Source organism: Entelurus aequoreus, linkage group LG01 (genome assembly GCF_033978785.1).
Source record: "Entelurus aequoreus isolate RoL-2023_Sb linkage group LG01, RoL_Eaeq_v1.1, whole genome shotgun sequence".
NCBI classification, from domain to species: domain Eukaryota; kingdom Metazoa; phylum Chordata; class Actinopteri; order Syngnathiformes; family Syngnathidae; genus Entelurus; species Entelurus aequoreus.
In genome coordinates, this window is record NC_084731.1 from 52,071,206 (window position 1) to 52,215,384 (window position 144,179).

Consider the following 144,179-nt stretch of genomic DNA (forward strand, 5'->3'; position numbering starts at 1 on the left):
GCATTATTAGCCATTTTTCATGTGTGGTTTGAGTTATGGTTAAATAACTGTCATATACTGTCAGTTATGACATAGTAAGTAAAACCTAATTTATGTATTTGCAAACCTTACAAAATCATTTAAATCTAGTAAAACTCACATGGATTCAATATTACAGACATTTTTAGACATTTTGCATATGTGGTTTAGGAATTATGTTGGAATCATTTTTTTTGATTTGTTCGTTTTTTCTCAGAATTTTAGAACATTACTGTCATATTGAGTAAAAAAATCTTTTTTGTGTTTGCAAGCCTTAAAAAAGCATATGTTTCGAGTAAAACTTACAAGAATGCATTATTTCAGGCATTGTTAGTCATTTTTCATGTGTAGTTTAAGAGTTATGTTTAAATAACTGTCATATTGAGTGTGGCAGTTATACTGTCATATTGAGTAAAAAAAACTAACTTGTGTCTTTGCAAACCTTACAAAAGAAAATGTTTCTAGTAACACTCACAAAGATAATTTTTTTCACGCATTATTAGACATGTTTCATGTGTGGTTAGGAGTTATAAATAAATAATTGTCATATTGAGTGTTACAGTTTTAATGTCATTATGTGTAAAACCTAATTTTTCTATTTGCAAACCTTACAAAAACAATTGATTCAAGTAAAACTTATATAGATTCAATATTACAGGCATTTTTAGACATTTTACATGTTTGGTTTAAAATTTGTGTTTGAATACATTTGTATTGCTTTTTTCGCATTATCTCAGGATTCTAAGAACATTACTTTCATATTGAGTAAAAAACTACTTTTTGTTTTTGCAAACCTTACAAACTCACATAAATACATTATTACAGGCATTTTTAGACATGACACATGTTTGGTTTTGGAGTTATGTTTATATAACTTTCATATTTAGTATGACTGTTATACTGTCATATTGAATAAAAAAAAACTAGCTTGTGTCTTTGATATCTTTACAAAAGATCATTTTTTTAAACTAACAACGTTACATGTCTCCCTAGGCATTATTAGCCATTTTGCATGTGTTGTTTAGGAGTTAGGTTTAAATACATTTGTATTGCTTTTTTCCCATTATCTCAGGTTTTTAAGAACATTACAGTCAAGTAAAAAACTACTTTTTGTGTTTGCAAAATGTAAAACTCAGTAAAACTCCCAATGATTCATTATTTCAGGCATTATTAGCCATTTTTTTGTGTGGTTTATGAGTTATGTTTAAATAACTGTCATATTGAGTGTGATTTTGTCATTGAGAGTAAAACCTAATTTTTGTATTTGCAAACCTTACAAAAACAACCGATTCTAGGAAAACTCACATTGATACAATATTACAGGCATGTTTAGACATATTGCATGTTTGGTTTTGGAGTTATATTTATATAACCTGCTTTCTGAGCCGCCACCTTTGTGGTTTGCGTGTCCCACTGATCCAGGAACTATGTTGTCCGGGGGCTTCTATGGTCTCCCAAGACAAACAGGTCCTAGGTGAGGGATCAGACAAAGAGCAGCTCAAAGACCTTTATTAAAAGTACAATTGAGGACCTAGATTTTTTCTCGCCCGGACGCAGGTCACCGTGGCTCCCCTGTGGAGCCAGGCCCAGAGGTGTGGCACGATGGCGATTGACGGGCCTGTCCCCATGGGGCCCAGCCGTGCTCAGCTCGAAGAGGCAACGTGGATCCCCCCTCCAGGGCTCACCACTCATGGGCTGGGTCATAGAGGGTGCAGTGTGAGCTGGGCGGCAGCCGAAGGCAGGGCACTTGGTGGTCCGATTATCGGCTACATAAGCTCGCTCTTGGGACATGGAACGTCACCTCGCTGGGAGGGAAGGAGCCTGAGCTGGTGCTTGAGGTGGAGACGTTCCCGGCTAGATATAGTTGGACTCACTCTGGAACCTGTTCTCTCAGAGGGGCTGGACTGAGCTGAACTTTCATTACTTGCAACGCCACAGTGGAAGAGATTCCCCACTGGCGTTGCAACTAATGAGAGGCTGGGGTGGCAATTCTTGTTGCCCCCCGGCTCAAAGCCTGCACGTTGGACTTTAAACCCAATAGACGAGATGGTAGCTTCCTTCAGCCTTCGGGTTGGGTGACGGGTCCTGACTGTTGTTTGTGTTTACACACCAAACAGCAGCTCAGAGTACCAACTCTTTTTGGATTCCCTTGAGGGAGTACTGGAGAGTGCTCCCTCGGGTGATTCCCTTGTTCTGCTGGTGGACTTCAACGCTATGTTGGCAACGACAGTGAAACCTGGAGAGTCGTGATTGGGAAAAATGGCCACCCGGATCTGAACCCAAGTGGTGCTTTGTTATTGGACTTTTGTGCTTGTCACGGATTGTCCATAACAAACACAATGTTCAAACATAAGGGTGTCCATATGTGCACTTGGCACAAGGACACCCTCGGCCGCATGATTGACTTTGTAGTTGTGTCATGGGATTTGCGGCCTCATGTTTTGGACACTCGGTGAAGAGAGGGGCAGAGCTTTCTACCAACCACCACCTGGTGGTGAGCTGGCTCCGATGGTAGGGGAGGATGCCGGTCAGACCTGGCAGGCCCAAACGCATTGTAAGGGTCTGCTGGGAACACCTAGCAGAGTCTCCTGAAGAACTTTGAACGTGTCCGGAAGAACTTTGAACATGTCACGAGGGAGGTGCTGGACATTGAGTCTGAGTGGACCATGTTCCGTTCCTCTCTTGTTGAGCCAGCTGATTGAAGCTGTGGCCGCAAGGTGTTTGGTGCCTGTCGTGGCGGTAATCCACCAGCAGTGAGGGATGCTGTCAAGCTGAAGAAAGAGCCACCGGGTCCTTTTGGCTCATGGGACTCCAGAGGCAGTGGGCATACCGACAGGCCAAGCGAGACCTCCTCAGTCCCACCAACACGTCTTCCTATGAGGAAACAGTGCCTGGGAAGTCTGTGGTGGGCTCTCCTATTTCTGGGGCTGAGGTTGCCAAGGTAGTTAAAAAGCTCCTCGGTGGCAAGGCCCCGGGGGTATGAGCTCCGTCCGGAGTTCCTTAAGGCTCTGGATGCTGTGGGGCAGTCTTGGTTGACAAGACTCTGCAACATTGCGTCTACATCGGGGGCGGTACCTCTGGATTGGCAGACCGGGGTGGTGGTTCCTCTCTTTAAGAAGGGGAACCGGAGGGTGTGTTCCAACTATCGTAGATCACACTCCTCAGCCTTCCCGGTAAGGTCTATTCATGTGTAATGGAGAGGAGGAACCTCGGATCCAGGACGAACAGTGTGGTTTTCGTCCTGGTCGTGGAACGGTAGACCAGCTCTATACTCTCGGCAGGGTCCTTGAGTGTGCATGGGAGTTTGCCCAACCAGTCTACATAAGTTTTGTGGACTTGGAGAAGACATTCGACCTTGGCCCCCGGTAAATCCTGTGGGGAGTGCTCAGAGAGTATGCAGTATCGGCATGTCTGATTGTGGCGGGTGTCTCCCTGTATGATCAGTGTCAGAGCTTGGTCCGCATTGCCGGCAGTAAGTCGGACCCCTTTCCAGTGAGGGTTGGACTCCGCCAAGGCTGCCCTTTGTCACCGATTCTGTTCATAACTTTAATGGACAGAATATCTAGGCACAGTCATGGCTTTAAGGATCCCCTCAACGCCATGACTGCGCCTGGTTTGGTGGCTGCAGGATTAGGTCTCTGCTTTTTGCAGATGATGTGGTCCTGATGGCTTCAACTGGCCAAGATCTTCAGCTTTCATTGGATCGGTTCGCAGTGAAGCGACTGGGATGAGAATCAGCACCTCCAAGTCCGAGTCCATGGTTCTCGCCCGGGAAAGGGTGGAGTGCCATCTCGAGGTTGGGAAAGAGATCTTGCCCCAAGTGAAGGAGTTCAAGTACCTAGGAGTCTTGTTCACGAGTGAGGATAGAGTGGATTGTGAGATCTACAGGCGGATCGGTGCGGCGTCTTCAGTAATGAGGACGCTATATCGATCCGTTGTGGTGAAGAAGGAGCTGAGCCAGAAGGAAAAGCTTTCAATTTACCGGTCGATCAACGTTCCCATCCTCACCTATGGTCATGAGCTTTGGGTTATGACCGAAAGGACAAGGTCACGGGTACAAGCCGCCGAAATGAGTTTCCTCCGCCGGGTGGTGGGTCTCTCCCTTAGAGATAGGGTGAGAAGCTCTGTCATCTGGGAGGACCTCAGTGTAAAGCCTCTGCTCCTCCACATTGAGAGGAGCCAGATGAGGTGGTTCGGGCATCTGCTCAGGATGCCACCCGAACGCCTCCCTAGGTCCGAACGGCAGGAGGCCATGGGGAAGACCTAGGATACATTGGAAAGACTATGGCCTGGGAACGCCTCGGGATCCCCCGAGAAGAGCTGGACGAAGTGGCTGGGGAGAGGGAAGTCTGGGCTCTCTGCTTAGGCTACTGCCCCCGCAACCCGACCTCGGATAAGCGGAAGAAAATGGATGGATTTAGTATGACAGTTATACTGTCATATTGAGTGTGACAGTATACTGTCATAAAACCCAATTTTTGTATTTGCAAACCTGATTCTAGTAAAACTCACATCTATACAATATTACAGGCAATTTTGGACATAATTCACGTTTGGTTTTGGAGTTATGTTCATATAACTTTAATATATAGTATGACATCTATACTGTTATAATGAGTAAAAAAAACTAACTTGTGTCCGTCATAAAACTCAATTTTTGTATTTGCAAACCTTACAAAAACAAATGATTCTAGTAAAACTCACATGGATTCAATATTACAGGCATTTTTAGACATTTTGCATGTTTGGTTTAGGAATCATGTTGGAATACATGTGTATTGTTTTTTTTCACATTATCTCAGCATTTTAAGAACTTACTGTCATATTGAGTAAAAAAAACGTTTTGTGTTTGCAAGCCTTAAAAAAACAACCGATTCTAGTAAAACTCACATTGATACAATATTACAGGCATGTTTAGACATCTTGCATGTTTGGTTTTGGAGTTATGTTTATATAACCTGCTTTCTGAGCCGCCACCTTTGTGGTTTGCGTGTCCCACTGATCCTAGGAGCTATGTTGTCCGGGGGCTTCTATGCCCCCTGGTAGGGTCCCCCAAGACAAACAGGTCCTAGGTGAGGAATCAGACAAAGAGCAGCTCAAAGACCTTTATGAAAAGTACAAATCGAGGACCTAGATATTTTCTCGCCCGGACGCGGGTCACCGTGGCTCCCCTGTGGAGCCAGGCCCAGAGGTGGGGCACGATGGCGAGCGACTGGTGCCCATGGGGCCCAGCTCGAAGAGGCAACGTGGGTCCCCCCTGCAATAGGCTCACCACTCATGGGCTGGGTCATAGAGGTCGGGTGCAGTGTTAGCTGGGCGGAAGCCGAAGGCAAGGCACTTGGCGGTCCGATTATCGGCTACATAAGCTCGCTCTTGGGACGTGGAACGTCACCTCGCGAGGTGGAGAAGTTCCCGGCTAGATAAAGCTGGACTCACTTCGACGCACAGCAAGGGCTCTGGAACCTGTTCTCTCAAGAGGGGTTGGACTCTCTTCCACTCTGGCGTTGCAAGTAATGAGAGGCTGGGTTGGCAATTCTTGTTGCCCCCCGGCTCAAAGCCTGCACGTTGGACTTAACCCAGAAGACGAGATGGTAGCTTCCCTCCGCTTTCGGGTTGGGTAACGGGTCCTGACTGTTGTTGGTGTTTACGCACCAAACAGCAGCTCAGAGTACCCACTCTTTTTGGATTTCCTTGAGAGTGCTCCCTCGGGTGATTCCCTTGTTCTGCTGGGGGTCTTCAACGCTCATGTTGGCAACGACTTTGAAACCTGGAGAGTCGTGATTGGGAAAAATGGCCAGCCGGATCTGAACCCAAGCGGTGCTTTGTTATTGGACTTTTGTGCTCGTCACGGATTGTCCATAACAAACACAATGTTCAAACATAAGGGTGTCCATATGTGCTCTTGGCACCAAGACACCCTCGGCCGCAGTTCCATTATTGACTTTGTAGTTGTGTCATGGGATTTGCGGCCTCATGTTTTGGACACTCGGGTGAAGAGAGGGGCGAGCTTTCTACCGATCACCACCTGGTGAGCTGGCTCCGATGGTGGGAGAGTCTTTTGGGAATGCCTAGCAGAGTCTCCTGTCAAAGAGAGTTTCTTTTTCCACCTCCGGAGGAACTTTGAACATGTCACAAAGGAGGTGCTGGACATTGAGTCTGAATGGATCATGTTCCGTGCCTCTCTTGTCAAGCCAGCTGATTGGAGCTGTGGCCGCAAGGTGTTTGGTGCCTGTCGTGGCGGTAATCCTAGAACCCGCTGGTGGCCACCAGCAGTGCGGGATGCCGTCAAGCTGAAGAAAGAGCTTATCTGGTCCTTTTGGCTCATGGGACTCCAGAGGCAGCGGGCATACCGACAGGCCAAGCAGTGCTTGGGGAGTCTGTGGTGGGCTCTCCTATTTCTGGGGCTGAGGTTGCCAAGGTAGTTAAAAAGCTCCTCGGTGGCAAGGCCCCGGGGGTGGATGAGCTCCGTCCGGAGTTCCTTAAGGCTCTGGATGCTGTGGGGCTGTTTTAGTTGACAAGACTCTGCAACATCGCGTGGACATCAGGGGCGGTACCTCTGGATTGGCAGACCGGGGTGGTGGTTCCTCTCTTTAAGAAGGGGAACCGGAGGGTGTGTTCCAACTATCGTAGATGACACTCCTCAGCCGTCCCGGTAAGGTCTATTCATGTGTACTGGAGAGGAGGAACCTCGGATCCAGGACGAACAGTGTGGTTTTCGTCCTGGTCGTGGAACGGTAGACCAGATCTATACTCTCGGCAGGGTCCTTCAGTGTGCATGGGAGTTTGTCCAACCAGTCTACATGTGCTTTGTGGACTTGGAGAAGACATTCGACCGTGGCCACCCCGGGAAGTCCTGTGGGGAGTGCTCAGAGAGTATGGGGTATCGGCATGTCTGATTGTGGCGGGTCGCTCCCTGTATGATCAGTGTCAGAGCTTGGTCCGCATTGCCAGCAGTAAGTCGGATCCCTTTCCAGTGAGGGTTGGAACGGAGTCCAACCCTCGTGTTGGCTGCCCTTTGTCACCAAATGTGTTCATACATTTTATGGACAGAATTTCTAGGCGCAGTCATGGCGTTGAGGGGATCCGGTTTGGTGGCTGCAGGATTAGGTCTCTCCTTTTTGCAGATGATGTGGTCCTTATGGCTTTAACTGGCCAGGATCTTCAGCTCTCATTGGATTGGTTCGCAGCCGAGTGTGAAGCGACTGGGATGAGAATCAGCACCTCCAAGTCCAAGGTTCTCGCCCGGGAAAGGGTGGAGTGCCATCTCGAGGTTGGGCAGGAGATCTTGCCCCAAGTGGATGAGTTCAAGTACCTGGAGTCTTGTTCATGAGTGAGGGAAGAGTGGATCGTGAGATGCACAGGCTGATCGGTGCGGCGTCTTCAGTAATGAGGACGCTATATCGATTCGTTGTGGTAAGAAGGAGCTGCGCCAGAAGGAAAAGCTCTCAATTTACCGGTCAATCTACTTTCCCATCCTCACCTACGGTCATGAGCTTTGGGTTATGACCGGAAGGACAAGATCACGGGTACAAGCGGCCGAAATGAGTTTTCTCCCCTGGGTGGCGGGTCTCTCCCTTACTGTAAGAATTTTCACCGTTTAATTACAGTAACCTACTGGCAGCTAATGGTTCCAGTATAAAACTGTTTTTCTACAGCACACATACTGTGATTTATCACTACAGTTTATTACTCTAAAAAGTATCACAGTACTGTGCTGTATCAAATATACGCTTCACAGCATAATACTGTCATCTGTTTAGCGGCATTACACTGTTATTTTAGTGTATCTACTGTAATATCCATTAACAGTTAATTACAGTAAAATAATTGTAAGCACTATAGACTGAGCTTTACAGTATAATGCCACTAGAAGTTAATGAGTTGAACTTTTAATTTTTCAAAATCAAAACCCCTGCAATCTGCTGGCATAAAAATGACTGGAGAAATGGCCTTGCAAGATTATGTTTTTATTAACCAATTATTTTAAAGTGCATCAAATACATTCAATGTACATTTAGTGCATTATTCTTATTTTCAGTAAAGCATTTTAACATTTATAACATGTCCACTTAATTTCTAACTGGAGACAAAACACTGAACACGAGTCCAGTGTTTAGTTGTCGGCTACATAAAGCCCCACTCAAAGTCTGTGAGATGTTTTATAAGGGTGGCTACGTGAGGATTTACAGTTGCTGCCTTTTTCTGGACCAGCTTCCCGGTCTTCTTGGACACCACCTTTCCCTGGCTAGCCTTTGTTCCCCTCTCAGGGTGAACGCCAATGAATCGCCTAAAAAAGAGAGAAAGCATAATAGATATTCTGTTGTGATTGAAGATTACTTGCAGTCGATACAGAACCCCCCTCACATTGTTATTTAGGAATATGCACTGCACAAATATTAATATCAATTTTAGGATATATGTGAGCCTATACCATAACCACAGCTGTAGATGAGTGAATGCTCTAAAACCCATTAAGACAAATTCAGAGAGGAAGACAATGCTAAAGCCTCCCCAATCCCTCTCTCTATTTATGTTTTCTCTCCATCTACGGGACCGTGTATTTACGCTGATGTTTCCTGCTTTCACCCATTTAACATATCGTTACCTGCTCATTACCTATCTTCTCTGCATCCTGGGGTCACACTGGTGCTTCTTGCCTTTACCCATTCAACATATCTTTACCTGCACATTACCTACCTTCCCTGCATCCTTGGGTCACACTGGTGCTTCTTTCTTTCACCATACAACATATCTTCACCTGCACATACCTACCTTGTCTGCATGGCCTCGACCACACCTGCGCTTCCTTCTTTCACCCATTCAACATACCTTCACCCGCACATTACCTACCTTCCCTGCATAGTGGGGTCACACTGGTGCTTCCTGCCTTTACCCATTCAACATATCTTTACCTGCAAATTACCTACTTTTTCTGCATCCTGGGGTCAAACAGGTGCTTCCTTCTTTGACGCAGTCAACATATCTTTACCTGCACATTACCTACCTTCTCTGTATCCTAGAGTCAAACTGGTGCTTCAGTCCCTAATAAGAAGGTCCACAAAGGAACAGAAGAGTCATTGATTTAAGGCACAAAATTGGGGAAATGACAAGTCAAATTCCTGAACAGAGGTGAGAAATATAAAATAAAATATCCTAACAGTATTTTAACAGTATCAAGAGGATTTACCTTTGAACAAATTCCAATGTCCGAGGACCTTCCTCTTGGTATTCCAAGTTGAACACAAAGTAGGTGGCAAGAAGGGCAGCAAGCCCTGAGATTAAGCTAGGTTGGACGCCTTTGCAGATGACATCACCTTCCATGCTGATCATCCAGCAACTGGTACAGTCAAGAAATGCAGTTTATGTTCCTAAACAGTATCCAATATGGGTAGCATTTTAAAAGTATTTGGAATGGCCACCTCACTCGCTCTCTCTTTACTCTGTTTACATCTAGTCTCCTAAGGCAGTGGTTCTCAAATGGGGGTACGCGTACTCCTGGGGGTACTTGAAGGTATGCCAAGGGGTACGTGAGATTTTTTTTAAATATTCTAAAAATAGCAACAATTCAAAAATCCTTCATAAATATATTTATTGAATAATACTTCGACAAAATATGAATGTAAGTTCATAAACTGAACAACTAATCAAGTAGGCTATTCCATTCATTACCATAAAGCCAGAGTTTCCCCCATGCCATGATGGTTTGACCCTACCTGGCGGTGCCACACGGCACCAACTGTCAATCAACTATCCATGTAGAAAACAATGGAGGCTTGGTTAAAGCGTAGTGGACATGTTCCATAAATATTGATGTTAAAGATTTCTTTTTTTGTGAAGAAATGTTGAGAATGAAGTTCATGAATCCAGATGGATCGCTATTGCAATCCCCAAAGAGGGCACTTTACGTTGATTACTTCTATGTGTAAAAATGTTTATTTATAATTGAATCACTTGGTTATTTTTCAACAAGTTTTTAGTTATTTTTATATCTTTTTTTCCAAATAGTTCAAGAAAGACCACAACAAATGAGCAATATTTTGCACTGTGAAACAATTCAATAAATCAGAAACTGATGACATAGTGCTGTATTTTACTTCTTTATCTCTTTTTTTCAACCAAAAAGGCTTTGCTCTGATTAGGGGGTACTTGAATTTAAAAAATGTTCACAGGGGTACATCACTGAAAAAAGGTTGAGAACCACTGTCCTAAGGCAGTGGTTCTCAACCTTTTTTCAGTGCTATGAACATTTTTTTAATGCAAGTAGACCTCCATGTCTTCATAACAGGAATATCCTGAATTCTCAAGTTGCATATCACAATAGTCATCATCAGTGTTAATAACACAAGAGCTGCTTGGATTTGCTGTTGATCAAGTCAAACTTTGTTCAGTATAGCCGTAGTGCTTCCTTGACACGTGCGATGTGAAAGTAGACTTAACTGTAAATCTTTTTTCACATTGACTGAAGGGGCACGTAACTGTCCTACCTTCGGTAATATGACTTTTCAAAGGCAGGAGAAAGGCCCGTATATCAGCGCACTTCGCGCTACATGAGACAATATTACAAGGTAAACCTTCTGCGCTATACATATCAGTCCTACTCTTGCCATATTTATGACGACGGCTGTGAGTTTTGAAGGCTAAGAAGTTGGAAAAAACTCTTGTGCATTTAGGGAAAGCACACTTAAACGATGCATTAGGCATACAACTATGACTTCGCATGTGTCTAACATACGCAAATACATTGCTGCAAGTCGTAGCACATATGTTGCAAGTTATCATCTTTTATGATGACTATGACAAAAAAGAAGAAAACTTAGCTAGCTAGCATGCGGCGGTACATGCGCGTGGTCAACGATAGTGTCTGTGATGCTGACTGTGACGCTATGTCATTTCGGACTTTATAAATATATATATAAAGTAATTCAAACAGAAAATGACACATCAAGGTACAAGTGACTCTTACCTTGTTATCAAAAACACACGATGCAGTAGGATGGATTTAGCAGGGTCGGCCAGGTGAAATGAAGCTCGGTTGGACGAATTGTGGGCGGACGCAAGAAACAAGTCTGAAAAATACTGAATTACACTGTAGGTTTTACAGTAACTTACTGCTGGTCGATATTTTTTGAAAAATGCAACAAAATTTACAGTACTTAACTGCATTTAAGAAGAACATGATAGGTTGATTGGCAACACTAAATTGGCCCTAGTGTGTGAATGTGAGTGTGAATGTTGTCTGTCTATCTGTGTTGGCCCTGCGATGAGGTGGCGACTAGTCCAGGGTGTACCCCGCCTTCCGCCCGATTGTAGCTGAGATAGGCTCCAGCGACCCCGAAGGGAATAAGCGGTAGAAAGTGGATGGATGGATGGAGTATATAACTGTAATTTAATTTTTTATTTTTACAGTAATTTTTTACAGTGAAGGTCATGGGTGTCAAACTCTGGCCCGTGGGCCAAATTTGGCCCAACGTGTAATTTGACTTGGCCCTTGAGGCAATATCAAATTAACACTAAAGCTGGACCGTCGATTATACATTGCGGCAGTGCCGCGGTAACACCACATTCACCGCTACTTTTAATACTTGCCAACCCTCCCGGGAGTGACTCCAGCACTCCTCCCGATTTTTTTTTTTTTTTTTTTTTTTCAGCTAGTCAAACGAGTGCCGGCCCAGTTTCATGTCAGTGCAGCTTCTGCACCCACACACAGTTGAATGCAACGCATACTTCATCAACAGCGATACAGGTTACACTGACGGTAGCCAAATAAAAAACTTTAACACTTTTAGAAATATACGCCACACTGTGAATCCACACCAAACAAGAATGACAAACACATTTCGGGAGAACATCCGCACCGTAACACAACATAAACACAACACAACAAATACCCAGAACCCTTTGTAGCACTAAATCTTCCGAGACGCTACAAGGTGTGTGTGTGTGTGTGTGGTAGCGGGGGTGTATTTTGTAGCGTCCCGAAAGAGTTAGTGCTGCAAAAGATTCTGGGTATTTGTTCTTTTGTGTTTATGTTGTGTTACGGTGCGGATGTTCTCCCGAAAAGTGTTTTTTATTTTTGTTTGGTGTGGGTTCACAGTGTGGCGTATATTTCTAACAGTGTTAAAGTTTTTTATACTGGCACCCTCAGTGTAACCTGTATCGCTGTTGATGAAGTATGCGCTGCATTCATTTGTGTATGCGTGCTGAAGCTGCACATATCTTGTGACTGGGTCTGAAAGATGTTAGAATCGGGTGTACGAGATATGACTGTTGAACACCTTGTCCGATAATGAAAGTTGCCTCAGCTCAAAGCCTGAGCCCCGACATTAAATAACTAGCATCGAAAAAAAGATGCCAGGTATCTGGCTTGGGCACATCAAATTAGATCAGTGTGTTGCAAACTGAGCAGTTTAAAGTCCTGAATGGTTGTTTTATTCATTGTTATTTTATTTTCAAATTTATTAGCCTGTGGAAAAAGTTAATGTTGATATTTACCTCAGAAGGCTGCAAATAGAAAAGAGGCATTCAATTTTTAATTAAATTATATTTGATATGCAATTGATATTTTTTAATTATTATTATTATTATTTGAAACTCCATTTTGCATGTCACTATAAAGTTATATAAGCCTTGCTTGTTCAATATTCAATGCAAAACTTGTTTGGGTCCCTATTAAAAGGTTAATTTGTTCAACCTTGGCCCGCGGCTTTGTTCAGTTTTAAACTTTGGCCCACTCTGTATTTGAGTTTGACACCCCTGGTGAAGGTGAAGCTCTGTCATCCTGGAGGCCACGGGGAAGACCCAGGACACATTGGGAACACTATGTCTCCCGGCAGGCCTGGGAACGCCTCGGGATCCCCTGAGAAAAGGTCCTAGGTGAGGGATCAGACAAAGAGCAGCTCAAAGACCTTTATGAAAAGTACAAATCGAGGACCTAGATTTTTTCTCGCCCAGGCGCAGGTCACCGTGGCTCCCCTGTGGAGCCAGGCGCAGAGGTGGGGCACGATGGCGAGCGACTGGTGGCCGGGCCTGTCTCCATGGGGCCCTGCCGGGCTCAGCTCGAAGAGGCAACGTGGGTCAACCCTCCAATGGGCTCACCACTCATGGGCCCATTGAGGTCATAGAGGTCGGATGCAGTGTGAACTGGGCGGCAGCCGAAGGCAGGGCACTTGGCGGTCCGATTATCGGCTACATAAGCTCGCTCTTGGGACGTGGAACGTCACCTCGCTGGGAGGGAAAGAGCCTGAGCTGGTGCGCCAGGTGAAGAAGTTCCGGCTAGATATAGTTGGACTCACTTCGACGCACAGCAAGGGCTCTGGAACCTGTTCTCTCAAGAGGGGCTGGACTCTCTTCCACTCTGGCGTTGCAAGCAATGAGAGGCTGGGGTGGCAATTGTTGTTGCTCAAAGCCTGCACGTTGGACTTTAACCCAGTAGACGAGATGGTAGCTTCCCTCCGCCTTCGGGTTGGGTGACGGGTCCTGACTGTTGTTTGTGTTTACGCACCAAACAGCAGCTCAGAGTACCCACTCTTTTTGGATTCCCTTGAGGGAGTACTGGAGAGTGCTCCCTCGGGTGATTCCCTTGTTCTGTTGGGGGACTTCAATGCTCATGTTGGCAAGGACAGTGAAACCTGGAGAGTCGTGATTGGGAAAAATGGCCACCCGGATCTGAACCCAAGTGGTGCTTTGTTATTGGACTTTTGTGCTCGTCACGGATTGTCCATAACAAACACAATGTTCAAACATAAGGAAGAACTTTGAACATGTCACGAGGGAGGTGCTGGACATTGAGTCTGAGTGGACCATGTTCCGTGCCTCTCTTGTCGAGGCTGCTGATTGGAGCTGTGGCCGCAAGGTGTTTGGTGCCTGTCGTGGCGGTAATCCTAGAACTCGCTGGTGGCCACCAGCAGTGAGGGATGCCGTCAAGCTGAAGAAAGAGCCTATCGGGTCCTTTTGGCTCATGGGACTCCAGAGGCAGCGGGCATAGCGACAGGCCAAGCAGTGCCTGGGGAATCTGTGGTGGACTCTCCTATTTCTGGGGCTTAGGTTGCCTAGGTAGTTAAAAAGCTCCTCTGTGGCAAGGCCCCGGTGGTGGATGAGTTCCTTAAGGCTCTGGATACTGTGGGGCTGTCTTGGTTGACAAGACTCTGCAACATCGCGTGAACATTGGGGGCGGTACCTCTGGATTGGCAGACCGGGGTGGTGGTTCCTCTCTTTAAGAAGGGGAACCGGAGGGTGTGTTCCAACTATCGTGAAACACACTCCTCAGCCTTCCCGGTAAGGTCTATTCATGTGTACTGGAGAGGAGGAAACTCGGATCCAGGACGAACAGTGTGGTTTTCGTCCTGGTCGTGGAACGGTAGACCAGGTCTATACTCTCGGCAGGGTCCTTGAGTGTGAAGCGACTGGGATGAGAATCAGCACCTCCAAGTCCAAGTCCATGGTTCTCGCGCAGGAAAGGGTCGAGTGCCATTTCCAGGTTGGGGAGGAGATCTTGCCCCAAGTGGAGGAGTTCAAGTACCTAGGAGTCTTGTTCACGAGTGAGGATAGAGTGGATCGAGAGATCCACAGGCGGATTGGTGCGGCGTCTTCAGTATTGAGGACGCTATATCGATCCGTTGTGGTGAAGAAGGAGCTGAGCCAGAAGGAAAAGCTCTCAATTTACCGTCGATCTACGTTCCCAGCTTTGGGTTATGACCGAAAGGACAAGCGGCCGAAATGCGTTTCCTCTGCCGGGTGGTGGGTCTCTCCCTTAGAGACAGGGTGAGAAGCTCTGTCATCCGGGAGGAACTCAAAGTAAAGCCGCTGCTCCTCCACATTGAGAGGAGGCATGAGGTGGTTCGGGCATCTGCTCAGGATGCCCCCCGAACGCCTCTAGGGAGGTGTGGCAGGAGGCCACGGGGAAGACCTAGGACACATTGGAAAGGCTATGTCCCCGGCTGGCCTGGGAACGCCTCGGAATACCCCGAGAAGAGCTGGACGAAGTGGCTGGGGAGAGGGAAATCTGGGATTTTCTGCTCAGGCTGCTGCCCCCGCAACCCGACCTCGGATAAGCGGAAGAAAATGGATCGATTTAGAATGACAGTTATACTGTCAGATTGAGTACAAAAACTAACTAAACCTTACACAATATAATGTTTCTAGTAAAACTCACAAAGATACATATCTCCAGGCATTATTAGCCATTTTGCATGTGTGGTTTAGGAGTTATGTTTAAATAAATAACTGTCAGATTGAGTGTGACAGTAAACTGTCATAGTGAGTAAAACCCTTATTTTGTATTTGCAAACCTTACAAAAACAACTAAATCTAGTTAAACTCACACAGATACAATATTACAGGCATTTTTAGACACAATGCATGTTTGGTTTTAGAGTAATGTTTATCTAACTTTCATATTTAGTATGACAGTTATACCGTCATATTGAATAAAAAAAACAACTAACTTGTGTCTTTGCAAACCTTACAAAATACCATTTTTCTAGTAAAACTAACTTAGATACATGCTCCAGTTATTATTAACTATTTTGCATGAGTTGTTTGAGTTATGTTTAAATAACTGTCATATTGAGTGTGACAGTATACTGTCATAAAACCCAATTTTTGTATTTGCAACCCTGATTCTGGTAAAACTCACATATATACAATATTACAGGCAGTTTTGGACATAATGCATGTTTGGTTTTGGTTTTGGAGTTATGTTTATATAACTTTCATATATAGTATGACAGCTAAACTGTTATATTGAGTAAAAAAACTAACTTGTGTTTGTCATAAAACCCAATTTTTGTATTAGCAAACCATACAACTGATTCAAATAAAACTCACATGGATTCAATATTACAGGCATTTTCAGACATTTTGCATGTTTGGTTTAGGAATTATGTTGTAATACATTTGTATTGCTTTTTTCACATTATCTCAGGATTTTTAGAACATTACTGTCATATTGAGTAAAAAAATAATTTTTGTGTTTGCAAGCCTTAAAAAAAGCATATGTTTCCAGTAAAACTCCCAAAGATGCATTATTTCAGGCATTATTAGCCATTTTTCAGGTGTAGTTTAGGAGTTATGTAACTGTCATATTGAGTGTGGCGTCATACTGTCATAGTGAGTTAAAAAAACTAACTTGTGTCTTTGCAAACCTTACAAAAGAAAATGTTTCTAGCAACACTCACAAAAATAATTTTTTTCACGCTATTAGACATGTTTCATGTGTATTTAGGAGTTATAATTAAATAACTTTCATATTGAGTGTTAAAGTTATAATGTCATTATGTGTAAAACCTAATTTTTGTATTTGCAAACCTTACAAAAACAATTGATTCTAGTAAAACGTACATAGATTCAATATTACAGGCATTTTTAGAGAATTTACATGTTTGGTTTAAAAGTTGTGTTTGAATACATTTGTATTGCTTTTTTCGCATTATCTCAGGATTCTAAGATCATTACTTTCATATTGAGGAAAAAACTACTTTTTGTTTTTGCAAACCTTACAAACTCACATAAATACATTATTACAGACATTTTTAGACATGACACATGTTTGGTTTTGGAGTTATGTTTATATAACTTTTATATTTAGTATGACTGTTATACTGTCATATTGAATAAAAAAAACTAGCTTGTGTCTTTGCAAACTTTACAAAAGATCATTTTTCTAGTAAAACTAACAAAGATACATGTCTCCAGGCAATATTACCCATTTTGCAAGGGTTGTTTAGGAAATATGTTTAAATACATTTTTATTGCTTTTTTAGCATTATCTCAGGATTCTAAGATCATTACTTTCATATTGAGTAAAAAACTACTTTTTGTTTTTGCAAACCTTACAAACTCACATAAATACATTATTACAGACATTTTTAGACATGACACATGTTTGGTTTTGGAGTTATGTTTATATAACTTTTATATTTAGTATGACTGTTATACTGTCATATTGAATAAAAAAAAACTAGCTTGTGTCTTTGCAAACTTTACAAAAGATCATTTTTCTAGTAAAACTAACAAAGATACATGTCTCCAGGCATTATTACCCATTTTGCATGGGTTGTTTAGGAATTATGTTTAAATACATTTTTATTGCTTTTTTCGCATTATCTCAGGTTTTAAGATCATTACTTTCATATTGAGGAAAAAACTACTTTTTGTTTTTGCAAACCTTACAAACTCACATAGATACATTATTACAGACATTTTTAGACATGACACATGTTTGGTTTTGGAGTTATGTTTATATAACTTTTATATTTAGTATGACTGTTATACTGTCATATTGAATAAAAAAAATAGCTTGTGTCTTTGCAAACTTTACAAAAGATCATTTTTCTAGTAAAACTAACAAAGATACATGTCTCCAGGCATTATTACCCATTTTGCATGGGGTGTTTAGGAAATATGTTTAAATACATTTTTATTGCTTTTTTCGCATTATCTCAGGATTCTAAGATCATTACTTTCAGATTAAGGAAAAAACTAATTTTTGTTTTTGCAAACCTTACAAACTCACATAGATACATTATTACAGACATTTTTAGACATGACACATGTTTGGTTTTGGAGTTATGTTTATATAACTTTTATATTTAGTATGACTGTTATACTGTCATATTGAATAAAAAAAAATAGCTTGTGTCTTTGCAAACTTTACAAAATATCATTTTTCTAGTAAAACTAACAAAGATACATGTCTCCAGGCATTATTACCCATTTTGCATGGGGTGTTTAGGAAATATGTTTAAATACATTTTTATTGCTTTTTTCGCATTATCTCAGGATTCTAAGATCATTACTTTCATATTAAGGAAAAAACTAATTTTTGTTTTTGCAAACCTTACAAACTCACATAAATACATTATTACAGACATTTTTAGACATGACACATGTTTGGTTTTGGAGTTATGTTTATATAACTTTTATATTTAGTATGACTGTTATACTGTCATATTGAATAAAAAAAACTAGCTTATGTCTTTGCAAACTTTACAAAAGATCATTTTTCTAGTAAAACTAACAAAGATACATGTCTCCAGCCATTATTACCCATTTTGCATGGGTTGTTTAGGAATTATGTTTAAATACATTTTTATTGCTTTTTTCGCATTATCTCAGGATTCTAAGATCATTACTTTCATATTGAGGAAAAAACTACTTTTTTTTTTTTAAACCTTACAAACTCACATAAATACATTATTACAGACATTTTTAGACATGACACATGTTTGGTTTTGGAGTTATGTTTATATAACTTTTATATTTAGTATGACTGTTATACTGTCATATTGAATAAAAAAAAACTAATTTGTGTCTTTGCAAACTTTACAAAAGATCATTTTTCTAGTAAAACTAACAAAGATACATGTCTCCAGGCATTATTACCCATTTTGCATGGGGTGTTTAGGAAATATGTTTAAATACATTTTTATTGCTTTTTTCGCATTATCTCAGGATTCTAAGATCATTACTTTCATATTGAGGAAAAAACTACTTTTTGTTTTTGCAAACCTTACAAACTCACATAAATACATTATTACAGACATTTTTAGACATGACACATGTTTGGTTTTGGAGTTATGTTTATGTAACTTTTATATTTAGTATGACTGTTATACTGTCATATTGAATAAAAAAAACTACCTTATGTCTTTGCAAACTTTACAAAAGATCATTTTTCTAGTAAAACTAACAAAGATACATGTCTCCAGGCATTATTACCCATTTTGCATGGGTTGTTTAGGAATTATGTTTAAATACATTTTTATTGCTTTTTTCGCATTATCTCAGGATTCTAAGATCATTACTTTCATATTGAGGAAAAAACTACTTTTTGTTTTTGCAAACCTTACAAACTCACATAAATACATTATTACAGACATTTTTAGACATGACACATGTTTGGTTTTGGAGTTATGTTTATATAACTTTTATATTTAGTATGACTGTTATACTGTCATATTGAATAAAAAAAACTAGCTTGTGTCTTTGCAAACTTTACAAAAGATCATTTTTCTAGTAAAACTAACAAAGATACATGTCTCCAGGCATTATTACCCATTTTGCATAGGGTGTTTAGGAAATATGGTTAAATACATTTTTATTGCTTTTTTCGCATTATCTCAGGATTCTAAGATCATTACTTTCATATTGAGTAAAAAACTACTTTTTGTTTTTGCAAACCTTACAAACTCACATAAATACATTATTATAGGCAATTTTAGACATGACACACGTTTGGTTCTGGAGTTATGTTTATATAACTTTCATATGTAGTATGACTGTTATACTGTCTTATTGAATAAAAACAACTAGCTTGTGTCTTTGCAAACTTTACAAAATATACATTTCCTAGTAAAACTAACAAAGATACATGTCTCCAGGCATTATTACCCATTTTGCCTGGGTTTTTTAGGAGTTATGTTTAAATACATTTTTATTGCTTTTTTCGCATTATCTCAGGATTCTAAGATCATTACTTTCATATTGAGTAAAAAACTACTTTTTGTTTTTGCAAACCTTACAAACTCACATAAATACATTATTACAGACATTTTTAGACATGACACATGTTTGGTTTTGGAGTTATGTTTATATAACTTTTATATTTAGTATGACTGTTATACTGTCATATTGAATAAAAAAAACTAGCTTGTGTCTTTGCAAACTTTACAAAAGATCATTTTTCTAGTAAAACTAACAAAGATACATGTCTCCAGGCATTATTACCCATTTTGCATGGGTTGTTTAGGAATTATGTTTAAATACATTTTTATTGCTTTTTTCGCATTATCTCAGGATTCTAAAATCCTTACTTTCATATTGAGGAAAAAACTACTTTTTGTTTTTGCAAACCTTACAAACTCACATTAATACATTATTACAGGCATTTTTAGACATGACACATGTTTGGTTTCGGAGTTATGATTATATAACTTTCATATTTAGTATGACTGTTATACTGTCATATTGAATAAAAAAAACTAGCTTGTGTCTTTGATATCTTTACAAAAGATCATTTTTTTAAACTAACAACGTTACATGCATTATTAGCCATTTTGCATTTGTTGTTTAGGAGTTAGGTTTAAATACATTTTTATTGCTTTTTCCCCATTATCTCAGGGTTCTAAGAACATTACAGTCAAGTAAAAAACTACTTTTTGTGTTTGCAAAATGTAAAACTCAGTAAAACTCCCAATGATTCATTATTTCAGGCATTATTAGCCATTTTTTTGTGTGGTTTATGAGTTATGTTTAAATAACTGTCATATTGAGTGTGATTTTGTCATTGTGAGTAAAACCTATTTTTTGTATTTGCAAACCTTACAAAAACAACCGATTCTAGGAAAACTCACATTGATACAATATTACAGGCATGTTTAGACATATTGCATGTTTGGTTTTGGAGTTATATTTATATAACCTGCTTTCTGAGCCGCCACCTTTGTGGTTTGCGTGTCCCACTGATCCAGGAACTATGTTGTCCGGGGGCTTCTATGGTCTCCCAAGACAAACAGGTCCTAGGTGAGGGATCAGACAAAGAGCAGCTCAAAGACCTTTATTAAAAGTACAATTGAGGACCTAGATTTTTTTCTCGCCCGGACGCAGGTCACCGTGGCTCCCCTGTGGAGCCAGGCCCAGAGGTGTGGCACGATGGCGATTGACGGGCCTGTCCCCATGGGGCCCAGCCGTGCTCAGCTCGAAGAGGCAACATGGATCCCCCCTCCAGGGCTCACCACTCATGGGCTGGGTCATAGAGGGTGCAGTGTGAGCTGGGCGGCAGCCGAAGGCAGGGCACTTGGTGGTCCGATTATCGGCTACATAAGCTCGCTCTTGGGACATGGAACGTCACCTCGCTGGGAGGGAAGGAGCCTGAGCTGGTGCTTGAGGTGGAGACGTTCCCGGCTAGATATAGTTGGACTCACAGCAAGGGCTCTGGAACCTGTTCTCTCAGAGGGGCTGGACTGAGCTGAACTTTCATTAGTTGCAACGCCAGAGTGGAAGAGATTCCACACTGGCGTTGCAACTAATGAGAGGCTGGGGTGGCAATTCTTGTTGCCCCCTGGCTCAAAGCCTGCACGTTGGACTTTAAACCCAATAGACGAGATGGTAGCTTCCTTCAGCCTTCGGGTTGGGTGACGGGTCCTGACTGTTGTTTGTGTTTACACACCAAACAGCAGCTCAGAGTACCAGCTATTTTTGGATTCCCTTGAGGGAGTACTGGAGAGTGCTCCCTCGGGTGATTCCCTTGTTCTGCTGGTGGACTTCAACGCTATGTTGGCAACGACAGTGAAACCTGGAGAGTCGTGATTGGGAAAAATGGCCACCCGGATCTGAACCCAAGTGCTGCTTTGTTATTGGACTTTTGTGCTTGTCACGGATTGTCCATAACAAACACAATGTTCAAACATAAGGGTGTCCATATGTGCACTTGGCACAAGGACACCCTCGGCCGCATGATTGACTTTGTAGTTGTGTCATGGGATTTGCGGCCTCATGTTTTGGACACTCGGTGAAGAGAGGGGCAGAGCTTTCTACCAACCACCACCTGGTGGTGAGCTGGCTCCGATGGTAGGGGAGGATGCCGGTCAGACCTGGCAGGCCCAAACGCATTGTAAGGGTCTGCTGGGAACACCTAGCAGAGTCTCCTGAAGAACTTTGAACATGTCCGGAAGAACTTTGAACATGTCACGAGGGAGGTGCTGGACATTGAGTCTGAGTGGACCATGTTCCGTTCCTCTCTTGTTGAGCCAGCTGATTGAAGCTGTGGCCGCAAGGTGTTTGGTGCCTGTCATGGCGGTAATCCACCAGCAGTGAGGGATGCTGTCAAGCTGAAGAAAGAGCCACCGGGTCCTTTTGGCTCATGGGACTCCAGAGGCAGTGGGCATACCGACAGGCCAAGCGAGACCTCCTCAGTCCCACCAACACGTCTTCCTATGAGGAAACAGTGCCTGGGAAGTCTGTGGTGGGCTCTCCTATTTCTGGGGCTGAGGTTGCCAAGGTAGTTAAAAAGCTCCTCGGTGGCAAGGCCCCGGGGGTATGAGCTCCGTCCGGAGTTCCTTAAGGCTCTGGATGCTGTGGGGCAGTCTTGGTTGACAAGACTCTGCAACATTGCGTCTACATCGGGGGCGGTACCTCTGGATTGGCAGACCGGGGTGGTGGTTCCTCTCTTTAAGAAGGGGAACCGGAGGGTGTGTTCCAACTATCGTAGATCACACTCCTCAGCCTTCCCGGTAAGGTCTATTCATGTGTAATGGAGAGGAGGAACCTCGGATCCAGGACGAACAGTGTGGTTTTCGTCCTGGTCGTGGAACGGTAGACCAGCTCTATACTCTCGGCAGGGTCCTTGAGTGTGCATGGGAGTTTGCCCAACCAGTCTACATAAGTTTTGTGGACTTGGAGAAGACATTCGACCTTGGCCCCCGGTAAATCCTGTGGGGAGTGCTCAGAGAGTATGCAGTATCGGCATGTCTGATTGTGGCGGGTGTCTCCCTGTATGATCAGTGTCAGAGCTTGGTCCGCATTGCCGGCAGTAAGTCGGACCCCTTTCCAGTGAGGGTTGGACTCCGCCAAGGCTGCCCTTTGTCACCGATTCTGTTCATAACTTTAATGGACAGAATATCTATGCACAGTCATGGCTTTGAGGATCCCCTCAACGCCATGACTGCGCCTGGTTTGGTGGCTGCAGGATTAGGTCTCTGCTTTTTGCAGATGATGTGGTCCTGATGGCTTCAACTGGCCAAGATCTTCAGCTTTCATTGGATCGGTTCGCAGTGAAGCGACTGGGATGAGAATCAGCACCTCCAAGTCCGAGTCCATGGTTCTCGCCCGGGAAAGGGTGGAGTGCCATCTCGAGGTTGGGAAAGAGATCTTTCCCCAAGTGAAGGAGTTCAAGTACCTAGGAGTCTTGTTCACGAGTGAGGATAGAGTGGATTGTGAGATCTACAGGCGGATCGGTGCGGCGTCTTCAGTAATGAGGACGCTATATCGATCCGTTGTGGTGAAGAAGGAGCTGAGCCAGAAGGAAAAGCTTTCAATTTACCGGTCGATCAACGTTCCCATCCTCACCTATGGTCATGAGCTTTGGGTTATGACCGAAAGGACAAGGTCACGGGTACAAGCGGCCGAAATGAGTTTCCTCCGCCGGGTGGTGGGTCTCTCCCTTAGAGATAGGGTGAGAAGCTCTGTCATCTGGGAGGACCTCAGTGTAAAGCCGCTGCTCCTCCACATTGAGAGGAGCCAGATGAGGTGGTTCGGGCATCTGCTCAGGATGCCACCCGAACGCCTCCCTAGGTCCGAACGGCAGGAGGCCATGGGGAAGACCTAGGATACATTGGAAAGACTATGGCCTGGGAACGCCTCGGGATCCCCCGAGAAGAGCTGGACGAAGTGGCTGGGGAGAGGGAAGTCTGGGCTCTCTGCTTAGGCTGCTTCCTCCGCAACCCGACCTCGGATAAGCGGAAGAAAATGGATGGATTTAGTATGACAGTTATACTGTCATATTGAGTGTGACAGTATACTGTCATAAAACCCAATTTTTGTATTTGCAAACCTGATTCTAGTAAAACTCACATCTATACAATATTACAGGCAATTTTGGACATAATTCACGTTTGGTTTTGGAGTTATGTTCATATAACTTTAATATATAGTATGACATCTATACTGTTATAATGAGTAAAAAAAACTAACTTGTGTCTGTCATAAAACTCAATTTTTGTATTTGCAAACCTTACAAAAACAAATGATTCTAGTAAAACTCACATGGATTCAATATTACAGGCATTTTTAGACATTTTGCATGTTTGGTTTAGGAATCATGTTGGAATACATTTGTATTTTTTTTTTCACATTATCTCAGCATTTTAAGAACTTACTGTCATATTGAGTAAAAAAAACTTTTTGTGTTTGCAAGCCTTAAAAAAACAACCGATTCTAGTAAAACTCACATTGATACAATATTACAGGCATGTTTAGACATCTTGCATGTTTGGTTTTGGAGTTATGTTTATATAACCTGCTTTCTGAGCCGCCACCTTTGTGGTTTGCGTGTCCCACTGATCCTAGGAGCTATGTTGTCCGGGGGCTTCTATGCCCCCTGGTAGGGTCCCCCAAGACAAACAGGTCCTAGGTGAGGAATCAGACAAAGAGCAGCTCAAAGACCTTTATGAAAAGTACAAATCGAGGACCTAGATATTTTCTCGCCCGGACGCGGGTCACCGTGGCTCCCCTGTGGAGCCAGGCCCAGAGGTGGGGCACGATGGCGAGCGACTGGTGCCCATGGGGCCCAGCTCGAAGAGGCAACGTGGGTCCCCCCTGCAATAGGCTCACCACTCATGGGCTGGGTCATAGAGGTCGGGTGCAGTGTTAGCTGGGCGGAAGCCGAAGGCAGGGCACTTGGCGGTCCGATTATCGGCTACATAAGCTCGCTCTTGGGACGTGGAACGTCACCTCGCGAGGTGGAGAAGTTCCCGGCTAGATAAAGCTGGACTCACTTCGACGCACAGCAAGGGCTCTGGAACCTGTTCTCTCAAGAGGGGTTGGACTCTCTTCCACTCTGGCGTTGCAAGTAATGAGAGGCTGGGTTAGCAATTCTTGTTGCCCCCCGGCTCAAAGCCTGCACGTTGGACTTAACCCAGAAGACGAGATGGTAGCTTCCCTCCGCTTTCGGGTTGGGTAACGGGTCCTGACTGTTGTTGGTGTTTACGCACCAAACAGCAGCTCAGAGTACCCACTCTTTTTGGATTCCCTTGAGAGTGCTCCCTCGGGTGATTCCCTTGTTCTGCTGGGGGTCTTCAACGCTCATGTTGGCAACGACTTTGAAACCTGGAGAGTCGTGATTGGGAAAAATGGCCAGCCGGATCTGAACCCAAGCCGTGCTTTGTTATTGGACTTTTGTGCTCGTCACGGATTGTCCATAACAAACACAATGTTCAAACATAAGGGTGTCCATATGTGCTCTTGGCACCAAGACACCCTCGGCCGCAGTTCCATTATTGACTTTGTAGTTGTGTCATGGGATTTGCGGCCTCATGTTTTGGACACTCGGGTGAAGAGAGGGGCGAGCTTTCTACCGATCACCACCTGGTGAGCTGGCTCCGATGGTGGGAGAGTCTTTTGGGAATGCCTAGCAGAGTCTCCTGTCAAAGAGAGTTTCTTTTTCCACCTCCGGAGGAACTTTGAACATGTCACAAAGGAGGTGCTGGACATTGAGTCTGAATGGATCATGTTCCGTGCCTCTCTTGTCAAGCCAGCTGATTGGAGCTGTGGCCGCAAGGTGTTTGGTGCCTGTCGTGGCGGTAATCCTAGAACCCGCTGGTGGCCACCAGCAGTGCGGGATGCCGTCAAGCTGAAGAAAGAGCTTATCTGGTCCTTTTGGCTCATGGGACTCCAGAGGCAGCGGGCATACCGACAGGCCAAGCAGTGCTTGGGGAATATGTGGTGGGCTCTCCTATTTCTGGGGCTGAGGTTGCCAAGGTAGTTAAAAAGCTCCTCGGTGGCAAGGCCCCGGGGGTGGATGAGCTCCGTCCGGAGTTCCTTAAGGCTCTGGATGCTGTGGGGCTGTTTTAGTTGACAAGACTCTGCAACATCGCGTGGACATCAGGGGCGGTACCTCTGGATTGGCAGACCGGGGTGGTGGTTCCTCTCTTTAAGAAGGGGAACCGGAGGGTGTGTTCCAACTATCGTAGATGACACTCCTCAGCCGTCCCGGTAAGGTCTATTCATGTGTACTGGAGAGGAGGAACCTCGGATCCAGGACGAACAGTGTGGTTTTCGTCCTGGTCGTGGAACGGTAGACCAGATCTATACTCTCGGCAGGGTCCTTCAGTGTGCATGGGAGTTTGTCCAACCAGTCTACATGTGCTTTGTGGACTTGGAGAAGACATTCGACCGTGGCCACCCCGGGAAGTCCTGTGGGGAGTGCTCAGAGAGTATGGGGTATCGGCATGTCTGATTGTGGCGGGTCGCTCCCTGTATGATCAGTGTCAGAGCTTGGTCCGCATTGCCAGCAGTAAGTCGGATCCCTTTCCAGTGAGGGTTGGAACGGAGTCCAACCCTCGTGTTGGCTGCCCTTTGTCACCAAATGTGTTCATACATTTTATGGACAGAATTTCTAGGCGCAGTCATGGCGTTGAGGGGATCCGGTTTGGTGGCTGCAGGATTAGGTCTCTCCTTTTTGCAGATGATGTGGTCCTTATGGCTTTAACTGGCCAGGATCTTCAGCTCTCATTGGATTGGTTCGCAGCCGAGTGTGAAGCGACTGGGATGAGAATCAGCACCTCCAAGTCCAAGGTTCTCGCCCGGGAAAGGGTGGAGTGCCATCTCGAGGTTGGGCAGGAGATCTTGCCCCAAGTGGATGAGTTCAAGTACCTGGAGTCTTGTTCATGAGTGAGGGAAGAGTGGATCGTGAGATGCACAGGCTGATCGGTGCGGCGTCTTCAGTAATGAGGACGCTATATCGATTCGTTGTGGTAAGAAGGAGCTGCGCCAGAAGGAAAAGCTCTCAATTTACCGGTCAATCTACTTTCCCATCCTCACCTATGGTCATGAGCTTTGGGTTATGACCGGAAGGACAAGATCACGGGTACAAGCGGCCGAAATGAGTTTTCTCCCCTGGGTGGCGGGTCTCTCCCTTACTGTAAGAATTTTCACCGTTTAATTACAGTAACCTACTGGCAGCTAATGGTTCCAGTATAAAACTGTTTTTCTACAGCACACATACTGTGATTTATCACTACAGTTTATTACTCTAAAAAGTATCACAGTACTGTGCTGTATCAAATATACGCTTCACAGCATAATACTGTCATCTGTTTAGCGGCATTACACTGTTATTTTAGTGTATCTACTGTAATATCCATTAACAGTTAATTACAGTAAAATAATTGTAAGCACTATAGACTGAGCTTTACAGTATAATGCCACTAGAAGTTAATGAGTTGAACTTTTAATTTTTCAAAATCAAAACCCCTGCAATCTGCTGGCATAAAAATGACTGGAGAAATGGCCTTGCAAGATTATGTTTTTATTAACCAATTATTTTAAAGTGCATCAAATACATTCAATGTACATTTAGTGCATTATTCTTATTTTCAGTAAAGCATTTTAACATTTATAACATGTCCACTTAATTTCTAACTGGAGACAAAACACTGAACACGAGTCCAGTGTTTAGTTGTCGGCTACATAAAGCCCCACTCAAAGTCTGTGAGATGTTTTATAAGGGTGGCTACGTGAGGATTTACAGTTGCTGCCTTTTTCTGGACCAGCTTCCCGGTCTTCTTGGACACCACCTTTCCCTGGCTAGCCTTTGTTCCCCTCTCAGGGTGAACGCCAATGAATCGCCTAAAAAAGAGAGAAAGCATAATAGATATTCTGTTGTGATTGAAGATTACTTGCAGTCGATACAGAACCCCCCTCACATTGTTATTTAGGAATATGCACTGCACAAATATTAATATCAATTTTAGGATATATGTGAGCCTATACCATAACCACAGCTGTAGATGAGTGAATGCTCTAAAACCCATTAAGACAAATTCAGAGAGGAAGACAATGCTAAAGCCTCCCCAATCCCTCTCTCTATTTATGTTTTCTCTCCATCTACGGGACCGTGTATTTACGCTGATGTTTCCTGCTTTCACCCATTTAACATATCGTTACCTGCTCATTACCTATCTTCTCTGCATCCTGGGGTCACACTGGTGCTTCTTGCCTTTACCCATTCAACATATCTTTACCTGCACATTACCTACCTTCTCTGCATAGTGTGGTCACGCTGGTGCTTTCTACCTTTACCCATTCAACATATCTTTACCTGCACATTACCTACCTTCTCTGTATCCTGGAGTCAAGCTGGTGTTTCCTGCCTTTACTCATTCAACATATCTTTACCTGCACATTACCTACCTTCTCTGTATCCTGGCGTCTAGCTGGTGTTTCCTGCCTTCACCCATTCAACATATCTTTACCTGCACATTACCTACCTTCCCTGCATCCTTGGGTCACACTGGTGCTTCTTTCTTTCACCATACAACATATCTTCACCTGCACATACCTACCTTGTCTGCATGGCCTCGACCACACCTGCGCTTCCTTCTTTCACCCATTCAACATAGCCTACCTTCCCTGCATGGTGGGGTCACAGTGGTGCTTCCTGCCTTTACCCATTCAACATATCTTCACCCGCACATTACCTACTTGCTCTGCATTCTCGGGTCAAGCTGGTGCTTCCTGCCATCATCCAGTCAACATATCTTTACCTGCAAATTACCTACTTTTTCTGCATCCTGGGGTCAAACAGGTGCTTCCTTCTTTGACCCAGTCAACATATCTTTACCTGCACATTACCTACCTTCTCTGTATCCTAGAGTCAAACTGGTGCTTCGGTCCCTAATAAGAAAGGAACGGAAGAGTCATTGATTTAAGGCACAAAATTGGGGAAATGACAAGTCAAATTCCTGAACAGAGGTGAGAAATATAAAATAAAATATCCTAACAGTATTTTAACAGTATCAAGAGGATTTACCTTTGAACAAATTCCAATGTCCGAGGACCTTCCTCTTGGTATTCCAAGTTGAACACATAGTAGGTGGCAAGAAGGGCAGCAAGCCCTGAGATTAAGCTAAATTGGACGCCTTTGCAGATGACATCACCTTCCATGCTGATCATCCAACGTTTTATTGTGACTTTGTCACCAGCAACTGGTACAGTCAAGAAATGCAGTTTATGTTCCTAAACAGTATCCAATATGGGTAGCATTTTAAAAGTATTTGGAATGGCCACCTCACTCGCTCTCTCTTTACTCTGTTTACATCTAGTCTCCTAAGGCAGTGGTTCTCAAATGGGGGTACGCGTACTCCTGGGGGTACTTGAAGGTATGCCAAGGGGTACGTGAGATTTTTTTTAAATATTCTAAAAATAGCAACAATTCAAAAATCCTTTATAAATATATTTATTGAATAATACTTCGACAAAATATGAATGTAAGTTCATAAACTGAACAACTAATCAAGTAGGCTATTCCATTCATTACCATAAAGCCAGAGTTTCCCCCATGCCATGATGGTTTGACCCTACCTGGCGGTGCCACACGGCACCAACTGTCAATCTACTATCCATGTAGAAAACAATGGAGGCTTGGTTAAAGCGTAGTGGACATGTTCCATAAATATTGATGTTAAAGATTTCTTTTTTTGTGAAGAAATGTTGAGAATGAAGTTCATGAATCCAGATGGATCTCTATTGCAATCCCCAAAGAGGGCACTTTAAGTTGATTACTTCTATGTGTAAAAATCTTTAAATATAATTGAATCAATTGTTTATTTTTCAACAAGTTTTTAGTTATTTTTATATCTTTTTTTCCAAATAGTTCAAGAAAGACCACAACAAGTGAGCAATATTTTGCACTGTTATACAATTTAATAAATCAGAAACTGATGACATAGTGCTGTATTTTACTTCTTTATCTCTTTTTTTCAACCAAAAATGCTTTGCTCTGATTAGGGGGTACTTGAATTTAAAAAATGTTCACAGGGGTACATAACTGAAAAAAGGTTGAGAACCACTGTCCTAAGGCAGTGGTTCTCAACCTTTTTTCAGTGCTGTGAACATTTTTTTAATGCAAGTAGACCTCTATGTCTTCATAACAGGAATATCCTGAATTCTCAAGTTACATATCACAATAGTCATCATCAGTGTTAATAACACAAGAGCTGCTTGGATTTGCTGTTGAGCAAGTCAAACTTCGTTCAGTGTAGCCGTAGTGCTTCCTTGACACGTGCGATGTGAAAGTAGACTTAACTGTAAATCTTTTTTCACATTGACTGAAGGGGCACGTAACTGTCCTACCTTCGGTAATATGACTTTTCAAATGCAGGAGAAAGGCCCGTATATCATCGCACTTCGCGCTACATGAGACAATATTACAAGGTAAACCTTCTGCGCTATACATATCAGTCCTACTCTTGCCATATTTATGACGACGGCTGTGAGTTTTGAAGGCTGAGAAGTTGGAAAAAACTCTTGTGCATTTAGGGAAAGCACACTAAAACGATGCATTAGGCATACAACTATGACTTCGCATGTGTCTAACATACGCAAATACATTGCTGCAAGTCGTAGCACATATGTTGCAAGTTATCATCTTTTATGATGACTATGACAAAAAAGAAGAAAACTTAGCTAGCTAGCATGCGGCGGTACATGCGCGTGGTCAACGATAGTGTCTGTAATGCTGACTGTGACGCTATGTCATTTCGGACTTTATAAATATATATATAAAGTAATTCAAACAGAAAATGACACATCAAGGTACAAGTGACTCTTACCTTGTTATCAAAAACACACGATGCAGTAGGATGGATTTAGCAGGGTCGGCCAGGTGAAATGAAGCTCGGTTGGACGAATTGTGGGCGGACCCAAGAAACAAGTCTGAAAAATACTGAATTACACTGTAGGTTTTACAGTAACTTACTGCTGGTCGATATTTTTTGAAAAATGCAACAAAATTTACAGTACTTAACTGCATTTAAGAAGAACATGATAGGTTGATTGGCAACACTAAATTGGCCCTAGTGTGTGAATGTGAGTGTGAATGTTGTCTGTCTATCTGTGTTGGCCCTGCGATGAGGTGGCTACTTGTCCAGGGTGTACCCCGCCTTCCGCCTGATTGTAGCTGAGATAGGCTCCAGGGCCCCCCGCGACCCCGAAGGGAATAAGCGGTATAAAATGGATGGATGGATGGAGTATATAACTGTAATTTTATTTTAAATTTTTACAGTAATTTTTTACAGTGAAGGTCATGGGTGTCGAACTCTGGCCCGTGGGCCAAATTTGGCCCAACGTGTAATTTGACTTGGCCCTTGAGGCAATATCAAATTAACACTAAAGCTGGACCGTCGATTATACATTGCGGCAGTGCCGCTGTAACACTGCATTCACCGCAACTTCTAATACTTGCCAACCCTCCCAGGAGTGAATCCAGCACTCCTCCCGATTTTTTTTTTCTTTTTTTCAGCTAGTCAAACGAGTGCCGGCCCAGTTTCATGTCAGTGCAGCTTCTGCACCCACACACAATTGAATGCAACGCATACTTCATCAACAGCGATACAGGTTACACTGACGGTAGCCAAATAAAAAACTTTAACACTTTTAGAAATATACGCCACACTGTGAATCCACACCAAACAAGAATGACAAACACATTTCGGGAGAACATCCGCACCGTAACACAACATAAACACAACACAACAAATACCCAGAACCCTTTGTAGCACTAAATCTTCCGAGACGCTACAAGGTGTGTGTGTGTGTGTGTGGTAGCGGGGGTGTATTTTGTAGCGTCCCGAAAGAGTTAGTGCTGCAAAAGATTCTGGGTATTTGTTCTTTTGTGTTTATGTTATGTTACGGTGCGGATGTTCTCCTGAAAAGTGTTTTTTATTTTTGTTTGGTGTGGGTTCACAGTGTGGCGTATATTTCTAACAGTGTTAAAGTTTTTTATACTGGCACTCTCAGTGTAACCTGTATCGCTGTTGATGAAGTATGCGTTGCATTCATTTGTGTATGCGTGCTGAAGCTGCACATTTCTTGTGACTGGGTGTGAATGATGTTAGAATTGGGTGTACGAGATATGACTGTTGAACACCTTCGTTCGATAATGAAAGTTGCCTCAGCTCAAAGCCTGAGCCCCGACGTTAAAGAACTAGCATCTAAAAAAAGATGCCAGGTATCTGGCTTGGGCACATCAAATTAGATCAGTGTGTTGCAAACTGAGCAGTTTAATGTCCTGAATGGTTGTTTTATTCATTTTTATTTTATTTTCAAATGTATTAGCCTGTGGAAAAAGTTAATGTTGATATTTACCTCAGAAGGCTGCAAATAGAAAAGAGGCATTCAATTTTTATTTAAATTGTATTTGATATGCAATTGATATTTTTTAATTATTATTATTATTATTTGAAACTCCATTTTGCATGTCACTATAAAGTTATATAAGCTTTGCTTGTTCAATATTCAATGCAAAACTTGTTTGGGTCCCTAGTAAAAGGTTAATTTGTTCAACCTTGGCCTTTGTTCAGTTTTAAACTTTGGCCCACTCTGTGTTTGAGTTTGACACCCCTGGTGAAGGTGAAGCTCTGTCATCCTGGAGGCCACGGGAAGACCCAGGACACATTGGGAACACTATGTCTCCCGGCTGGCCTGGGAACGCCTCGGGATCCCCTGAGAAAAGGTCCTAGGTGAGGGATCAGACAAAGAGCAGCTCAAAGACCTTTATGAAAAGTACAAATCGAGGACCTAGATTTTTTCTCGCCCAGGCGCAGGTCACCGTGGCTCCCCTGTGGAGCCAGGCGCAGAGGTGGGGCACGATGGCGAGCGACTGGTGGCCGGGCCTGTCTCCATGGGGCCCTGCCGGGCTCAGCTCGAAGAGGCAACGTGGGTCAACCCTCCAATGGGCTCACCACTCTTGGGCCCATTGAGGTCATAGAGGTCGGATGCAGTGTGAACTGGGCGGCAACCGAAGGCAGGGCACTTGGCGGTCCGATTATCGGCTACATAAGCTCGCTCTTGGGACGTGGAACGTCACCTCGCTGGGAGGGAAAGAGCCTGAGCTGGTGCGCCAGGTGAAGAAGTTCCGGCTAGATATAGTTGGACTCACTTCGACGCACAGCAAGGGCTCTGGAACCTGTTCTCTCAAGAGGGGCTGGACTCTCTTCCACTCTGGCGTTGCAAGCAATGAGAGGCTGGGGTGGCAATTGTTGTTGCTCAAAGCCTGCACGTTGGACTTTAACCCAGTAGACGAGATGGTAGCTTCCCTCCGCCTTCGGGTTGGGTGACGGGTCCTGACTGTTGTTTGTGTTTACGCACCAAACAGCAGCTCAGAGTACCCACTCTTTTTGGATTCCCTTGAGGGAGTACTGGAGAGTGCTCCCTCGGGTGATTCCCTTGTTCTGTTGGGGGACTTCAATGCTCATGTTGGCAAGGACAGTGAAACCTGGAGAGTTGTGATTGGGAAAAATGGCCACCCGGATCTGAACCCAAGTGGTGCTTTGTTATTGGACTTTTGTGCTCGTCACGGATTGTCCATAACAAACACAATGTTCAAACATAAGGAAGAACTTTGAACATGTCACGAGGGAGGTGCTGGACATTGAGTCTGAGTGGACCATGTTCCGTGCCTCTCTTGTCGAGGCTGCTGATTGGAGCTGTGGCCGCAAGGTGTTTGGTGCCTGTCGTGGCGGTAATCCTAGAACTCGCTGGTGGCCACCAGCAGTGAGGGATGCCGTCAAGCTGAAGAAAGAGCCTATCGGGTCCTTTTGGCTCATGGGACTCCAGAGGCAGCGGGCATAGCGACAGGCCAAGCAGTGCCTGGGGAATCTGTGGTGGACTCTCCTATTTCTGGGGCTTAGGTTGCCTAGGTAGTTAAAAAGCTCCTCTGTGGCAAGGCCCCGGTGGTGGATGAGTTCCTTAAGGCTCTGGATAGTGTGGGGCTGTCTTGGTTGACAAGACTCTGCAACATCGCGTGAACATTGGGGGCGGTACCTCTGGATTGGCAGACCGGGGTGGTGGTTCCTCTCTTTAAGAAGGGGAACCGGAGGGTGTGTTCCAACTATCGTGAAACACACTCCTCAGCCTTCCCGGTAAGGTCTATTCATGTGTACTGGAGAGGAGGAAACTCGGATCCAGGACGAACAGTGTGGTTTTCGTCCTGGTCGTGGAACGGTAGACCAGGTCTATACTCTCGGCAGGGTCCTTGAGTGTGAAGCGACTGGGATGAGAATCAGCACCTCCAAGTCCAAGTCCACGCAGGAAAGGGTCGAGTGCCATCTCCAGGTTGGGGAGGAGATCTTGCCCCAAGTGGAGGAGTTCAAGTACCTAGGAGTCTTGTTCACGAGTGAGGATAGAGTGGATCGAGAGATCCACAGGCGGATTGGTGCGGCGTCTTCAGTATTGAGGACGCTATATCGATCCGTTGTGGTGAAGAAGGAGCTGAGCCAGAAGGAAAAGCTCTCAATTTACCGTCGATCTACGTTACCAGCTTTGGGTTATGACCGAAAGGACAAGCGGCCGAAATGCGTTTCCTCTGCCGGGTGGTGGGTCTCTCCCTTAGAGACAGGGTGAGAAGCTCTGTCATCCGGGAGGAACTCAAAGTAAAGCCGTTGCTCCTCCACATTGAGAGGAGCCATGAGGTGGTTCGGGCATCTACTCAGGGTGCCACCCGAACGCCTCTAGGGAGGTGTGGCAGGAGGCCACGGGGAAGACCTAGGACACATTGGAAAGACTATGTCCCCGGCTGGCCTGGGAACGCCTCGGAATACCCCGAGAAGAGCTGGACGAAGTGGCTGGGGAGAGGGAAGTCTGGGATTTTCTGCTCAGGCTGCTGCCCCCGGAAGAAAATGGATGGATTTAGAATGACAGTTATACTGTCAGATTGAGTACAAAAACTAACTAAACCTTACACAATATAATGTTTCTAGTAAAACTCACAAAGATACATATCTCCAGGCATTATTAGCCATTTTGCATGTGTGGTTTAGGAGTTATGTTTAAATAAATAACTGTCAGATTGAGTGTGACAGTAAACTGTCATAGTGAGTAAAACCCTTATTTTGTATTTGCAAACCTTACAAAAACAACTAAATCTAGTAAAACTCACACAGATACAATATTACAGACATTTTTAGACATAATGCATGTTTGGTTTTAGAGTAATGTTTATATAACTTTCATATTTAGTATGACAGTTATACTGTCATATTGAATAAAAAAAACAACTAACTTGTGTCTTTGCAAACCTTACAAAATACAATTTTTCTAGTAAAACTAACTAAGATACATGCTCCAGGCATTATTAGCCATTTTGCATGTGTTGTTTGAGTTATGTTTAAATAAGTGTCATATTGAGTGTGACAGTATACTGTCATAAAACCCAATTTTTGTATTTGCAACCCTGATTCTAGTAAAACTCACATATATACAATATTACAGGCAGTTTTGGACATAATGCATGTTTGGTTTTGGAGTTATGTTTATATAACTTTCATATATAGTATGACAGCTAAACTGTTATATTGAGTAAAATAACTAACTTGTGTTTGTCATAAAACCCAATTTTTGTATTAGCAAACCATACAACTGATTCAAATAAAACTCACATGGATTCAATATTACAGGCATTTTCAGACATTTTGCATGTTTGGTTTAGGAATTATGTTGTAATACATTTGTATTGCTTTTTTCACATTATCTCAGGATTTTTAGAACATTACTGTCATATTGAGTAAAAAAATAATTTTTGTGTTTGCAAGCCTTAAAAAAAGCATATGTTTCCAGTAAAACTCCCAAAGATGCATTATTTCAGGCATTATTAGCCATTGTTCAGGTGTGGTTTAGGAGTTATGTTTAAATAACTGTCATATTGAGTGTGGCGTTATACTGTCATATTTAGTTAAAAAAAAACTAACTTGTGTCTTTGCAAACCTTACAAAAGAAAATGTTTCTAAACAACACTCACAAAGATAATTTTTTTCACGCTATTAGACATGTTTCATGTGTATTTAGGAGTTATAATTAAATAACTTTCATATTGAGTGTTAAAGTTATAATGTCATTATGTGTAAAACTTAATTTTTTTATTTGCAAACCTTACAAAAACAATTGATTCTAGTAAAACTTACATAGATTCAATATTACAGGCATTTTTGGTTTAAAAGTTGTGTTTGAATACATTTGTATTGCTTTTTTCGCATTATCTCAGGATTCTAAGATCATTACTTTCATATTGAGTAAAACACTACTTTTTGTTTTTGCAAACCTTACAAACTCACATAAATACATTATTACAGAAATTTTTAAACATTACACATGTTTGGTTTTGGAGTTATGTTTATATAACTTTTATATTTAGTATGACTGTTATACTGTCATATTAAATAAAAAAAAACTAGCTTGTGTCTTTGCAAACTTTACAAAAGATCATTTTTCTAGTAAAACTAACAAAGATACATGTCTCCAGGCATTATTACCCATTTTGCATGGGTTGTTTAGGAATTATGTTTAAATACATTTTTATTGCGTTTTTCGCATTATCTCAGGATTCTTAGATCATTACTTTCATATTGAGTAAAAAACTACTTTTTGTTTTAGCAAACCTTACAAACTCACATAAATACATTATTACAGGCATTTTTAGACATGACACATGTTTGGTTTTGGAGTTATGTTTATATAACTTTTATATTTAATATGACTGTTATACTGTCATATTGAATTGAAAAAAACTAGCTTGTGTCTTTGCAAACTTTACAAAAGATCATTTTTCTAGTAAAACTAACAAAGATACATGTCTCCAGGCATTATTACCCATTTTGCATGGGTTGTTTAGGAATTATGTTGAAATACATTTTTATTGCTTTTTTCGCATTGTCTCAGGATTCTTAGATCATTACTTTCATATTGAGTAAAAAACTACTTTTTGTTTTTGCAAACCTTACAAACTCACATGAATACATTATTACAGGCATTTTTAGACATAACATATGTTTGGTTTTGGAGTTATGTTTTGATAACTTTCATATTTAGTAGGACTGTTATACTGTCATATTGAATAAAAAAAACTAGCTTGTGTCTTTGATATCTTTACAAAAGATCATTTTTTCTAGTAAAACTAACAAAGATACATGTCTCCAGGCATTATTAGCCATTTTGCATGGGTTGTTTAGGAATTATGTTTAAATACATTTTTATTGCTTTTTTCGCATTATCTCAGGATTCTAAAATCCTTACTTTCATATTGAGGAAAAAACTACTTTTTGTTTTTGCAAACCTTACAAACTCACATAAATACATTATTATGGGCAATTTTAGACATGACACACGTTTGGTTCTGGAGTTATGTTTATATAACTTTCATATTTAGTATGACTGTTATACTGTCTTATTGAATAAAAACAACTAGCTTGTGTCTTTGCAAACTTTACAAAATATACATTTTCTAGTAAAACTAACAAAGATACATGTCTCCAGGCATTATTACCCATTTTGCCTGGGTTGTTTAGGAGTTAAGTTTAAATACATTTTTATTGCTTTTTTCGCATTATCTCAGGATTCTAAGATCATTACTTTCATATTGAGTAAAAAACTACTTTTTGTTTTTGCAAACCTTACAAACTCACATTAATACATTATTACAGGCATTTTTAGACATGACACATGTTTGGTTTTGGAGTTATGTTAATATAACTTTCATATTTAATATGACTGTTATACTGTCATATTGAATAAAAAAAACTGGCTTGTGTCTTTGCAAACTTTACAAAAGATAATTTTTCCAGTAAAACTAACAAATATACATGTTTCCAGGCATTATTAGCCATTTTGCATATGTTGTTTAGGAGTAATGTTTAAATACATTTTTATTGCTTTTTTCGCATTATCTCAGGATTTTAAGAACATTACAGTCATATTGAGTAAAAAAACTACTTTTTGTGTTTGCAAGATTTAAAAAAGCATGTGTTTCGAGTAAAACGGCCAAGGATGCATTATTTCAGGCATTATTAGCCATTTTTCATGTGTGGTTTGAGTTATGGTTAAATAACTGTCATATACTGTCAGTTATGACATAGTAAGTAAAACCTAATTTATGTATTTGCAAACCTTACAAAATCATTTAAATCTAGTAAAACTCACATGGATTCAATATTACAGACATTTTTAGACATTTTGCATATGTGGTTTAGGAATTATGTTGGAATCATTTTTTTTGATTTGTTCGTTTTTTCTCAGAATTTTAGAACATTACTGTCATATTGAGTAAAAAAATATTTTTTGTGTTTGCAAGCCTTAAAAAAGCATATGTTTCGAGTAAAACTTACAAGAATGCATTATTTCAGGCATTGTTAGTCATTTTTCATGTGTAGTTTAAGAGTTATGTTTAAATAACTGTCATATTGAGTGTGGCAGTTATACTGTCATATTGAGTAAAAAAAAACTAACCTGTCTTTGCAAACCTTACAAAAGAAAATGTTTCTAGTAACACTCACAAAGATAATTTTTTTCACGCATTATTAGACATGTTTCATGTGTGGTTAGGAGTTATAAATAAATAATTGTCATATTGAGTGTTACAGTTTTAATGTCATTATGTGTAAAACCTAATTTTTCTATTTGCAAACCTTACAAAAACAATTGATTCTAGTAAAACTTATAGAGATTCAATATTACAGGCATTTTTAGACATTTTACATGTTTGGTTTAAAATTTGTGTTTGAATACATTTGTATTGCTTTTTTCGCATTATCTCAGGATTCTAAGAACATTACTTTCATATTGAGTAAAAAACTACTTTTTGTTTTTGCAAACCTTACAAACTCACATAAATACATTATTACAGGCATTTTTAGACATGACACATGTTTGGTTTTGGAGTTATGTTTATATAACTTTCATATTTAGTATGACTGTTATACTGTCATATTGAATAAAAAAAAACTAGCTTGTGTCTTTGATATCTTTACAAAAGATCATTTTTTTAAACTAACAACGTTACATGTCTCCCTAGGCATTATTAGCCATTTTGCATGTGTTGTTTAGGAGTTAGGTTTAAATACATTTGTATTGCTTTTTTCCCATTATCTCAGGTTTCTAAGAACATTACAGTCAAGTAAAAAACTACTTTTTGTGTTTGCAAAATGTAAAACTCAGTAAAACTCCCAATGATTCATTATTTCAGGCATTATTAGCCATTTTTTTTGTGTGGTTTATGAGTTATGTTTAAATAACTGTCATATTGAGTGTGATTTTGTCATTGAGAGTAAAACCTAATTTTTGTATTTGCAAACCTTACAAAAAAAACCGATTCTAGGAAAACTCACATTGATACAATATTACAGGCATGTTTAGACATATTGCATGTTTGGTTTTGGAGTTATATTTATATAACCTGCTTTCTGAGCCGCCACCTTTGTGGTTTGCGTGTCCCACTGATCCAGGAACTATGTTGTCCGGGGGCTTCTATGGTCTCCCAAGACAAACAGGTCCTAGGTGAGGGATCAGACAAAGAGCAGCTCAAAGACCTTTATTAAAAGTACAATTGAGGACCTAGATTTTTTCTCGCCCGGACGCAGGTCACCGTGGCTCCCCTGTGGAGCCAGGCCCAGAGGTGTGGCACGATGGCGATTGACGGGCCTGTCCCCATGGGGCCCAGCCGTGCTCAGCTCGAAGAGGCAACGTGGATCCCCCCTCCAGGGCTCACCACTCATGGGCTGGGTCATAGAGGGTGCAGTGTGAGCTGGGCGGCAGCCGAAGGCAGGGCACTTGGTGGTCCGATTATCGGCTACATAAGCTCGCTCTTGGGACATGGAACGTCACCTCGCTGGGAGGGAAGGAGCCTGAGCTGGTGCTTGAGGTGGAGACGTTCCCGGCTAGATATAGTTGGACTCACAGCAAGGGCTCTGGAACCTGTTCTCTCAGAGGGGCTGGACTGAGCTGAACTTTCATTACTTGCAACGCCACAGTGGAAGAGATTCCCCACTGGCGTTGCAACTAATGAGAGGCTGGGGTGGCAATTCTTGTTGCCCCCCGGCTCAAAGCCTGCACGTTGGACTTTAAACCCAATAGACGAGATGGTAGCTTCCTTCAGCCTTCGGGTTGGGTGACGGGTCCTGACTGTTGTTTGTGTTTACACACCAAACAGCAGCTCAGAGTACCAACTCTTTTTGGATTCCCTTGAGGGAGTACTGGAGAGTGCTCCCTCGGGTGATTCCCTTGTTCTGCTGGTGGACTTCAACGCTATGTTGGCAACGACAGTGAAACCTGGAGAGTCGTGATTGGGAAAAATGGCCACCCGGATCTGAACCCAAGTGGTGCTTTGTTATTGGACTTTTGTGCTTGTCACGGATTGTCCATAACAAACACAATGTTCAAACATAAGGGTGTCCATATGTGCACTTGGCACAAGGACACCCTCGGCCGCATGATTGACTTTGTAGTTGTGTCATGGGATTTGCGGCCTCATGTTTTGGACACTCGGTGAAGAGAGGGGCAGAGCTTTCTACCAACCACCACCTGGTGGTGAGCTGGCTCCGATGGTAGGGGAGGATGCCGGTCAGACCTGGCAGGCCCAAACGCATTGTAAGGGTCTGCTGGGAACACCTAGCAGAGTCTCCTGAAGAACTTTGAACATGTCCGGAAGAACTTTGAACATGTCACGAGGGAGGTGCTGGACATTGAGTCTGAGTGGACCATGTTCCGTTCCTCTCTTGTTGAGCCAGCTGATTGAAGCTGTGGCCGCAAGGTGTTTGGTGCCTGTCGTGGCGGTAATCCACCAGCAGTGAGGGATGCTGTCAAGCTGAAGAAAGAGCCACCGGGTCCTTTTGGCTCATGGGACTCCAGAGGCAGTGGGCATACCGACAGGCCAAGCGAGACCTCCTCAGTCCCACCAACACGTCTTCCTATGAGGAAACAGTGCCTGGGAAGTCTGTGGTGGGCTCTCCTATTTCTGGGGCTGAGGTTGCCAAGGTAGTTAAAAAGCTCCTCGGTGGCAAGGCCCCGGGGGTATGAGCTCCGTCCGGAGTTCCTTAAGGCTCTGGATGCTGTGGGGCAGTCTTGGTTGACAAGACTCTGCAACATTGCGTCTACATCGGGGGCGGTACCTCTGGATTGGCAGACCGGGGTGGTGGTTCCTCTCTTTAAGAAGGGGAACCGGAGGGTGTGTTCCAACTATCGTAGATCACACTCCTCAGCCTTCCCGGTAAGGTCTATTCATGTGTAATGGAGAGGAGGAACCTCGGATCCAGGACGAACAGTGTGGTTTTCGTCCTGGTCGTGGAACGGTAGACCAGCTCTATACTCTCGGCAGGGTCCTTGAGTGTGCATGGGAGTTTGCCCAACCAGTCTACATAAGTTTTGTGGACTTGGAGAAGACATTCGACCTTGGCCCCCGGTAAATCCTGTGGGGAGTGCTCAGAGAGTATGCAGTATCGGCATGTCTGATTGTGGCGGGTGTCTCCCTGTATGATCAGTGTCAGAGCTTGGTCCGCATTGCCGGCAGTAAGTCGGACCCCTTTCCAGTGAGGGTTGGACTCCGCCAAGGCTGCCCTTTGTCACCGATTCTGTTCATAACTTTAATGGACAGAATATCTATGCACAGTCATGGCTTTGAGGATCCCCTCAACGCCATGACTGCGCCTGGTTTGGTGGCTGCAGGATTAGGTCTCTGCTTTTTGCAGATGATGTGGTCCTGATGGCTTCAACTGGCCAAGATCTTCAGCTTTCATTGGATCGGTTCGCAGTGAAGCGACTGGGATGAGAATCAGCACCTCCAAGTCCGAGTCCATGGTTCTCGCCCGGGAAAGGGTGGAGTGCCATCTCGAGGTTGGGAAAGAGATCTTTCCCCAAGTGAAGGAGTTCAAGTACCTAGGAGTCTTGTTCACGAGTGAGGATAGAGTGGATTGTGAGATCTACAGGCGGATCGGTGCGGCGTCTTCAGTAATGAGGACGCTATATCGATTCGTTGTGGTGAAGAAGGAGCTGAGCCAGAAGGAAAACTTTCAATTTACCGGTCGATCAACGTTCCCATCCTCACCTATGGTCATGAGCTTTGGGTTATGACCGAAAGGACAAGGTCACGGGTACAAGCGGCCGAAATGAGTTTCCTCCGCCGGGTGGTGGGTCTCTCCCTTAGAGATAGGGTGAGAAGCTCTGTCATCTGGGAGGACCTCAGTGTAAAGCCGCTGCTCCTCCACATTGAGAGGAGCCAGATGAGGTGGTTCGGGCATCTGCTCAGGATGCCACCCGAACGCCTCCCTAGGTCCGAACGGCAGGAGGCCATGGGGAAGACCTAGGATACATTGGAAAGACTATGGCCTGGGAACGCCTCGGGATCCCCCGAGAAGAGCTGGACGAAGTGGCTGGGGAGAGGGAAGTCTGGGCTCTCTGCTTAGGCTGCTTCCTCCGCAACCCGACCTCGGATAAGCGGAAGAAAATGGATGGATTTAGTATGACAGTTATACTGTCATATTGAGTGTGACAGTATACTGTCATAAAACCCAATTTTTGTATTTGCAAACCTGATTCTAGTAAAACTCACATCTATACAATATTACAGGCAATTTTGGACATAATTCACGTTTGGTTTTGGAGTTATGTTCATATAACTTTAATATATAGTATGACATCTATACTGTTATAATGAGTAAAAAAAACTAACTTGTGTCTGTCATAAAACTCAATTTTTGTATTTGCAAACCTTACAAAAACAAATGATTCTAGTAAAACTCACATGGATTCAATATTACAGGCATTTTTAGACATTTTGCATGTTTGGTTTAGGAATCATGTTGGAATACATTTGTATTTTTGTTTTCACATTATCTCAGCATTTTAAGAACTTACTGTCATATTGAGTAAAAAAAACTTTTTGTGTTTGCAAGCCTTAAAAAAACAACCGATTCTAGTAAAACTCACATTGATACAATATTACAGGCATGTTTAGACATCTTGCATGTTTGGTTTTGGAGTTATGTTTATATAACCTGCTTTCTGAGCCGCCACCTTTGTGGTTTGCGTGTCCCACTGATCCTAGGAGCTATGTTGTCCGGGGGCTTCTATGCCCCCTGGTAGGGTCCCCCAAGACAAACAGGTCCTAGGTGAGAAATCAGACAAAGAGCAGCTCAAAGACCTTTATGAAAAGTACAAATCGAGGACCTAGATATTTTCTCGCCCGGACGCGGGTCACCGTGGCTCCCCTGTGGAGCCAGGCCCAGAGGTGGGGCACGATGGCGAGCGACTGGTGCCCATGGGGCCCAGCTCGAAGAGGCAACGTGGGTCCCCCCTGCAATAGGCTCACCACTCATGGGCTGGGTCATAGAGGTCGGGTGCAGTGTTAGCTGGGCGGAAGCCGAAGGCAGGGCACTTGGCGGTCCGATTATCGGCTACATAAGCTCGCTCTTGGGACGTGGAACGTCACCTCGCGAGGTGGAGAAGTTCCCGGCTAGATAAAGCTGGACTCACTTCGACGCACAGCAAGGGCTCTGGAACCTGTTCTCTCAAGAGGGGTTGGACTCTCTTCCACTCTGGCGTTGCAAGTAATGAGAGGCTGGGTTAGCAATTCTTGTTGCCCCCCGGCTCAAAGCCTGCACGTTGGACTTAACCCAGAAGACGAGATGGTAGCTTCCCTCCGCTTTCGGGTTGGGTAACGGGTCCTGACTGTTGTTGGTGTTTACGCACCAAACAGCAGCTCAGAGTACCCACTCTTTTTGGATTCCCTTGAGAGTGCTCCCTCGGGTGATTCCCTTGTTCTGCTGGGGGTCTTCAACGCTCATGTTGGCAACGACTTTGAAACCTGGAGAGTCGTGATTGGGAAAAATGGCCAGCCGGATCTGAACCCAAGCCGTGCTTTGTTATTGGACTTTTGTGCTCGTCACGGATTGTCCATAACAAACACAATGTTCAAACATAAGGGTGTCCATATGTGCTCTTGGCACCAAGACACCCTCGGCCGCAGTTCCATTATTGACTTTGTAGTTGTGTCATGGGATTTGCGGCCTCATGTTTTGGACACTCGGGTGAAGAGAGGGGCGAGCTTTCTACCGATCACCACCTGGTGAGCTGGCTCCGATGGTGGGAGAGTCTTTTGGGAATGCCTAGCAGAGTCTCCTGTCAAAGAGAGTTTCTTTTTCCACCTCCGGAGGAACTTTGAACATGTCACAAAGGAGGTGCTGGACATTGAGTCTGAATGGATCATGTTCCGTGCCTCTCTTGTCAAGCCAGCTGATTGGAGCTGTGGCCGCAAGGTGTTTGGTGCCTGTCGTGGCGGTAATCCTAGAACCCGCTGGTGGCCACCAGCAGTGCGGGATGCCGTCAAGCTGAAGAAAGAGCTTATCTGGTCCTTTTGGCTCATGGGACTCCAGAGGCAGCGGGCATACCGACAGGCCAAGCAGTGCTTGGGGAATATGTGGTGGGCTCTCCTATTTCTGGGGCTGAGGTTGCCAAGGTAGTTAAAAAGCTCCTCGGTGGCAAGGCCCCGGGGGTGGATGAGCTCCGTCCGGAGTTCCTTAAGGCTCTGGATGCTGTGGGGCTGTTTTAGTTGACAAGACTCTGCAACATCGCGTGGACATCAGGGGCGGTACCTCTGGATTGGCAGACCGGGGTGGTGGTTCCTCTCTTTAAGAAGGGGAACCGGAGGGTGTGTTCCAACTATCGTAGATGACACTCCTCAGCCGTCCCGGTAAGGTCTATTCATGTGTACTGGAGAGGAGGAACCTCGGATCCAGGACGAACAGTGTGGTTTTCGTCCTGGTCGTGGAACGGTAGACCAGATCTATACTCTCGGCAGGGTCCTTCAGTGTGCATGGGAGTTTGTCCAACCAGTCTACATGTGCTTTGTGGACTTGGAGAAGACATTCGACCGTGGCCACCCCGGGAAGTCCTGTGGGGAGTGCTCAGAGAGTATGGGGTATCGGCATGTCTGATTGTGGCGGGTCGCTCCCTGTATGATCAGTGTCAGAGCTTGGTCCGCATTGCCAGCAGTAAGTCGGATCCCTTTCCAGTGAGGGTTGGAACGGAGTCCAACCCTCGTGTTGGCTGCCCTTTGTCACCAAATGTGTTCATACATTTTATGGACAGAATTTCTAGGCGCAGTCATGGCGTTGAGGGGATCCGGTTTGGTGGCTGCAGGATTAGGTCTCTCCTTTTTGCAGATGATGTGGTCCTTATGGCTTTAACTGGCCAGGATCTTCAGCTCTCATTGGATTGGTTCGCAGCCGAGTGTGAAGCGACTGGGATGAGAATCAGCACCTCCAAGTCCAAGGTTCTCGCCCGGGAAAGGGTGGAGTGCCATCTCGAGGTTGGGCAGGAGATCTTGCCCCAAGTGGATGAGTTCAAGTACCTGGAGTCTTGTTCATGAGTGAGGGAAGAGTGGATCGTGAGATGCACAGGCTGATCGGTGCGGCGTCTTCAGTAATGAGGACGCTATATCGATTCGTTGTGGTAAGAAGGAGCTGCGCCAGAAGGAAAAGCTCTCAATTTACCGGTCAATCTACTTTCCCATCCTCACCTATGGTCATGAGCTTTGGGTTATGACCGGAAGGACAAGATCACGGGTACAAGCGGCCGAAATGAGTTTTCTCCCCTGGGTGGCGGGTCTCTCCCTTACTGTAAGAATTTTCACCGTTTAATTACAGTAACCTACTGGCAGCTAATGGTTCCAGTATAAAACTGTTTTTCTACAGCACACATACTGTGATTTATCACTACAGTTTATTACTCTAAAAAGTATCACAGTACTGTGCTGTATCAAATATACGCTTCACAGCATAATACTGTCATCTGTTTAGCGGCATTACACTGTTATTTTAGTGTATCTACTGTAATATCCATTAACAGTTAATTACAGTAAAATAATTGTAAGCACTATAGACTGAGCTTTACAGTATAATGCCACTAGAAGTTAATGAGTTGAACTTTTAATTTTTCAAAATCAAAACCCCTGCAATCTGCTGGCATAAAAATGACTGGAGAAATGGCCTTGCAAGATTATGTTTTTATTAACCAATTATTTTAAAGTGCATCAAATACATTCAATGTACATTTAGTGCATTATTCTTATTTTCAGTAAAGCATTTTAACATTTATAACATGTCCACTTAATTTCTAACTGGAGACAAAACACTGAACACGAGTCCAGTGTTTAGTTGTCGGCTACATAAAGCCCCACTCAAAGTCTGTGAGATGTTTTATAAGGGTGGCTACGTGAGGATTTACAGTTGCTGCCTTTTTCTGGACCAGCTTCCCGGTCTTCTTGGACACCACCTTTCCCTGGCTAGCCTTTGTTCCCCTCTCAGGGTGAACGCCAATGAATCGCCTAAAAAAGAGAGAAAGCATAATAGATATTCTGTTGTGATTGAAGATTACTTGCAGTCGATACAGAACCCCCCTCACATTGTTATTTAGGAATATGCACTGCACAAATATTAATATCAATTTTAGGATATATGTGAGCCTATACCATAACCACAGCTGTAGATGAGTGAATGCTCTAAAACCCATTAAGACAAATTCAGAGAGGAAGACAATGCTAAAGCCTCCCCAATCCTTCTCTCTATTTATGTTTTCTCTCCATCTACGGGACCGTGTATTTACGCTGATGTTTCCTGCTTTCACCCATTTAACATATCGTTACCTGCTCATTACCTATCTTCTCTGCATCCTGGGGTCACACTGGTGCTTCTTGCCTTTACCCATTCAACATATCTTTACCTGCACATTACCTACCTTCCCTGCATCCTTGGGTCACACTGGTGCTTCTTTCTTTCACCATACCAGCAACTGGTACAGTCAAGAAATGCAGTTTATGTTCCTAAACAGTATCCAATATGGGTAGCATTTTAAAAGTATTTGGAATGGCCACCTCACCCGCTCTCTCTTTACTCTGTTTACATCTAGTCTCCTAAGGCAGTGGTTCTCAAATGGGGGTACGCGTACTCCTGGGGGTACTTGAAGGTATGCCAAGGGGTATGTGAGATTTTTTTAAAATATTCTAAAAATAGCAACAATTCAAAAATCCTTCATAAATATATTTATTGAATAATACTTCGACAAAATATGAATGTAAGTTCATAAACTGAACAACTAATCAAGTAGGCTATTCCATTCATTACCATAAAGCCAGAGTTTCCCCCATGCCATGATGGTTTGACCCTACCTGGCGGTGCCACACGGCACCAACTGTCAATCAACTATCCATGTAGAAAACAATGGAGGCTTGGTTAAAGCGTAGTGGACATGTTCCATAAATATTGATGTTAAAGATTTCTTTTTTTGTGAAGAAATGTTGAGAATGAAGTTCATGAATCCAGATGGATCGCTATTGCAATCCCCAAAGAGGGCACTTTAAGTTGATTACTTCTATGTGTAAAAATGTTTATTTATAATTGAATCACTTGGTTATTTTTCAACAAGTTTTTAGTTATTTTTATATCTTTTTTTCCAAATAGTTCAAGAAAGACCACAACAAATGAGCAATATTTTGCACTGTTATACAATTCAATAAATCAGAAACTGATGACATAGTGCTGTATTTTACTTCTTTATCTCTTTTTTTCAACCAAAAATGCTTTGCTCTGATTAGGGGGTACTTGAATTTAAAAAATGTTCACAGGGGTACATCACTGAAAAAAGGTTGAGAACCACTGTCCTAAGGCAGTGGTTCTCAACCTTTTTTCAGTGCTATGAACATTTTTTTAATGCAAGTAGACCTCCATGTCTTCATAACAGGAATACCCTGAATTCTCAAGTTGCATATCACAATAGTCATCATCAGTGTTAATAACACAAGAGCTGCTTGGATTTGCTGTTGATCAAGTCAAACTTTGTTCAGTATAGCCGTAGTGCTTCCTTGACACGTGCGATGTGAAAGTAGACTTAACTGTAAATCTTTTTTCACATTGACTGAAGGGGCACGTAACTGTCCTACCTTCGGTAATATGACTTTTCAAATGCAGGAGAAAGGCCCGTATATCAGCGCACTTCGCGCTACATGAGACAATATTACAAGGTAAACCTTCTGCGCTATACATATCAGTCCTACTCTTGCCATATTTATGACGACGGCTGTGAGTTTTGAAGGCTAAGAAGTTGGAAAAAACTCTTGTGCATTTAGGGAAAGCACACTTAAACGATGCATTAGGCATACAACTATGACTTCGCATGTGTCTAACATACGCAAATACATTGCTGCAAGTCGTAGCACATATGTTGCAAGTTATCATCTTTTATGATGACTATGACAAAAAAGAAGAAAACTTAGCTAGCTAGCATGCGGCGGTACATGCGCGTGGTCAACGATAGTGTCTGTGATGCTGACTGTGACGCTATGTCATCTCGGACTTTATAAATATATATATAAAGTAATTCAAACAGAAAATGACACATCAAGGTACAAGTGACTCTTACCTTGTTATCAAAAACACACGATGCAGTAGGATGGATTTAGCAGGGTCGGCCAGGTGAAATGAAGCTCGGTTGGACGAATTGTGGGCGGACGCAAGAAACAAGTCTGAAAAATACTGAATTACACTGTAGGTTTTACAGTAACTTACTGCTGGTCGATATTTTTTGAAAAATGGAACAAAATTTACAGTACTTAACTGCATTTAAGAAGAACATGATAGGTTGATTGGCAACACTAAATTGGCCCTAGTGTGTGAATGTGAGTGTGAATGTTGTCTGTCTATCTGTGTTGGCCCTGCGATGAGGTGGCGACTAGTCCAGGGTGTACCCCGCCTTCCGCCCGATTGTAGCTGAGATAGGCTCCAGCGACCCCGAAGGGAATAAGCGGTAGAAAGTGGATGGATGGATGGAGTATATAACTGTAATTTAATTTTTTATTTTTACAGTAATTTTTTACAGTGAAGGTCATGGGTGTCAAACTCTGGCCCGTGGGCCAAATTTGGCCCAACGTGTAATTTGACTTGGCCCTTGAGGCAATATCAAATTAACACTAAAGCTGGACCGTCGATTATACATTGCGGCAGTGCCGCGGTAACACCACATTCACCGCTACTTTTAATACTTGCCAACCCTCCCGGGAGTGACTACAGCACTCCTCCCGATTTTTTTTTTTTTTTTTTTTTTCAGCTAGTCAAACGAGTGCCGGCCCAGTTTCATGTCAGTGCAGCTTCTGCACCCACACACAATTGAATGCAACGCATACTTCATCAACAACGATACAGGTTACACTGACGGTAGCCAAATAAAAAACTTTAACACTTTTAGAAATATACTGTGAATCCACACCAAACAAGAATGACAAACACATTTCGGGAGAACATCCGCACCGTAACACAACATAAACACAACACAACAAATACCCAGAACCCTTTGTAGCACTAAATCTTCCGAGACGCTACAAGGTGTGTGTGTGTGTGTGTGGTAGCGGGGGTGTATTTTGTAGCGTCCCGAAAGAGTTAGTGCTGCAAAAGATTCTGGGTATTTGTTCTTTTGTGTTTATGTTGTGTTACGGTGCGGATGTTCTCCCGAAAAGTGTTTTTTATTTTTGTTTGGTGTGGGTTCACAGTGTGGCGTATATTTCTAACAGTGTTAAAGTTTTTTATACTGGCACCCTCAGTGTAACCTGTATCGCTGTTGATGAAGTATGCGCTGCATTCATTTGTGTATGCGTGCTGAAGCTGCACATATCTTGTGACTGGGTCTGAAAGATGTTAGAATCGGGTGTACGAGATATGACTGTTGAACACCTTGTCCGATAATGAAAGTTGCCTCAGCTCAAAGCCTGAGCCCCGACATTAAATAACTAGCATCGAAAAAAAGATGCCAGGTATCTGGCTTGGGCACATCAAATTAGATCAGTGTGTTGCAAACTGAGCAGTTTAAAGTCCTGAATGGTTGTTTTATTCATTGTTATTTTATTTTCAAATTTATTAGCCTGTGGAAAAAGTTAATGTTGATATTTACCTCAGAAGGCTGCAAATAGAAAAGAGGCATTCAATTTTTAATTAAATTATATTTGATATGCAATTGATATTTTTTAATTATTATTATTATTATTTGAAACTCCATTTTGCATGTCACTATAAAGTTATATAAGCCTTGCTTGTTCAATATTCAATGCAAAACTTGTTTGGGTCCCTATTAAAAGGTTAATTTGTTCAACCTTGGCCCGCGGCTTTGTTCAGTTTTAAACTTTGGCCCACTCTGTATTTGAGTTTGACACCCCTGGTGAAGGTGAAGCTCTGTCATCCTGGAGGCCACGGGGAAGACCCAGGACACATTGGGAACACTATGTCTCCCGGCTGGCCTGGGAACGCCTCGGGATCCCCTGAGAAAAGGTCCTAGGTGAGGGATCAGACAAAGAGCAGCTCAAAGACCTTTATGAAAAGTACAAATCGAGGACCTAGATTTTTTCTCGCCCAGGCGCAGGTCACCGTGGCTCCCCTGTGGAGCCAGGCGCAGAGGTGGGGCACGATGGCGAGCGACTGGTGGCCGGGCCTGTCTCCATGGGGCCCTGCCGGGCTCAGCTCGAAGAGGCAACGTGGGTCAACCCTCCAATGGGCTCACCACTCATGGGCCCATTGAGGTCATAGAGGTCGGATGCAGTGTGAACTGGGCGGCAGCCGAAGGCAGGGCACTTGGCGGTCCGATTATCGGCTACATAAGCTCGCTCTTGGGACGTGGAACGTCACCTCGCTGGGAGGGAAAGAGCCTGAGCTGGTGCGCCAGGTGAAAAAGTTCCGGCTAGATATAGTTGGACTCACTTCGACGCACAGCAAGGGCTCTGGAACCTGTTCTCTCAAGAGGGGCTGGACTCTCTTCCACTCTGGCGTTGCAAGCAATGAGAGGCTGGGGTGGCAATTGTTGTTGCTCAAAGCCTGCACGTTGGACTTTAACCCAGTAGACGAGATGGTAGCTTCCCTCCGCCTTCGGGTTGGGTGACGGGTCCTGACTGTTGTTTGTGTTTACGCACCAAACAGCAGCTCAGAGTACCCACTCTTTTTGGATTCCCTTGAGGGAGTACTGGAGAGTGCTCCCTCGGGTGATTCCCTTGTTCTGTTGGGGGACTTCAATGCTCATGTTGGCAAGGACAGTGAAACCTGGAGAGTCGTGATTGGGAAAAATGGCCACCCGGATCTGAACCCAAGTGGTGCTTTGTTATTGGACTTTTGTGCTCGTCACGGATTGTCCATAACAAACACAATGTTCAAACATAAGGAAGAACTTTGAACATGTCACGAGGGAGGTGCTGGACATTGAGTCTGAGTGGACCATGTTCCGTGCCTCTCTTGTCGAGGCTGCTGATTGGAGCTGTGGCCGCAAGGTGTTTGGTGCCTGTCGTGGCGGTAATCCTAGAACTCGCTGGTGGCCACCAGCAGTGAGGGATGCCGTCAAGCTGAAGAAAAAGCCTATCGGGTCCTTTTGGCTCATGGGACTCCAGAGGCAGCGGGCATAGCGACAGGCCAAGCAGTGCCTGGGGAATCTGTGGTGGACTCTCCTATTTCTGGGGCTTAGGTTGCCTAGGTAGTTAAAAAGCTCCTCTGTGGCAAGGCCCCGGTGGTGGATGAGTTCCTTAAGGCTCTGGATACTGTGGGGCTGTCTTGGTTGACAAGACTCTGCAACATCGCGTGAACATTGGGGGCGGTACCTCTGGATTGGCAGACCGGGGTGGTGGTTCCTCTCTTTAAGAAGGGGAACCGGAGGGTGTGTTCCAACTATCGTGAAACACACTCCTCAGCCTTCCCGGTAAGGTCTATTCATGTGTACTGGAGAGGAGGAAACTCGGATCCAGGACGAACAGTGTGGTTTTCGTCCTGGTCGTGGAACGGTAGACCAGGTCTATACTCTCGGCAGGGTCCTTGAGTGTGAAGCGACTGGGATGAGAATCAGCACCTCCAAGTCCAAGTCCATGGTTCTCGCGCAGGAAAGGGTCGAGTGCCATCTCCAGGTTGGGGAGGAGATCTTGCCCCAAGTGGAGGAGTTCAAGTACCTAGGAGTCTTGTTCACGAGTGAGGATAGAGTGGATCGAGAGATCCACAGGCGGATTGGTGCGGCGTCTTCAGTATTGAGGACGCTATATCGATCCGTTGTGGTGAAGAAGGAGCTGAGCCAGAAGGAAAAGCTCTCAATTTACCGTCGATCTACGTTCCCAGCTTTGGGTTATGACCGAAAGGACAAGCGGCCGAAATGCGTTTCCTCTGCCGGGTGGTGGGTCCCTCCCTTAGAGACAGGGTGAAAAGCTCTGTCATCCGGGAGGAACTCAAAGTAAAGCCGCTGCTCCTCCACATTGAGAGGAGGCATGAGGTGGTTCGGGCATCTGCTCAGGATGCCACCCGAACGCCTCTAGGGAGGTGTGGCAGGAGGCCACGGGGAAGACCTAGGACACATTGGAAAGGCTATGTCCCCGGCTGGCCTGGGAACGCCTCGGAATACCCCGAGAAGAGCTGGACGAAGTGGCTGGGGAGAGGGAAATCTGGGATTTTCTGCTCAGGCTGCTGTCCCCGCAACCCGACCTCGGATAAGCGGAAGAAAATGGATCGATTTAGAATGACAGTTATACTGTCAGATTGAGTACAAAAACTAACTAAACCTTACACAATATAATGTTTCTAGTAAAACTCACAAAGATACATATCTCCAGGCATTATTAGCCATTTTGCATGTGTGGTTTAGGAGTTATGTTTAAATAAATAACTGTCAGATTGAGTGTGACAGTAAACTGTCATAGTGAGTAAAACCCTTATTTTGTATTTGCAAACCTTACAAAAACAACTAAATCTAGTTAAACTCACACAGATACAATATTACAGGCATTTTTAGACACAATGCATGTTTGGTTTTAGAGTAATGTTTATCCAACTTTCATATTTAGTATGACAGTTATACCGTCATATTGAATAAAAAAAACAACTAACTTGTGTCTTTGCAAACCTTACAAAATACCATTTTTCTAGTAAAACTAACTAAGATACATGCTCCAGGCATTATTAGCTATTTTGCATGTGTTGTTTGAGTTATGTTTAAATAACTGTCATATTGAGTGTGACAGTATACTGTCATAAAACCCAATTTTTGTATTTGCAACCCTGATTCTGGTAAAACTCACATATATACAATATTACAGGCAGTTTTGGACATAATGCATGTTTGGTTTTGGTTTTGGAGTTATGTTTATATAACTTTCATATATAGTATGTATATTGAGTAAAAAAACTAACTTGTGTTTGTCATAAAACCCAATTTTTGTATTAGCAAACCATACAACTGATTCAAATAAAACTCACTTGGATTCAATATTACAGGCATTTTCAGACATTTTGCATGTTTGGTTTAGGAATTATGTTGTAATACATTTGTATTGCTTTTTTCACATTATCTCAGGATTTTTAGAACATTACTGTCATATTGAGTAAAAAAATAATTTTTGTGTTTGCAAGCCTTAAAAAAAGCATATGTTTCCAGTAAAACTCCCAAAGATGCATTATTTCAGGCATTATTAGCCATTTTTCAGGTGTAGTTTAGGAGTTATGTAACTGTCATATTGAGTGTGGCGTTATACTGTCATAGTGAGTTAAAAAAACTAACTTGTGTCTTTGCAAACCTTACAAAAGAAAATGTTTCTAGCAACACTCACAAAGATAATTTTTTTCACGATATGTCATGATGTGTATTTAGGAGTTATAATTAAATAACTTTCATATTGAGTGTTAAAGTTATAATGTCATTATGTGTAAAACCTAATTTTTGTATTTGCAAACCTTACAAAAACAATTGATTCTAGTAAAACGCACATAGATTCAATATTACAGGCATTTTTAGACAATTTACATGTTTGGTTTAAAAGTTGTGTTTGAATACATTTGTATTGCTTTTTTCGCATTATCTCAGGATTCTAAGATCATTACTTTCATATTGAGGAAAAAACTACTTTTTGTTTTTGCAAACCTTACAAACTCACATAAATACATTATTACAGGCATTTTTAGACATGACACATGTTTGGTTTTGGAGTTATGTTTATATAACTTTTATATTTAGTATGACTGTTATACTGTCGTATTGAATAAAAAAAACTAGCTTGTGTCTTTGCAAACTTTACAAAAGATCATTTTTCTAGTAAAACTAACAAAGATACATGTCTCCAGGCATTATTACCCATTTTGCAAGGGTTGTTTAGGAAATATGTTTAAATACATTTTTATTGCTTTTTTAGCATTATCTCAGGATTCTAAGATCATTACTTTCATATTGAGTAAAAAACTACTTTTTGTTTTTGCAAACCTTACAAACTCACATAAATACATTATTACAGACATTTTTAGACATGACACATGTTTGGTTTTGGAGTTATGTTTATATAACTTTTATATTTAGTATGACTGTTATACTGTCATATTGAATAAAAAAAAACTAGCTTGTGTCTTTACAAACTTTACAAAAGTTCATTTTTCTAGTAAAACTAACAAAGATACATGTCTCCAGGCATTATTACCCATTTTGCATGGGTTGTTTAGGAATTATGTTTAAATACATTTTTATTGCTTTTTTCGCATTATCTCAGGTTTTAAGAACTTTACTTTCATATTGAGGAAAAAACTACTTTTTGTTTTTGCAAACCTTACAAACTCACATGAATACATTATTACAGACATTTTTAGACATGACACATGTTTGGTTTTGGAGTTATGTTTATATAACTTTTATATTTAGTATGACTGTTATACTGTCGTATTGAATAAAAAAAACTAGCTTGTGTCTTTGCAAACTTTACAAAAGATCATTTTTCTAGTAAAACTAACAAAGATACATGTCTCCAGGCATTATTACCCATTTTGCAAGGGTTGTTTAGGAAATATGTTTAAATACATTTTTATTGCTTTTTTAGCATTATCTCAGGATTCTAAGATCATTACTTTCATATTGAGTAAAAAACTACTTTTTGTTTTTGCAAACCTTACAAACTCACATAAATACATTATTACAGACATTTTTAGACATGACACATGTTTGGTTTTGGAGTTATGTTTATATAACTTTTATATTTAGTATGACTGTTATACTGTCATATTGAATTAAAAAAAACTAGCTTGTGTCTTTACAAACTTTACAAAAGATCATGTTTCTAGTAAAACTAACAAAGATACATGTCTCCAGGCATTATTACCCATTTTGCATGGGTTGTTTAGGAATTATGTTTAAATACATTTTTATTGCTTTTTTCACATTATCTCAGGTTTTAAGAACTTTACTTTCATATTGAGTAAAAAACTACTTTTTGTTTTTGCAAACCTTACAAACTCACATAAATACATTATTACAGGCATTTTTAGACATGACACATGTTTGGTTTTGGAGTTATGTTTATATAACTTTTATATTTAATATGACTGTTATACTGTCTTATTGAATAAAAACAACTAGCTTGTGTCTTTGCAAACTTTACAAAATATACATTTCCTAGTAAAACTAACAAAGATACATGTCTCCAGGCATTATTACCCATTTTGCATGGGGTGTTTAGGAAATATGTTAAAATACATTTTTATTGCTTTTTTCGCATTATCTCAGGATTCTAAGATCATTACTTTCATATTGAGGAAAAAACTACTTTTTGTTTTTGCAAACCTTACAAACTCACATAAATACATTATTACAGACATTTTTAGACACGACACATGTTTGGTTTTGGAGTTATGTTTATATAACTTTTATATTTAGTATGACTGTTATACTGTCATATTGAATAAAAAAAACTAGCTTGTGTCTTTGCAAACTTTACAAAAGATCATTTTTCTAGTAAAACTAACAAAGATACATGTCTCCAGGCATTATTACCCATTTTGCATGGGGTGTTTAGGAAATATGTTTAAATACATTTTTATTGCTTTTTTCGCATTATCTCAGGATTCTAAGATCATTACTTTCATATTGAGGAAAAAACTACTTTTTGTTTTTGCAAACCTTACAAACTCACATGAATACATTATTACAGACATTTTTAGACATGACACATGTTTGGTTTTGGAGTTATGTTTATATAACTTTTATATTTAGTATGACTGTTATACTGTCATATTGAATAAAACAACTGGCTTGTGTCTTTGCAAACTTTACAAAAGATCATTTTTCTAGTAAAACTAACAAAGATACATGTCTCCAGGCATTATTACCCATTTTGCATGGGGTGTTTAGGAAATATGTTTAAATACATTTTTATTGCTTTTTTCGCATTATCTCAGGATTCTAAGATCATTACTTTCATATTGAGGAAAAAACTACTTTTTGTTTTTGCAAACCTTACAAACTCACATAAATACATTATTACAGACATTTTTAGACATGACACATGTTTGGTTTTGGAGTTATGTTTATATAACTTTTATATTTAGTATGACTGTTATACTGTCATATTGAATAAAAAAAACTAGCTTATGTCTTTGCAAACTTTACAAAATATCATTTTTCTAGTAAAACTAACAAAGATACATGTCTCCAGGCATTATTACCCATTTTGCATGGGTTGTTTAGGAATTATGTTTAAATACATTTTTATTGCTTTTTTCGCATTATCTCAGGATTCTAAGATCATTACTTTCATATTGAGGAAAAAACTACTTTTTGTTTTTGCAAACCTTACAAACTCACATGAATACATTATTACAGGCATTTTTAGACATGACACATGTTTGGTTTTGGAGTTATGTTTATATAACTTTTATATTTAATATGACTGTTATACTGTCTTATTGAATAAAAACAACTAGCTTGTGTCTTTGCAAACTTTACAAAATATACATTTCCTAGTAAAACTAACAAAGATACATGTCTCCAGGCATTATTACCCATTTTGCATGGGGTGTTTAGGAAATATGTTTAAATACATTTTTATTGCTTTTTTCGCATTATCTCAGGATTCTAAGATCATTACTTTCATATTGAGGAAAAAACTACTTTTTGTTTTTGCAAACCTTACAAACTCACATAAATACATTATTACAGACATTTTTAGACACGACACATGTTTGGTTTTGGAGTTATGTTTATATAACTTTTATATTTAGTATGACTGTTATACTGTCATATTGAATAAAAAAAACTAGCTTGTGTCTTTGCAAACTTTACAAAAGATCATTTTTCTAGTAAAACTAACAAAGATACATGTCTCCAGGCATTATTACCCATTTTGCATGGGGTGTTTAGGAAATATGTTTAAATACATTTTTATTGCTTTTTTCGCATTATCTCAGGATTCTAAGATCATTACTTTCATATTGAGGAAAAAACTACTTTTTGTTTTTGCAAACCTTACAAACTCACATGAATACATTATTACAGACATTTTTAGACATGACACATGTTTGGTTTTGGAGTTATGTTTATATAACTTTTATATTTAGTATGACTGTTATACTGTCATATTGAATAAAACAACTGGCTTGTGTCTTTGCAAACTTTACAAAAGATCATTTTTCTAGTAAAACTAACAAAGATACATGTCTCCAGGCATTATTACCCATTTTGCATGGGGTGTTTAGGAAATATGTTTAAATACATTTTTATTGCTTTTTTCGCATTATCTCAGGATTCTAAGATCATTACTTTCATATTGAGGAAAAAACTACTTTTTGTTTTTGCAAACCTTACAAACTCACATAAATACATTATTACAGACATTTTTAGACATGACACATGTTTGGTTTTGGAGTTATGTTTATATAACTTTTATATTTAGTATGACTGTTATACTGTCATATTGAATAAAAAAAACTAGCTTATGTCTTTGCAAACTTTACAAAATATCATTTTTCTAGTAAAACTAACAAAGATACATGTCTCCAGGCATTATTACCCATTTTGCATGGGTTGTTTAGGAATTATGTTTAAATACATTTTTATTGCTTTTTTCGCATTATCTCAGGTTTTAAGAACTTTACTTTCATATTGAGTAAAAAACTACTTTTTGTTTTTGCAAACCTTACAAACTCACATAAATACATTATTACAGGCATTTTTAGACATGACACATGTTTGGTTTTGGAGTTATGTTTATATAACTTTTATATTTAATATGACTGTTATACTGTCTTATTGAATAAAAACAACTAGCTTGTGTCTTTGCAAACTTTACAAAATATACATTTCCTAGTAAAACTAACAAAGATACATGTCTCCAGGCATTATTACCCATTTTGCATGGGGTGTTTAGGAAATATGTTTAAATACATTTTTATTGCTTTTTTCGCATTATCTCAGGATTCTAAGATCATTACTTTCATATTGAGGAAAAAACTACTTTTTGTTTTTGCAAACCTTACAAACTCACATGAATACATTATTACAGACATTTTTAGACATGACACATGTTTGGTTTTGGAGTTATGTTTATATAACTTTTATATTTAGTATGACTGTTATACTGTCATATTGAATAAAACAACTGGCTTGTGTCTTTGCAAACTTTACAAAAGATCATTTTTCTAGTAAAACTAACAAAGATACATGTCTCCAGGCATTATTACCCATTTTGCATGGGGTGTTTAGGAAATATGTTTAAATACATTTTTATTGCTTTTTTCGCATTATCTCAGGATTCTAAGATCATTACTTTCATATTGAGGAAAAAACTACTTTTTGTTTTTGCAAACCTTACAAACTCACATAAATACATTATTACAGACATTTTTAGACATGACACATGTTTGGTTTTGGAGTTATGTTTATATAACTTTTATATTTAGTATGACTGTTATACTGTCATATTGAATAAAAAAAACTAGCTTATGTCTTTGCAAACTTTACAAAATATCATTTTTCTAGTAAAACTAACAAAGATACATGTCTCCAGGCATTATTACCCATTTTGCATGGGTTGTTTAGGAATTATGTTTAAATACATTTTTATTGCTTTTTTCGCATTATCTCAGGATTCTAAGATCATTACTTTCATATTGAGGAAAAAACTACTTTTTGTTTTTGCAAACCTTACAAACTCACATGAATACATTATTACAGGCATTTTTAGACATGACACATGTTTGGTTTTGGAGTTATGTTTATATAACTTTTATATTTAATATGACTGTTATACTGTCTTATTGAATAAAAACAACTAGCTTGTGTCTTTGCAAACTTTACAAAATATACATTTCCTAGTAAAACTAACAAAGATACATGTCTCCAGGCATTATTACCCATTTTGCATGGGGTGTTTAGGAAATATGTTTAAATACATTTTTATTGCTTTTTTCGCATTATCTCAGGATTCTAAGATCATTACTTTCATATTGAGGAAAAAACTACTTTTTGTTTTTGCAAACCTTACAAACTCACATAAATACATTATTACAGACATTTTTAGACACGACACATGTTTGGTTTTGGAGTTATGTTTATATAACTTTTATATTTAGTATGACTGTTATACTGTCATATTGAATAAAAAAAACTAGCTTGTGTCTTTGCAAACTTTACAAAAGATCATTTTTCTAGTAAAACTAACAAAGATACATGTCTCCAGGCATTATTACCCATTTTGCATGGGGTGTTTAGGAAATATGTTTAAATACATTTTTATTGCTTTTTTCGCATTATCTCAGGATTCTAAGATCATTACTTTCATATTGAGGAAAAAACTACTTTTTGTTTTTGCAAACCTTACAAACTCACATGAATACATTATTACAGACATTTTTAGACATGACACATGTTTGGTTTTGGAGTTATGTTTATATAACTTTTATATTTAGTATGACTGTTATACTGTCATATTGAATAAAACAACTGGCTTGTGTCTTTGCAAACTTTACAAAAGATCATTTTTCTAGTAAAACTAACAAAGATACATGTCTCCAGGCATTATTACCCATTTTGCATGGGGTGTTTAGGAAATATGTTTAAATACATTTTTATTGCTTTTTTCGCATTATCTCAGGATTCTAAGATCATTACTTTCATATTGAGGAAAAAACTACTTTTTGTTTTTGCAAACCTTACAAACTCACATAAATACATTATTACAGACATTTTTAGACATGACACATGTTTGGTTTTGGAGTTATGTTTATATAACTTTTATATTTAGTATGACTGTTATACTGTCATATTGAATAAAAAAAACTAGCTTATGTCTTTGCAAACTTTACAAAATATCATTTTTCTAGTAAAACTAACAAAGATACATGTCTCCAGGCATTATTACCCATTTTGCATGGGTTGTTTAGGAATTATGTTTAAATACATTTTTATTGCTTTTTTCGCATTATCTCAGGTTTTAAGAACTTTACTTTCATATTGAGTAAAAAACTACTTTTTGTTTTTGCAAACCTTACAAACTCACATAAATACATTATTACAGGCATTTTTAGACATGACACATGTTTGGTTTTGGAGTTATGTTTATATAACTTTTATATTTAATATGACTGTTATACTGTCTTATTGAATAAAAACAACTAGCTTGTGTCTTTGCAAACTTTACAAAATATACATTTCCTAGTAAAACTAACAAAGATACATGTCTCCAGGCATTATTACCCATTTTGCATGGGGTGTTTAGGAAATATGTTTAAATACATTTTTATTGCTTTTTTCGCATTATCTCAGGATTCTAAGATCATTACTTTCATATTGAGGAAAAAACTACTTTTTGTTTTTGCAAACCTTACAAACTCACATAAATACATTATTACAGACATTTTTAGACACGACACATGTTTGGTTTTGGAGTTATGTTTATATAACTTTTATATTTAGTATGACTGTTATACTGTCATATTGAATAAAAAAAACTAGCTTGTGTCTTTGCAAACTTTACAAAAGATCATTTTTCTAGTAAAACTAACAAAGATACATGTCTCCAGGCATTATTACCCATTTTGCATGGGGTGTTTAGGAAATATGTTTAAATACATTTTTATTGCTTTTTTCGCATTATCTCAGGATTCTAAGATCATTACTTTCATATTGAGGAAAAAACTACTTTTTGTTTTTGCAAACCTTACAAACTCACATGAATACATTATTACAGACATTTTTAGACATGACACATGTTTGGTTTTGGAGTTATGTTTATATAACTTTTATATTTAGTATGACTGTTATACTGTCATATTGAATAAAACAACTGGCTTGTGTCTTTGCAAACTTTACAAAAGATCATTTTTCTAGTAAAACTAACAAAGATACATGTCTCCAGGCATTATTACCCATTTTGCATGGGGTGTTTAGGAAATATGTTTAAATACATTTTTATTGCTTTTTTCGCATTATCTCAGGATTCTAAGATCATTACTTTCATATTGAGGAAAAAACTACTTTTTGTTTTTGCAAACCTTACAAACTCACATAAATACATTATTACAGACATTTTTAGACATGACACATGTTTGGTTTTGGAGTTATGTTTATATAACTTTTATATTTAGTATGACTGTTATACTGTCATATTGAATAAAAAAAACTAGCTTATGTCTTTGCAAACTTTACAAAATATCATTTTTCTAGTAAAACTAACAAAGATACATGTCTCCAGGCATTATTACCCATTTTGCATGGGTTGTTTAGGAATTATGTTTAAATACATTTTTATTGCTTTTTTCGCATTATCTCAGGATTCTAAGATCATTACTTTCATATTGAGGAAAAAACTACTTTTTGTTTTTGCAAACCTTACAAACTCACATAAATACATTATTACAGACATTTTTAGACATGACACATGTTTGGTTTTGGAGTTATGTTTATATAACTTTTATATTTAGTATGACTGTTATACTGTCATATTGAATAAAAAAAACTAACTTGTGTCTTTGCAAACTTTACAAAAGATCATTTTTCTAGTAAAACTAACAAAGATACATGTCTCCAGGCATTATTACCCATTTTGCATGGGGTGTTTAGGAAATATGTTTAAATACATTTTTATTGCTTTTTTCGCATTATCTCAGGATTCTAAGATCATTACTTTCATATTGAGGAAAAAACTACTTTTTGTTTTTGCAAACCTCACAAACTCACATAAATACATTATTACAGACATTTTTAGACATGACACATGTTTGGTTTTGGAGTTATGTTTATACAACTTTTATATTTAGTATGACTGTTATACTGTCATATTGAATAAAAAAAACTAGCTTATGTCTTTGCAAACTTTACAAAAGATCATTTTTCTAGTAAAACTAACAAAGATACATGTCTCCAGGCATTATTACCCATTTTGCATGGGTTGTTTAGGAATTATGTTTAAATACATTTTTATTGCTTTTTTCGCATTATCTCAGGATTCTAAGATCATTACTTTCATATTGAGGAAAAAACTACTTTTTGTTTTTGCAAACCTTACAAACTCACATAAATACATTATTACAGACATTTTTAGACATGACACATGTTTGGTTTTGGAGTTATGTTTATATAACTTTTATATTTAGTATGACTGTTATACTGTCATATTGAATAAAAAAAACTGGCTTATGTCTTTGCAAACTTTACAAAAGATCATTTTTCTAGTAAAACTAACAAAGATACATGTCTCCAGGCATTATTACCCATTTTGCATGGGTTGTTTAGGAATTATGTTTAAATACATTTTTATTGCTTTTTTCGCATTATCTCAGGATTCTAAGATCATTACTTTCATATTGAGGAAAAAACTACTTTTTGTTTTTGCAAACCTTACAAACTCACATAAATACATTATTACAGACATTTTTAGACATGACACATGTTTGGTTTTGGAGTTATGTTTATATAACTTTTATATTTAGTATGACTGTTATACTGTCATATTGAATAAAAAAAACTAGCTTGTGTCTTTGCAAACTTTACAAAAGATCATTTTTCTAGTAAAACTAACAAAGATACATGTCTCCAGGCATTATTACCCATTTTGCATGGGGTGTTTAGGAAATATGTTTAAATACATTTTTATTGCTTTTTTCGCATTATCTCAGGATTCTAAGATCATTACTTTCATATTGAGGAAAAAACTACTTTTTGTTTTTGCAAACCTTACAAACTCACATAAATACATTATTACAGACATTTTTAGACATGACACATGTTTGGTTTTGGAGTTATGTTTATATAACTTTTATATTTAGTATGACTGTTATACTGTCATATTGAATAAAAAAAACTAGCTTGTGTCTTTGATATCTTTACAAAAGATCATTTTTCTAGTAAAACTAACAAAGATACATGTCTCCAGGCATTATTACCCATTTTGCATGGGTTGTTTAGGAATTATGTTTAAATACATTTTTATTGCTTTTTCGCATTATCTCAGGATTCTAAAATCCTTACTTTCATATTGAGGAAAAAACTACTTTTTGTTTTTGCAAACCTTACAAACTCACATTAATACATTATTACAGGCATTTTTAGACATGACACATGTTTGGTTTCGGAGTTATGATTATATAACTTTCATATTTAGTATGACTGTTATACTGTCATATTGAATAAAAAAAACTAGCTTGTGTCTTTGATATCTTTACAAAAGATCATTTTTTTAAACTAGCCATTTTGCATTTGTTGTTTAGGAGTTAGGTTTAAATACATTTGTATTGCTTTTTCCCCATTATCTCAGGGTTCTAAGAACATTACAGTCAAGTAAAAAACTACTTTTTGTGTTTGCAAAATGTAAAACTCAGTAAAACTCCCAATGATTCATTATTTCAGGCATTATTAGCCATTTTTTGGTGTGGTTTATGAGTTATGTTTAAATAACTGTCATATTGAGTGTGATTTTGTCATTGTGAGTAAAACCTATTTTTTGTATTTGCAAACCTTACAAAAACAACCGATTCTAGGAAAACTCACATTGATACAATATTACAGGCATGTTTAGACATATTGCATGTTTGGTTTTGGAGTTATATTTATATAACCTGCTTTCTGAGCCGCCACCTTTGTGGTTTGCGTGTCCCACTGATCCAGGAACTATGTTGTCCGGGGGCTTCTATGGTCTCCCAAGACAAACAGGTCCTAGGTGAGGGATCAGACAAAGAGCAGCTCAAAGACCTTTATTAAAAGTACAATTGAGGACCTAGATTTTTTTCTCGCCCGGACGCAGGTCACCGTGGCTCCCCTGTGGAGCCAGGCCCAGAGGTGTGGCACGATGGCGATTGACGGGCCTGTCCCCATGGGGCCCAGCCGTGCTCAGCTCGAAGAGGCAACATGGATCCCCCCTCCAGGGCTCACCACTCATGGGCTGGGTCATAGAGGGTGCAGTGTGAGCTGGGCGGCAGACGAAGGCAGGGCACTTGGTGGTCCGATTATCGGCTACATAAGCTCGCTCTTGGGACATGGAACGTCACCTCGCTGGGAGGGAAGGAGCCTGAGCTGGTGCTTGAGGTGGAGACGTTCCCGGCTAGATATAGTTGGACTCACAGCAAGGGCTCTGGAACCTGTTCTCTCAGAGGGGCTGGACTGAGCTGAACTTTCATTAGTTGCAACGCCAGAGTGGAAGAGATTCCACACTGGCGTTGCAACTAATGAGAGGCTGGGGTGGCAATTCTTGTTGCCCCCTGGCTCAAAGCCTGCACGTTGGACTTTAAACCCAATAGACGAGATGGTAGCTTCCTTCAGCCTTCGGGTTGGGTGACGGGTCCTGACTGTTGTTTGTGTTTACACACCAAACAGCAGCTCAGAGTACCAGCTATATTTGGATTCCCTTGAGGGAGTACTGGAGAGTGCTCCCTCGGGTGATTCCCTTGTTCTGCTGGTGGACTTCAACGCTATGTTGGCAACGACAGTGAAACCTGGAGAGTCGTGATTGGGAAAAATGGCCACCCGGATCTGAACCCAAGTGGTGCTTTGTTATTGGACTTTTGTGCTTGTCACGGATTGTCCATAACAAACACAATGTTCAAACATAAGGGTGTCCATATGTGCACTTGGCACAAGGACACCCTCGGCCGCATGATTGACTTTGTAGTTGTGTCATGGGATTTGCGGCCTCATGTTTTGGACACTCGGTGAAGAGAGGGGCAGAGCTTTCTACCAACCACCACCTGGTGGTGAGCTGGCTCCGATGGTAGGGGAGGATGCCGGTCAGACCTGGCAGGCCCAAACGCATTGTAAAGGTCTGCTGGGAACACCTAGCAGAGTCTCCTGAAGAACTTTGAACATGTCCGGAAGAACTTTGAACATGTCACGAGGGAGGTGTTGGACATTGAGTCTGAGTGGACCATGTTCCGTTCCTCTCTTGTTGAGCCAGCTGATTGAAGCTGTGGCCGCAAGGTGTTTGGTGCCTGTCGTGGCGGTAATCCACCAGCAGTGAGGGATGCTGTCAAGCTGAAGAAAGAGCCACCGGGTCCTTTTGGCTCATGGGACTCCAGAGGCAGTGGGCATACCGACAGGCCAAGCGAGACCTCCTCAGTCCCACCAACACGTCTTCCTATGAGGAAACAGTGCCTGGGAAGTCTGTGGTGGGCTCTCCTATTTCTGGGGCTGAGGTTGCCAAGGTAGTTAAAAAGCTCCTCCGTCCGGAGTTCCTTAAGGCTCTGGATGCTGTGGGGCAGTCTTGGTTGACAAGACTCTGCAACATTGCGTCTACATCGGGGGCGGTACCTCTGGATTGGCAGACCGGGGTGGTGGTTCCTCTCTTTAAGAAGGGGAACCGGAGGGTGTGTTCCAACTATCGTAGATCACACTCCTCAGCCTTCCCGGTAAGGTCTATTAGGGTGTAATGGAGAGGAGGAACCTCGGATCCAGGACGAACAGTGTGGTTTTCGTCCTGGTCGTGGAACGGTAGACCAGCTCTATACTCTCGGCAGGGTCCTTGAGTGTGCATGGGAGTTTGCCCAACCAGTCTACATAAGTTTTGTGGACTTGGAGAAGACATTCGACCTTGGCCCCCGGTAAATCATGTGGGGAGTGCTCAGAGAGTATGCAGTATCGGCATGTCTGATTGTGGCGGGTGTCTCCCTGTATGATCAGTGTCAGAGCTTGGTCCGCATTGCCGGCAGTAAGTCGGACCCCTTTCCAGTGAGGGTTGGACTCCGCCAAGGCTGCCCTTTGTCACCGATTCTGTTCATAACTTTAATGGACAGAATATCTAGGCACAGTCATGGCTTTGAGGATCCCCTCAACGCCATGACTGCGCCTGGTTTGGTGGCTGCAGGATTAGGTCTCTGCTTTTTGCAGATGATGTGGTCCTGATGGCTTCAACTGGCCAAGATCTTCAGCTTTCATTGGATCGGTTCGCAGTGAAGCGACTGGGATGAGAATCAGCACCTCCAAGTCCGAGTCCATGGTTTCTCGCCCGGGAAAGGGTGGAGTGCCATCTCGAGGTTGGGAAAGAGATCTTGCCCCAAGTGAAGGAGTTCAAGTACCTAGGAGTCTTATTCACGAGTGAGGATAGAGTGGATTGTGAGATCTACAGGCGGATCGGTGCTGCGTCTTCAGTAATGAGGACGCTATATCGATCCGTTGTGGTGAAGAAGGAGCTGAGCCAGAAGGAAAAGCTTTCAATTTACCGGTCGATCAACGTTCCCATCCTCACCTATGGTCATGAGCTTTGGGTTATGACCGAAAGGACAAGGTCACGGGTACAAGCGGCCGAAATGAGTTTCCTCCGCCGGGTGGTAGGTCTCTCCCTTAGAGATAGGGTAAGAAGCTCTGTCATCTGGGAGGAACTCAGTGTAAAGCCGCTGCTCCTCCACATTGAGAGGAGCCAGATGAGGTGGTTCGGGCATCTGCTCAGGATGCCACCCGAACGCCTCCCTAGGTCCGAACGGCAGGAGGCCATGGGGAAGACCTAGGATACATTGGAAAGACTATGGCCTGGGAACGCCTGGGGATCCCCCGAGAAGAGCTGGACGAAGTGGCTGGGGAGAGGGAAGTCTGGGCTCTCTGCTTAGGCTGCTGCCACCGCAACCCGACCTCGGATAAGCGGAAGAAAATGGATGGATTTAGTATGACAGTTATACTGTCATATTGAGTGTGACAGTATACTGTCATAAAACCCAATTTTTGTATTTGCAAACCTGATTCTAGTAAAACTCACATCTATACAATATTACAGGCAATTTTGGACATAATGCACGTTTGGTTTTGGAGTTATGTTTATATAACTTTAATATATAGTATGACATCCATACTGTTATAATGAGTAAAAAAACTAACTTGTGTCCGTCATAAAACTCAATTTTTGTATTTGCAAACCTTACAAAAACAAATGATTCTAGTAAAACTCACATGGATTCAATATTACAGGCATTTTTAGACATTTTGCATGTTTGGTTTAGGAATCATGTTGGAATACATTTGTATTGCTTTTTTCACATTATCTCAGCATTTTAAGAACTTACTGTCATATTGAGTAAAAAAAAAATTTTGTGTTTGCAAGCCTTAAAAAAACAACCGATTCTAGTAAAACTCACATTGATACAATATTACAGGCATGTTTAGACATCTTGCATGTTTGGTTTTGGAGTTATGTTTATATAACCTGCTTTCTGAGCCGCCACCTTTGTGGTTTGCGTGTCCCACTGATCCTAGGAGCTATGTTGTCCGGGGGCTTCTATGCCCCCTGGTAGGGTCCCCCAAGACAAACAGGTCCTAGGTGAGGAATCAGACAAAGAGCAGCTCAAAGACCTTTATGAAAAGTACAAATCGAGGACCTAGATATTTTCTCGCCCGGACGCGGGTCACCGTGGCTCCCCTGTGGAGCCAGGCCCAGAGGTGGGGCACGATGGCGAGCGACTGGTGCCCATGGGGCCCAGCTCGAAGAGGCAACGTGGGTCCCCCCTGCAATAGGCTCACCACTCATGGGCTGGGTCATAGAGGTCGGGTGCAGTGTTAGCTGGGCGGAAGCCGAAGGCAGGGCACTTGGCGGTCCGATTATCGGCTACATAAGCTCGCTCTTGGGACGTGGAACGTCACCTCGCGAGGTGGAGAAGTTCCCGGCTAGATAAAGCTGGACTCACTTCGACGCACAGCAAGGGCTCTGGAACCTGTTCTCTCAAGAGGGGTTGGACTCTCTTCCACTCTGGCGTTGCAAGTAATGAGAGGCTGGGTTGGCAATTCTTGTTGCCCCCCAGCTCAAAGCCTGCACGTTGGACTTAACCCAGAAGACGAGATGGTAGCTTCCCTCCGCTTTCGGGTTGGGTGACGGGTCCTGACTGTTGTTGGTGTTTACGCACCAAACAGCAGCTCAGAGTACCCACTCTTTTTGGATTCCCTTGAGAGTGCTCCCTCGGGTGATTTCTTTGTTCTGCTGGAGGTCTTCAACGCTCATGTTGGCAACGACTTTGAAACCTGGAGAGTCGTGATTGGGAAAAATGGCCACCCGGATCTGAACCCAAGTGGTGCTTTGTTATTGGACTTTTGTGCTCGTCACGGATTGTCCATAACAAACACAATGTTCAAACATAAGGGTGTCCATATGTGCACTTGACACCAGGACACCCTCGGCCACAGTTCCATTATTGACTTTGTAGTTGTGTCATGGGATTTGCGGCCTCATGTTTTGGACACTCGGGTGAAGAGAGGGGCGAGCTTTCTACCGATCACCACCTGGTGAGCTGGCTCCGATGGTGGGGTAGGATCCCGGACAGACCTGGCAGGCCCAAACGCATTGTGAGAGTCTTTTGGGAATGCCTAGCAGAGTCTCCTGTCAGAGAGAGTTTCTTTTTCTACCTCCGGAGGAACTTTGAACATGTCACAAAGGAGGTGCTGGACATTGAGTCTGAATGGATCATGTTCCGTGCCTCTCTTGTCAAGCCAGCTGATTGGAGCTGTGGCCGCAAGGTGTTTGGTGCCTGTCGTGGCGGTAATCCTAGAACCCGCTGGTGGGATGCCGTCAAGCTGAAGAAAGAGCTTATCTGGTCCTTTTGGCTCATGGGACTCCAGAGGCAGCGGGCATACCGACAGGCCAAGCAGTGCTTGGGGAATCTGTGGTGGGCTCTCCTATTTCTGGGGCTGAGGTTGCCAAGGTAGTTAAAAAGCTCCTCGGTGGCAAGGCCCCGGGGGTGGATGAGCTCCGTCCGGAGTTCCTTAAGGCTCTGGATGCTGTGGGGCTGTTTTAGTTGACAAGACTCTGCAACATCGCGTGGACATCAGGGGCGGTACCTCTGGATTGGCAGACCGGGGTGGTGGTTCCTCTCTTTAAGAAGGGGAACCGGAGAGTGTGTTCCAACTATCGTAGATGACACTCCTCAGCCTTCCCGGTAAGGTCTATTCATGTGTACTGGAGAGGAGGAACCTCGGATCCAGGACGAACAGTGTGGTTTTCGTCCTGGTCGTGGAACGGTAGACCAGATCTATACTCTCGGCAGGGTCCTTCAGTGTGCATGGGAGTTTGTCCAACCAGTCTACATGTGCTTTGTGGACTTGGAGAAGACATTCGACCGTGGCCACCCCGGGAAGTCCTGTGGGGAGTGCTCAGAGAGTATGGGGTATCGGCATGTCTGATTGTGGCGGGTCGCTCCCTGTATGATCAGTGTCAGAGCTTGGTCCGCATTGCCAGCAGTAAGTCGGATCCCTTTCCAGTGAGGGTTGGAACGGAGTCCAACCCTCGTGTTGGCTGCCCTTTGTCACCAAATGTGTTCATACATTTTATGGACAGAATTTCTAGGCGCAGTCATGGCGTTGAGGGGATCCGGTTTGGTGGCTGCAGGATTAGGTCTCTCCTTTTTGCAGATGATGTGGTCCTTATGGCTTTAACTGGCCAGGATCTTCAGCTCTCATTGGATTGGTTCGCAGCCAAGTGTGAAGCGACTGGGATGAGAATCAGCACCTCCAAGTCCAAGGTTCTCGCCCGGGAAAGGGTGGAGTGCCATCTCGAGGTTGGGCAGGAGATCTTGCCCCAAGTGGATGAGTTCAAGTACCTGGAGTCTTGTTCATGAGTGAGGGAAGAGTGGATCGTGAGATGCACAGGCTGATCGGTGCGGCGTCTTCAGTAATGAGGACGCTATATCGATTCGTTGTGGTAAGAAGGAGCTGCGCCAGAAGGAAAAGCTCTCAATTTACCGGTCAATCTACTTTCCCATCCTCACCTATGGTCATGAGCTTTGGGTTATGACCGGAAGGACAAGATCACGGGTACAAGCGGCCGAAATGAGTTTTCTCCCCTGGGTGGCGGGTCTCTCCCTTACTGTAAGAATTTTCACCGTTTAATTACAGTAACCTACTGGCAGCTAATGGTTCCAGTATAAAACTGTTTTTCTACAGCACACATACTGTGATTTATCACTACAGTTTATTACTCTAAAAAGTATCACAGTACTGTGCTGTATCAAATATACGCTTCACAGCATAATACTGTCATCTGTTTAGCGGCATTACACTGTTATTTTAGTGTATCTACTGTAATATCCATTAACAGTTAATTACAGTAAAATAATTGTAAGCACTATAGACTGAGCTTTACAGTATAATGCCACTAGAAGTTAATGAGTTGAACTTTTAATTTTTCAAAATCAAAACCCCTGCAATCTGCTGGCATAAAAATGACTGGAGAAATGGCCTTGCAAGATTATGTTTTTATTAACCAATTATTTTAAAGTGCATCAAATACATTCAATGTACATTTAGTGCATTATTCTTATTTTCAGTAAAGCATTTTAACATTTATAACATGTCCACTTAATTTCTAACTGGAGACAAAACACTGAACACGAGTCCAGTGTTTAGTTGTCGGCTACATAAAGCCCCACTCAAAGTCTGTGAGATGTTTTATAAGGGTGGCTACGTGAGGATTTACAGTTGCTGCCTTTTTCTGGACCAGCTTCCCGGTCTTCTTGGACACCACCTTTCCCTGGCTAGCCTTTGTTCCCCTCTCAGGGTGAACGCCAATGAATCGCCTAAAAAAGAGAGAAAGCATAATAGATATTCTGTTGTGATTGAAGATTACTTGCAGTCGATACAGAACCCCCCTCACATTGTTATTTAGGAATATGCACTGCACAAATATTAATATCAATTTTAGGATATATGTGAGCCTATACCATAACCACAGCTGTAGATGAGTGAATGCTCTAAAACCCATTAAGACAAATTCAGAGAGGAAGACAATGCTAAAGCCTCCCCAATCCTTCTCTCTATTTATGTTTTCTCTCCATCTACGGGACCGTGTATTTACGCTGATGTTTCCTGCTTTCACCCATTTAACATATCGTTACCTGCTCATTACCTATCTTCTCTGCATCCTGGGGTCACACTGGTGCTTCTTGCCTTTACCCATTCAACATATCTTTACCTGCACATTACCTACCTTCCCTGCATCATTGGGTCACACTGGTGCTTCTTTCTTTCACCATACAACATATCTTCACCTGCACATACCTACCTTGTCTGCATGGCCTCGACCACACCTGCGCTTCCTTCTTTCACCCATTCAACATACCTTCACCCGCACATTACCTACCTTCCCTGCATAGTGGGGTCACACTGGTGCTTCCTGCCTTTACCCATTCAACATATCTTCACCCGCACATTACCTACTTGCTCTGCATTCTCGGGTCAAGCTGGTGCTTCCTGCCATCATCCAGTCAACATATCTTTACCTGCAAATTACCTACTTTTTCTGCATCCTGGGGTCAAACAGGTGCTTCCTTCTTTGACGCAGTCAACATATCTTTACCTGCACATTACCTACCTTCTCTGTATCCTAGAGTCAAACTGGTGCTTCAGTCCCTAATAAGAAGGTCCACAAAGGAACAGAAGAGTCATTGATTTAAGGCACAAAATTGGGGAAATGACAAGTCAAATTCCTGAACAGAGGTGAGAAATATAAAATAAAATATCCTAACAGTATTTTAACAGTATCAAGAGGATTTACCTTTGAACAAATTCCAATGTCCGAGGACCTTCCTCTTGGTATTCCAAGTTGAACACAAAGTAGGTGGCAAGAAGGGCAGCAAGCCCTGAGATTAAGCCAGGTTGGACGCCTTTGCAGATGACATCACCTTCCATGCTGATCATCCAGCAACTGGTACAGTCAAGAAATGCAGTTTATGTTCCTAAACAGTATCCAATATGGGTAGCATTTTAAAAGTATTTGGAATGGCCACCTCACTCGCTCTCTCTTTACTCTGTTTACATCTAGTCTCCTAAGGCAGTGGTTCTCAAATGGGGGTACGCATACTCCTGGGGGTACTTGAAGGTATGCCAAGGGGTACGTGAGATTTTTTTTAAATATTCTAAAAATAGCAACAATTCAAAAATCCTTCATAAATATATTTATTGAATAATACTTCGACAAAATATGAATGTAAGTTCATAAACTGAACAACTAATCAAGTAGGCTATTCCATTCATTACCATAAAGCCAGAGTTTCCCCCATGCCATGATGGTTTGACCCTACCTGGCGGTGCCACACGGCACCAACTGTCAATCAACTATCCATGTAGAAAACAATGGAGGCTTGGTTAAAGCGTAGTGGACATGTTCCATAAATATTGATGTTAAAGATTTCTTTTTTTGTGAAGAAATGTTGAGAATGAAGTTCATGAATCCAGATGGATCGCTATTGCAATCCCCAAAGAGGGCACTTTAAGTTGATTACTTCTATGTGTAAAAATGTTTATTTATAATTGAATCACTTGGTTATTTTTCAACAAGTTTTTAGTTATTTTTATATCTTTTTTTCCAAATAGTTCAAGAAAGACCACAACAAATGAGCAATATTTTGCACTGTTATACAATTCAATAAATCAGAAACTGATGACATAGTGCTGTATTTTACTTCTTTATCTCTTTTTTTCAACCAAAAATGCTTTGCTCTGATTAGGGGGTACTTGAATTTAAAAAATGTTCACAGGGGTACATCACTGAAAAAAGGTTGAGAACCACTGTCCTAAGGCAGTGGTTCTCAACCTTTTTTCAGTGCTATGAACATTTTTTTAATGCAAGTAGACCTCCATGTCTTCATAACAGGAATACCCTGAATTCTCAAGTTGCATATCACAATAGTCATCATCAGTGTTAATAACACAAGAGCTGCTTGGATTTGCTGTTGATCAAGTCAAACTTTGTTCAGTATAGCCGTAGTGCTTCCTTGACACGTGCGATGTGAAAGTAGACTTAACTGTAAATCTTTTTTCACATTGACTGAAGGGGCACGTAACTGTCCTACCTTCGGTAATATGACTTTTCAAATGCAGGAGAAAGGCCCGTATATCAGCGCACTTCGCGCTACATGAGACAATATTACAAGGTAAACCTTCTGCGCTATACATATCAGTCCTACTCTTGCCATATTTATGACGACGGCTGTGAGTTTTGAAGGCTAAGAAGTTGGAAAAAACTCTTGTGCATTTAGGGAAAGCACACTTAAACGATGCATTAGGCATACAACTATGACTTCGCATGTGTCTAACATACGCAAATACATTGCTGCAAGTCGTAGCACATATGTTGCAAGTTATCATCTTTTATGATGACTATGACAAAAAAGAAGAAAACTTAGCTAGCTAGCATGCGGCGGTACATGCGCGTGGTCAACGATAGTGTCTGTGATGCTGACTGTGACGCTATGTCATTTCGGACTTTATAAATATATATATAAAGTAATTCAAACAGAAAATGACACATCAAGGTACAAGTGACTCTTACCTTGTTATCAAAAACACACGATGCAGTAGGATGGATTTAGCAGGGTCGGCCAGGTGAAATGAAGCTCGGTTGGACGAATTGTGGGCGGACGCAAGAAACAAGTCTGAAAAATACTGAATTACACTGTAGGTTTTACAGTAACTTACTGCTGGTCGATATTTTTTGAAAAATGGAACAAAATTTACAGTACTTAACTGCATTTAAGAAGAACATGATAGGTTGATTGGCAACACTAAATTGGCCCTAGTGTGTGAATGTGAGTGTGAATGTTGTCTGTCTATCTGTGTTGGCCCTGCGATGAGGTGGCGACTAGTCCAGGGTGTACCCCGCCTTCCGCCCGATTGTAGCTGAGATAGGCTCCAGCGACCCCGAAGGGAATAAGCGGTAGAAAGTGGATGGATGGATGGAGTATATAACTGTAATTTAATTTTTTATTTTTACAGTAATTTTTTACAGTGAAGGTCATGGGTGTCAAACTCTGGCCCGTGGGCCAAATTTGGCCCAACGTGTAATTTGACTTGGCCCTTGAGGCAATATCAAATTAACACTAAAGCTGGACCGTCGATTATACATTGCGGCAGTGCCGCGGTAACACCACATTCACCGCTACTTTTAATACTTGCCAACCCTCCAGTGTGACTCCAGCACTCCTCCCGATTTTTTTTTTTTTTTTTTTTTCAGCTAGTCAAATGAGTGCCGGCCCAGTTTCATGTCAGTGCAGCTTCTGCACCCACACACAATTGAATGCAACGCATACTTCATCAACAGCGATACAGGTTACACTGACGGTAGCCAAATAAAAAACTTTAACACTTTTAGAGATATACGCCACACTGTGAATCCACACCAAACAAGAATGACAAACACATTTCGGGAGAACATCCGCACCGTAACACAACATAAACACAACACAACAAATACCCAGAACCCTTTGTAGCACTAAATCTTCCGAGACGCTACAAGGTGTGTGTGTGTGTGTGTGTGGTAGCGGGGGTGTATTTTGTAGCGTCCCGAAAGAGTTAGTGCTGCAAAAGATTCTGGGTATTTGTTCTTTTGTGTTTATGTTGTGTTACGGTGCGGATGTTCTCCCGAAAAGTGTTTTTTATTTTTGTTTGGTGTGGGTTCACAGTGTGGCGTATATTTCTAACAGTGTTAAAGTTTTTTATACTGGCACCCTCAGTGTAACCTGTATCGCTGTTGATGAAGTATGCGCTGCATTCATTTGTGTATGCGTGCTGAAGCTGCACATATCTTGTGACTGGGTCTGAAAGATGTTAGAATCGGGTGTACGAGATATGACTGTTGAACACCTTGTCCGATAATGAAAGTTGCCTCAGCTCAAAGCCTGAGCCCCGACATTAAATAACTAGCATCGAAAAAAAGATGCCAGGTATCTGGCTTGGGCACATCAAATTAGATCAGTGTGTTGCAAACTGAGCAGTTTAAAGTCCTGAATGGTTGTTTTATTCATTGTTATTTTATTTTCAAATTTATTAGCCTGTGGAAAAAGTTAATGTTGATATTTACCTCAGAAGGCTGCAAATAGAAAAGAGGCATTCAATTTTTAATTAAATTATATTTGATATGCAATTGATATTTTTTAATTATTATTATTATTATTTGAAACTCCATTTTGCATGTCACTATAAAGTTATATAAGCCTTGCTTGTTCAATATTCAATGCAAAACTTGTTTGGGTCCCTATTAAAAGGTTAATTTGTTCAACCTTGGCCCGCGGCTTTGTTCAGTTTTAAACTTTGGCCCACTCTGTGTTTGAGTTTGACACCCCTGGTGAAGGTGAAGCTCTGTCATCCTGGAGGCCACGGGAAGACCCAGGACACATTGGGAACACTATGTCTCCCGGCTGGCCTGGGAACGCCTCGGGATCCCCTGAGAAAAGGTCCTAGGTGAGGGATCAGACAAAGAGCAGCTCAAAGACCTTTATGAAAAGTACAAATCGAGGACCTAGATTTTTTCTCGCCCAGGCGCAGGTCACCGTGGCTCCCCTGTGGAGCCAGGCGCAGAGGTGGGGCACGATGGCGAGCGACTGGTGGCCGGGCCTGTCTCCATGGGGCCCTGCCGGGCTCAGCTCGAAGAGGCAACGTGGGTCAACCCTCCAATGGGCTCACCACTCATGGGCCCATTGAGGTCATAGAGGTCGGATGCAGTGTGAACTGGGCGGCAGCCGAAGGCAGGGCACTTGGCGGTCCGATTATCGGCTACATAAGCTCGCTCTTGGGACGTGGAACGTCACCTCGCTGGGAGGTAAAGAGCCTGAGCTGGTGCGCCAGGTGAAGAAGTTCCGGCTAGATATAGTTGGACTCACTTCGACGCACAGCAAGGGCTCTGGAACCTGTTCTCTCAAGAGGGGCTGGACTCTCTTCCACTCTGGCGTTGCAAGCAATGAGAGGCTGGGGTGGCAATTGTTGTTGCTCAAAGCCTGCACGTTGGACTTTAACCCAGTAGACGAGATGGTAGCTTCCCTCCGCCTTCGGGTTGGGTGACGGGTCCTGACTGTTGTTTGTGTTTACGCACCAAACAGCAGCTCAGAGTACCCACTCTTTTTGGATTCCCTTGAGGGAGTACTGGAGAGTGCTCCCTCGGGTGATTCCCTTGTTCTGTTGGGGGACTTCAATGCTCATGTTGGCAAGGACAGTGAAACCTGGAGAGTCGTGATTGGGAAAAATGGCCACCCGGATCTGAACCCAAGTGGTGCTTTGTTATTGGACTTTTGTGCTCGTCACGGATTGTCCATAACAAACACAATGTTCAAACATAAGGAAGAACTTTGAACATGTCACGAGGGAGGTGCTGGACATTGAGTCTGAGTGGACCATGTTCCGTGCCTCTCTTGTCGAGGCTGCTGATTGGAGCTGTGGCCGCAAGGTGTTTGGTGCCTGTCGTGGCGGTAATCCTAGAACTCGCTGGTGGCCACCAGCAGTGAGGGATGCCGTCAAGCTGAAGAAAGAGCCTATCGGGTCTTTTTGGCTCATGGGACTCCAGAGGCAGCGGGCATAGCGACAGGCCAAGCAGTGCCTGGGGAATCTGTGGTGGACTCTCCTATTTCTGGGGCTTATGTTGCCTAGGTAGTTAAAAAGCTCCTCTGTGGCAAGGCCCCGGTGGTGGATGAGTTCCTTAAGGCTCTGGATACTGTGGAGCTGTCTTGGTTGACAAGACTCTGCAACATCGCGTGAACATTGGGGGCGGTACCTCTGGATTGGCAGACCGGGGTGGTGGTTCCTCTCTTTAAGAAGGGGAACCGGAGGGTGTGTTCCAACTATCGTGAAACACACTCCTCAGCCTTCCCGGTAAGGTCTATTCATGTGTACTGGAGAGGAGGAAACTCGGATCCAGGACGAACAGTGTGGTTTTCGTCCTGGTCGTGGAACGGTAGACCAGGTCTATACTCTCGGCAGGGTCCTTGAGTGTGAAGCGACTGGGATGAGAATCAGCACCTCCAAGTCCAAGTCCATGGTTCTCGCGCAGGAAAGGGTCGAGTGCCATCTCCAGGTTGGGGAGGAGATCTTGCCCCAAGTGGAGGAGTTCAAGTACCTAGGAGTCTTGTTCACGAGTGAGGATAGAGTGGATCGAGAGATCCACAGGCGGATTGGTGCGGCGTCTGCAGTATTGAGGACGCTATATCGATCCGTTGTGGTGAAGAAGGAGCTGAGCCAGAAGGAAAAGCTCTCAATTTACCGTCGATCTACGTTCCCAGCTTTGGGTTATGACCGAAAGGACAAGCGGCCGAAATGCGTTTCCTCTGCCGGGTGGTTGGTCTCTCCCTTAGAGACAGGGTGAGAAGCTCTGTCATCCGGGAGGAACTCAAAGTAAAGCCGCTGCTCCTCCACATTGAGAGGAGGCATGAGGTGGTTCGGGCATCTGCTCAGGATGCCACCCGAACGCCTCTAGGGAGGTGTGGCAGGAGGCCACGGGGAAGACCTAGGACACATTGGAAAGACTATGTCCCCGGCTGGCCTGGGAACGCCTCGGAATACCCCGAGAAGAGCTGGACGAAGTGGCTGGGGAGAGGGAAGTCTGGGATTTTCTGCTCAGGCTGCTGCCCCCGGAAGAAAATGGATGGATTTAGAATGACAGTTATACTGTCAGATTGAGTACAAAAACTAACTAAACCTTACACAATATAATGTTTCTAGTAAAACTCACAAAGATACATATCTCCAGGCATTATTAGCCATTTTGCATGTGTGGTTTAGGAGTTATGTTTAAATAAATAACTGTCAGATTGAGTGTGACAGTAAACTGTTATAGTGAGTAAAACCCTTATTTTGTATTTGCAAACCTTACAAAAACAACTAAATCTAGTTAAACTCACACAGATACAATATTACAGGCATTTTTAGACACAATGCATGTTTGGTTTTAGAGTAATGTTTATCTAACTTTCATATTTAGTAAGACAGTTATACCGTCATATTGAATAAAAAAAACAACTAACTTGTGTCTTTGCAAACCTTACAAAATACCATTTTTCTAGTAAAACTAACTAAGATACATGCTCCAGGCATTATTAGCTATTTTGCATGTGTTGTTTGAGTTATGTTTAAATAACTGTCATATTGAGTGTGACAGTATACTGTCATAAAACCCAATTTTTGTATTTGCAACCCTGATTCTGGTAAAACTCACATATATACAATATTACAGGCAGTTTTGGACATAATGCATGTTTGGTTTTGGTTTTGGAGTTATGTTTATATAACTTTCATATATAGTATGACAGCTAAACTGTTATATTGAGTAAAAAAACGAACTTGTGTTTGTCATAAAACCCAATTTTTGTATTAGCAAACCATACAACTGATTCAAATAAAACTCACATGGATTCAATATTACAGGCATTTTCAGACATTTTGCATGTTTGGTTTAGGAATTATGTTGTAATACATTTGTATTGCTTTTTTCACATTATCTCAGGATTTTTAGAACATTACTGTCATATTGAGTAAAAAAATAATTTTTGTGTTTGCAAGCCTTAAAAAAAGCATATGTTTCCAGTAAAACTCCCAAAGATGCATTATTTCAGGCATTATTAGCCATTTTTCAGGTGTAGTTTAGGAGTTATGTAACTGTCATATTGAGTGTGGCGTTATACTGTCATAGTGAGTTAAAAAAACTAACTTGTGTCTTTGCAAACCTTACAAAAGAAAATGTTTCTAGCAACACTCACAAAGATACTTTTTTTCACGCTATTAGACATGTTTCATGTGTATTTAGGAGTTATAATTAAATAACTTTCATATTGAGTGTTAAAGTTATAATGTCATTATGTGTAAAACCTAATTTTTGTATTTGCAAACCTTACAAAAACAATTGATTCTAGTAAAACGTACATATATTCAATATTACAGGCATTTTTAGACAATTTACATGTTTGGTTTAAAAGTTGTGTTTGAATACATTTGTATTGCTTTTTTCGCATTATCTCAGGATTCTAAGATCATTACTTTCATATTGAGGAAAAAACTACTTTTTGCTTTTGCAAACCTTACAAACTCACATAAATACATTATTACAGACATTTTTAGACATGACACATGTTTGGTTTTGGAGTTATGTTTATATAACTTTTATATTTAGTATGACTGTTATACTGTCATATTGAATAAAAAAAACTAGCTTGTGTCTTTGCAAACTTTACAAAAGATCATTTTTCTAGTAAAACTAACAAAGATACATGTCTCCAGGCAATATTACCCATTTTGCAAGGGTTGTTTAGGAAATATGTTTAAATACATTTTTATTGCTTTTTTAGCATTATCTCAGGATTCTAAGATCATTACTTTCATATTGAGTAAAAAACTACTTTTTGTTTTTGCAAACCTTACAAACTCACATAAATACATTATTACAGACATTTTTTAGACATGACACATGTTTGGTTTTGGAGTTATGTTTATATAACTATTATATTTAGTATGACTGTTATACTGTCATATTGAATAAAAAAAACTAGCTTGTGTCTTTGCAAACTTTACAAAAGATCATTTTTCTAGTAAAACTAACAAAGATACATGTCTCCAGGCATTATTACCCATTTTGCAAGGGTTGTTTAGGAAATATGTTTAAATACATTTTTATTGCTTTTTTAGCATTATTTCAGGATTCTAAGATCATTACTTTCATATTGAGTAAAAAACTACTTTTTGTTTTTGCAAACCTTACAAACTCACATAAATACATTATTACAGACATTTTTAGACATGACACATGTTTGGTTTTGGAGTTATGTTTATATAACTTTTATATTTAGTATGACTGTTATACTGTCATATTGAATAAAAAAAAACTAGCTTGTGTCTTTGCAAACTTTACAAAATATCATTTTTCTAGTAAAACTAACAAAGATACATGTCTCCAGGCATTATTACCCATTTTGCATGGGTTGTTTAGGAATTATGTTTAAATACATTTTTATTGCTTTTTTCGCATTATCTCAGGTTTTAAGAACTTTACTTTCATATTGAGTAAAAAACTACTTTTTGTTTTTGCAAACCTTACAAACTCACATAAATACATTATTACAGGCATTTTTAGACATGACACATGTTTGGTTTTGGAGTTATGTTTATATAACTTTTATATTTAATATGACTGTTATACTGTCTTATTGAATAAAAACAACTACCTTGTGTCTTTGCAAACTTTACAAAATATACATTTCCTAGTAAAACTAACAAAGATACATGTCTCCAGGCATTATTACCCATTTTGCATGGGGTGTTTAGGAAATATGTTTAAATACATTTCTATTGCTTTTTTCGCATTATCTCAGGATTCTAAGATCATTACTTTCATATTGAGGAAAAAACTACTTTTTGTTTTTGCAAACCTTACAAACTCACATAAATACATTATTACAGACATTTTTAGACACGACACATGTTTGGTTTTGGAGTTATGTTTATATAACTTTTTTATTTAGTATGACTGTTATACTGTCATATTGAATAAAAAAAACTAGCTTGTGTCTTTGCAAACTTTACAAAAGATCATTTTTCTAGTAAAACTAACAAAGATACATGTCTCCAGGCATTATTACCCATTTTGCATGGGGTGTTTAGGAAATATGTTTAAATACATTTTTATTGCTTTTTTCGCATTATCTCAGGATTCTAAGATCATTACTTTCATATTGAGGAAAAAACTACTTTTTGTTTTTGCAAACCTTACAAACTCACATAAATACATTATTACAGACATTTTTAGACATGACACATGTTTGGTTTTGGAGTTATGTTTATATAACTTTTATATTTAGTATGACTGTTATACTGTCATATTGAATAAAAAAAACTAGCTTGTGTCTTTGCAAACTTTACAAAAGATCATTTTTCTAGTAAAACTAACAAAGATACATGTCTCCAGGCATTATTACCCATTTTGCATGGGGTGTTTAGGAAATATGTTTAAATACATTTTTATTGCTTTTTTCGCATTATCTCAGGATTCTAAGATCATTACTTTCATATTGAGGAAAAAACTACTTTTTGTTTTTGCAAACCTTACAAACTCACATAAATACATTATTACAGACATTTTTAGACATGACACATGTTTGGTTTTGGAGTTATGTTTATATAACTTTTATATTTAGTATGACTGTTATACTGTCATATTGAATAAAAAAAACTAGCTTGTGTCTTTGCAAACTTTACAAAAGATCATTTTTCTAGTAAAACTAACAAAGATACATGTCTCCAGGCATTATTACCCATTTTGCATGGGTTGTTTAGGAATTATGTTTAAATACATTTTTATTGCTTTTTTCGCATTATCTCAGGATTCTAAAATCCTTACTTTCATATTGAGGAAAAAACTACTTTTTGTTTTTGCAAACCTTACAAACTCACATTAATACATTATTACAGGCATTTTTAGACATGACACATGTTTGGTTTCGGAGTTATGATTATATAACTTTCATATTTAGTATGACTGTTATACTGTCATATTGAATAAAAAAAACTAGCTTGTGTCTTTGATATCTTTACAAAAGATCATTTTTTTAAACTAACAACGTTACATGCATTATTAGCCATTTTGCATTTGTTGTTTAGGAGTTAGGTTTAAATACATTTTTATTGCTTATTCCCCATTATCTCAGGGTTCTAAGAACATTACAGTCAAGTAAAAAACTACTTTTTGTGTTTGCAAAATGTAAAACTCAGTAAAACTCCCAATGATTCATTATTTCAGGCATTATTAGCCATTTTTTTGTGTGGTTTATGAGTTATGTTTAAATAACTGTCATATTGAGTGTGATTTTGTCATTGTGAGTAAAACCTATTTTTTGTATTTGCAAACCTTACAAAAACAACCGATTCTAGGAAAACTCACATTGATACAATATTACAGGCATGTTTAGACATATTGCATGTTTGGTTTTGGAGTTATATTTATATAACCTGCTTTCTGAGCCGCCACCTTTGTGGTTTGCGTGTCCCACTGATCCAGGAACTATGTTGTCCGGGGGCTTCTATGGTCTCCCAAGACAAACAGGTCCTAGGTGAGGGATCAGACAAAGAGCAGCTCAAAGACCTTTATTAAAAGTACAATTGAGGACCTAGATTTTTTTCTCGCCCGGACGCAGGTCACCGTGGCTCCCCTGTGGAGCCAGGCCCAGAGGTGTGGCACGATGGCGATTGACGGGCCTGTCCCCATGGGGCCCAGCCGTGCTCAGCTCGAAGAGGCAACATGGATCCCCCCTCCAGGGCTCACCACTCATGGGCTGGGTCATAGAGGGTGCAGTGTGAGCTGGGCGGCAGACGAAGGCAGGGCACTTGGTGGTCCGATTATCGGCTACATAAGCTCGCTCTTGGGACATGGAACGTCACCTCGCTGGGAGGGAAGGAGCCTGAGCTGGTGCTTGAGGTGGAGACGTTCCCGGCTAGATATAGTTGGACTCACAGCAAGGGCTCTGGAACCTGTTCTCTCAGAGGGGCTGGACTGAGCTGAACTTTCATTAGTTGCAACGCCAGAGTGGAAGAGATTCCACACTGGCGTTGCAACTAATGAGAGGCTGGGGTGGCAATTCTTGTTGCCCCCTGGCTCAAAGCCTGCACGTTGGACTTTAAACCCAATAGACGAGATGGTAGCTTCCTTCAGCCTTCGGGTTGGGTGACGGGTCCTGACTGTTGTTTGTGTTTACACACCAAACAGCAGCTCAGAGTACCAGCTATTTTTGGATTCCCTTGAGGGAGTACTGGAGAGTGCTCCCTCGGGTGATTCCCTTGTTCTGCTGGTGGACTTCAACGCTATGTTGGCAACGACAGTGAAACCTGGAGAGTCGTGATTGGGAAAAATGGCCACCCGGATCTGAACCCAAGTGGTGCTTTGTTATTGGACTTTTGTGCTTGTCACGGATTGTCCATAACAAACACAATGTTCAAACATAAGGGTGTCCATATGTGCACTTGGCACAAGGACACCCTCGGCCGCATGATTGACTTTGTAGTTGTGTCATGGAATTTGCGGCCTCATGTTTTGGACACTCGGTGAAGAGAGGGGCAGAGCTTTATACCAACCACCACCTGGTGGTGAGCTGGCTCCGATGGTAGGGGAGGATGCCGGTCAGACCTGGCAGGCCCAAACGCATTGTAAGGGTCTGCTGGGAACACCTAGCAGAGTCTCCTGAAGAACTTTGAACATGTCCGGAAGAACTTTGAACATGTCACGAGGGAGGTGCTGGACATTGAGTCTGAGTGGACCATGTTCCGTTCCTCTCTTGTTGAGCCAGCTGATTGAAGCTGTGGCCGCAAGGTGTTTGGTGCCTGTCGTGGCGGTAATCCACCAGCAGTGAGGGATGCTGTCAAGCTGAAGAAAGAGCCACCGGGTCCTTTTGGCTCATGGGACTCCAGAGGCAGTGGGCATACCGACAGGCCAAGCGAGACCTCCTCAGTCCCACCAACACGTCTTCCTATGAGGAAACAGTGCCTGGGAAGTCTGTGGTGGGCTCTCCTATTTCTGGGGCTGAGGTTGCCAAGGTAGTTAAAAAAGCTCCTCCGTCCGGAGTTCCTTAAGGCTCTGGATGCTGTGGGGCAGTCTTGGTTGACAAGACTCTGCAACATTGCGTCTACATCGGGGGCGGTACCTCTGGATTGGCAGACCGGGGTGGTGGTTCCTCTCTTTAAGAAGGGGAACCGGAGGGTGTGTTCCAACTATCGTAGATCACACTCCTCAGCCTTCCCGGTAAGGTCTATTCATGTGTAATGGAGAGGAGGAACCTCGGATCCAGGACGAACAGTGTGGTTTTCGTCCTGGTCGTGGAACGGTAGACCAGCTCTATACTCTCGGCAGGGTCCTTGAGTGTGCATGGGAGTTTGCCCAACCACTCTACATAAGTTTTGTGGACTTGGAGAAGACATTCGACCTTGGCCCCCGGGAAATCCTGTGGGGAGTGCTCAGAGAGTATGGAGTATCGGCATGTCTGATTGTGGCGGGTGTCTCCCTGTATGATCAGTGTCAGAGCTTGGTCCGCATTGCCGGCAGTATGTCGGACCCCTTTCCAGTGAGGGTTGGACTCCGCCAAGGCTGCCCTTTGTCACCGATTCTGTTCATAACTTTAATGGACAGAATATCTAGGCGCAGTCATGGCTTTGAGGATCCCCTCAACGCCATGACTGCGCCTGGTTTGGTGGCTGCAGGATTAGGTCTCTGCTTTTTGCAGATGATGTGGTCCTGATGGCTTCAACTGGCCAAGATCTTCAGCTTTCATTGGATCGGTTCGCAGTGAAGCGACTGGGATGAGAATCAGCACCTCCAAGTCCGAGTCCATGGTTTCTCGCCCGGGAAAGGGTGGAGTGCCATCTCGAGGTTGGGAAAGAGATCTTGCCCCAAGTGAAGGAGTTCAAGTACCTAGGAGTCTTATTCACGAGTGAGGATAGAGTGGATTGTGAGATCTACAGGCGGATCGGTGCTGCGTCTTCAGTAATGAGGACGCTATATCGATCCGTTGTGGTGAAGAAGGAGCTGAGCCAGAAGGAAAAGCTTTCAATTTACCGGTCGATCAACGTTCCCATCCTCACCTATGGTCATGAGCTTTGGGTTATGACCGAAAGGACAAGGTCACGGGTACAAGCGGCCGGAATGAGTTTCCTCCGCCGGGTGGTAGGTCTCTCCCTTAGAGATAGGGTAAGAAGCTCTGTCATCTGGGAGGAACTCAGTGTAAAGCCGCTGCTCCTCCACATTGAGAGGAGCCAGATGAGGTGGTTCGGGCATCTGCTCAGGATGCCACCCGAACGCCTCCCTAGGTCCGAACGGCAGGAGGCCATGGGGAAGACCTAGGATACATTGGAAAGACTATGGCCTGGGAACGCCTGGGGATCCCCCGAGAAGAGCTGGACGAAGTGGCTGGGGAGAGGGAAGTCTGGGCTCTCTGCTTAGGCTGCTGCCACCGCAACCCGACCTCGGATAAGCGGAAGGAAATGGATGGATTTAGTATGACAGTTATACTGTCATATTGAGTGTGACAGTATACTGTCATAAAACCCAATTTTTGTATTTGCAAACCTGATTCTAGTAAAACTCACATCTATACAATATTACAGGCAATTTTGGACATAATGCACGTTTGGTTTTGGAGTTATGTTTATATAACTTTAATATATAGTATGACATCCATACTGTTATAATGAGTAAAAAAACTAACTTGTGTCCGTCATAAAACTCAATTTTTGTATTTGCAAACCTTACAAAAACAAATGATTCTAGTAAAACTCACATGGATTCAATATTACAGGCATTTTTAGACATTTTGCATGTTTGGTTTAGGAATCATGTTGGAATACATTTGTATTGCTTTTTTCACATTATCTCATCATTTTAAGAACTTACTGTCATATTGAGTAAAAAAAAATTTTTGTGTTTGCAAGCCTTAAAAAAACAACCGATTCTAGTAAAACTCACATTGATACAATATTACAGGCATGTTTAGACATCTTGCATGTTTGGTTTTGGAGTTATGTTTATATAACCTGCTTTCTGAGCCGCCACCTTTGTGGTTTGCGTGTCCCACTGATCCTAGGAGCTATGTTGTCCGGGGGCTTCTATGCCCCCTGGTAGGGTCCCCCAAGACAAACAGGTCCTAGGTGAGGAATCAGACAAAGAGCAGCTCAAAGACCTTTATGAAAAGTACAAATCGAGGACCTAGATATTTTCTCGCCCGGACGCGGGTCACCGTGGCTCCCCTGTGGAGCCAGGCCCAGAGGTGGGGCACGATGGCGAGCGACTGGTGCCCATGGGGCCCAGCTCGAAGAGGCAACGTGGGTCCCCCCTGCAATAGGCTCACCACTCATGGGCTGGGTCATAGAGGTCGGGTGCAGTGTTAGCTGGGCGGAAGCCGAAGGCAGGGCACTTGGCGGTCCGATTATCGGCTACATAAGCTCGCTCTTGGGACGTGGAACGTCACCTCGCGAGGTGGAGAAGTTCCCGGCTAGATAAAGCTGGACTCACTTCGACGCACAGCAAGGGCTCTGGAACCTGTTCTCTCAAGAGGGGTTGGACTCTCTTCCACTCTGGCGTTGCAAGTAATGAGAGGCTGGGTTGGCAATTCTTGTTGCCCCCCAGCTCAAAGCCTGCACGTTGGACTTAACCCAGAAGACGAGATGGTAGCTTCCCTCCGCTTTCGGGTTGGGTGACGGGTCCTGACTGTTGTTGGTGTTTACGCACCAAACAGCAGCTCAGAGTACCCACTCTTTTTGGATTCCCTTGAGAGTGCTCCCTCGGGTGATTTCTTTGTTCTGCTGGGGGTCTTCAACGCTCATGTTGGCAACGACTTTGAAACCTGGAGAGTCGTGATTGGGAAAAATGGCCACCCGGATCTGAACCCAAGTGGTGCTTTGTTATTGGACTTTTGTGCTCGTCACGGATTGTCCATAACAAACACAATGTTCAAACATAAGGGTGTCCATATGTGCACTTGACACCAGGACACCCTCGGCCACAGTTCCATTATTGACTTTGTAGTTGTGTCATGGGATTTGCGGCCTCATGTTTTGGACACTCGGGTGAAGAGAGGGGCGAGCTTTCTACCGATCACCACCTGGTGAGCTGGCTCCGATGGTGGGGTAGGATCCCGGACAGACCTGGCAGGCCCAAACGCATTGTGAGAGTCTTTTGGGAATGCCTAGCAGAGTCTCCTGTCAGAGAGAGTTTCTTTTTCTACCTCCGGAGGAACTTTGAACATGTCACAAAGGAGGTGCTGGACATTGAGTCTGAATGGATCATGTTCCGTGCCTCTCTTGTCAAGCCAGCTGATTGGAGCTGTGGCCGCAAGGTGTTTGGTGCCTGTCGTGGCGGTAATCCTAGAACCCGCTGGTGGGATGCCGTCAAGCTGAAGAAAGAGCTTATCTGGTCCTTTTGGCTCATGGGACTCCAGAGGCAGCGGGCATACCGACAGGCCAAGCAGTGCCTGGGGAATCTGTGGTGGGCTCTCCTATTTCTGGGGCTGAGGTTGCCAAGGTAGTTAAAAAGCTCCTCGGTGGCAAGGCCCCGGGGGTGGATGAGCTCCTTAAGGCTCTGGATTCTGTGGGGATGTTTTAGTTGACAAGACTCTGCAACATCGCGTGGACATCAGGGGCGGTACCTCTGGATTGGCAGACCGGGGTGGTGGTTCCTCTCTTTAAGAAGGGGAACCGGAGAGTGTGTTCCAACTATCGTAGATGACACTCCTCAGCCTTCCCGGTAAGGTCTATTCATGTGTACTGGAGAGGAGGAACCTCGGATCCAGGACGAACAGTGTGGTTTTCGTCCTGGTCGTGGAACGGTAGACCAGATCTATACTCTCGGCAGGGTCCTTCAGTGTGCATGGGAGTTTGTCCAACCAGTCTACATGTGCTTTGTGGACTTGGAGAAGACATTCGACCGTGGCCACCCCGGGAAGTCCTGTGGGGAGTGCTCAGAGAGTATGGGGTATCGGCATGTCTGATTGTGGCGGGTCGCTCCCTGTATGATCAGTGTCAGAGCTTGGTCCGCATTGCCAGCAGTAAGTCGGATCCCTTTCCAGTGAGGGTTGGAACGGAGTCCAACCCTCGTGTTGGCTGCCCTTTGTCACCAAATGTGTTCATACATTTTATGGACAGAATTTCTAGGCGCAGTCATGGCGTTGAGGGGATCCGGTTTGGTGGCTGCAGGATTAGGTCTCTCCTTTTTGCAGATGATGTGGTCCTTATGGCTTTAACTGGCCAGGATCTTCAGCTCTCATTGGATTGGTTCGCAGCCGAGTGTGAAGCGACTGGGATGAGAATCAGCACCTCCAAGTCCAAGGTTCTCGCCCGGGAAAGGGTGGAGTGCCATCTCGAGGTTGGGCAGGAGATCTTGCCCCAAGTGGATGAGTTCAAGTACCTGGAGTCTTGTTCATGAGTGAGGGAAGAGTGGATCGTGAGATGCACAGGCTGATCGGTGCGGCGTCTTCAGTAATGAGGACGCTATATCGATTCGTTGTGGTAAGAAGGAGCTGCGCCAGAAGGAAAAGCTCTCAATTTACCGGTCAATCTACTTTCCCATCCTCACCTATGGTCATGAGCTTTGGGTTATGACCGGAAGGACAAGATCACGGGTACAAGCGGCCGAAATGAGTTTTCTCCCCTGGGTGGCGGGTCTCTCCCTTACTGTAAGAATTTTCACCGTTTAATTACAGTAACCTACTGGCAGCTAATGGTTCCAGTATAAAACTGTTTTTCTACAGCACACATACTGTGATTTATCACTACAGTTTATTACTCTAAAAAGTATCACAGTACTGTGCTGTATCAAATATACGCTTCACAGCATAATACTGTCATCTGTTTAGCGGCATTACACTGTTATTTTAGTGTATCTACTGTAATATCCATTAACAGTTAATTACAGTAAAATAATTGTAAGCACTATAGACTGAGCTTTACAGTATAATGCCACTAGAAGTTAATGAGTTGAACTTTTAATTTTTCAAAATCAAAACCCCTGCAATCTGCTGGCATAAAAATGACTGGAGAAATGGCCTTGCAAGATTATGTTTTTATTAACCAATTATTTTAAAGTGCATCAAATACATTCAATGTACATTTAGTGCATTATTCTTATTTTCAGTAAAGCATTTTAACATTTATAACATGTCCACTTAATTTCTAACTGGAGACAAAACACTGAACACGAGTCCAGTGTTTAGTTGTCGGCTACATAAAGCCCCACTCAAAGTCTGTGAGATGTTTTATAAGGGTGGCTACGTGAGGATTTACAGTTGCTGCCTTTTTCTGGACCAGCTTCCCGGTCTTCTTGGACACCACCTTTCCCTGGCTAGCCTTTGTTCCCCTCTCAGGGTGAACGCCAATGAATCGCCTAAAAAAGAGAGAAAGCATAATAGATATTCTGTTGTGATTGAAGATTACTTGCAGTCGATACAGAACCCCCCTCACATTGTTATTTAGGAATATGCACTGCACAAATATTAATATCAATTTTAGGATATATGTGAGCCTATACCATAACCACAGCTGTAGATGAGTGAATGCTCTAAAACCCATTAAGACAAATTCAGAGAGGAAGACAATGCTAAAGCCTCCCCAATCCCTCTCTCTATTTATGTTTTCTCTCCATCTACGGGACCGTGTATTTACGCTGATGTTTCCTGCTTTCACCCATTTAACATATCGTTACCTGCTCATTACCTATCTTCTCTGCATCCTGGGGTCACACTGGTGCTTCTTGCCTTTACCCATTCAACATATCTTTACCTGCACATTACCTACCTTCCCTGCATCCTTGGGTCACACTGGTGCTTCTTTCTTTCACCATACAACATATCTTCACCTGCACATACCTACCTTGTCTGCATGGCCTCGACCACACCTGCGCTTCCTTCTTTCACCCATTCAACATACCTTCACCCGCACATTACCTACCTTCCCTGCATAGTGGGGTCACACTGGTGCTTCCTGCCTTTACCCATTCAACATATCTTCACCCGCACATTACCTACTTGCTCTGCATTCTCGGGTCAAGCTGGTGCTTCCTGCCATCATCCAGTCAACATATCTTTACCTGCAAATTACCTACTTTTTCTGCATCCTGGGGTCAAACAGGTGCTTCCTTCTTTGACGCAGTCAACATATCTTTACCTGCACATTACCTACCTTCTCTGTATCCTAGAGTCAAACTGGTGCTTCAGTCCCTAATAAGAAGGTCCACAAAGGAACAGAAGAGTCATTGATTTAAGGCACAAAATTGGGGAAATGACAAGTCAAATTCCTGAACAGAGGTGAGAAATATAAAATAAAATATCCTAACAGTATTTTAACAGTATCAAGAGGATTTACCTTTGAACAAATTCCAATGTCCGAGGACCTTCCTCTTGGTATTCCAAGTTGAACACAAAGTAGGTGGCAAGAAGGGCAGCAAGCCCTGAGATTAAGCTAGGTTGGACGCCTTTGCAGATGACATCACCTTCCATGCTGATCATCCAGCAACTGGTACAGTCAAGAAATGCAGTTTATGTTCCTAAACAGTATCCAATATGGGTAGCATTTTAAAAGTATTTGGAATGGCCACCTCACTCGCTCTCTCTTTACTCTGTTTACATCTAGTCTCCTAAGGCAGTGGTTCTCAAATGGGGGTACGCGTACTCCTGGGGGTACTTGAAGGTATGCCAAGGGGTACGTGAGATTTTTTTTAAATATTCTAAAAATAGCAACAATTCAAAAATCCTTCATAAATATATTTATTGAATAATACTTCGACAAAATATGAATGTAAGTTCATAAACTGAACAACTAATCAAGTAGGCTATTCCATTCATTACCATAAAGCCAGAGTTTCCCCCATGCCATGATGGTTTGACCCTACCTGGCGGTGCCACACGGCACCAACTGTCAATCAACTATCCATGTAGAAAACAATGGAGGCTTGGTTAAAGCGTAGTGGACATGTTCCATAAATATTGATGTTAAAGATTTCTTTTTTTGTGAAGAAATGTTGAGAATGAAGTTCATGAATCCAGATGGATCGCTATTGCAATCCCCAAAGAGGGCACTTTAAGTTGATTACTTCTATGTGTAAAAATGTTTATTTATAATTGAATCACTTGGTTATTTTTCAACAAGTTTTTAGTTATTTTTATATCTTTTTTTCCAAATAGTTCAAGAAAGACCACAACAAATGAGCAATATTTTGCACTGTTATACAATTCAATAAATCAGAAACTGATGACATAGTGCTGTATTTTACTTCTTTATCTCTTTTTTTCAACCAAAAATGCTTTGCTCTGATTAGGGGGTACTTGAATTTAAAAAATGTTCACAGGGGTACATCACTGAAAAAAGGTTGAGAACCACTGTCCTAAGGCAGTGGTTCTCAACCTTTTTTCAGTGCTATGAACATTTTTTTAATGCAAGTAGACCTCCATGTCTTCATAACAGGAATATCCTGAATTCTCAAGTTGCATATCACAATAGTCATCATCAGTGTTAATAACACAAGAGCTGCTTGGATTTGCTGTTGATCAAGTCAAACTTTGTTCAGTATAGCCGTAGTGCTTCCTTGACACGTGCGATGTGAAAGTAGACTTAACTGTAAATCTTTTTTCACATTGACTGAAGGGGCACGTAACTGTCCTACCTTCGGTAATATGACTTTTCAAATGCAGGAGAAAGGCCCGTATATCAGCGCACTTCGCGCTACATGAGACAATATTACAAGGTAAACCTTCTGCGCTATACATATCAGTCCTACTCTTGCCATATTTATGACGACGGCTGTGAGTTTTGAAGGCTAAGAAGTTGGAAAAAACTCTTGTGCATTTAGGGAAAGCACACTTAAACGATGCATTAGGCATACAACTATGACTTCGCATGTGTCTAACATACGCAAATACATTGCTGCAAGTCGTAGCACATATGTTGCAAGTTATCATCTTTTATGATGACTATGACAAAAAAGAAGAAAACTTAGCTAGCTAGCATGCGGCGGTACATGCGCGTGGTCAACGATAGTGTCTGTGATGCTGACTGTGACGCTATGTCATTTCGGACTTTATAAATATATATATAAAGTAATTCAAACAGAAAATGACACATCAAGGTACAAGTGACTCTTACCTTGTTATCAAAAACACACGATGCAGTAGGATGGATTTAGCAGGGTCGGCCAGGTGAAATGAAGCTCGGTTGGACGAATTGTGGGCGGACGCAAGAAACAAGTCTGAAAAATACTGAATTACACTGTAGGTTTTACAGTAACTTACTGCTGGTCGATATTTTTTGAAAAATGCAACAAAATTTACAGTACTTAACTGCATTTAAGAAGAACATGATAGGTTGATTGGCAACACTAAATTGGCCCTAGTGTGTGAATGTGAGTGTGAATGTTGTCTGTCTATCTGTGTTGGCCCTGCGATGAGGTGGCGACTAGTCCAGGGTGTACCCCGCCTTCCGCCCGATTGTAGCTGAGATAGGCTCCAGCGACCCCGAAGGGAATAAGCGGTAGAAAGTGGATGGATGGATGGAGTATATAACTGTAATTTAATTTTTTATTTTTACAGTAATTTTTTACAGTGAAGGTCATGGGTGTCAAACTCTGGCCCGTGGGCCAAATTTGGCCCAACGTGTAATTTGACTTGGCCCTTGAGGCAATATCAAATTAACACTAAAGCTGGACCGTCGATTATACATTGCGGCAGTGCCGCGGTAACACCACATTCACCGCTACTTTTAATACTTGCCAACCCTCCCGGGAGTGACTCCAGCACTCCTCCCGATTTTTTTTTTTTTTTTTTTTTTCAGCTAGTCAAACGAGTGCCGGCCCAGTTTCATGTCAGTGCAGCTTCTGCACCCACACACAATTGAATGCAACGCATACTTCATCAACAGCGATACAGGTTACACTGACGGTAGCCAAATAAAAAACTTTAACACTTTTAGAAATATACGCCACACTGTGAATCCACACCAAACAAGAATGACAAACACATTTCGGGAGAACATCCGCACCGTAACACAACATAAACACAACACAACAAATACCCAGAACCCTTTGTAGCACTAAATCTTCCGAGACGCTACAAGGTGTGTGTGTGTGTGTGTGTGGTAGCGGGGGTGTATTTTGTAGCGTCCCGAAAGAGTTAGTGCTGCAAAAGATTCTGGGTATTTGTTCTTTTGTGTTTATGTTGTGTTACGGTGCGGATGTTCTCCCGAAAAGTGTTTTTTATTTTTGTTTGGTGTGGGTTCACAGTGTGGCGTATATTTCTAACAGTGTTAAAGTTTTTTATACTGGCACCCTCAGTGTAACCTGTATCGCTGTTGATGAAGTATGCGCTGCATTCATTTGTGTATGCGTGCTGAAGCTGCACATATCTTGTGACTGGGTCTGAAAGATGTTAGAATCGGGTGTACGAGATATGACTGTTGAACACCTTGTCCGATAATGAAAGTTGCCTCAGCTCAAAGCCTGAGCCCCGACATTAAATAACTAGCATCGAAAAAAAGATGCCAGGTATCTGGCTTGGGCACATCAAATTAGATCAGTGTGTTGCAAACTGAGCAGTTTAAAGTCATGAATGGTTGTTTTATTCATTGTTATTTTATTTTCAAATTTATTAGCCTGTGGAAAAAGTTAATGTTGATATTTACCTCAGAAGGCTGCAAATAGAAAAGAGGCATTCAATTTTTAATTAAATTATATTTGATATGCAATTGATATTTTTTAATTATTATTATTATTATTTGAAACTCCATTTTGCATGTCACTATAAAGTTATATAAGCCTTGCTTGTTCAATATTCAATGCAAAACTTGTTTGGGTCCCTATTAAAAGGTTAATTTGTTCAACCTTGGCCCGCGGCTTTGTTCAGTTTTAAACTTTGGCCCACTCTGTATTTGAGTTTGACACCCCTGGTGAAGGTGAAGCTCTGTCATCCTGGAGGCCACGGGGAAGACCCAGGACACATTGGGAACACTATGTCTCCCGGCTGGCCTGGGAACGCCTCGGGATCCCCTGAGAAAAGGTCCTAGGTGAGGGATCAGACAAAGAGCAGCTCAAAGACCTTTATGAAAAGTACAAATCGAGGACCTAGATTTTTTCTCGCCCAGGCGCAGGTCACCGTGGCTCCCCTGTGGAGCCAGGCGCAGAGGTGGGGCACGATGGCGAGCGACTGGTGGCCGGGCCTGTCTCCATGGGGCCCTGCCGGGCTCAGCTCGAAGAGGCAACGTGGGTCAACCCTCCAATGGGCTCACCACTCATGGGCCCATTGAGGTCATAGAGGTCGGATGCAGTGTGAACTGGGCGGCAGCCGAAGGCAGGGCACTTGGCGGTCCGATTATCGGCTACATAAGCTCGCTCTTGGGACGTGGAACGTCACCTCGCTGGGAGGTAAAGAGCCTGAGCTGGTGCGCCAGGTGAAGAAGTTCCGGCTAGATATAGTTGGACTCACTTCGACGCACAGCAAGGGCTCTGGAACCTGTTCTCTCAAGAGGGGCTGGACTCTCTTCCACTCTGGCGTTGCAAGCAATGAGAGGCTGGGGTGGCAATTGTTGTTGCTCAAAGCCTGCACGTTGGACTTTAACCCAGTAGACGAGATGGTAGCTTCCCTCCGCCTTCGGGTTGGGTGACGGGTCCTGACTGTTGTTTGTGTTTACGCACCAAACAGCAGCTCAGAGTACCCACTCTTTTTGGATTCCCTTGAGGGAGTACTGGAGAGTGCTCCCTCGGGTGATTCCCTTGTTCTGTTGGGGGACTTCAATGCTCATGTTGGCAAGGACAGTGAAACCTGGAGAGTCGTGATTGGGAAAAATGGCCACCCGGATCTGAACCCAAGTGGTGCTTTGTTATTGGACTTTTGTGCTCGTCACGGATTGTCCATAACAAACACAATGTTCAAACATAAGGAAGAACTTTGAACATGTCACGAGGGAGGTGCTGGACATTGAGTCTGAGTGGACCATGTTCCGTGCCTCTCTTGTCGAGGCTGCTGATTGGAGCTGTGGCCGCAAGGTGTTTGGTGCCTGTCGTGGCGGTAATCCTAGAACTCGCTGGTGGCCACCAGCAGTGAGGGATGCCGTCAAGCTGAAGAAAGAGCCTATCGGGTCCTTTTGGCTCATGGGACTCCAGAGGCAGCGGGCATAGCGACAGGCCAAGCAGTGCCTGGGGAATCTGTGGTGGACTCTCCTATTTCTGGGGCTTAGGTTGCCTAGGTAGTTAAAAAGCTCCTCTGTGGCAAGGCCCCGGTGGTGGATGAGTTCCTTAAGGCTCTGGATAGTGTGGGGCTGTCTTGGTTGACAAGACTCTGCAACATCGCGTGAACATTGGGGGCGGTACCTCTGGATTGGCAGACCGGGGTGGTGGTTCCTCTCTTTAAGAAGGGGAACCGGAGGGTGTGTTCCAACTATCGTGAAACACACTCCTCAGCCTTCCCGGTAAGGTCTATTCATGTGTACTGGAGAGGAGGAAACTCGGATCCAGGACGAACAGTGTGGTTTTCGTCCTGGTCGTGGAACGGTAGACCAGGTCTATACTCTCGGCAGGGTCCTTGAGTGTGAAGCGACTGGGATGAGAATCAGCACCTCCAAGTCCAAGTCCATGGTTCTCGCGCAGGAAAGGGTCGAGTGCCATCTCCAGGTTGGGGAGGAGATCTTGCCCCAAGTGGAGGAGTTCAAGTACCTAGGAGTCTTGTTCACGAGTGAGGATAGAGTGGATCGAGAGATCCACAGGCGGATTGGTGCGGCGTCTTCAGTATTGAGGACGCTATATCGATCCGTTGTGGTGAAGAAGGAGCTGAGCCAGAAGGAAAAGCTCTCAATTTACCGTCGATCTACGTTCCCAGCTTTGGGTTATGACCGAAAGGACAAGCGGCCGAAATGCGTTTCCTCTGCCGGGTGGTGGGTCTCTCCCTTAGAGACAGGGTGAGAAGCTCTGTCATCCGGGAGGAACTCAAAGTAAAGCCGCTGCTCCTCCACATTGAGAGGAGGCATGAGGTGGTTCGGGCATCTGCTCAGGATGCCACCCGAACGCCTCTAGGGAGGTGTGGCAGGAGGCCACGGGGAAGACCTAGGACACATTGGAAAGACTATGTCCCCGGCTGGCCTGGGAACGCCTCGGAATACCCCGAGAAGAGCTGGACGAAGTGGCTGGGGAGAGGGAAGTCTGGGATTTTCTGCTCAGGCTGCTGCCCCCGGAAGAAAATGGATGGATTTAGAATGACAGTTATACTGTCAGATTGAGTACAAAAACTAACTAAACCTTACACAATATAATGTTTCTAGTAAAACTCACAAAGATACATATCTCCAGGCATTATTAGCCATTTTGCATGTGTGGTTTAGGAGTTATGTTTAAATAAATAACTGTCAGATTGAGTGTGACAGTAAACTGTCATAGTGAGTAAAACCCTTATTTTGTATTTGCAAACCTTACAAAAACAACTAAATCTAGTTAAACTCACACAGATACAATATTACAGGCATTTTTAGACACAATGCATGTTTGGTTTTAGAGTAATGTTTATCTAACTTTCATATTTAGTAAGACAGTTATACCGTCATATTGAATAAAAAAAACAACTAACTTGTGTCTTTGCAAACCTTACAAAATACCATTTTTCTAGTAAAACTAACTAAGATACATGCTCCAGGCATTATTAGCTATTTTGCATGTGTTGTTTGAGTTATGTTTAAATAACTGTCATATTGAGTGTGACAGTATACTGTCATAAAACCCAATTTTTGTATTTGCAACCCTGATTCTGGTAAAACTCACATATATACAATATTACAGGCAGTTTTGGACATAATGCATGTTTGGTTTTGGTTTTGGAGTTATGTTTATATAACTTTCATATATAGTATGACAGCTAAACTGTTATATTGAGTAAAAAAACTAACTTGTGTTTGTCATAAAACCCAATTTTTGTATTAGCAAACCATACAACTGATTCAAATAAAACTCACATGGATTCAATATTACAGGCATTTTCAGACATTTTGCATGTTTGGTTTAGGAATTATGTTGTAATACATTTGTATTGCTTTTTTCACATTATCTCAGGATTTTTAGAACATTACTGTCATATTGAGTAAAAAAATAATTTTTGTGTTTGCAAGCCTTAAAAAAAGCATATGTTTCCAGTAAAACTCCCAAAGATGCATTATTTCAGGCATTATTAGCCATTTTTCAGGTGTAGTTTAGGAGTTATGTAACTGTCATATTGAGTGTGGCGTTATACTGTCATAGTGAGTTAAAAAAACTAACTTGTGTCTTTGCAAACCTTACAAAAGAAAATGTTTCTAGCAACACTCACAAAGATAATTTTTTTCACGCTATTAGACATGTTTCATGTGTATTTAGGAGTTATAATTAAATAACTTTCATATTGAGTGTTAAAGTTATAATGTCATTATGTGTAAAACCTAATTTTTGTATTTGCAAACCTTACAAAAACAATTGATTCTAGTAAAACGTACATAGATTCAATATTACAGGCATTTTTAGACAATTTACATGTTTGGTTTAAAAGTTGTGTTTGAATACATTTGTATTGCTTTTTTCGCATTATCTCAGGATTCTAAGATCATTACTTTCATATTGAGGAAAAAACTACTTTTTGTTTTTGCAAACCTTACAAACTCACATAAATACATTATTACAGACATTTTTAGACATGACACATGTTTGGTTTTGGAGTTATGTTTATATAACTTTTATATTTAGTATGACTGTTATACTGTCATATTGAATAAAAAAAACTAGCTTGTGTCTTTGCAAACTTTACAAAAGATCATTTTTCTAGTAAAACTAACAAAGATACATGTCTCCAGGCAATATTACCCATTTTGCAAGGGTTGTTTAGGAAATATGTTTAAATACATTTTTATTGCTTTTTTAGCATTATCTCAGGATTCTAAGATCATTACTTTCATATTGAGTAAAAAACTACTTTTTGTTTTTGCAAACCTTACAAACTCATATAAATACATTATTACAGACATTTTTTAGACATGACACATGTTTGGTTTTGGAGTTATGTTTATATAACTATTATATTTAGTATGACTGTTATACTGTCATATTGAATAAAAAAAACTAGCTTGTGTCTTTGCAAACTTTACAAAAGATCATTTTTCTAGTAAAACTAACAAAGATACATGTCTCCAGGCATTATTACCCATTTTGCAAGGGTTGTTTAGGAAATATGTTTAAATACATTTTTATTGCTTTTTTAGCATTATTTCAGGATTCTAAGATCATTACTTTCATATTGAGTAAAAAACTACTTTTTGTTTTTGCAAACCTTACAAACTCACATAAATACATTATTACAGACATTTTTAGACATGACACATGTTTGGTTTTAGAGTTATGTTTATATAACTTTTATATTTAGTATGACTGTTATACTGTCATATTGAATAAAAAAAAACTAGCTTGTGTCTTTGCAAACTTTACAAAAGATCATTTTTCTAGTAAAACTAACAAAGATACATGTCTCCAGGCATTATTACCCATTTTGCATGGGTTGTTTAGGAATTATGTTTAAATACATTTTTATTGCTTTTTTCGCATTATCTCAGGTTTTAAGAACTTTACTTTCATATTGAGTAAAAAACTACTTTTTGTTTTTGCAAACCTTACAAACTCACATAAATACATTATTACAGGCATTTTTAGACATGACACATGTTTGGTTTTGGAGTTATGTTTATATAACTTTTATATTTAATATGACTGTTATACTGTCTTATTGAATAAAAACAACTAGCTTGTGTCTTTGCAAACTTTACAAAATATACATTTCCTAGTAAAACTAACAAAGATACATGTCTCCAGGCATTATTACCCATTTTGCATGGGGTGTTTAGGAAATATGTTTAAATACATTTCTATTGCTTTTTTTGCATTATCTCAGGATTCTAAGATCATTACTTTCATATTGAGGAAAAAACTACTTTTTGTTTTTGCAAACCTTACAAACTCACATAAATACATTATTACAGACATTTTTAGACACGACACATGTTTGGTTTTGGAGTTATGTTTATATAACTTTTTTATTTAGTATGACTGTTATACTGTCATATTGAATAAAAAAAACTAGCTTGTGTCTTTGCAAACTTTACAAAAGATCATTTTTCTAGTAAAACTAACAAAGATACATGTCTCCAGGCATTATTACCCATTTTGCATGGGGTGTTTAGGAAATATGTTTAAATACATTTTTATTGCTTTTTTCGCATTATCTCAGGATTCTAAGATCATTACTTTCATATTGAGGAAAAAACTACTTTTTGTTTTTGCAAACCTTACAAACTCACATAAATACATTATTACAGACATTTTTAGACATGACACATGTTTGGTTTTGGAGTTATGTTTATATAACTTTTATATTTAGTATGACTGTTATACTGTCATATTGAATAAAAAAAACTAGCTTATGTCTTTGCAAACTTTACAAAAGATCATTTTCTAGTAAAACTAACAAAGATACATGTCTCCAGGCATTATTACCCATTTTGCATGGGTTGTTTAGGAATTATGTTTAAATACATTTTTATTGCTTTTTTCGCATTATCTCAGGATTCTAAGATCATTACTTTCATATTGAGGAAAAAACTACTTTTTGTTTTTGCAAACCTTACAAACTCACATAAATACATTATTACAGACATTTTTAGACATGACACATGTTTGGTTTTGGAGTTATGTTTATATAACTTTTATATTTAGTATGACTGTTATACTGTCATATTGAATAAAAAAAACTAGCTTATGTCTTTGCAAACTTTACAAAAGATCATTTTTCTAGTAAAACTAACAAAGATACATGTCTCCAGGCATTATTACCCATTTTGCAGAGGGTGTTTAGGAAATATGTTTAAATACATTTTTATTGCTTTTTTCTTATTATCTCAGGATTCTAAGATCATTACTTTCATATTGAGGAAAAAACTACTTTTTGTTTTTGCAAACCTTACAAACTCAAATAAATACATTATTATAGGCAATTTTAGACATGACACACGTTTGGTTCTGGAGTTATGTTTATATAACTTTCATATTTAGTATGACTGTTATACTGTCTTATTGAATAAAAACAACTAGCTTGTGTTTTTGCAAACTTTACAAAATATACATTTCCTAGTAAAACTAACAAAGATAAATGTCTCCAGGCATTATTACCCATTTTGCCTGGGTTTTTTAGGAGTTATGTTTAAATACATTTTTATTGCTTTTTTCGCATTATCTCAGGATTCTAAGATCATTACTTTCATATTGAGTAAAAAACTACTTTTTGTTTTTGCAAACCTTACAAACTCACATAAATACATTATTACAGACATTTTTAGACATGACACATGTTTGGTTTTGGAGTTATGTTTATATAACTTTTATATTTAGTATGACTGTTATACTGTCATATTGAATAAAAAAAACTAGCTTGTGTCTTTGCAAACTTTACAAAAGATCATTTTTCTAGTAAAACTAACAAAGATACATGTCTCCAGGCATTATTACCCATTTTGCATGGGGTGTTTAGGAAATATGTTTAAATACATTTTTATTGCTTTTTTCGCATTATCTCAGGATTCTAAGATCATTACTTTCATATTGAGGAAAAAACTACTTTTTGTTTTTGCAAACCTTACAAACTCACATAAATACATTATTACAGACATTTTTAGACATGACACATGTTTGGTTTTGGAGTTATGTTTATATAACTTTTATATTTAGTATGACTGTTATACTGTCATATTGAATAAAAAAAACTAGCTTGTGTCTTTGCAAACTTTACAAAAGATCATTTTTCTAGTAAAACTAACAAAGATACATGTCTCCAGGCATTATTACCCATTTTGCATGGGTTGTTTAGGAATTATGTTTAAATACATTTTTATTGCTTTTTTCGCATTATCTCAGGATTCTAAAATCCTTACTTTCATATTGAGGAAAAAACTACTTTTTGTTTTTGCAAACCTTACAAACTCACATTAATACATTATTACAGGCATTTTTAGACATGACACATGTTTGGTTTCGGAGTTATGATTATATAACTTTCATATTTAGTATGACTGTTATACTGTCATATTGAATAAAAAAAACTAGCTTGTGTCTTTGATATCTTTACAAAAGATCATTTTTTTAAACTAACAACGTTACATGCATTATTAGCCATTTTGCATTTGTTGTTTAGGAGTTAGGTTTAAATACATTTTTATTGCTTATTCCCCATTATCTCAGGGTTCTAAGAACATTACAGTCAAGTAAAAAACTACTTTTTGTGTTTGCAAAATGTAAAACTCAGTAAAACTCCCAATGATTCATTATTTCAGGCATTATTAGCCATTTTTTTGTGTGGTTTATGAGTTATGTTTAAATAACTGTCATATTGAGTGTGATTTTGTCATTGTGAGTAAAACCTATTTTTTGTATTTGCAAACCTTACAAAAACAACCGATTCTAGGAAAACTCACATTGATACAATATTACAGGCATGTTTAGACATATTGCATGTTTGGTTTTGGAGTTATATTTATATAACCTGCTTTCTGAGCCGCCACCTTTGTGGTTTGCGTGTCCCACTGATCCAGGAACTATGTTGTCCGGGGGCTTCTATGGTCTCCCAAGACAAACAGGTCCTAGGTGAGGGATCAGACAAAGAGCAGCTCAAAGACCTTTATTAAAAGTACAATTGAGGACCTAGATTTTTTTCTCGCCCGGACGCAGGTCACCGTGGCTCCCCTGTGGAGCCAGGCCCAGAGGTGTGGCACGATGGCGATTGACGGGCCTGTCCCCATGGGGCCCAGCCGTGCTCAGCTCGAAGAGGCAACATGGATCCCCCCTCCAGGGCTCACCACTCATGGGCTGGGTCATAGAGGGTGCAGTGTGAGCTGGGCGGCAGACGAAGGCAGGGCACTTGATGGTCCGATTATCGGCTACATAAGCTCGCTCTTGGGACATGGAACGTCACCTCGCTGGGAGGGAAGGAGCCTGAGCTGGTGCTTGAGGTGGAGACGTTCCCGGCTAGATATAGTTGGACTCACAGCAAGGGCTCTGGAACCTGTTCTCTCAGAGGGGCTGGACTGAGCTGAACTTTCATTAGTTGCAACGCCAGAGTGGAAGAGATTCCACACTGGCGTTGCAACTAATGAGAGGCTGGGGTGGCAATTCTTGTTGCCCCCTGGCTCAAAGCCTGCACGTTGGACTTTAAACCCAATAGACGAGATGGTAGCTTCCTTCAGCCTTCGGGTTGGGTGACGGGTCCTGACTGTTGTTTGTGTTTACACACCAAACAGCAGCTCAGAGTACCAGCTATTTTTGGATTCCCTTGAGGGAGTACTGGAGAGTGCTCCCTCGGGTGATTCCCTTGTTCTGCTGGTGGACTTCAACGCTATGTTGGCAACGACAGTGAAACCTGGAGAGTCGTGATTGGGAAAAATGGCCACCCGGATCTGAACCCAAGTGGTGCTTTGTTATTGGACTTTTGTGCTTGTCACGGATTGTCCATAACAAACACAATGTTCAAACATAAGGGTGTCCATATGTGCACTTGGCACAAGGACACCCTCGGCCGCATGATTGACTTTGTAGTTGTGTCATGGGATTTGCGGCCTCATGTTTTGGACACTCGGTGAAGAGAGGGGCAGAGCTTTATACCAACCACCACCTGGTGGTGAGCTGGCTCCGATGGTAGGGGAGGATGCCGGTCAGACCTGGCAGGCCCAAACGCATTGTAAGGGTCTGCTGGGAACACCTAGCAGAGTCTCCTGAAGAACTTTGAACATGTCCGGAAGAACTTTGAACATGTCACGAGGGAGGTGCTGGACATTGAGTCTGAGTGGACCATGTTCCGTTCCTCTCTTGTTGAGCCAGCTGATTGAAGCTGTGGCCGCAAGGTGTTTGGTGCCTGTCGTGGCGGTAATCCACCAGCAGTGAGGGATGCTGTCAAGCTGAAGAAAGAGCCACCGGGTCCTTTTGGCTCATGGGACTCAAGAGGCAGTGGGCATACCGACAGGCCAAGCGAGACCTCCTCAGTCCCACCAACACGTCTTCCTATGAGGAAACAGTGCCTGGGAAGTCTGTGGTGGGCTCTCCTATTTCTGGGGCTGAGGTTGCCAAGGTAGTTAAAAAAGCTCCTCCGTCCGGAGTTCCTTAAGGCTCTGGATGCTGTGGGGCAGTCTTGGTTGACAAGACTCTGCAACATTGCGTCTACATCGGGGGCGGTACCTCTGGATTGGCAGACCGGGGTGGTGGTTCCTCTCTTTAAGAAGGGGAACCGGAGGGTGTGTTCCAACTATCGTAGATCACACTCCTCAGCCTTCCCGGTAAGGTCTATTCATGTGTAATGGAGAGGAGGAACCTCGGATCCAGGACGAACAGTGTGGTTTTCGTCCTGGTCGTGGAACGGTAGACCAGCTCTATACTCTCGGCAGGGTCCTTGAGTGTGCATGGGAGTTTGCCCAACCACTCTACATAAGTTTTGTGGACTTGGAGAAGACATTCGACCTTGGCCCCCGGGAAATCCTGTGGGGAGTGCTCAGAGAGTATGGAGTATCGGCATGTCTGATTGTGGCGGGTGTCTCCCTGTATGATCAGTGTCAGAGCTTGGTCCGCATTGCCGGCAGTATGTCGGACCCCTTTCCAGTGAGGGTTGGACTCCGCCAAGGCTGCCCTTTGTCACCGATTCTGTTCATAACTTTAATGGACAGAATATCTAGGCGCAGTCATGGCTTTGAGGATCCCCTCAACGCCATGACTGCGCCTGGTTTGGTGGCTGCAGGATTAGGTCTCTGCTTTTTGCAGATGATGTGGTCCTGATGGCTTCAACTGGCCAAGATCTTCAGCTTTCATTGGATCGGTTCGCAGTGAAGCGACTTGGATGAGAATCAGCACCTCCAAGTCCGAGTCCATGGTTTCTCGCCCGGGAAAGGGTGGAGTGCCATCTCGAGGTTGGGAAAGAGATCTTGCCCCAAGTGAAGGAGTTCAAGTACCTAGGAGTCTTATTCACGAGTGAGGATAGAGTGGATTGTGAGATCTACAGGCGGATCGGTGCTGCGTCTTCAGTAATGAGGACGCTATATCGATCCGTTGTGGTGAAGAAGGAGCTGAGCCAGAAGGAAAAGCTTTCAATTTACCGGTCGATCAACGTTCCCATCCTCACCTATGGTCATGAGCTTTGGGTTATGACCGAAAGGACAAGGTCACGGGTACAAGCGGCCGGAATGAGTTTCCTCCGCCGGGTGGTAGGTCTCTCCCTTAGAGATAGGGTAAGAAGCTCTGTCATCTGGGAGGAACTCAGTGTAAAGCCGCTGCTCCTCCACATTGAGAGGAGCCAGATGAGGTGGTTCGGGCATCTGCTCAGGATGCCACCCGAACGCCTCCCTAGGTCCGAACGGCAGGAGGCCATGGGGAAGACCTAGGATACATTGGAAAGACTATGGCCTGGGAACGCCTGGGGATCCCCCGAGAAGAGCTGGACGAAGTGGCTGGGGAGAGGGAAGTCTGGGCTCTCTGCTTAGGCTGCTGCCACCGCAACCCGACCTCGGATAAGCGGAAGGAAATGGATGGATTTAGTATGACAGTTATACTGTCATATTGAGTGTGACAGTATACTGTCATAAAACCCAATTTTTGTATTTGCAAACCTGATTCTAGTAAAACTCACATCTATACAATATTACAGGCAATTTTGGACATAATGCACGTTTGGTTTTGGAGTTATGTTTATATAACTTTAATATATAGTATGACATCCATACTGTTATAATGAGTAAAAAAACTAACTTGTGTCCGTCATAAAACTCAATTTTTGTATTTGCAAACCTTACAAAAACAAATGATTCTAGTAAAACTCACATGGATTCAATATTACAGGCATTTTTAGACATTTTGCATGTTTGGTTTAGGAATCATGTTGGAATACATTTGTATTGCTTTTTTCACATTATCTCAGCATTTTAAGAACTTACTGTCATATTGAGTAAAAAAAAATGTTTGTGTTTGCAAGCCTTAAAAAAACAACCGATTCTAGTAAAACTCACATTGATACAATATTACAGGCATGTTTAGACATCTTGCATGTTTGGTTTTGGAGTTATGTTTATATAACCTGCTTTCTGAGCCGCCACCTTTGTGGTTTGCGTGTCCCACTGATCCTAGGAGCTATGTTGTCCGGGGGCTTCTATGCCCCCTGGTAGGGTCCCCCAAGACAAACAGGTCCTAGGTGAGGAATCAGACAAAGAGCAGCTCAAAGACCTTTATGAAAAGTACAAATCGAGGACCTAGATATTTTCTCGCCCGGACGCGGGTCACCGTGGCTCCCCTGTGGAGCCAGGCCCAGAGGTGGGGCACGATGGCGAGCGACTGGTGCCCATGGGGCCCAGCTCGAAGAGGCAACGTGGGTCCCCCCTGCAATAGGCTCACCACTCATGGGCTGGGTCATAGAGGTCGGGTGCAGTGTTAGCTGGGCGGAAGCCGAAGGCAGGGCACTTGGCGGTCCGATTATCGGCTACATAAGCTCGCTCTTGGGACGTGGAACGTCACCTCGCGAGGTGGAGAAGTTCCCGGCTAGATAAAGCTGGACTCACTTCGACGCACAGCAAGGGCTCTGGAACCTGTTCTCTCAAGAGGGGTTGGACTCTCTTCCACTCTGGCGTTGCAAGTAATGAGAGGCTGGGTTGGCAATTCTTGTTGCCCCCCAGCTCAAAGCCTGCACGTTGGACTTAACCCAGAAGACGAGATGGTAGCTTCCCTCCGCTTTCGGGTTGGGTGACGGGTCCTGACTGTTGTTGGTGTTTACGCACCAAACAGCAGCTCAGAGTACCCACTCTTTTTGGATTCCCTTGAGAGTGCTCCCTCGGGTGATTTCTTTGTTCTGCTGGGGGTCTTCAACGCTCATGTTGGCAACGACTTTGAAACCTGGAGAGTCGTGATTGGGAAAAATGGCCACCCGGATCTGAACCCAAGTGGTGCTTTGTTATTGGACTTTTGTGCTCGTCACGGATTGTCCATAACAAACACAATGTTCAAACATAAGGGTGTCCATATGTGCACTTGACACCAGGACACCCTCGGCCACAGTTCCATTATTGACTTTGTAGTTGTGTCATGGGATTTGCGGCCTCATGTTTTGGACACTCGGGTGAAGAGAGGGGCGAGCTTTCTACCGATCACCACCTGGTGAGCTGGCTCCGATGGTGGGGTAGGATCCCGGACAGACCTGGCAGGCCCAAACGCATTGTGAGAGTCTTTTGGGAATGCCTAGCAGAGTCTCCTGTCAGAGAGAGTTTCTTTTTCTACCTCCGGAGGAACTTTGAACATGTCACAAAGGAGGTGCTGGACATTGAGTCTGAATGGATCATGTTCCGTGCCTCTCTTGTCAAGCCAGCTGATTGGAGCTGTGGCCGCAAGGTGTTTGGTGCCTGTCGTGGCGGTAATCCTAGAACCCGCTGGTGGGATGCCGTCAAGCTGAAGAAAGAGCTTATCTGGTCCTTTTGGCTCATGGGACTCCAGAGGCAGCGGGCATACCGACAGGCCAAGCAGTGCCTGGGGAATCTGTGGTGGGCTCTCCTATTTCTGGGGCTGAGGTTGCCAAGGTAGTTAAAAAGCTCCTCGGTGGCAAGGCCCCGGGGGTGGATGAGCTCCTTAAGGCTCTGGATTCTGTGGGGATGTTTTAGTTGACAAGACTCTGCAACATCGCGTGGACATCAGGGGCGGTACCTCTGGATTGGCAGACCGGGGTGGTGGTTCCTCTCTTTAAGAAGGGGAACCGGAGAGTGTGTTCCAACTATCGTAGATGACACTCCTCAGCCTTCCCGGTAAGGTCTATTCATGTGTACTGGAGAGGAGGAACCTCAGATCCAGGACGAACAGTGTGGTTTTCGTCCTGGTCGTGGAACGGTAGACCAGATCTATACTCTCGGCAGGGTCCTTCAGTGTGCATGGGAGTTTGTCCAACCAGTCTACATGTGCTTTGTGGACTTGGAGAAGACATTCGACCGTGGCCACCCCGGGAAGTCCTGTGGGGAGTGCTCAGAGAGTATGGGGTATCGGCATGTCTGATTGTGGCGGGTCGCTCCCTGTATGATCAGTGTCAGAGCTTGGTCCGCATTGCCAGCAGTAAGTCGGATCCCTTTCCAGTGAGGGTTGGAACGGAGTCCAACCCTCGTGTTGGCTGCCCTTTGTCACCAAATGTGTTCATACATTTTATGGACATAATTTCTAGGCGCAGTCATGGCGTTGAGGGGATCCGGTTTGGTGGCTGCAGGATTAGGTCTCTCCTTTTTGCAGATGATGTGGTCCTTATGGCTTTAACTGGCCAGGATCTTCAGCTCTCATTGGATTGGTTCGCAGCCGAGTGTGAAGCGACTGGGATGAGAATCAGCACCTCCAAGTCCAAGGTTCTCGCCCGGGAAAGGGTGGAGTGCCATCTCGAGGTTGGGCAGGAGATCTTGCCCCAAGTGGATGAGTTCAAGTACCTGGAGTCTTGTTCATGAGTGAGGGAAGAGTGGATCGTGAGATGCACAGGCTGATCGGTGCGGCGTCTTCAGTAATGAGGACGCTATATTGATTCGTTGTGGTAAGAAGGAGCTGCGCCAGAAGGAAAAGCTCTCAATTTACCGGTCAATCTACTTTCCCATCCTCACCTATGGTCATGAGCTTTGGGTTATGACCGGAAGGACAAGATCACGGGTACAAGCGGCCGAAATGAGTTTTCTCCCCTGGGTGGCGGGTCTCTCCCTTACTGTAAGAATTTTCACCGTTTAATTACAGTAACCTACTGGCAGCTAATGGTTCCAGTATAAAACTGTTTTTCTACAGCACACATACTGTGATTTATCACTACAGTTTATTACTCTAAAAAGTATCACAGTACTGTGCTGTATCAAATATACGCTTCACAGCATAATACTGTCATCTGTTTAGCGGCATTACACTGTTATTTTAGTGTATCTACTGTAATATCCATTAACAGTTAATTACAGTAAAATAATTGTAAGCACTATAGACTGAGCTTTACAGTATAATGCCACTAGAAGTTAATGAGTTGAACTTTTAATTTTTCAAAATCAAAACCCCTGCAATCTGCTGGCATAAAAATGACTGGAGAAATGGCCTTGCAAGATTATGTTTTTATTAACCAATTATTTTAAAGTGCATCAAATACATTCAATGTACATTTAGTGCATTATTCTTATTTTCAGTAAAGCATTTTAACATTTATAACATGTCCACTTAATTTCTAACTGGAGACAAAACACTGAACACGAGTCCAGTGTTTAGTTGTCGGCTACATAAAGCCCCACTCAAAGTCTGTGAGATGTTTTATAAGGGTGGCTACGTGAGGATTTACAGTTGCTGCCTTTTTCTGGACCAGCTTCCCGGTCTTCTTGGACACCACCTTTCCCTGGCTAGCCTTTGTTCCCCTCTCAGGGTGAACGCCAATGAATCGCCTAAAAAAGAGAGAAAGCATAATAGATATTCTGTTGTGATTGAAGATTACTTGCAGTCGATACAGAACCCCCCTCACATTGTTATTTAGGAATATGCACTGCACAAATATTAATATCAATTTTAGGATATATGTGAGCCTATACCATAACCACAGCTGTAGATGAGTGAATGCTCTAAAACCCATTAAGACAAATTCAGAGAGGAAGACAATGCTAAAGCCTCCCCAATCCCTCTCTCTATTTATGTTTTCTCTCCATCTACGGGACCGTGTATTTACGCTGATGTTTCCTGCTTTCACCCATTTAACATATCGTTACCTGCTCATTACCTATCTTCTCTGCATCCTGGGGTCACACTGGTGCTTCTTGCCTTTACCCATTCAACATATCTTTACCTGCACATTACCTACCTTCCCTGCATCCTTGGGTCACACTGGTGCTTCTTTCTTTCACCATACAACATATCTTCACCTGCACATACCTACCTTGCTGCATGGCCTCGACCACACCTGCGCTTCCTTCTTTCACCCATTCAACATACCTTCACCCGCACATTACCTACCTTCCCTGCATAGTGGGGTCACACTGGTGCTTCCTGCCTTTACCCATTCAACATATCTTCACCCGCACATTACCTACTTGCTCTGCATTCTCGGGTCAAGCTGGTGCTTCCTGCCATCATCCAGTCAACATATCTTTACCTGCAAATTACCTACTTTTTCTGCATCCTGGGGTCAAACAGGTGCTTCCTTCTTTGACGCAGTCAACATATCTTTACCTGCACATTACCTACCTTCTCTGTATCCTAGAGTCAAACTGGTGCTTCAGTCCCTAATAAGAAGGTCCACAAAGGAACAGAAGAGTCATTGATTTAAGGCACAAAATTGGGGAAATGACAAGTCAAATTCCTGAACAGAGGTGAGAAATATAAAATAAAATATCCTAACAGTATTTTAACAGTATCAAGAGGATTTACCTTTGAACAAATTCCAATGTCCGAGGACCTTCCTCTTGGTATTCCAAGTTGAACACAAAGTAGGTGGCAAGAAGGGCAGCAAGCCCTGAGATTAAGCTAGGTTGCACGCCTTTGCAGATGACATCACCTTCCATGCTGATCATCCAGCAACTGGTACAGTCAAGAAATGCAGTTTATGTTCCTAAACAGTATCCAATATGGGTAGCATTTTAAAAGTATTTGGAATGGCCACCTCACTCGCTCTCTCTTTACTCTGTTTACATCTAGTCTCCTAAGGCAGTGGTTCTCAAATGGGGGTACGCATACTCCTGGGGGTACTTGAAGGTATGCCAAGGGGTACGTGAGATTTTTTTTAAATATTCTAAAAATAGCAACAATTCAAAAATCCTTCATAAATATATTTATTGAATAATACTTCGACAAAATATGAATGTAAGTTCATAAACTGAACAACTAATCAAGTAGGCTATTCCATTCATTACCATAAAGCCAGAGTTTCCCCCATGCCATGATGGTTTGACCCTACCTGGCGGTGCCACACGGCACCAACTGTCAATCAACTATCCATGTAGAAAACAATGGAGGCTTGGTTAAAGCGTAGTGGACATGTTCCATAAATATTGATGTTAAAGATTTCTTTTTTTGTGAAGAAATGTTGAGAATGAAGTTCATGAATCCAGATGGATCGCTATTGCAATCCCCAAAGAGGGCACTTTAAGTTGATTACTTCTATGTGTAAAAATGTTTATTTATAATTGAATCACTTGGTTATTTTTCAACAAGTTTTTAGTTATTTTTATATCTTTTTTTCCAAATAGTTCAAGAAAGACCACAACAAATGAGCAATATTTTGCACTGTTATACAATTCAATAAATCAGAAACTGATGACATAGTGCTGTATTTTACTTCTTTATCTCTTTTTTTCAACCAAAAATGCTTTGCTCTGATTAGGGGGTACTTGAATTTAAAAAATGTTCACAGGGGTACATCACTGAAAAAAGGTTGAGAACCACTGTCCTAAGGCAGTGGTTCTCAACCTTTTTTCAGTGCTATGAACATTTTTTTAATGCAAGTAGACCTCCATGTCTTCATAACAGGAATATCCTGAATTCTCAAGTTGCATATCACAATAGTCATCATCAGTGTTAATAACACAAGAGCTGCTTGGATTTGCTGTTGATCAAGTCAAACTTTGTTCAGTATAGCCGTAGTGCTTCCTTGACACGTGCGATGTGAAAGTAGACTTAACTGTAAATCTTTTTTCACATTGACTGAAGGGGCACGTAACTGTCCTACCTTCGGTAATATGACTTTTCAAATGCAGGAGAAAGGCCCGTATATCAGCGCACTTCGCGCTACATGAGACAATATTACAAGGTAAACCTTCTGCGCTATACATATCAGTCCTACTCTTGCCATATTTATGACGACGGCTGTGAGTTTTGAAGGCTAAGAAGTTGGAAAAAACTCTTGTGCATTTAGGGAAAGCACACTTAAACAATGCATTAGGCATACAACTATGACTTCGCATGTGTCTAACATACGCAAATACATTGCTGCAAGTCGTAGCACATATGTTGCAAGTTATCATCTTTTATGATGACTATGACAAAAAAGAAGAAAACTTAGCTAGCTAGCATGCGGCGGTACATGCGCGTGGTCAACGATAGTGTCTGTGATGCTGACTGTGACGCTATGTCATTTCGGACTTTATAAATATATATATAAAGTAATTCAAACAGAAAATGACACATCAAGGTACAAGTGACTCTTACCTTGTTATCAAAAACACACGATGCAGTAGGATGGATTTAGCAGGGTCGGCCAGGTGAAATGAAGCTCGGTTGGACGAATTGTGGGCGGACGCAAGAAACAAGTCTGAAAAATACTGAATTACACTGTAGGTTTTACAGTAACTTACTGCTGGTCGATATTTTTTGAAAAATGCAACAAAATTTACAGTACTTAACTGCATTTAAGAAGAACATGATAGGTTGATTGGCAACACTAAATTGGCCCTAGTGTGTGAATGTGAGTGTGAATGTTGTCTGTCTATCTGTGTTGGCCCTGCGATGAGGTGGCGACTAGTCCAGGGTGTACCCCGCCTTCCGCCCGATTGTAGCTGAGATAGGCTCCAGCGACCCCGAAGGGAATAAGCGGTAGAAAGTGGATGGATGGATGGAGTATATAACTGTAATTTAATTTTTTATTTTTACAGTAATTTTTTACAGTGAAGGTCATGGGTGTCAAACTCTGGCCCGTGGGCCAAATTTGGCCCAACGTGTAATTTGACTTGGCCCTTGAGGCAATATCAAATTAACACTAAAGCTGGACCGTCGATTATACATTGCGGCAGTGCCGCGGTAACACCACATTCACCGCTACTTTTAATACTTGCCAACCCTCCCGGGAGTGACTCCAGCACTCCTCCCGATTTTTTTTTTTTTTTTTTTTTTTTCAGCTAGTCAAACGAGTGCCGGCCCAGTTTCATGTCAGTGCAGCTTCTGCACCCACACACAATTGAATGCAACGCATACTTCATCAACAGCGATACAGGTTACACTGACGGTAGCCAAATAAAAAACTTTAACACTTTTAGAAATATACGCCACACTGTGAATCCACACCAAACAAGAATGACAAACACATTTCGGGAGAACATCCGCACCGTAACACAACATAAACACAACACAACAAATACCCAGAACCCTTTGTAGCACTAAATCTTCCGAGACGCTACAAGGTGTGTGTGTGTGTGTGTGGTAGCGGGGGTGTATTTTGTAGCGTCCCGAAAGAGTTAGTGCTGCAAAAGATTCTGGGTATTTGTTCTTTTGTGTTTATGTTGTGTTACGGTGCGGATGTTCTCCCGAAAAGTGTTTTTTATTTTTGTTTGGTGTGGGTTCACAGTGTGGCGTATATTTCTAACAGTGTTAAAGTTTTTTATACTGGCACCCTCAGTGTAACCTGTATCGCTGTTGATGAAGTATGCGCTGCATTCATTTGTGTATGCGTGCTGAAGCTGCACATATCTTGTGACTGGGTCTGAAAGATGTTAGAATCGGGTGTACGAGATATGACTGTTGATCACCTTGTCCGATAATGAAAGTTGCCTCAGCTCAAAGCCTGAGCCCCGACATTAAATAACTAGCATCTAAAAAAAGATGCCAGGTATCTGGCTTGGGCACATCAAATTAGATCAGTGTGTTGCAAACTGAGCAGTTTAAAGTCCTGAATGGTTGTTTTATTCATTGTTATTTTATTTTCAAATTTATTAGCCTGTGGAAAAAGTTAATGTTGATATTTACCTCAGAAGGCTGCAAATAGAAAAGAGGCATTCAATTTTTAATTAAATTATATTTGATATGCAATTGATATTTTTTAATTATTATTATTATTATTTGAAACTCCATTTTGCATGTCACTATAAAGTTATATAAGCCTTGCTTGTTCAATATTCAATGCAAAACTTGTTTGGGTCCCTATTAAAAGGTTAATTTGTTCAACCTTGGCCCGCGGCTTTGTTCAGTTTTAAACTTTGGCCCACTCTGTATTTGAGTTTGACACCCCTGGTGAAGGTGAAGCTCTGTCATCCTGGAGGCCACGGGGAAGACCCAGGACACATTGGGAACACTATGTCTCCCGGCTGGCCTGGGAACGCCTCGGGATCCCCTGAGAAAAGGTCCTAGGTGAGGGATCAGACAAAGAGCAGCTCAAAGACCTTTATGAAAAGTACAAATCGAGGACCTAGATTTTTTCTCGCCCAGGCGCAGGTCACCGTGGCTCCCCTGTGGAGCCAGGCGCAGAGGTGGGGCACGATGGCGAGCGACTGGTGGCCGGGCCTGTCTCCATGGGGCCCTGCCGGGCTCAGCTCGAAGAGGCAACGTGGGTCAACCCTCCAATGGGCTCACCACTCATGGGCCCATTGAGGTCATAGAGGTCGGATGCAGTGTGAACTGGGCGGCAGCCGAAGGCAGGGCACTTGGCGGTCCGATTATCGGCTACATAAGCTCGCTCTTGGGACGTGGAACGTCAACTCGCTGGGAGGGAAAGAGCCTGAGCTGGTGCGCCAGGTGAAGAAGTTCCGGCTAGATATAGTTGGACTCACTTCGACGCACAGCAAGGGCTCTGGAACCTGTTCTCTCAAGAGGGGCTGGACTCTCTTCCACTCTGGCGTTGCAAGCAATGAGAGGCTGGGGTGGCAATTGTTGTTGCTCAAAGCCTGCACGTTGGACTTTAACCCAGTAGACGAGATGGTAGCTTCCCTCCGCCTTCGGGTTGGGTGACGGGTCCTGACTGTTGCTTGTGTTTACGCACCAAACAGCAGCTCAGAGTACCCACTCTTTTTGGATTCCCTTGAGGGAGTACTGGAGAGTGCTCCCTCGGGTGATTCCCTTGTTCTGTTGGGGGACTTCAATGCTCATGTTGGCAAGGACAGTGAAACCTGGAGAGTCGTGATTGGGAAAAATGGCCACCCGGATCTCAACCCAAGTGGTGCTTTGTTATTGGACTTTTGTGCTCGTCACGGATTGTCCATAACAAACACAATGTTCAAACATAAGGAAGAACTTTGAACATGTCACGAGGGAGGTGCTGGACATTGAGTCTGAGTGGACCATGTTCCGTGCCTCTCTTGTCGAGTCTGCTGATTGGAGCTGTGGCCGCAAGGTGTTTGGTGCCTGTCGTGGCGGTAATCCTAGAACTCGCTGGTGGCCACCAGCAGTGAGGGATGCCGTCAAGCTGAAGAAAGAGCCTATCGGGTCCTTTTGGCTCATGGGACTCCAGAGGCAGCGGGCATAGCGACAGGCCAAGCAGTGCCTGGGGAATCTGTGGTGGACTCTCCTATTTCTGGGGGCTTAGGTTGCCTAGGTAGTTAAAAAGCTCCTCTGTGGCAAGGCCCCGGTGGTGGATGAGTTCCTTAAGGCTCTGGATACTGTGGGGCTGTCTTGGTTGACAAGACTCTGCAACATCGCGTGAACATTGGGGGCGGTACCTCTGGATTGGCAGACCGGGGTGGTGGTTCCTCTCTTTAAGAAGGGGAACCGGAGGGTGTGTTCCAACTATCGTGAAACACACTCCTCAGCCTTCCCGGTAAGGTCTATTCATGTGTACTGGAGAGGAGGAAACTCGGATCCAGGACGAACAGTGTGGTTTTCGTCCTGGTCGTGGAACGGTAGACCAGGTCTATACTCTCGGCAGGGTCCTTGAGTGTGAAGCGACTGGGATGAGAATCAGCACCTCCAAGTCCAAGTCCATGGTTCTCGCGCAGGAAAGGGTCGAGTGCCATCTCCAGGTTGGGGAGGAGATCTTGCCCCAAGTGGAGGAGTTCAAGTACCTAGGAGTCTTGTTCACGAGTGAGGATAGAGTGGATCGAGAGATCCACAGGCGGATTGGTGCGGCGTCTTCAGTATTGAGGACGCTATATCGATCCGTTGTGGTGAAGAAGGAGCTGAGCCAGAAGGAAAAGCTCTCAATTTACCGTCGATCTACGTTCCCAGCTTTGGGTTATGACCGAAAGGACAAGCGGCCGAAATGCGTTTCCTCTGCCGGGTGGTGGGTCTCTCCCTTAGAGACAGGGTGAGAAGCTCTGTCATCCGGGAGGAACTCAAAGTAAAGCCGCTGCTCCTCCACATTGAGAGGAGGCATGAGGTGGTTCGGGCATCTGCTCAGGATGCCACCCGAACGCCTCTAGGGAGGTGTGGCAGGAGGCCACGGGGAAGACCTAGGACACATTGGAAAGGCTATGTCCCCGGCTGGCCTGGGAACGCCTCGGAATACCCCGAGAAGAGCTGGACGAAGTGGCTGGGGAGAGGGAAATCTGGGATTTTCTGCTCAGGCTGCTGCCCCCGCAACCCGACCTCGGATAAGCGGAAGAAAATGGATCGATTTAGAATGACAGTTATACTGTCAGATTGAGTACAAAAACTAACTAAACCTTACACAATATAATGTTTCTAGTAAAACTCACAAAGATACATATCTCCAGGCATTATTAGCCATTTTGCATGTGTGGTTTAGGAGTTATGTTTAAATAAATAACTGTCAGATTGAGTGTGACAGTAAACTGTCATAGTGAGTAAAACCCTTATTTTGTATTTGCAAACTTTACAAAAACAACTAAATCTAGTTAAACTCACACAGATACAATATTACAGGCATTTTTAGACACAATGCATGTTTGGTTTTAGAGTAATGTTTATCTAACTTTCATATTTAGTAAGACAGTTATACCGTCATATTGAATAAAAAAAACAACTAACTTGTGTCTTTGCAAACCTTACAAAATACCATTTTTCTAGTAAAACTAACTAAGATACATGCTCCAGGCATTATTAGCTATTTTGCATGTGTTGTTTGAGTTATGTTTAAATAACTGTCATATTGAGTGTGACAGTATACTGTCATAAAACCCAATTTTTGTATTTGCAACCCTGATTCTGGTAAAACTCACATATATACAATATTACAGGCAGTTTTGGACATAATGCATGTTTGGTTTTGGTTTTGGAGTTATGTTTATATAACTTTCATATATAGTATGACAGCTAAACTGTTATATTGAGTAAAAAAACTAACTTGTGTTTGTCATAAAACCCAATTTTTGTATTAGCAAACCATACAACTGATTCAAATAAAACTCACATGGATTCAATATTACAGGCATTTTCAGACATTTTGCATGTTTGGTTTAGGAATTATGTTGTAATACATTTGTATTGCTTTTTTCACATTATCTCAGGATTTTTAGAACATTACTGTCATATTGAGTAAAAAAATAATTTTTGTGTTTGCAAGCCTTAAAAAAAGCATATGTTTCCAGTAAAACTCCCAAAGATGCATTATTTCAGGCATTATTAGCCATTTTTCAGGTGTAGTTTAGGAGTTATGTAACTGTCATATTGAGTGTGGCGTTATACTGTCATAGTGAGTTAAAAAAACTAACTTGTGTCTTTGCAAACCTTACAAAAGAAAATGTTTCTAGCAACACTCACAAAGATAATTTTTTTCACGCTATTAGACATGTTTCATGTGTATTTAGGAGTTATAATTAAATAACTTTCATATTGAGTGTTAAAGTTATAATGTCATTATGTGTAAAACCTAATTTTTGTATTTGCAAACCTTACAAAAACAATTGATTCTAGTAAAACGTACATAGATTCAATATTACAGGCATTTTTAGACAATTTACATGTTTGGTTTAAAAGTTGTGTTTGAATACATTTGTATTGCTTTTTTCGCATTATCTCAGGATTCTAAGATCATTACTTTCATATTGAGGAAAAAACTACTTTTTGTTTTTGCAAACCTTACAAACTCACATAAATACATTATTACAGACATTTTTAGACATGACACATGTTTGGTTTTGGAGTTATGTTTATATAACTTTTATATTTAGTATGACTGTTATACTGTCATATTGAATAAAAAAAACTAGCTAATGTCTTTGCAAACTTTACAAAAGATCATTTTTCTAGTAAAACTAACAAAGATACATGTCTCCAGGCAATATTACCCATTTTGCAAGGGTTGTTTAGGAAATATGTTTAAATACATTTTTATTGCTTTTTTAGCATTATCTCAGGATTCTAAGATCATTACTTTCATATTGAGGAAAAAACTACTTTTTGTTTTTGCAAACCTTACAAACTCACATAAATACATTATTACAGACATTTTTAGACATGACACATGTTTGGTTTTGGAGTTATGTTTATATAACTTTTATATTTAGTATGACTGTTATACTGTCATATTGAATAAAAAAAACTAGCTTGTGTCTTTGCAAACTTTACAAAAGATCATTTTTCTAGTAAAACTAACAAAGATACATGTCTCCAGGCATTATTACCCATTTTGCATGGGGTGTTTAGGAAATATGTTTAAATACATTTTTATTGCTTTTTTCGCATTATCTCAGGATTCTAAGATCATTACTTTCATATTGAGGAAAAAACTACTTTTTGTTTTTGCAAACCTTACAAACTCACATAAATACATTATTACAGACATTTTTAGACATGACACATGTTTGGTTTTGGAGTTATGTTTATATAACTTTTATATTTAGTATGACTGTTATACTGTCATATTGAATAAAAAAAACTAGCTTATGTCTTTGCAAACTTTACAAAAGATCATTTTTCTAGTAAAACTAACAAAGATACATGTCTCCAGGCATTATTAACCATTTTGCATGGGTTGTTTAGGAATTATGTTTAAATACATTTTTATTGCTTTTTTCGCATTATCTCAGGATTCTAAGATCATTACTTTCATATTGAGGAAAAAACTACTTTTTGTTTTTGAAAACCTTACAAACTCACATAAATACATTATTACAGACATTTTTAGACATGACACATGTTTGGTTTTGGAGTTATGTTTATATAACTTTTATATTTAGTATGACTGTTATACTGTCATATTGAATAAAAAAAACTAACTTGTGTCTTTGCAAACTTTACAAAAGATCATTTTTCTAGTAAAACTAACAAAGATACATGTCTCCAGGCATTATTACCCATTTTGCATGGGGTGTTTAGGAAATATGTTTAAATACATTTTTATTGCTTTTTTCGCATTATCTCAGGATTCTAAGATCATTACTTTCATATTGAGGAAAAAACTACTTTTTGTTTTTGCAAACCTTACAAACTCACATAAATACATTATTACAGACATTTTTAGACATGACACATGTTTGGTTTTGGAGTTATGTTTACATAACTTTTATATTTAGTATGACTGTTATACTGTCATATTGAATAAAAAAAACTAGCTTATGTCTTTGCAAACTTTACAAAAGATCATTTTTCTAGTAAAACTAACAAAGATACATGTCTCCAGGCATTATTACCCATTTTGCATGGGTTGTTTAGGAATTATGTTTAAATACATTTTTATTGCTTTTTTCGCATTATCTCAGGATTCTAAGATCATTACTTTCATATTGAGGAAAAAACTACTTTTTGTTTTTGCAAACCTTACAAACTCACATAAATACATTATTACAGACATTTTTAGACATGACACATGTTTGGTTTTGGAGTTATGTTTATATAACTTTTATATTTAGTATGACTGTTATACTGTCATATTGAATAACAAAAACTAGCTTGTGTCTTTGCAAACTTTACAAAAGATCATTTTTCTAGTAAAACTAACAAAGATACATGTCTCCAGGCATTATTACCCATTTTGCATGGGGTGTTTAGGAAATATGTTTAAATACATTTTTATTGCTTTTTTTGCATTATCTCAGGATTCTAAGATCATTACTTTCATATTGAGGAAAAAACTACTTTTTGTTTTTGCAAACCTTACAAACTCACATAAATACATTATTATAGGCAATTTTAGACATGACACACGTTTGGTTCTGGAGTTATGTTTATATAACTTTCATATTTAGTATGACTGTTATACTGTCTTATTGAATAAAAACAACTAGCTAGTGTCTTTGCAAACTTTACAAAAGATCATTTTTCTAGTAAAACTAACAAAGATACATGTCTCCAGGCAATATTACCCATTTTGCAAGGGTTGTTTAGGAAATATGTTTAAATACATTTTTATTGCTTTTTTAGCATTATCTCAGGATTCTAAGATCATTACTTTCATATTGAGTAAAAAACTACTTTTTGTTTTTGCAAACCTTACAAACTCACATAAATACATTATTACAGACATTTTTAGACATGACACATGTTTGGTTTTGGAGTTATGTTTATATAACTTTTATATTTAGTATGACTGTTATACTGTCATATTGAATAAAAAAACTAGCTTGTGTCTTTGCAAACTTTACAAAAGATCATTTTTCTAGTAAAACTAACAAAGATACATGTCTCCAGGCATTATTACCCATTTTGCATGGGTTGTTTAGGAATTATGTTTAAATACATTTTTATTGCTTTTTTCGCATTATCTCAGGATTCTAAAATCCTTACTTTCATATTGAGGAAAAAACTACTTTTTGTTTTTGCAAACCTTACAAACTCACATTAATACATTATTACAGGCATTTTTAGACCTTACACATGTTTGGTTTCGGAGTTATGATTATATAACTTTCATATTTAGTATGACTGTTATACTGTCATATTGAATAAAAAAAACTAGCTTGTGTCTTTGATATCTTTACAAAAGATCATTTTTTTAAACTAACAACGTTACATGCATTATTAGCCATTTTGCATTTGTTGTTTAGGAGTTAGGTTTAAATACATTTTTATTGCTTTTTCCCCATTATCTCAGGGTTCTAAGAACATTACAGTCAAGTAAAAAACTACTTTTTGTGTTTGCAAAATGTAAAACTCAGTAAAACTCCCAATGATTCATTATTTCAGGCATTATTAGCCATTTTTTGGTGTGGTTTATGAGTTATGTTTAAATAACTGTCATATTGAGTGTGATTTTGTCATTGTGAGTAAAACCTATTTTTTGTATTTGCAAACCTTACAAAAACAACCGATTCTAGGAAAACTCACATTGATACAATATTACAGGCATGTTTAGACATATTGCATGTTTGGTTTTGGAGTTATATTTATATAACCTGCTTTCTGAGCCGCCACCTTTGTGGTTTGCGTGTCCCACTGATCCAGGAACTATGTTGTCCGGGGGCTTCTATGGTCTCCCAAGACAAACAGGTCCTAGGTGAGGGATCAGACAAAGAGCAGCTCAAAGACCTTTATTAAAAGTACAATTGAGGACCTAGATTTTTTTCTCGCCCGGACGCAGGTCACCGTGGCTCCCCTGTGGAGCCAGGCCCAGAGGTGTGGCACGATGGCGATTGACGGGCCTGTCCCCATGGGGCCCAGCCGTGCTCAGCTCGAAGAGGCAACATGGATCCCCCCTCCAGGGCTCACCACTCATGGGCTGGGTCATAGAGGGTGCAGTGTGAGCTGGGCGGCAGCCGAAGGCAGGGCACTTGTCGGTCCGATTATCGGCTACATAAGCTCGCTCTTGGGACATGGAACGTCACCTCGCTGGGAGGGAAGGAGCCTGAGCTGGTGCTTGAGGTGGAGACGTTCCCGGCTAGATATAGTTGGACTCACAGCAAGGGCTCTGGAACCTGTTCTATCAGAGGGGCTGGACTGAGCTGAACTTTCATTAGTTGCAACGCCAGAGTGGAAGAGATTCCACACTGGCGTTGCAACTAATGAGAGGCTGGGGTGGCAATTCTTGTTGCCCCCTGGCTCAAAGCCTGCACGTTGGACTTTAAACCCAATAGACGAGATGGTAGCTTCCTTCAGCCTTCGGGTTGGGTGACGGGTCCTGACTGTTGTTTGTGTTTACACACCAAACAGCAGCTCAGAGTACCAGCTATTTTTGGATTCCCTTGAGGGAGTACTGGAGAGTGCTCCCTCGGGTGATTCCCTTGTTCTGCTGGTGGACTTCAACGCTATGTTGGCAACGACAGTGAAACCTGGAGAGTCGTGATTGGGAAAAATGGCCACCCGGATCTGAACCCAAGTGGTGCTTTGTTATTGGACTTTTGTGCTTGTCACGGATTGTCCATAACAAACACAATGTTCAAACATAAGGGTGTCCATATGTGCACTTGGCACAAGGACACCCTCGGCCGCATGATTGACTTTGTAGTTGTGTCATGGGATTTGCGGCCTCATGTTTTGGACCCCCTGCAATAGGCTCACCACTCATGGGCTGGGTCATAGAGGTCGGGTGCAGTGTTAGCTGGGCGGAAGCCGAAGGCAGGGCACTTGGCGGTCCGATTATCGGCTACATAAGCTCGCTCTTGGGACGTGGAACGTCACCTCGCGAGGTGGAGAAGTTCCCGGCTAGATAAAGCTGGACTCACTTCGACGCACAGCAAGGGCTCTGGAACCTGTTCTCTCAAGAGGGGTTAGACTCTCTTCCACTATGGCGTTGCAAGTAATGAGAGGCTGGGTTGGCAATTCTTGTTGCCCCCCGGCTCAAAGCCTGCACGTTGGACTTAACCCAGAAGACGAGATGGTAGCTTCCCTCCGCTTTCGGGTTGGGTGACGGGTCCTGACTGTTGTTGGTGTTTACGCACCAAACAGCAGCTCAGAGTACCCACTCTTTTTGGATTCCCTTGAGAGTGCTCCCTCGGGTGATTTCTTTGTTCTGCTGGGGGTCTTCAACGCTCATGTTGGCAACGACTTTGAAACCTGGAGAGTCGTGATTGGGAAAAATGGCCACCCGGATCTGAACCCAAGTGGTGCTTTGTTATTGGACTTTTGTGCTCGTCACGGATTGTCCATAACAAACACAATGTTCAAACATAAGGGTGTCCATATGTGCACTTGACACCAGGACACCCTCGGCCACAGTTCCATTATTGACTTTGTAGTTGTGTCATGGGATTTGCGGCCTCATGTTTTGGACACTCGGGTGAAGAGAGGGGCGAGCTTTCTACCGATCACCACCTGGTGAGCTGGCTCCGATGGTGGGGTAGGATCCCGGACAGACCTGGCAGGCCCAAACGCATTGTGAGAGTCTTTTGGGAATGCCTAGCAGAGTCTCCTGTCAGAGAGAGTTTCTTTTTCTACCTCCGGAGGAACTTTGAACATGTCACAAAGGAGGTGCTGGACATTGAGTCTGAATGGATCATGTTCCGTGCCTCTCTTGTCAAGCCAGCTGATTGGAGCTGTGGCCGCAAGGTGTTTGGTGCCTGTCGTGGCGGTAATCCTAGAACCCGCTGGTGGGATGCCGTCAAGCTGAAGAAAGAGCTTATCTGGTCCTTTTGGCTCATGGGACTCCAGAGGCAGCGGGCATACCGACAGGCCAAGCAGTGCCTGGGGAATCTGTGGTGGGCTCTCCTATTTCTGGGGCTGAGGTTGCCAAGGTAGTTAAAAAGCTCCTCGGTGGCAAGGCCCCGGGGGTGGATGAGCTCCTTAAGGCTCTGGATTCTGTGGGGATGTTTTAGTTGACAAGACTCTGCAACATCGCGTGGACATCAGGGGCGGTACCTCTGGATTGGCAGACCGGGGTGGTGGTTCCTCTCTTTAAGAAGGGGAACCGGAGGGTGTGTTCCAACTATCGTAGATCACACTCCTCAGCCTTCCCGGTAAGGTCTATTCATGTGTACTGGAGAGGAGGAACCTCGGATCCAGGACGAACAGTGTGGTTTTCGTCCTGGTCGTGGAACGGTAGACCAGCTCTATACTCTCGCCAGGGTCCTTGAGTGTGCATGGGAGTTTGTCCAACCAGTCTACATGTGCTTTGTGGACTTGGAGAAGACATTCGACCGTGGCCACCCCGGGAAGTCCTGTGGGGAGTGCTCAGAGAGTATGGGGTATCGGCATGTCTGATTGTGGCGGGTCGCTCCCTGTATGATCAGTGTCAGAGCTTGGTCCACATTGCCAGCAGTAAGTCGGATCCCTTTCCAGTGAGGGTTGGACCGGAGTCCAACCCTCGTGTTGGCTGCCCTTTGTCACCAAATGTGTTCATACATTTTAAGGACAGAATTTCTAGGCGCAGTCATGGCGTTGAGGGGATCCGGTTTGGTGGCTGCAGGATTAGGTCTCTCCTTTTTGCAGATGATGTGGTCCTTATGGCTTTAACTGGCCAGGATCTTCAGCTCTCATTGGATTGGTTCGCAGCCGAGTGTGAAGCGACTGGGATGAGAATCAGCACCTCCAAGTCCAAGGTTCTCGCCCGGGAAAGGGTGGAGTGCCATCTCGAGGTTGGGCAGGAGATCTTGCCCCAAGTGGATGAGTTCAAGTACCTGGTTCATGAGTGAGGGAAGAGTGGATCGTGAGATGCACAGGCTGATCGGTGCGACGTCTTCAGTAATGAGGACGCTATATCGATTCGTTGTGGTAAGAAGGAGCTGCGCCAGAAGGAAAAGCTCTCAATTTACCGGTCAATCTACGTTCCCATCCTCACCTATGGTCATGAGCTTTGGGTTATGACCGAAAGGACAAGATCACGGGTACAAGTGGCCGAAATGAGTTTTCTCCGCTGGGTGGCGGGTCTCTCCCTTACTGTAAGAATTTTCACCGTTTAATTACAGTAACCTACTGGCAGCTAATGGTTCCAGTATAAAACTTTTTTTCTACAGCACACATACTGTGATTTATCACTACAGTTTATTACTTTAAAAAGTATCACAGTACTGTGCTGTATCAAATATACGCTTCACAGCATAATACTGTCATCTGTTTAGCGGCATTACACTGTTATTTTAGTGTATCTACTGTAATATCCATTAACAGTTAATTACAGTAAAATAATTGTAAGCACTTTAGACTGAGCTTTACAGTATAATGCCACTAGAAGTTAATGAGTTGAACTTTTAATTTTTCAAAATCAAAACCCCTGCAATCTGCTGGCATAAAAATGACTGGAGAAATGGCCTTGCAAGATTATGTTTTTATTAACCAATTATTTTAAAGTGCATCAAATACATTCAATGTACATTTAGTGCATTCTTCTTATTTTCAGTAAAGCATTTTAACATTTATAACATGTCCACTTAATTTCTAACTGGAGACAAAACACTGAACACGAGTCCAGTGTTTAGTTGTCGGCTACATAACGCCCCACTCAAAGTCTGTGAGATGTTTTATAAGGGTGGCTACGTGAGGATTTACAGTTGCTGCCTTTTTCTGGACCAGCTTCCCGGTCTTCTTGGACACCACCTTTCCCTGGCTAGCCTTTGTTCCCCTCTCAGGGTTAACGCCAATGAATCGCCTAAAAAAGAGAGAAAGCATATTAGATATTCTGTTGTGATTGAAGATTACTTGCAGTCGATACAGAACCCCCCTCACATTGTTATTTAGGAATATGCACTGCACAAATATTAATATCAATTTTAGGATATATGTGAGCCTATACCATAACCACAGCTGTAGATGAGTGAATGCTCTAAAACCCATTAAGACAAATTCAGAGAGGAAGACAATGCTAAAGCCTCCCCAATCCCTCTCTCTATTTATGTTTTCTCTCCATCTACGGGACCGTGTATTTACGCTGATGTTTCCTGCTTTCACCCATTTAACATATCGTTACCTGCTCATTACCTATCTTCTCTGCATCCTGGGGTCACACTGGTGCTTCTTGCCTTTACCCATTCAACATATCTTTACCTGCACATTACCTACCTTCTCTGCATAGTGTGGTCACGCTGGTGCTTTCTACCTTTACCCATTCAACATATCTTTACCTGCACATTACCTACCTTCTCTGCATCCTGGAGTCAAGCTGGTGTTTCCTGCCTTTACTCATTCAACATATCTTTACCTGCACATTACCTACCTTCTCTGTATCCTGGCGTCTAGCTGGTGTTTCCTGCCTTCACCCATTCAACATATCTTTACCTGCACATTACCTACCTTCCCTGCATCCTTGGGTCACACTGGTGCTTCTTTCTTTCACCATACAACATATCTTCACCTGCACATACCTACCTTGTCTGCATGGCCTCGACCACACCTGCGCTTCCTTCTTTCACCCATTCAACATAGCCTACCTTCCCTGCATGGTGGGGTCACAGTGGTGCTTCGTGCCTTTACCCATTCAACATATCTTCACCCGCACATTACCTACTTGCTCTGCATTCTCGGGTCAAGCTGGTGCTTCCTGCCATCATCCAGTCAACATATCTTTACCTGCAAATTACCTACTTTTTCTGCATCCTGGGGTCAAACAGGTGCTTCCTTCTTTGACCCAGTCAACATATCTTTACCTGCACATTACCTACCTTCTCTGTATCCTAGAGTCAAACTGGTGCTTCGGTCCCTAATAAGAAAGGAACGGAAGAGTCATTGATTTAAGGCACAAAATTGGGGAAATGACAAGTCAAATTCCTGAACAGAGGTGAGAAATATAAAATAAAATATCCTAACAGTATTTTAACAGTATCAAGAGGATTTACCTTTGAACAAATTCCAATGTCCGAGGACCTTCCTCTTGGTATTCCAAGTTGAACACATAGTAGGTGGCAAGAAGGGCAGCAAGCCCTGAGATTAAGCTAAATTGGACGCTTTTGCAGATGACATCACCTTCCATGCTGATCATCCAACGTTTTATTGTGACTTTGTCACCAGCAACTGGTGTCTGTCTTGCCTCTTGGTGAGGGTGGTCGCATTTTTCCCTGCTCCTCCTCCTTCCCGCTTGCTTTCTTGTGTCCTTGTCTTTGTCCGAACTTTTTGAAGCCTCTTTTCTTGAGCTGTCCTCAAATCTAAACATCAAAATGAATTTGATCAACTGGACTCTCGACGCAATTGACACAGTCTTTTCGACAAGGAAAAGAGGTTCGGGGGAGCCTGGCTGCCCTGATGGAACCATTGCTGCGGGGTACGTGAGAGATTCCTGGAATACTTGGAGAATCATGTGCCTCTCAGTCCTTTCCATCGAGGACGTGGAAGACATCTACCTATTTGGAGCTGTGATCGCAGGGAATTTGCTGATTGGGCTGGGCATTGCTCTGGTGTATCGTCAAATTCGGAAGACGATGGCAGCCACTCAAGGGGCCAACAGGCTGTTCAACGCAATGGAAGGATTGGGTCGTGCTGTGGGATCACAGACTGGAGCGATTGCTGATTTGAATCGCAAGGTAGATTCCATCTTGATGAAGTTAGAGAAAGAATAAATTGGAATTGTCAGAGCCAGCATACACAGCAGGAATGTCATTGTTTTGACTGCTCGAAGAAAAAACAACATCTTAATCTACGATTTGACTCCCTCGAATGGCCTTGAGGAACAGGCTGTTTGAAAACACTCCCCTGAGGACTCCTCAAAGATGGACGCTTTTGACCTTTCCCTTTTTTTTCAAAAGCACCTGGGTCGGACTCTTGAACTCTTGAACTCTTGGGGCCGGCCTCGGCCCATAAAGACAATTCCAACATCTCACCCAAGTTAATTGGGCATACATGCACGCACACACCCCTCCCCAAATCAACGCCTTCACCACTGCTTAATTCCTCCGGGGTTGTGGGGGCTGAGTAGCGCTCAACAGCAGCTGCCGGCCTCCAAAGTCCTGTTGGATGACTCTGTTGCGAGTTGTTGTGATTACATGTACCATGTTTATGTGTGCCATGCTATGTGAGGTTTTTTTCCTCGGACTCAGTCTGGACCATTCCTGAGGGTCCAGCCTCAGACTGATATTTTTTTTACTCTCCCCCCCTTCCCCAATGTCACCTTTTTTCCCACCTTTTTAAGGAGCGCCCTAAGTGGCTGATCCGTTGGCGGTCCCGTCTTGTCTCCCTGTAACGTATGTCTGCTCTTAGCGGGATTGTGCCGAAAATGTAATTTCAGTTCTTATGTGTCTTGTACATGTTAAGAATGGACAAATAAAGCTCTGAAATGCAGTTTATGTTCCTAAACAGTATCCAATATGGGTAGCATTTTAAAAGTATTTGGAATGGCCACCTCACTCGCTCTCTCTTTACTCTGTTTACATCTAGTCTCCTAAGGCAGTGGTTCTCAAATGGGGGTACGCGTACTCCTGGGGGTACTTGAAGGTATGCCAAGGGGTACGTGAGATTTTTTTTAAATATTCTAAAAATAGCAACAATTCAAAAATCCTTTATAAATATATTTATTGAATAATACTTCGACAAAATATGAATGTAAGTTCATAAACTGAACAACTAATCAAGTAGGCTATTCCATTCATTACCATAAAGCCAGAGTTTCCCCCATGCCATGATGGTTTGACCCTACCTGGCGGTGCCACACGGCACCAACTGTCAATCTACTATCCATGTAGAAAACAATGGAGGCTTGGTTGAAGCGTAGTGGACATGTTCCATAAATATTGATGTTAAAGATTTCTTTTTTTGTGAAGAAATGTTGAGAATGAAGTTCATGAATCCAGATGGATCTCTATTGCAATCCCCAAAGAGGGCACTTTAAGTTGATTACTTCTATGTGTAAAAATCTTTAAATATAATTGAATCAATTGTTTATTTTTCAACAAGTTTTTAGTTATTTTTATATCTTTTTTTCCAAATAGTTCAAGAAAGACCACAACAAGTGAGCAATATTTTGCACTGTTATACAATTTCATAAATCAGAAACTGATGACATAGTGCTGTATTTTACTTCTTTATCTCTTTTTTTCAACCAAAAATGCTTTGCTCTGATTAGGGGGTACTTGAATTTAAAAAATGTTCACAGGGGTACATAACTGAAAAAAGGTTGAGAACCACTGTCCTAAGGCAGTGGTTCTCAACCTTTTTTCAGTGCTGTGAACATTTTTTTAATGCAAGTAGACCTCTATGTCTTCATAACAGGAATATCCTGAATTCTCAAGTTACATATCACAATAGTCATCATCAGTGTTAATAACACAAGAGCTGCTTGGATTTGCTGTTGAGCAAGTCAAACTTCGTTCAGTGTAGCCGTAGTGCTTCCTTGACACGTGCGATGTGAAAGTAGACTTAACTGTAAATCTTTTTTCACATTGACTGAAGGGGCACGTAACTGTCCTACCTTCGGTAATATGACTTTTCAAATGCAGGAGAAAGGCCCGTATATCATCGCACTTCGCGCTACATGAGACAATATTACAAGGTAAACCTTCTGCGCTATACATATCAGTCCTACTCTTGCCATATTTATGACGACGGCTGTGAGTTTTGAAGGCTGAGAAGTTGGAAAAAACTCTTGTGCATTTAGGGAAAGCACACTAAAACGATGCATTAGGCATACAACTATGACTTCGCATGTGTCTAACATACGCAAATACATTGCTGCAAGTCGTAGCACATATGTTGCAAGTTATCATCTTTTATGATGACTATGACAAAAAAGAAGAAAACTTAGCTAGCTAGCATGCGGCGGTACATGCGCGTGGTCAACGATAGTGTCTGTGATGCTGACTGTGACGCTATGTCATTTCGGACTTTATAAATATATATATAAAATAATTCAAACAGAAAATGACACATCAAGGTACAAGCGACTCTTACCTTGTTATCAAATACACACGATGCAGTAGGATGGATTTAGCAGGGTCGGCCAGGTGAAATGAAGCTCGGTTGGACGAATTGTGGGCGGACCCAAGAAACAAGTCTGAAAAATTCTGAATTACACTGTAGGTTTTACAGTAACTTACTGCTGGTCGATATTTTTTGAAAAATGCAACAAAATTTACAGTACTTAACTGCATTTAAGAAGAACATGATAGGTTGATTGGCAACACTAAATTGGCCCTAGTGTGTGAATGTGAGTGTGAATGTTGTCTGTCTATCTGTGTTGGCCCTGCGATGAGGTGGCGACTTGTCCAGGGTGTACCCCGCCTTCCGCCTGATTGTAGCTGAGATAGGCTCCAGCGCCCCCCGCGACCCCGAAGGGAATAAGCGGTATAAAATGGATGGATGGATGGAGTATATAACTGTAATTTTATTTTTTATTTTTACAGTAATTTTTTACAGTGAAGGTCATGGGTGTCGAACTCTGGCCCGTGGGCCAAATTTGGCCCAACGTGTAATTTGACTTGGCCCTTGAGGCAATATCAAATTAACACTAAAGCTGGACCGTCGATTATACATTGCGGCAGTGCCGCTGTAACACTGCATTCACCGCAACTTCTAATACTTGCCAACCCTCCCAGGAGTGAATCCAGCACTCCTCCCGATTTTTTTTTTCTTTTTTTCAGCTAGTCAAACGAGTGCCGGCCCAGTTTCATGTCAGTGCAGCTTCTGCACCCACACACAATTGAATGCAACGCATACTTCATCAACAGCGATACAGGTTACACTGACGGTAGCCAAATAAAAAACTTTAACACTTTTAGAAATATACGCCACACTGTGAATCCACACCAAACAAGAATGACAAACACATTTCGGGAGAACATCCGCACCGTAACACAACATAAACACAACAGAACAAATACCCGGAACCCTTTGTAGCACTAAATCTTCCGGGACGCTACAAGGTGTGTGTGGGGGGGGGGGGGGTTTGGTGGTAGCGGGGGTGTATTTTGTAGCGTCCCGAAAGAGTTAGTGCTGCAAAAGATTCTGGGTATTTGTTCTTTTGTGTTTATGTTATGTTACGGTGCGGATGTTCTCCTGAAAAGTGTTTTTTATTTTTGTTTGGTGTGGGTTCACAGTGTGGCGTATATTTCTAACAGTGTTAAAGTTTTTTATACTGGCACTCTCAGTGTAACCTGTATCGCTGTTGATGAAGTATGCGTTGCATTCATTTGTGTATGCGTGCTGAAGCTGCACATTTCTTGTGACTGGGTGTGAATGATGTTAGAATTGGGTGTACGAGATATGACTGTTGAACACCTTCGTTCGATAATGAAAGTTGCCTCAGCTCAAAGCCTGAGCCCCGACGTTAAAGAACTAGCATCTAAAGAAAGATGCCAGGTATCTGGCTTGGGCACATCAAATTAGATCAGTGTGTTGCAAACTGAGCAGTTTAATGTCCTGAATGGTTGTTTTATTCATTTTTATTTTATTTTCAAATGTATTAGCCTGTGGAAAAAGTTAATGTTGATATTTACCTCAGAAGGCTGCAAATAGAAAAGAGGCATTCAATTTTTATTTAAATTGTATTTGATATGCAATTGATATTTTTTAATTATTATTATTATTATTTGAAACTCCATTTTGCATGTCACTATAAAGTTATATAAGCCTTGCTTGTTCAATATTCAATGCAAAACTTGTTTGGGTCCCTAGTAAAAGGTTAATTTGTTCAACCTTGGCCTTTGTTCAGTTTTAAACTTTGGCCCACTCTGTGTTTGAGTTTGACACCCCTGGTGAAGGTGAAGCTCTGTCATCCTGGAGGCCACGGGAAGACCCAGGACACATTGGGAACACTATGTCTCCCGGCTGGCCTGGGAACGCCTCGGGATCCCCTGAGAAAAGGTCCTAGGTGAGGGATCAGACAAAGAGCAGCTCAAAGACCTTTATGAAAAGTACAAATCGAGGACCTAGATTTTTTCTCGCCCAGGCGCAGGTCACCGTGGCTCCCCTGTGGAGCCAGGCGCAGAGGTGGGGCACGATGGCGAGCGACTGGTGGCCGGGCCTGTCTCCATGGGGCCCTGCCGGGCTCAGCTCGAAGAGGCAACGTGGGTCAACCCTCCAATGGGCTCACCACTCTTGGGCCCATTGAGGTCATAGAGGTCGGATGCAGTGTGAACTGGGCGGCAGCCCAAGGCAGGGCACTTGGCGGTCCGATTATCGGCTACATAAGCTCGCTCTTGGGACGTGGAACGTCACCTCGCTGGGAGGGAAAGAGCCTGAGCTGGTGCGCCAGGTGAAGAAGTTCCGGCTAGATATAGTTGGACTCACTTCGACGCACAGCAAGGGCTCTGGAACCTGTTCTCTCAAGAGGGGCTGGACTCTCTTCCACTCTGGCGTTGCAAGCAATGAGAGGCTGGGGTGGCAATTGTTGTTGCTCAAAGCCTGCACGTTGGACTTTAACCCAGTAGACGAGATGGTAGCTTCCCTCCGCCTTCGGGTTGGGTGACGGGTCCTGACTGTTGTTTGTGTTTACGCACCAAACAGCAGCTCAGAGTACCCACTCTTTTTGGATTCCCTTGAGGGAGTACTGGAGAGTGCTCCCTCGGGTGATTCCCTTGTTCTGTTGGGGGACTTCAATGCTCATGTTGGCAAGGACAGTGAAACCTGGAGAGTTGTGATTGGGAAAAATGGCCACCCGGATCTGAACCCAAGTGGTGCTTTGTTATTGGACTTTTGTGCTCGTCACGGATTGTCCATAACAAACACAATGTTCAAACATAAGGAAGAACTTTGAACATGTCACGAGGGAGGTGCTGGACATTGAGTCTGAGTGGACCATGTTCCGTGCCTCTCTTGTCGAGTCTGCTGATTGGAGCTGTGGCCGCAAGGTGTTTGGTGCCTGTCGTGGCGGTAATCCTAGAATTCGCTGGTGGCCACCAGCAGTGAGGGATGCCGTCAAGCTGAAGAAAGAGCCTATCGGGTCCTTTTGGCTCATGGGACTCCAGAGGCAGCGGGCATACCGACAGGCCAAGCAGTGCCTGGGGAATCTGTGGTGGACTCTCCTATTTCTGGGGCTTAGGTTGCCTAGGTAGTTAAAAAGCTCCTCTGTGGCAAGGCCCCGGTGGTGGATGAGTTCCTTAAGGCTCTGGATACTGTGGGGCTGTCTTGGCTGACAAGACTCTGCAACATCGCGTGAACATTGGGGGCGGTACCTCTGGATTGGCAGACCGGGGTGGTGGTTCCTCTCTTTAAGAAGGGGAACCGGAGGGTGTGTTCCAACTATCGTGAAACACACTCCTCAGCCTTCCCGGTAAGGTCTATTCATGTGTACTGGAGAGGAGGAAACTCGGATCCAGGACGAACAGTGTGGTTTTCGTCCTGGTCGTGGAACGGTAGACCAGGTCTATACTCTCGGCAGGGTCCTTGAGTGTGAAGCGACTGGGATGAGAATCAGCACCTCCAAGTCCAAGTCCACGCAGGAAAGGGTCGAGTGCCATCTCCAGGTTGGGGAGGAGATCTTGCCCCAAGTGGAGGAGTTCAAGTACCTAGGAGTCTTGTTCACGAGTGAGGATAGAGTGGATCGAGAGATCCACAGGCGGATTGGTGCGGCGTCTTCAGTATTGAGGACGCTATATCGATCCGTTGTGGTGAAGAAGGAGCTGAGCCAGAAGGAAAAGCTCTCAATTTACCGTTGATCTACGTTACCAGCTTTGGGTTATGACCGAAAGGACAAGCGGCCGAAATGCGTTTCCTCTGCCGGGTGGTGGGTCTCTCCCTTAGAGACAGGGTGAGAAGCTCTGTCATCCGGGAGGAACTCAAAGTAAAGCCGTTGCTCCTCCACATTGAGAGGAGCCATGAGGTGGTTCGGGCATCTGCTCAGGGTGCCACCCGAACGCCTCTAGGGAGGTGTGGCAGGAGGCCACGGGGAAGACCTAGGACACATTGGAAAGACTATGTCCCCGGCTGGCCTGGGAACGCCTCGGAATACCCCGAGAAGAGCTGGACGAAGTGGCTGGGGAGAGGGAAGTCTGGGATTTTCTGCTCAGGCTGCTGCCCCCGGAAGAAAATGGATGGATTTAGAATGACAGTTATACTGTCAGATTGAGTACAAAAACTAACTAAACCTTACACAATATAATGTTTCTAGTAAAACTCACAAAGATACATATCTCCAGGCATTATTAGCCATTTTGCATGTGTGGTTTAGGAGTTATGTTTAAATAAATAACTGTCAGATTGAGTGTGACAGTAAACTGTCATAGTGAGTAAAACCCTTATTTTGTATTTGCAAACCTTACAAAAACAACTAAATCTAGTAAAACTCACACAGATACAATATTACAGACATTTTTAGACATAATGCATGTTTGGTTTTAGAGTAATGTTTATATAACTTTCATATTTAGTATGACAGTTATACTGTCATATTGAATAAAAAAAACAACTAACTTGTGTCTTTGCAAACCTTACAAAATACAATTTTTCTAGTAAAACTAACTAAGATACATGCTCCAGGCATTATTAGCCATTTTGCATGTGTTGTTTGAGTTATGTTTAAATAAGTGTCATATTGAGTGTGACAGTATACTGTCATAAAACCCAATTTTTGTATTTGCAACCCTGATTCTAGTAAAACTCACATATATACAATATTACAGGCAGTTTTGGACATAATGCATGTTTGGTTTTGGAGTTATGTTTATATAACTTTCATATATAGTATGACAGCTAAACTGTTATATTGAGTAAAATAACTAACTTGTGTTTGTCATAAAACCCAATATTTGTATTAGCAAACCATACAACTGATTCAAATAAAACTCACATGGATTCAATATTACAGGCATTTTCAGACATTTTGCATGTTTGGTTTAGGAATTATGTTGTAATACATTTGTATTGCTTTTTTCACATTATCTCAGGATTTTTAGAACATTACTGTCATATTGAGTAAAAAAATAATTTTTGTGTTTGCAAGCCTTAAAAAAAGCATATGTTTCCAGTAAAACTCCCAAAGATGCATTATTTCAGGCATTATTAGCCATTGTTCAGGTGTGGTTTAGGAGTTATGTTTAAATAACTGTCATATTGAGTGTGGCGTTATACTGTCATATTTAGTTAAAAAAAAACTAACTTGTGTCTTTGCAAACCTTACAAAAGAAAATGTTTCTAAACAACACTCACAAAGATAATTTTTTTCACGCTATTAGACATGTTTCATGTGTATTTAGGAGTTATAATTAAATAACTTTCATATTGACTGTTAAAGTTATAATGTCATTATGTGTAAAACTTAATTTTTGTATTTGCAAACCTTACAAAAACAATTGATTCTAGTAAAACTTACATAGATTCAATATTACAGGCATTTTTGGTTTAAAAGTTGTGTTTGAATACATTTGTATTGCTTTTTTCGCATTATCTCAGGATTCTAAGATCATTACTTTCATATTGAGTAAAACACTACTTTTTGTTTTTGCAAACCTTACAAACTCACATAAATACATTATTACAGACATTTTTAAACATGACACATGTTTGGTTTTGGAGTTATGTTTATATAACTTTTATATTTAGTATGACTGTTATACTGTCATATTAAATAAAAAAAAACTAGCTTGTGTCTTTGCAAACTTTACAAAAGATCATTTTTCTAGTAAAACTAACAAAGATACATGTCTCCAGGCATTATTACCCATTTTGCATGGGTTGTTTAGGAATTATGTTTAAATACATTTTTATTGCGTTTTTCGCATTATCTCAGGATTCTTAGATCATTACTTTCATATTGAGTAAAAAACTACTTTTTGTTTTAGCAAACCTTACAAACTCACATAAATACATTATTACAGGCATTTTTAGACATGACACATGTTTGGTTTTGGAGTTATGTTTATATAACTTTTATATTTAATATGACTGTTATACTGTCATATTGAATTAAAAAAAACTAGCTTGTGTCTTTGCAAACTTTACAAAAGATCATTTTTCTAGTAAAACTAACAAAGATACATGTCTCCAGGCATTATTACCCATTTTGCATGGGTTGTTTAGGAATTATGTTGAAATACATTTTTATTGCTTTTTTCGCATTATCTCAGGATTCTTAGATCATTACTTTCATATTGAGTAAAAAACTACTTTTTGTTTTTGCAAACCTTACAAACTCACATAAATACATTATTACAGGCATTTTTAGACATAACACATGTTTGGTTTTGGAGTTATGTTTTGATAACTTTCATATTTAGTAGGACTGTTATACTGTCATATTGAATAAAAAAAACTAGCTTGTGTCTTTGATATCTTTACAAAAGATCATTTTTTCTAGTAAAACTAACAAAGATACATGTCTCCAGGCATTATTAGCCATTTTGCATGGGTTGTTTAGGAATTATGTTTAAATACATTTTTATTGCTTTTTTCGCATTATCTCAGGATTCTAAAGTCCTTACTTTCATATTGAGGAAAAAACTACTTTTTGTTTTTGCAAAAATACATTATTATGGGCAATTTTAGACACGACACACGTTTGGTTCTGGAGTTATGTTTATATAACTTTCATATTTAGTATGACTGTTATACTGTCTTATTGAATAAAAACAACTAACTTGTGTCTTTGCAAACTTTACAAAAGATACATTTTCTAGTAAAACTAACAAAGATACATGTCTCCAGGCATTATTACCCATTTTGCCTGGGTTGTTTAGGAGTTAAGTTTAAATACATTTTTATTGCTTTTTTCGCATTATCTCAGGATTCTAAGATCATTACTTTCATATTGAGTAAAAAACTACTTTTTGTTTTTGCAAACCTTACAAACTCACATTAATACATTATTACAGGCATTTTTAGACATGACACATGTTTGGTTTTGGAGTTATGTTAATATAACTTTCATATTTAATATGACTGTTATACTGTCATATTGAATAAAAAAAAACTGGCTTGTGTCTTTGCAAACTTTACAAAAGATAATTTTTCCAGTAAAACTAACAAATATACATGTTTCCAGGCATTATTAGCCATTTTGCATATGTTGTTTAGGAGTAATGTTTAAATACATTTTTATTGCTTTTTTCGCATTATCTCAGGATTTTAAGAACATTACAGTCATATTGAGTAAAAAAACTACTTTTTGTGTTTGCAAGATTTAAAAAAGCATGTGTTTCGAGTAAAACGGCCAAGGATGCATTATTTCAGGCATTATTAGCCATTTTTCATGTGTGGTTTGAGTTATGGTTAAATAACTGTCATATACTGTCAGTTATGACATAGTAAGTAAAACCTAATTTATGTATTTGCAAACCTTACAAAATCATTTAAATCTAGTAAAACTCACATGGATTCAATATTACAGACATTTTTAGACATTTTGCATATGTGGTTTAGGAATTATGTTGGAATCATTTTTTTTGATTTGTTCGTTTTTTCTCAGAATTTTAGAACATTACTGTCATATTGAGTAAAAAAATATTTTTTGTGTTTGCAAGCCTTAAAAAAGCATATGTTTCGAGTAAAACTTACAAGAATGCATTATTTCAGGCATTGTTAGTCATTTTTCATGTGTAGTTTAAGAGTTATGTTTAAATAACTGTCATATTGAGTGTGGCAGTTATACTGTCATATTGAGTAAAAAAAACTAACTTGTGTCTTTGCAAACCTTACAAAAGAAAATGTTTCTAGTAACACTCACAAAGATAATTTTTTTCACGCATTATTAGACATGTTTCATGTGTGGTTAGGAGTTATAAATAAATAATTGTCATATTGAGTGTTACAGTTTTAATGTCATTATGTGTAAAACCTAATTTTTCTATTTGCAAACCTTACAAAAACAATTGATTCAAGTAAAACTTATATAGATTCAATATTACAGGCATTTTTAGACATTTTACATGTTTGGTTTAAAATTTGTGTTTGAATACATTTGTATTGCTTTTTTCGCATTATCTCAGGATTCTAAGAACATTACTTTCATATTGAGTAAAAAACTACTTTTTGTTTTTGCAAACCTTACAAACTCACATAAATACATTATTACAGGCATTTTTAGACATGACACATGTTTGGTTTTGGAGTTATGTTTATATAACTTTCATATTTAGTATGACTGTTATACTGTCATATTGAATAAAAAAAAACTAGCTTGTGTCTTTGATATCTTTACAAAAGATCATTTTTTTAAACTAACAACGTTACATGTCTCCCTAGGCATTATTAGCCATTTTGCATGTGTTGTTTAGGAGTTAGGTTTAAATACATTTGTATTGCTTTTTTCCCATTATCTCAGGTTTTTAAGAACATTACAGTCAAGTAAAAAACTACTTTTTGTGTTTGCAAAATGTAAAACTCAGTAAAACTCCCAATGATTCATTATTTCAGGCATTATTAGCCATTTTTTTGTGTGGTTTATGAGTTATGTTTAAATAACTGTCATATTGAGTGTGATTTTGTCATTGAGAGTAAAACCTAATTTTTGTATTTGCAAACCTTACAAAAACAACCGATTCTAGGAAAACTCACATTGATACAATATTACAGGCATGTTTAGACATATTGCATGTTTGGTTTTGGAGTTATATTTATATAACCTGCTTTCTGAGCCGCCACCTTTGTGGTTTGCGTGTCCCACTGATCCAGGAACTATGTTGTCCGGGGGCTTCTATGGTCTCCCAAGACAAACAGGTCCTAGGTGAGGGATCAGACAAAGAGCAGCTCAAAGACCTTTATTAAAAGTACAATTGAGGACCTAGATTTTTTCTCGCCCGGACGCAGGTCACCGTGGCTCCCCTGTGGAGCCAGGCCCAGAGGTGTGGCACGATGGCGATTGACGGGCCTGTCCCCATGGGGCCCAGCCGTGCTCAGCTCGAAGAGGCAACGTGGATCCCCCCTCCAGGGCTCACCACTCATGGGCTGGGTCATAGAGGGTGCAGTGTGAGCTGGGCGGCAGCCGAAGGCAGGGCACTTGGTGGTCCGATTATCGGCTACATAAGCTCGCTCTTGGGACATGGAACGTCACCTCGCTGGGAGGGAAGGAGCCTGAGCTGGTGCTTGAGGTGGAGACGTTCCCGGCTAGATATAGTTGGACTCACAGCAAGGGCTCTGGAACCTGTTCTCTCAGAGGGGCTGGACTGAGCTGAACTTTCATTACTTGCAACGCCACAGTGGAAGAGATTCCCCACTGGCGTTGCAACTAATGAGAGGCTGGGGTGGCAATTCTTGTTGCCCCCCGGCTCAAAGCCTGCACGTTGGACTTTAAACCCAATAGACGAGATGGTAGCTTCCTTCAGCCTTCGGGTTGGGTGACGGGTCCTGACTGTTGTTTGTGTTTACACACCAAACAGCAGCTCAGAGTACCAACTCTTTTTGGATTCCCTTGAGGGAGTACTGGAGAGTGCTCCCTCGGGTGATTCCCTTGTTCTGCTGGTGGACTTCAACGCTATGTTGGCAACGACAGTGAAACCTGGAGAGTCGTGATTGGGAAAAATGGCCACCCGGATCTGAACCCAAGTGGTGCTTTGTTATTGGACTTTTGTGCTTGTCACGGATTGTCCATAACAAACACAATGTTCAAACATAAGGGTGTCCATATGTGCACTTGGCACAAGGACACCCTCGGCCGCATGATTGACTTTGTAGTTGTGTCATGGGATTTGCGGCCTCATGTTTTGGACACTCGGTGAAGAGAGGGGCAGAGCTTTCTACCAACCACCACCTGGTGGTGAGCTGGCTCCGATGGTAGGGGAGGATGCCGGTCAGACCTGGCAGGCCCAAACGCATTGTAAGGGTCTGCTGGGAACACCTAGCAGAGTCTCCTGAAGAACTTTGAACGTGTCCGGAAGAACTTTGAACATGTCACGAGGGAGGTGCTGGACATTGAGTCTGAGTGGACCATGTTCCGTTCCTCTCTTGTTGAGCCAGCTGATTGAAGCTGTGGCCGCAAGGTGTTTGGTGCCTGTCGTGGCGGTAATCCACCAGCAGTGAGGGATGCTGTCAAGCTGAAGAAAGAGCCACCGGGTCCTTTTGGCTCATGGGACTCCAGAGGCAGTGGGCATACCGACAGGCCAAGCGAGACCTCCTCAGTCCCACCAACACGTCTTCCTATGAGGAAACAGTGCCTGGGAAGTCTGTGGTGGGCTCTCCTATTTCTGGGGCTGAGGTTGCCAAGGTAGTTAAAAAGCTCCTCGGTGGCAAGGCCCCGGGGGTATGAGCTCCGTCCGGAGTTCCTTAAGGCTCTGGATGCTGTGGGGCAGTCTTGGTTGACAAGACTCTGCAACATTGCGTCTACATCGGGGGCGGTACCTCTGGATTGGCAGACCGGGGTGGTGGTTCCTCTCTTTAAGAAGGGGAACCGGAGGGTGTGTTCCAACTATCGTAGATCACACTCCTCAGCCTTCCCGGTAAGGTCTATTCATGTGTAATGGAGAGGAGGAACCTCGGATCCAGGACGAACAGTGTGGTTTTCGTCCTGGTCGTGGAACGGTAGACCAGCTCTATACTCTCGGCAGGGTCCTTGAGTGTGCATGGGAGTTTGCCCAACCAGTCTACATAAGTTTTGTGGACTTGGAGAAGACATTCGACCTTGGCCCCCGGTAAATCCTGTGGGGAGTGCTCAGAGAGTATGCAGTATCGGCATGTCTGATTGTGGCGGGTGTCTCCCTGTATGATCAGTGTCAGAGCTTGGTCCGCATTGCCGGCAGTAAGTCGGACCCCTTTCCAGTGAGGGTTGGACTCCGCCAAGGCTGCCCTTTGTCACCGATTCTGTTCATAACTTTAATGGACAGAATATCTAGGCACAGTCATGGCTTTAAGGATCCCCTCAACGCCATGACTGCGCCTGGTTTGGTGGCTGCAGGATTAGGTCTCTGCTTTTTGCAGATGATGTGGTCCTGATGGCTTCAACTGGCCAAGATCTTCAGCTTTCATTGGATCGGTTCGCAGTGAAGCGACTGGGATGAGAATCAGCACCTCCAAGTCCGAGTCCATGGTTCTCGCCCGGGAAAGGGTGGAGTGCCATCTCGAGGTTGGGAAAGAGATCTTGCCCCAAGTGAAGGAGTTCAAGTACCTAGGAGTCTTGTTCACGAGTGAGGATAGAGTGGATTGTGAGATCTACAGGCGGATCGGTGCGGCGTCTTCAGTAATGAGGACGCTATATCGATCCGTTGTGGTGAAGAAGGAGCTGAGCCAGAAGGAAAAGCTTTCAATTTACCGGTCGATCAACGTTCCCATCCTCACCTATGGTCATGAGCTTTGGGTTATGACCGAAAGGACAAGGTCACGGGTACAAGCCGCCGAAATGAGTTTCCTCCGCCGGGTGGTGGGTCTCTCCCTTAGAGATAGGGTGAGAAGCTCTGTCATCTGGGAGGACCTCAGTGTAAAGCCTCTGCTCCTCCACATTGAGAGGAGCCAGATGAGGTGGTTCGGGCATCTGCTCAGGATGCCACCCGAACGCCTCCCTAGGTCCGAACGGCAGGAGGCCATGGGGAAGACCTAGGATACATTGGAAAGACTATGGCCTGGGAACGCCTCGGGATCCCCCGAGAAGAGCTGGACGAAGTGGCTGGGGAGAGGGAAGTCTGGGCTCTCTGCTTAGGCTACTGCCCCCGCAACCCGACCTCGGATAAGCGGAAGAAAATGGATGGATTTAGTATGACAGTTATACTGTCATATTGAGTGTGACAGTATACTGTCATAAAACCCAATTTTTGTATTTGCAAACCTGATTCTAGTAAAACTCACATCTATACAATATTACAGGCAATTTTGGACATAATTCACGTTTGGTTTTGGAGTTATGTTCATATAACTTTAATATATAGTATGACATCTATACTGTTATAATGAGTAAAAAAAACTAACTTGTGTCCGTCATAAAACTCAATTTTTGTATTTGCAAACCTTACAAAAACAAATGATTCTAGTAAAACTCACATGGATTCAATATTACAGGCATTTTTAGACATTTTGCATGTTTGGTTTAGGAATCATGTTGGAATACATTTGTATTGTTTTTTTTCACATTATCTCAGCATTTTAAGAACTTACTGTCATATTGAGTAAAAAAAACGTTTTGTGTTTGCAAGCCTTAAAAAAACAACCGATTCTAGTAAAACTCACATTGATACAATATTACAGGCATGTTTAGACATCTTGCATGTTTGGTTTTGGAGTTATGTTTATATAACCTGCTTTCTGAGCCGCCACCTTTGTGGTTTGCGTGTCCCACTGATCCTAGGAGCTATGTTGTCCGGGGGCTTCTATGCCCCCTGGTAGGGTCCCCCAAGACAAACAGGTCCTAGGTGAGGAATCAGACAAAGAGCAGCTCAAAGACCTTTATGAAAAGTACAAATCGAGGACCTAGATATTTTCTCGCCCGGACGCGGGTCACCGTGGCTCCCCTGTGGAGCCAGGCCCAGAGGTGGGGCACGATGGCGAGCGACTGGTGCCCATGGGGCCCAGCTCGAAGAGGCAACGTGGGTCCCCCCTGCAATAGGCTCACCACTCATGGGCTGGGTCATAGAGGTCGGGTGCAGTGTTAGCTGGGCGGAAGCCGAAGGCAAGGCACTTGGCGGTCCGATTATCGGCTACATAAGCTCGCTCTTGGGACGTGGAACGTCACCTCGCGAGGTGGAGAAGTTCCCGGCTAGATAAAGCTGGACTCACTTCGACGCACAGCAAGGGCTCTGGAACCTGTTCTCTCAAGAGGGGTTGGACTCTCTTCCACTCTGGCGTTGCAAGTAATGAGAGGCTGGGTTGGCAATTCTAGTTGCCCCCCGGCTCAAAGCCTGCACGTTGGACTTAACCCAGAAGACGAGATGGTAGCTTCCCTCCGCTTTCGGGTTGGGTAACGGGTCCTGACTGTTGTTGGTGTTTACGCACCAAACAGCAGCTCAGAGTACCCACTCTTTTTGGATTTCCTTGAGAGTGCTCCCTCGGGTGATTCCCTTGTTCTGCTGGGGGTCTTCAACGCTCATGTTGGCAACGACTTTGAAACCTGGAGAGTCGTGATTGGGAAAAATGGCCAGCCGGATCTGAACCCAAGCGGTGCTTTGTTATTGGACTTTTGTGCTCGTCACGGATTGTCCATAACAAACACAATGTTCAAACATAAGGGTGTCCATATGTGCTCTTGGCACCAAGACACCCTCGGCCGCAGTTCCATTATTGACTTTGTAGTTGTGTCATGGGATTTGCGGCCTCATGTTTTGGACACTCGGGTGAAGAGAGGGGCGAGCTTTCTACCGATCACCACCTGGTGAGCTGGCTCCGATGGTGGGAGAGTCTTTTGGGAATGCCTAGCAGAGTCTCCTGTCAAAGAGAGTTTCTTTTTCCACCTCCGGAGGAACTTTGAACATGTCACAAAGGAGGTGCTGGACATTGAGTCTGAATGGATCATGTTCCGTGCCTCTCTTGTCAAGCCAGCTGATTGGAGCTGTGGCCGCAAGGTGTTTGGTGCCTGTCGTGGCGGTAATCCTAGAACCCGCTGGTGGCCACCAGCAGTGCGGGATGCCGTCAAGCTGAAGAAAGAGCTTATCTGGTCCTTTTGGCTCATGGGACTCCAGAGGCAGCGGGCATACCGACAGGCCAAGCAGTGCTTGGGGAGTCTGTGGTGGGCTCTCCTATTTCTGGGGCTGAGGTTGCCAAGGTAGTTAAAAAGCTCCTCGGTGGCAAGGCCCCGGGGGTGGATGAGCTCCGTCCGGAGTTCCTTAAGGCTCTGGATGCTGTGGGGCTGTTTTAGTTGACAAGACTCTGCAACATCGCGTGGACATCAGGGGCGGTACCTCTGGATTGGCAGACCGGGGTGGTGGTTCCTCTCTTTAAGAAGGGGAACCGGAGGGTGTGTTCCAACTATCGTAGATGACACTCCTCAGCCGTCCCGGTAAGGTCTATTCATGTGTACTGGAGAGGAGGAACCTCGGATCCAGGACGAACAGTGTGGTTTTCGTCCTGGTCGTGGAACGGTAGACCAGATCTATACTCTCGGCAGGGTCCTTCAGTGTGCATGGGAGTTTGTCCAACCAGTCTACATGTGCTTTGTGGACTTGGAGAAGACATTCGACCGTGGCCACCCCGGGAAGTCCTGTGGGGAGTGCTCAGAGAGTATGGGGTATCGGCATGTCTGATTGTGGCGGGTCGCTCCCTGTATGATCAGTGTCAGAGCTTGGTCCGCATTGCCAGCAGTAAGTCGGATCCCTTTCCAGTGAGGGTTGGAACGGAGTCCAACCCTCGTGTTGGCTGCCCTTTGTCACCAAATGTGTTCATACATTTTATGGACAGAATTTCTAGGCGCAGTCATGGCGTTGAGGGGATCCGGTTTGGTGGCTGCAGGATTAGGTCTCTCCTTTTTGCAGATGATGTGGTCCTTATGGCTTTAACTGGCCAGGATCTTCAGCTCTCATTGGATTGGTTCGCAGCCGAGTGTGAAGCGACTGGGATGAGAATCAGCACCTCCAAGTCCAAGGTTCTCGCCCGGGAAAGGGTGGAGTGCCATCTCGAGGTTGGGCAGGAGATCTTGCCCCAAGTGGATGAGTTCAAGTACCTGGAGTCTTGTTCATGAGTGAGGGAAGAGTGGATCGTGAGATGCACAGGCTGATCGGTGCGGCGTCTTCAGTAATGAGGACGCTATATCGATTCGTTGTGGTAAGAAGGAGCTGCGCCAGAAGGAAAAGCTCTCAATTTACCGGTCAATCTACTTTCCCATCCTCACCTACGGTCATGAGCTTTGGGTTATGACCGGAAGGACAAGATCACGGGTACAAGCGGCCGAAATGAGTTTTCTCCCCTGGGTGGCGGGTCTCTCCCTTACTGTAAGAATTTTCACCGTTTAATTACAGTAACCTACTGGCAGCTAATGGTTCCAGTATAAAACTGTTTTTCTACAGCACACATACTGTGATTTATCACTACAGTTTATTACTCTAAAAAGTATCACAGTACTGTGCTGTATCAAATATACGCTTCACAGCATAATACTGTCATCTGTTTAGCGGCATTACACTGTTATTTTAGTGTATCTACTGTAATATCCATTAACAGTTAATTACAGTAAAATAATTGTAAGCACTATAGACTGAGCTTTACAGTATAATGCCACTAGAAGTTAATGAGTTGAACTTTTAATTTTTCAAAATCAAAACCCCTGCAATCTGCTGGCATAAAAATGACTGGAGAAATGGCCTTGCAAGATTATGTTTTTATTAACCAATTATTTTAAAGTGCATCAAATACATTCAATGTACATTTAGTGCATTCTTCTTATTTTCAGTAAAGCATTTTAACATTTATAACATGTCCACTTAATTTCTAACTGGAGACAAAACACTGAACACGAGTCCAGTGTTTAGTTGTCGGCTACATAAAGCCCCACTCAAAGTCTGTGAGATGTTTTATAAGGGTGGCTACGTGAGGATTTACAGTTGCTGCCTTTTTCTGGACCAGCTTCCCGGTCTTCTTGGACACCACCTTTCCCTGGCTAGCCTTTGTTCCCCTCTCAGGGTGAACGCCAATGAATCGCCTAAAAAAGAGAGAAAGCATAATAGATATTCTGTTGTGATTGAAGATTACTTGCAGTCGATACAGAACCCCCCTCACATTGTTATTTAGGAATATGCACTGCACAAATATTAATATCAATTTTAGGATATATGTGAGCCTATACCATAACCACAGCTGTAGATGAGTGAATGCTCTAAAACCCATTAAGACAAATTCAGAGAGGAAGACAATGCTAAAGCCTCCCCAATCCCTCTCTCTATTTATGTTTTCTCTCCATCTACGGGACCGTGTATTTACGCTGATGTTTCCTGCTTTCACCCATTTAACATATCGTTACCTGCTCATTACCTATCTTCTCTGCATCCTGGGGTCACACTGGTGCTTCTTGCCTTTACCCATTCAACATATCTTTACCTGCACATTACCTACCTTCCCTGCATCCTTGGGTCACACTGGTGCTTCTTTCTTTCACCATACAACATATCTTCACCTGCACATACCTACCTTGTCTGCATGGCCTCGACCACACCTGCGCTTCCTTCTTTCACCCATTCAACATACCTTCACCCGCACATTACCTACCTTCCCTGCATAGTGGGGTCACACTGGTGCTTCCTGCCTTTACCCATTCAACATATCTTTACCTGCAAATTACCTACTTTTTCTGCATCCTGGGGTCAAACAGGTGCTTCCTTCTTTGACGCAGTCAACATATCTTTACCTGCACATTACCTACCTTCTCTGTATCCTAGAGTCAAACTGGTGCTTCAGTCCCTAATAAGAAGGTCCACAAAGGAACAGAAGAGTCATTGATTTAAGGCACAAAATTGGGGAAATGACAAGTCAAATTCCTGAACAGAGGTGAGAAATATAAAATAAAATATCCTAACAGTATTTTAACAGTATCAAGAGGATTTACCTTTGAACAAATTCCAATGTCCGAGGACCTTCCTCTTGGTATTCCAAGTTGAACACAAAGTAGGTGGCAAGAAGGGCAGCAAGCCCTGAGATTAAGCTAGGTTGGACGCCTTTGCAGATGACATCACCTTCCATGCTGATCATCCAGCAACTGGTACAGTCAAGAAATGCAGTTTATGTTCCTAAACAGTATCCAATATGGGTAGCATTTTAAAAGTATTTGGAATGGCCACCTCACTCGCTCTCTCTTTACTCTGTTTACATCTAGTCTCCTAAGGCAGTGGTTCTCAAATGGGGGTACGCGTACTCCTGGGGGTACTTGAAGGTATGCCAAGGGGTACGTGAG